Here is a 143,742-nt window from a genome sequence, read left to right as displayed (position 1 = left end):
GCTGGAACTTCTTATAAGGAATCTCTAGGTTGAACTTTTAGTAGCCTCTCCGGGCCAGAAGCCAAGCCCTGTACTTGCCATCAGGTGTGCCTGCAATACCTGTCGATTTGGGCGAATTCCTCTTCTGAGACTGCACCTACCAAGGAGTGACATTCTTTACTCACCTGGTGAGGCTGCTGGGAACTCTGTAAGCAAGGCATCAGGCCAACGGTCCCAAGCGGCTTTATGGCTCCAGGTTTCATAAAGTCAACCTTAGTTCCTTTAAACTGTCTGGTCATATCTGAGTCTTTTCAAATATGACATCCCAGTCAAAGCCTTGGTAAAATAACCAGTTTCCAATAGTGTCCTGTTACAAGGAGAACAGATTCTTATTGAACTTATGCAAATGACTGATTGCCATGGAAGAAAGAATACTTAACTGAGACCTTTTGGTTTCAGAGGGTTCAGATAGAGAGAAAAGTTGAATGCTTTGACTCGTTTACAAAGGAGCACTTTTACATCTCTATGAGTTACTGATAACTAGGAGGAAGTATCCCTAGTCTGGAAGAGCAAACATTAGAGAGAACCAGCAATGTTTAAAGTAAGACAAAACATTAAGAGACACAACACTATAATCTTTTAGTTCATTTAGTTCCATGTTACTAATTCTGGTGAATGCACCTTTAGTTAGTTTTGGGAATTCTTACCCATTTCAGTTTTAGGATTTTCAAGTATATCAAATACCTGTATTTGTCCTGGAAGTCCTTTATATGAATCTCCTTGAAGATAAAACTCATTAAAAATAAGATAATTAAAACAATTATAAATGACAAAAACTCGGAATGCATATGGTTAGAGCTGAAGAGACGGGAGTTTACAATTTAGCTGCAAGGAAATCAGGTTACTTCTGTGACACGTAACATTTCCATAATTATAATATCAAGCGATGATCTCTCAAAACATTAAAACTTTAGAAGTGCGTAGAATCTCTAGAAGAGTTACAGCATTTTCCCAATTGTAAGCCAAGGTTTATCATTGGTTCAGTAGTACTTCATGAGCAACTTCGCATACCAAGGAAAAGCCTGAGTTAAAGAGATTTACAACTTAAATCTTGTCAACATTTGCTAAAATCTTATAAAGTTTTAAAGCACCTGCCTAAATATAATTAGGGATGTTAAACACCTGATAAAACAAAACATAGGAACTGAATTTTCTGCGCAGGCAAAGAGAAAACCATTTACATTTTCTTAACAGCAGATCAATTAATCTAAGAAAAACTTTGTCCTTTGAACAGAGAATTTCAGTCTTGTACCAATGTACCTTTAAAACCCATCCATTTCAATCTTAGTCCATTCTTGACCATAGCTAAAATTCCTTTTCTGAAGATTTCCCTTCACAAACCTTCTACAACTTTCCTTTGCATTCAGGTTTTGTCCCAAGCCATTTCCTTCCAAACGACCATCTCATTTAGGACAAAATTACCTTCCCTTACCTTCAACAAAATGTATTCCCATTCCTTAAATCTTTCTTACATATCTCCTACTTTCCTACATACAGAGTTTCCCTTATTTCTATCAGTCTTAGTTACACTAAGCAGAACTTTGTATTGTTAGAAACACCTTTAGTTATTAGCCATTTGTGAACTGTTACAACAGAATTCTTCAGGTGGCAAATTTATGAATCAGTTAAGTGGAAAACAAGTTTACCAGCAGATTTAAATACTCTTAGTTTCTTTGCAGTTAAGAAGTCAAAAGCACAAACCTACATCCAGTAATTAACGACTTAGCCTTTTATCCTGTTTGGTTAAGATATAGATGTCCACAATTCAATTCCGTTTGTCATCCAAGCAAAACTTTAAAACTTTCAGGTTACCAAAGACTTTGAAAGCTACTTCAGCAATTACCCATTAGAACTTTGGGACAGACAATTAACCATCAGTTTAGTCATTTCTTTGCTAACAAATTTTAATAAATAACACAAGCTTATTTGACCTTCAGTAAACTTTCAAGTTTTACATTTACTACTGTTAACTTAAAAGACAGGTCTTATCTTAATTAAACCAACAAACTTAACTTAGTTCCAATAGTGATTTACGTTTCACCTGGGCCCACTCCACTTTGAATGTTTACCTGAGACATGCATGGGAAGATCTGGAGTGGGGGTTTTAGGTCCAGGGGGTGCTCTTTTTGCTCCTTGACAGTGGAGAGAGGAGCCATGGTGCATGATCTAGAGGCTAGTCATGCAGGCTGCACGCACGTTGGTGCAGAAACACGATAAGGGGGAAACAGAGGAAAACAAAGTGCTGCTAGGAGGCAGAGAAAGGATTCCCGGTTTTGGAGCTCATAAGCCCCAACAGAGGAGCAGATGCCATGCTTTCCCACCAGCAAAGGGGGAGGGGCTAAGCAGTCCAAGTCGGGCCAGAGAACACAGGGAAACTTCCCCGAAACAAAGAGAGTTTCGGCAGCTGCTCGGGAATATTCCTTATGGTCTCTGTCTCGAGTTAGACCAACCCCAGTTGGTTCCAGTTATAGCCATTAACATGGGAAGTGAGTGAGGGAGAAACCCCCACATCTATTAGGAGAAACTCAGAATCTCTCCAGTGACCTAAAGTGAGACTTAAGGGGGTGGTAAGTGTTTGCCCCATTTTAGAGTCAAAGAAAACACCAAGGACAATAAGTAAGACACACAAAACAGTTAACAAGAAGGACGCTGCGCGATTTTGGTACAAAACCGAAAGCAAAAACTCAAGCGGAGATCCCGGGGGTCCGGATTCCCCCTCTCCAACCAAGGCCACGTATCTCTCTGATACAGGCTGAGCTCCAAATGCCCCGCTGCACCGGGGCCCAAATGTCCCGAAGGACCCAAATGTCCCGCCCGGCGGGACTACAAACGCCTCTGGAACGTCTTCCAGGGCTGCGAGGGAGAAGTCCGAGCCCGTCAGCTCCTTCTGGCCCCCGCCAAATACAAATGGATCCGATCGAACCCCAAACCAAACGCATGCGCAAATTCACAAGTAACAGGTTCAGACGCAGCCACAGACGCAACGAACAGACACAACGAATAAAGTGCTGGCCAGCTTACCTCCTGACAGTGGGTCGGTGGTCCTTGGGTGGGGGGTCTCGTATCCCGGACGAGCCCCCAAATGAAAGATCCCCCCGGGGCTCCAAGCACCCCGGAATGGACCCCTTCTCAGGAGGAGACCCCCGGACCCAAAAACCGAGCCGAGTCCACTGGTCAGATGCAAACAGCACGAGGTTTATTGAGTAGACACAGGTACCTGCGGGCGGTCAAGTCTTAGGAGGACTCGCGCGCCAGCCCTTAGTTCAGGGCCTTTTTATGGGGTTTGGGGAAGCGAAAGCATACGTACAGAAGCAGAAGCACGGTTACAAAGTTTTCATTGGCTGGTTTGAATGTAAAGGCATACTTGGTGCGCGGGAATACCCCTGATTGGTTCGCTCAGCATCCTTCATTTACATAGTGGGAAGTTACTTTCATTGGTCGTTAACAAAAGGGAAACAGACAGTATTGGCTAGATTTCAATCCTTCATTAGCATGTAGACTGACCATCGGCATTGGCCAGACCACAATCCCTTATTAGCATGTAGACTGACCATCGGCATTGGTCAGACTACAATCCCTTATTTGCATGTAGACTGACCTTTCAACATTCCTTGTAGTATCTTATCACTTTTTACAACATGGGAGGAATGTTTAAGGGAGTGGGAGAAGGGGGTGTTGGCTAAGCAAAGAGAAGGGGGAAGGAGGGGGAAAGGGAGGGAGAAAACCCTTTTCATCCTGAGATAATAACTATAATTCTTATGCGTGGTTTTATACTTTTACTAAATGCATATATGTAGATAGCATTTGTTTTGCAAATATAGCATATTTCCCCATTTTTTAAATGTCACAAATGATGTCCCACTGGGCATATCATTCTGTAACTCTTCCCTGATATTGTTTAATTGACAGACCTGTGGCTTATTCATTGCACCTGTTACATAGGAGTTAATATTTAAACATATCTTGTACTAAAAGTCCATAAATTAACTCATTTAATCATACAACAGTTCTAGGAGGTAGATATTATTTTATTCCCATCTTACAGGTGATCAGGTAATACATGGAGAACCCAAATAACCTGTTCCATGGCACACAGCTAGCAAGTGGCATGTAAGGTGAATGGAATAGGCTTTGAGAGTTCACAGCTCAAGATGGGTCTAAAAGGAGTAGATTGAGGCAATCATTAATATTGAGGAGGGCTCCTAGTATGAAGATGTGCTTAATTAAGTTGCAGGTGTGAACCACTTGCTCACCTTTCTGAAAATTCTTTATATACTCTTTTTTTCCAATCCCCTCTCATTCACTCTAAGTAGTTAAACTAGAAAAATTCTAACACATTACCAGACACATTACCAGACATACCAGCAATCCCTCTATAAGTGGTTTATTAAGCAGTTACTAACAGCAGGGCAGATGACAACAACCCTTCCACCACCAGCCTCTAGCTCAGGCCCTATTTTGAGGTTATCAATCAGACATCAAGATGTGTTGCCACAATGACACAGTATGTTTTATTTATAAAATCACTTGCACACAAAAATTATATCTAGACATCATAAGAGAATATGTAAGGGCTACATGGACACTCTGTTTAAAATAAACACATTTAAGGGCACCTGAGCAGCTCAGTCAGTTGAGCATCTGACCCTTGCTTTCAGCTCAGGTCAAGATCTCAGGGCCATGGGATGCAGCCCCACTTCTGGCTCTGTGCTCCGCACAGAGTCCGCTTCAGATTCTCCCTTCCTCCCTCTCTGCCCCTCCCTGCTCATGCTCTCTCTCAAATGAATGAATAAAATCTTTTTTAAAAAATCAACTCAGGGCACCTGGGTGGCTCAGTGGGTTAAGCCGCTGCCTTCGGCTCAGGTCATGATCTCAGGGTCCTGGGATCGAGTCCCACATCAGGCTCTCTGCTCGGCAGGGAGCCCGCTTCCTCCTCTCTCTCTCTCTCTCTGCCTGCCTCTATGCCTACTTGTGATCTCTCTCTGTCAAATAAATAAAAATCTTTAAAAAAAATCAACTCAAAATGTATTAAGAATCAAGACTTAAATGTAAACCCTGAACAATAAAGCCATTGAAAAAAAACAGAAAAACTCCTTAACTTTTGTCTGGGCAATGGTCGTTTGGATAGGACCCCAAAAGCACAAAGCAACAAAAGCAAAAATAGGCAAGCAAGTCCACATCAAACTAAAAAGGTGCTGTACAGCAAAGGAAACCGTCAACAACAAAGTACAGAGAAAATCTATGCAATGGCAGATTGCAAACTATACATCTGATTAAGGTTAATATCCAAACTATACAAGGAATTCAAACAATTCAACAGCAAGAAAACAAATAACCTGATTAAAAATGGGCAGAGGACCTGAATAGACATTTCTCAGAAGACAAACAGATGACCGGCAGGCATATGGAAAGGCACTCAACATAACTCATTACCAGGGAAAAGCATATCAAAAGCACAATGAGATAGCACCTCTGGAGTTAAGTATGGCCATTATCAAAAGAAAAACAAAAGATAACAAGCTAAAAGATAATGAGATAACAAGGAGACAGGGAAACTCCTGTGCTCCCTTGGTAGGAAAGTTCAGTGGTACAGCCACTATGGAATGTCTATATGGAGGTTCCTCAAAAAATTAAAAACAAAACTACCATATGCTCCAGCAATCCCACATCTAGGTATTTATCCAAGGAAATGGAAACAGTATCTTGAAGAGATAGATCCACTCCTGTTTGTTGCAGCATTATTCACAATAGCCAAAATTTAGAATCAACCCAGGTATCCATTAAGGGATGGATGGATAAAGAAGATATGATACACACACACAGACACACACTCAAGGGAATGTTATTCAGTCATAAAAAAAAGGAAATCTTGCCATTCACCATATGGATGGACTTTGAGGACTTAGTATAATATTAAATGAAATAAGTCAGAGAAAGACAAATCCTGTATGATCTCATGTTCTTGTGGAACCTAAAACAATAGTGAACTCATAGATACAGAGAACAGGTTGTTGGTCACCAGAAGCAGGGGTGAAGATAGGAAAATGGGTGAGAGGGGTCAACAGCCACAAACTTCCAGTTATAAAATAAGTAAGCCATGGGGATGTAATACACAGCATGGTGCATATAGTTAATGATACTGTATTATATATTGGAAGTTGCTAAGCATCAATTGTAAAAGTTCTAATCACAAGAAAAAAAATTGTAACCCTATATGGTGATGAATATTATATTTGCCAGACTTGGGGTGAGCATTTCACAACATAGATAAATTTGAAATCATTATGTTGTATGCTGAAAAAGAATAGAATATTGTATGTCAATTATATCTCAATAAAGAAATCAACAACAACAACAACAAATTTCTCTCAAACTGTTAACTCAAAAGCCTACAACCATAAAACTCTTAGGAGAAATCATAGTCCCAAAACTTCTTGATCTTGGATTAGGTAATTGTTTCTTAGATAGGACACCAAAAGCACACACAGCAAAAAAAAAAAAAAAAAGGGAGGGGTGGAAAAAGATAAACTGCTCTTCAAAATTTTGAAATTCTGTGCTTCAGGAAACACTGTCAATAAAGTGAAAGACAACCCATATAATGAGAGAAAATATTTGTCTGATAAGGGACTTGTATCCTGAAAGATCTAGAACTCTTACAAAACTTACTGTTTTACAATAAGACAAATAACCCAATTAAAAAACAGGTAAAAGATCTGAATGGTCGTTTTCCAGCGAGATATACAAATGGCCAGTAGGTCACTTGAAAAGATGCTCATTGCCATAGTCATTAGGGAAATGCAAATTGAAACTCAATTAAATATCATTTCACTAGATTATTAGCAGCAAAGAGAAAGAAAGCCAGGTATTGGCAAGGTTGTGGAGAAACTGGGCCCCCATACATTGCACGTGAAATGAGATGGTCACTTTGGGAAACAGTCTGGCAGTTCCTCAAAAACTTTAAATACACAGTTACTGTAGGACTTAGCCATTCCAGACAACTGGAAACACAGAATCTTGTACACAATTGTTCTTAGTAGCACTATTCGTGAATGTAATAGCCAAAGACTGGAAATAACCCAAGTGTGGTATATCCCTATAATAAAATACTATTCAATCATAAAAAGGCACTAAGTGTTGATACATGCTACAACATGATAAGCTTTGAAAATATGCCAAGTGAAGGAAAACAGTCATAAATGGACACATATTACGTGAACCCGTTTTTATGGAATGTCCTCAGTATGGAAATCTATAGAAAGAGAAATTAGATTAGTGGTTGCCACAGGAAGGGGAAGGGGAGACTATGAAGTGATTGCTAATAGGTATGGGGTGCCTTTTGGGGTGTGATTAAAATACCCTGGAATTACACAATGTAAATGTTTGCAAAACTTTTTTTTTTTTTAAAGTAAACTCTTTTTTTTTTTTTAGTATATGTGCTGCCGAAGCGAGCACTTTAAAGTAAACTCTAACCCAACCTATGGCTCAAACTCACAACCCTATGATAAAATATCACCTGCTCTACCAACTGAACCAGCCAGGCACCCCACACTTTCTAAATATACTAAAAACCATGCTTTTTCAACATACTGAAAATACACTATACTGTACACATAAAATTTTTTAAAATAAATTATTTTTCCCTCCATGACTACCAGTTAAACTAAATACTACAGGCCTGCATTTCATTTTTAATGCGGACTGATAAAATTATAGGCCCTGCCCTATAAATGAAAAATCTTCATAATAAATCAAAATAAACCTATGAAAGAAACAAAGGCATCAAGAGAGATCCTTTGTATCATAAAACTCATTCAAAGAATCTGATGTGATACAATATCAAACCAAAATACTCATAAGAATATCAGCCCTGGGGCGCCTGGGTGGCTCAGTGGGTTAAAGCCTTTGCCTTCAGCTTGGGTTGTGGTTCCAGGGTCCTCATCTGGCTCTCTGCTCAGTGGGGAGCCTGCTTCCTCCACTCTCTCTGCCTGCCTCTCTGCCTACTTGTGATCTTTGTCTGTCAAATAAATAAATTTTTTTTAAAAAAACTGTTTTTCTGAAAATAAATAAATTGGAAAAAATGAAAAAAAAATATATGCTAAAAAGAAAAATAAATTGTCAATTAAATATAATTATCGATTTAAAAAAATCTTAAAAAAAAAAAAAAGAACATCAGCCCTGGTTTTTGTGTGGTATGGAAAATGGAGACTTTTCTATTTGTTAAGCAAGTTGATCCATAAATATCAATATGCTTTTGGAAGTACAATTTCAAAGAGGTGTTACAAGGTGCTGAAAACTTTAAAAATGGTTTTCGTGCCCCCAGGAAGATAACTTTCAAAAGAAATCTGTAGCTCTGACTGCTTGTTACACTTTTTGGTTTACTGTCCCTCTAATAACATTGTGATTGATCCATCTGCTTCTCTCATTTAGTGGTATCAGCTTTGTAAAGTCGGGCTATCAATCCTTTAGCCTCCAAAATTCCCCCTTAATATCCATAATAAAGGCATGCTTTGAAATACAGGAAAGGAACATAAGAGCCAAAGAAATTAGATATATGGGAACCTCCACAGAGAAGTTGAATTAGTAAGACTTCTGGCTATGAAGTAGTATATTGAAGGAAATTAGAATTGTTTGTACACAACACATACACACCTCTAAATGTATAGCTGAGTTATTCTGCACTTGATTTACCTTTGCCTCTGTTTCTTTTGAATTCATGTTGTAAAACCACTGCCTGTTGAATGCAGAGTCCATTGTTTAATCTTCCATCAAAGGTCAATGTTGAATCCTCTCAAAGTTGCTGTCAGAAAACAAAGATTCGGGATAGGGGGGTAGGGAGAGGGTGGTTGGGTTATGGATATTGGGAGGGTATGTGCTATGGTGAGTGCTGTGAAGTATGTAAACCTGGTGATTAACTGGTTTGAACACATGCCGTTAACAGACCTATACCCCGGGGGCTAATAATACATTATATGTTAATAAAAATAAATTTAAAAAAAAGAAAGAAAAGAAAACCAAGGTTCATTCTCTGGCTTTCCTGCTGCCTAGTTCTGCTACCCTATACAAGTCCTCTGGCCTTGACTTCATTCTAATGACATAACCACAAAGAAAAAAACGAAAGATTCAAGAAGTTTTGCCACCAAAATCTATAGAACATCCAGGGATAGAAAAATTCCAGTTTCACCCAAACTTCTCCAAAACATGAGAAGGAGTATATTAGAAAAGACGATTATAGACCAAACTCATTCTGGGACATCAATGTAAAAATCATAAACAAGGTACAGGCAAAACCACCTCTAATCACACATTCTCTGATCCTCCCTTCTTCTGAATCCCCATGGTGCTCCTTATCTCTGGCCTACTTTCTGGTCTACAGTCTCTCATTGCCTCCTTCCCCAAAGGAAGAATATAAATCGCCACTGATCAATATCTAAATTTCAGTCCTTTCTCTGTTAGACAGTTACATGACCTGTGGTCAATGGTCAGCCCTTTAGCCTCAGTTATTTAATATGAAAACTGGGAACCATGTCTTCTTTACAATGTTTCTAGATTTTAGGAGATAGAAGGACTAAGGAAGACTTAAGAGTACTTGGAAAGTCCTAATACTATATACATCAACACATTCCCCCCTAAAAGGCCATGACTTCTTCAAGGCCAACTTCTGCATCTCACTGGTCCTTCTATCCTAAAAGGACCAAACTCAAGTGTCATAAACATGAGCAGGTTCTTCATCTTGGGCCTTGACTGCGCTATCTGCCACTGGGCCACTGCGAGTTAAGATCTAAGTGTTAGGTAATAATTTCAAATGGTCACAACTATTAGGTCTTTCTGAATTCCACACTTGGTGACAAGGTAATTAAACTCATATCCCTTCTCAGTTATGTTGGCTACAGAACAGCCAATTCCCAGAGAAGCTTCATCAGAATGCAAAAAGTCATCTTGACCAAGTATAGTTGGTCCTACCACAGCCTGGAAAGCAAAAGAAGTATATCCTACCAACACTGTTCAAACAACCCAACGAGGAAAGATTCAGATAGAAATGTTTGTCCCCAAGGACACTGAGAAAATTTGAGCATAGCATATTTATTTATAAATAAACACACATGTGCATGCACACCAGAACATCCTTGAGAGATGCGGTGTGATCATTCATATGAAGTCATGCCATCGTGAGTGAAAAAATTGACATCAGGTTAGGCTCTTAGAGGCTATCTAGGGATAATCCCCATCATTTCCTTTGCCCAGAAACATCCCCTTACAACTAGAGAGCTTAGCTACATGAAGTTACATGTTGTCTCTGCTTTGCTTGCTGTGTGGGATGTACCCTGGATTGGGATAGCCTCCAACTGGTACATACTCTTGGATCTGCATAACCAGGCCAATGTAAATAATCAGTGGAACACAGAAGCTGCAGCTTCTCCATAGCAGTTAAACGTGCATTTTGTGGGGAAAGGGACAAAGGAAACCACATATTTGAGCAGGATCTGCCAAGAAAATGAAGAGCTGTACCTTCTTTGTCTCCTGCCCTGTGTCCTTCTATCAAGCAAAATGAAGAATTGTTAGATTAAAGCCTGTTTGTGTCCAGTGTGTCAACTCCATTCATTATCCACAGTAGTGATGTCCCATCAATGTTATTACTAGGATTAGATCCTAAGGGAGTTTTTAGATAGATATGCAAAGATAGGTTATACAGATAAAGCTGTCCATCACTAGAATTTCATAAGGAAAAACTAGAAATAATGAAATGGTATTTACTTTCTACACAGTATCCAGTGACTTTTTGGATAAGGAAAAATATATATATATATTTGGTGAGAAAAGCTTGCTATGAAATAAGCCACAGGTAGGGCAGACACATGGCCAACACGAATAAAACAACAGATGTTAAAAGATAACTTTATGACTCAGGAGAAATAGGAAGTAAAAAGTAAAGAGCTAAGAGAGTAAGAGAAAAAGTAAAGAGCTTTGTTTTTCACAACATGGTTTAGAGCTATGATCACTTAGGGAGGGGACAGGAGATGACCAGAGTAGGGTGGCTGGCTTAGGAGTAGATTGGGAGATCAGGGTGGGATATAGCAGAGCAATAGGGAAACTTTTTCCCCACATAGGGTGGATGGGGATGGGGTGTGTTCCACAATAGAAAATACCTACATCTAGAAGGAAAAATAAAAACTAGCCCTTTCCCAAGCATAAGGCTAAACTAGATAAATCATTTGCTTTGGGGTAAGGTGGAGAGCAAAAGAGAGAAATCAATATCACTACAAAAGTCAGAAAAATAGAATGCACAAGTCACCTCCACTCAAAATAGCATACCATAAAAAGCCCTCCAACCTCTTAGTGTAGAAACTACACTTTCAAACAACAAATCATGAGGACACTCTTGTACCTGGATCTTGCTCAGAAAAAGCTAAAATGATGCACAAAAGTAGAAATGATTGTAACCCTACAAAATCTTTCATGATATCAACCTCCAACCAGTGACCAAAACACAGGATACTAGAGGCACCTGGCCTAGTAGCCGTGGGTCATTTTATAGCCAATACCACCAACCCCAAGCTTTTGGCACTTAAAAAATCACTCTGCTGATCGCTTTCATTTTTCACAAATATATGTATTGTGTTTTTGTTGATCCAAATTAATACTTGGAGTATATGGAAAGTACAAAGAAGAAAATAAAAACTATTTATGAGAGCCACTATTTGGGGGCTCTTGGGTGACTCAGTCAGTTGGGTATCCAACTCTCGAACTCAGCTCGGGTCTTGATCTCAGGGTTGTGGGTTCAGGCCCCATGTTGGGCTCTACAATGGGCATGAAGCGTACTTTAAAAAAAAAAAAAGCCACTATTTTTATATTCAAAGAAAAACTGCTTTCTACCTCCTGAACCTTGACTTCCCACTGATCACTCCAGTACTGAAATCAGGGGAGCAACAGTGCCACCACCAGGTCTTTGAGAACTAGGACTTCTCCAGGCCCTCTGAAATTCCTGGGAAAAGAAAATGTTCAGGGAGTGTCAATAGGTGTTTACCGAATTGTTGGGGAAAGGTATTTAGGGTGTTTGGAAAACTTTAGAAGCATCAGAACTTTCAGATTCACTTGCAGGGTTTCTTGAACTATAGATTGCTGGGCTGTGTTCCAGGACATTCTTCCTCAGATTCTTATATGGCCCAAGAATTTGCATTTCTGAATGTTCTCAGATGATGCAGATTATGCGGATGATGCTGGTACCAGGGCTATACTTGGAACACCACCAACATAGTCAATATCACCTTAGGGAGCACCCTGTTCAATGGCTCCCAAATGCTATCAAAATTATCTGAAATGCTATTTAAAAAGAAAGATGTCTCAACCCCACTGTGGTCCAGTAGGATTATTCATAGCTGGAAGCTTTAAAATACATAAGAATCACTGCAGGTTCTTGCAGAAAATGAAACTTCCCAGAGTCTATCACAGTTTTAACAATTGCCCCCAGGTGATTCATGGAAACCTACACTTTGGAAAACCTTGAACATGTCCTTAGGGCCACTGATGAGGAGGGAATGAAGCAGGCCTCCAATTCTACTTCAGTTAGCTCCACTCCATTTTCATCTGTTCTACGTTGGAGCCATCTTTAAAAAATTACTAATATTATAAATCCGCTTTGCCTTTTGATTTCAAGTGTAAAATCACAATTCTAAGAAATCAGATATGCTTAGGTGCTACTCAATAAATGTCATCTTTGACAAATCAGTGAGGAATACAAAAATGAATCCAAATCCTGCTTCTCTTCATATACTCTCTTGCTATTTCCAGCATCTGTATAATATAAACATTATAAAGCATTTATGTTATTTGTGCTAGTAGTTGTGGTCTTTTGAGGTTCAGGAATGACCTAAAAGAAAATAGAGAGACCAGAACAACAAGTATAGCATTACATCTCGTTCCAGAATCAGCAGTCTGAACAAAGCCTTTCCAAAAGACGGGGGAGAAAACTGTCACCCAATTTCTCACCTCCCTTTCAGCTTTAGCTCCATTTAGACATCACATTATAACAGGAGAAAAGAGATGGGATAAATTCATTGCTACCATGGTATTTTGTGTCACTCCCAGATCTGCCAAAAGGGACTTCTACTCAGGGAAGAGCCTCACTCTAGGTTTCTACACTGTTACCTCTCCCTTGGGGCAAAAGATGTGTGATACCAAGGGGACAAGACCCAAGTACCCGAGTCGCCAGAATTACCTGCCCAAATGGCCCTGAACTCACATCCAAGGCCTGTGTGAGCTCCTTCCTGGGTTTACCCTCCCAAGTATATATCCTGTTGGGCCCAGTCGGTGGCCATTGGGCTGTTGTGTACTGGGACTTGGATAGAACTTGGACATGTCATCTGTACTATCCACACACAGGTAGTCCATGAGTGGGAGACCCTTTACAATGCAGGTCAGAGGGGCTGGGAAGAGAGGAGAAGGTGGACCACAGGCCACAGGAAAGTGAGTGGAATAGTGATGGATAGTGGCTTGTACCACACCACAGTGCTCCAGCATAGAACTCTGAGGGCTGAGGATGCTAAATTAAATCTGTCTATCTCATTGTGAGAGTTGGTTTGCCAAAACAGGAGGGCAGAACCTATCTTGATTAAGCTTCTTCAACTGATTTATAACTTTTACAAATACGGCAGATATGCCTCCACTTGTACCATTGCTCTAGTCCCCAAAACCTGCTAGGGAGGAAAAGACCTGCAGCCCTTGGCATTCAACTCAGAGTGGCTTGTGCTGGGTATCTTCTGATACCCCTGGGAGCTCTTAGGACCCTGTCTAGTTCTGCTGGTAAGCCTTGAAGGAACTGGGTTTTACAAGACATCATGGTTCTGGACTCACTCTGCAATATACCTTCAGTGAGTCAAAATAACCAGAATTACATAACTCTTGCTTGACAGCTCAAAGAGAAATGAAACAAAAGAAGTAGGGATTATCTCAAAGTGAATCTGCTTGTTTAGATAAAGAAATGCTAAATAGACAACTGTAGCCTAGTTAATAGCTGGTGACCTTGACTCCAAACTCGATACTTAAATCCTAAATGCATTCTCAATCCTGATGGAAGCCACACCAATCATTTACTTTAATTTTCTAGTTTTCTCCTGTATAAATGTCTAATATTTATTCTGAGATTATCTACCAACACATATTCCCAACTTATCATTTGCCTTGGGGATCATAGGTATTTCCTTTCAGCAAATATTTGATGACCCCAGGATATAGCCGGAAATACAACAGTGAACTTGAAAGAGTTATCTTTACCTTTGAGGAACTCACAAGCTGGCAAGGACAAGCACATTAAACAAACACAGATAAGAAATAATTCTGCAAGGGACTGATGGGAATTTTCACAAGTGTTACAAGGGAAAGTATGGAGTGCAGAGAGAGTAGATAACAGGGAATAGAACCTGGTCTCGGGGCGCAGACAGAGCGTCCCTGAGGAAGTAGTACTTAAGCTGAGGGACATGAAGCAGCACCTCCCAAAAGCAAGACTTCAAGAGGAAAACCATAAGGGCAAATGAGACTTGAGGAGGGAAGGCACCTGGCACAATGGAAGAAAAGGAATGAGTGAGGCTATAGCATAGCTGACAAGTAATGAGGTTAATGTTGGACACACAGGCATGGTCAGAAGGTACAGATTCTGAAAGATTCACATTTAAAATATGGAGTCTCGGGGCACCTGGGTGGCTCAGTGGGTTAAAACCTCTGCCTTCAGCTGGGGTCATAATCCCAGGGTCCTGGGATTGAGCCCTGCATTGGGTTCTCTGCTTAGCGGGGAGCCTGATTACCCCTCTCTCTGTGCCTGCTTCTCTGCATACTTGTGATCTCTGTCTGTGAAATAAAAAAATAAAACCTTTGAAAAACAAAAGTACATTAAAATATGAAGTCTCCCTCAATGTACAATGGAAGTTTTCAAGGTTTTTGACTAGGAAGCAAATAATCAGAAGCGTGTTTTTGAAGATCATTATAGGAGTGAAAGTGAATACTCAGAGCCCAAAGAGTCACAGACATATCTTCAGTTCTGTGATGATTTCAATAGCTTTTGACAAATATTTCCAGTGTTAACAGTAAAATACCTCATCTGCAAGAAAAATGCAATCTGACATTTTAATAGATTAAAAGTCCTAGGGTAGTCTTAGGTAGTCAAACTGTGTTGCTGGAGAATTTCTTTTCTTTAAATAGGGATTATATATTAACCACATTTGAGATATGCTACTCTAGGAGTTGCATGGAGAATGTCTTGGAAGTACAAGCAGCTAAGACAAAAATTTGGAAGTTGTGGCTGGGGTACAGAACCCCTGGTAATCTAGACCAGAGTAGTAGCAATAAGGGCAGAAAAAAGGCGGATTGGTTCCATGTAACTGTCCCTCACAACAATTTACTTCTTGATTATACTAGTCACCAAACATGCTTAAACATGTACTGGCAACAGGCCTCTGGGGGAGAGGATGATCTGCATCCCTAAAGCTGAGCATCTGGGAATGCCCAGCCCGCTCAGGGTGGAATGCTGCCTGTCTCTTTTTTCTGTTATCTCCCCTTCTCCAGAGATCGCCTGTAGTTAATTAGATGATCCCTTTTTTTGTTTTGTTTTTATTTATTTTTAATTTCTTTTCAGAGCTCCAGAAATCATTGTTTATGCATCACACCCAGTGCTCCATGCAATACGTGCCCTCCATAATACCCACCACCAGGCTCACCCAACCTCCCACTCCCCCGCAACAAAACACTCAGTTAGTTCCTCAGAGTCCACAGTCTCTCATGGTTCATCTCCCCGCCAATTTCCCTCAACTCCCTTCTCTCCATCTCCCCATGTCCTCCATGCTATTCCTTATGCTCCACAAATAAGCCAAACCATATGATAATTGACTCTCTCTGCTTGACTTATTTCACTTAGTATAATCTCTTCCAGTCCCGTCCATGTTGATACAAAAGTTGGGTATTCATCCTTTCTGATAGAGGCATCATACTCCATAGTATATATGGACAACATCTTCTTTATCCATTCATCTGTTGAAGGGCATCTTGGTTCTTTCAACGGTTTGGTGACTGTGGCCATTGCCACTATGAACACTGGGGTACAGATGGCCCTTTTCACTACATCAGTATCTTTGGGGTAAATACCCAGTAGTGCAATGGCAGGGTCATAGGGAAGCTCTATTTTTAATTTATTAAGGAATCTCCCACTGTTTTCTAAAGTGGCTGCACCAACTTGCATTCCCACCAACAGTGTAAGAGGATTTCCCTTTCTCCACATCCTCTCCAACACATGTTGTTTACTATCTTGTTAATTTTGGCCATTCTAACTGTTGTAAGGTGATATCTCAATGTGGTTTTGATTTGAATCTCCCTGATGGCTAGTGATGCTGAACGTTTTTTCACATGTCTGTTAGCCATTTGTATGTCTTCATTGCAGAAGTGTCCGTTCATGTCTTCTGCCCATTTTTTGACATGATTATCTGTTTTGTGTGTGTTGAGTTTGAGGAGTTCTTTATCTTGGATATCAGCCCTTTGTCTGTAGTGCCATTTGCAAATATCTTTTCCCATTCTGTGGGTTGCCTCTTTGTTTTGTTGACTGTTTCCTTTGCTGTGCAGAAGCATTTGACCTTGATGAAGTCCCAACAGTTTATTTTCACTTTTGTTTCCTTGCCTTTGGAGACATATCTTGAAAGAAGTTGCTGTGGCCGATGTTGAAGAGGTTACTGCCTATGTTCTCCTCTAGGATCTTGATGGATTCCTGCTTCACGTTGAGGTCTTTTATCCATTTTGAGTTTACCTTTGTGTATGGTGTAAGAAAATGGTCGAGTTTCATTCTTCTACACATAGCTGTCCAATTTTCCCAGCACCATTTATTGAAAAGACTGTCTTTTTTCCACTGCATATTTTTTCCTGCTTTGTCAAAAATTATTTAACTGTAAAGTTAAGGGTCCATATCTGGGCTCTCTACTCTGTTCCACAGGTCTATGTTTCTGTGTACCATGCTGTCTTGGTGATTACAGCTTTGCAGTAAGGCTTGAAATCAGGCAACAAGATGAGCCCAGTTTTGTTCTTCTTTTTCAACATTTCCTTAGCAATTTGGGGTCTTTTCTGATTTCATACAAATTTTTGGATTATTTGCTCCAGCTCTTTGAAAAATGCTGGTGGAATTTTGATCGGAATGGCATTGAAAGTATAGGTTGCTCTAGGTAGTATAGACATTTTAACAATGTTTATTCTTCTGATCCATGAGCATGGAATGGTCTTCCATCTTTCCATGTCTTCTTCAATTTCTTTCATGAGTGTTCTGTAGTTCCTCGAGTACAGATCCTTTACCTCTTTGGTTAGGTTTATTCCCAGGTATCTTATGGTTCTTAGTGCTATAGTAAATGGAATCAATTCTCTAATTTCCCTTTCTGTATTTTCATTGTTAGTGTATAAGAAAGCAATTGATTTCTGTACATTGATTTTGTATCCCACCACATTACTGAATTGCTGTATGAGTTCTAGTAGTTTGGGGGTGGAGTCTTTTGGGTTTTTTATATGAAGTATCATGTCATCTGCAAAAAGAGAGAGTTTGACTTCTTCTTTGCCCATTTGAATACCTTTTATTTCTCTTTGTTGTCTGATTGCTGTTGCTAGGACTTCTAACACTATGTTGAACAATTCATGGAAAGCAATGAGAACAAAGACACTTTGGTCCAAAACCTATGAGATACAGCAAAGGCAGTCCTAAAGAGGAAATACATAGCCATCCAAGCCTCCCTCAAAAAAAATTGAAAAATCCAGAATACACCAGCTGTCTTTACACCTTAAAGAACCGGAGAATCAACAACAAATTACATCCCTTTAAATGTGTTTACTCAACCACAAAATCCTATACTGCTTGACCAAGCATATCTTACTTATCTTCTTGCTTTTCTATAATCTCCTTTGACTCCTTTGTTGATCATTATCTTGTATATAATAAATAAGGGACTGAGGAGTTGTTCAAGACAACAGTCCTTTCAGTGGTCAACCCCTGCTCGGGTTCTCTTGCAGCTGACTTGTTTGTGCCTCATTCTTCTCCCCTGGGCCATCAGGGAAGTGGCAGTTCTAGAAGGTAGAATGTTTGGCCCTGGTGATTGATTAGATCATTTTACGGGGAGACAGAGGTATCATGCTTGACAACCAGACTTTAGGTGCAATCAACTGAATTGATGGTTATTAGTGAGATAATAAGAGCTAAAAATTATATACTGCCTGTTACGGACTAGGTACTATTCTCAGCAATTCTGTGGTACTCATCAAACTCTCATGAAACAGGGGATAAGAATTATTAATGTCTACATTTTACTGATAAACTAAGCTTTGGAGAGGTTACCTAAGAGACTTACCTAAGGTCACATGGCTCTTAAAAAGCAAAGAATTACCAATGAAAAAACAAGTTAGCAATAGATGAAAAAGCTTTGAATTTAGGATATGCTAGCTTTGAGATTCCTATGAGACATCTAAGCAGAAATGCAGAGAAAGTCTTTGGCCATAGCTTGGGACTCAGAAGGGAATCCAAAATAGAAATAAAAATGTGGGAAATGTTAGTATATTTGTAGGCTTCAAACTAGATGTGAAAGTCCCTGAGTGTGTAGCATGAGAACAAGAACAGATAAATACAAAGTCCTGAAGACATAATAACATACAAAGTTTAAACAAAATATTGGTAGTGAGTACAAAGGAGCAGTCAAAAAGTCTGGGAAGATAATCGGCGTAGAAGTTTAAGGTCACTGTCATAAAAGGGGAAAATGTATCTCAAATTAGAGAATCTATTACATTCAGTGTTCATAAGAATTCAGGTAGAAAAGACAAACCACAGAATGGAGAATATATTTGCAAATCACCTCTCCAGAATATAAAAAGAGCTCTTACAACTCAATAATAAAAAAGGAATGACCCAGTTTAAAAACTGGCAAATGAACTTTCTGGAGTGATGAAAATGTGCCATAACTGACTGTGGTGATGGTTGGACATACCTGTGATCACACAAAAGTCCATGGAAACAGAAGCCACTGAAACCACCTTCTACAGCTAAATTGTATAGGATGTGAATTATTACTCACAAAAGCTGTTTCTTTAAAAGTGAAGGTGAGCTGTCTATTACTTTTGGGAACAGCTTGTTGGCAACATCATCTGAGGAGTTTGGTACAATGGTGGAGGCAGAGGACAACTGAAGACGTTTAAAGTGTCTTCCAACCCTTTGACTATTCCCTGCCTTCCTCTGCTCAGCTCTGAGTCAGAGGACTAATCCCAGCAAACTTCTTACCAGCATCCCTCTACTGTCTCCTTTTTAGAAGTAAGAGATTATGCTGAGTGAAATAAGTCAAGCAGAGAGAGTCAATTATCATACGGTTTCACTTATTTGTGGAGCATAGCAAATAGCATGGAGGACAAGGGGTGTTAGAGAAGAGAAGGGAGTTGGGAGAAATTGGAAGGAAAGGTGAGCCATGAGAGACTATGGACTCTGAAAAACAATCTGAGGGTTTTGAAGTGGTGGGGGTGGGGGGTTGGGGGAACCAGGTGGTGGGTATTAGAGAGGGCACGGATTGCATGGAACACTGGGTATGGTGCAAAAACAATGAAAACTGTTATACTTAAAGAAAGAAAGAAAGAAAGAAAGAAAGAAAGAAAGGAAGAAAGGAAGAAAGAAAGAAGTAATTGACGGGAGGCTGGACGGTAGAAATTTACAGCTGGTTCCATGGGCTGTTGTCTACTCTCCAAGGATGCCAGGGTATTTGACCCTTGGTTAACTCTCCTAACATTAACTCAGAGAATTGTTATGAATACTTACAGGAGATGCACAATAAGTGACAATCTAAAAGACTATTTACTGTTTCATTGCTGCTACCCCAGAGAACGGAAGCTAGTCACAGATACCTGAGGACCTGTGTAACTAAACAGGTAGATATAAAAGGTGAGGAGACCCCGGCACTGATGGTTCCCTTAAGCTAAGGCTGTCCATGTACGCTCAAGCCTCATGTCTCATGGCCACGCCCATCTCAAGTGCAGACTGAATGGAACATCAGAAGCTGTGCCTGGGAGTCATAACATCTCCTCCATGCTGATACTAAGTGAGCACGCAGAGTAGTTTCATGTCTTGAAGCCTTCCTTATAGCTAAGCAAACTTGAGCCAGGGTGAAGCCTATTGTGCCTCATGAGTTGGTTTGTGAATTTGCATCTAACCTCACTTCTGCTGGAAGAAGAGGAGACACTGCCAAGGCAGTGCCAGGAGACTAGAGGGTGAGAGAAGAGGAGGGTCTATGGCGTTTCTCCCCTGAATCTCTTATCCTGAGACATCTACAATCGGTCTACCTCCTGCCAGGCAGCCCTCCTTTCCATGGGTCCCTTGCATCCATCAGCCCCTCCAGGGCTGGGATGGTGTCTCTCTGCAGTTGTTAGATTGAGTTGCCTCATGTTCTCCTATTTCTTCTTTCAGCTCCCACAAACCTCAAAAATATAACCCCCATGTTAAAGTACTCTATTGAACTACCTGGTGTGTTTTCTGCTTTCCTAACCGAACCCTGAACAGAATAGTTCAAAGCAGGAGCGGTCTTACAAAATACAGCCGTAAGTTACAATCTGGAGATTGAATGCTTATTTATTTTGGTAGGAATGCAGTATCACCTCAGTGTTAGTAGAAAATGACATTTTGAAACCCGTGGGAAAGGTGCCTGTGTGGCTCTGTTAGTTAAGCATCTGCTCTCCACTCAGGTCATGACCCTGGTGTCCTGGGATCCAGCCTCTGCTTAGTGGAAGTCTGCTTCTCACTCTCCCTCTGCTCCTCCCCCAACTCACGCTCTCTCTCTCTCTCTCTCTCAAATAAATAAATTAAATATTTTTAAAAATAACCTGTGTTATATGGTGGCATCACATTGGTTTATCGGTCACCTAGTGTTTCTTAGGGTGATGGGCCTACTGTTGAGGGCTAGATTTCTGGAGATCAGTTAGTTTCTGCAGTTGCCTATGATTTCAGCAATCATGATTAAGAGGAATATGTGGGGGACGCCTGGGTGGCTCAGTTGGTTAAGCAGCTGCCTTCGGCTCGGGTCATGATCCCAGCGTCCTGGGATCGAGTCCCACATCGGGCTCCTTGCTTGGCGGGGAGCCTGCTTCTCCCTCTGCCTCTGCCGGCCTCTCTGTCTGCCTGTGCTCGCTCTCTCTCCCTCTCTCTCTGACAAATAAATAAATAAAATCTTTAAAAAAAAAAAAAAAGGAATATGTGGTTAGATGCTGATTTCAGCAATCATGACTAAAAGGAATATGTGGTTAGATGCCGATTTCAGAAATCATGATTAAGAGGAATATGTGGTTAGATATTGCTTCTGACATCATGGATCAGCTTACAGGAATAAAATTATAAATTCAAAATCTTACCCTCTCTGTTCAACTTAAATCAAAAAACCAGACAGCTTCTATATGAGCTAGACAAGATGCATTTATTTCTTATACCCACAGGCCATGGGACTTAGGAAAATTAGAGCACAATCTAATTGTACAGCTTGCAGAATGAAAGTTTAGTATATAGCCTACCAAATCTCCATGGTAAAGATGTGGCCATTGACAAGGAAGGAGTGGGATTCTGAGACTCAAGGTGGGAATTTTGAATATACTTCAAAGAATCTGAGAATCTTGAATCACCCAATTGCTTTGAAACTTCCTTTTTCACAGAATTAGATTTTCCCATCAAGACTGAAAGGACTAGTCTTCCTTTGCTTGGAGGCCCTGACATGCCTGTTCTGCCTAAAGCCTGTGCCTGTGATTACTCATTGCCTGGAGAGCCATCACTATTGTCAGATCCCAGTGTGACCCAAGAAGACAGGGGCAAAGTTAGACTCAAGAGAAGATAGTTTAAACACAAAACTGATTACAAGATCTTCATAATTAACATTTGCAGAAACCTAAAAAACATGTGTAGAATTGGATCATTGATGTGTTAGACCAAAGAAAACAGAATATAATGTTGGATGATGCCAAACTTATCAATATAGATGCAGTTAGCAGAGACCATGAAGTGTCAGCACTTGAGCAACGGCAAGTGGCTCCACCAGTTTTCTTGGTTGTTAGTATGGAAGCTGGACTCAATAATGACCTACATGAGTAAGAATGTGATGCCCAAAAGGCACCATCAAAGGCTTAAGGAGATGGCCATACTGAAGAGGATTTTTATCATGGGCAACCCATTCACATGACTCTTTCTTCCTTGGGGGAGAGTCCAGAGTCACAATGACATTAGGAAATCAATTAGTGAGAGAAAATGGTTGGAAATAATAGAGATATGGTCATTCCAATTATCTCAGTTGGTATAATGTCACCCTAAATCAGCCAGATGTGATGACAGTACTTGAATCATGGTTGGAGTTGGACAAGGTTGGAACAGGCAACAGAACCAGAATAACAATAGGAATATTTTAACTCACAGAGATCTATGACATCAGCTAACGAATCAGGAAGTACCTAGGAATGAAATAGGTGATCAGCTTCCTAAAGTATTGCTTAAACTATATAACCAGAAAAATTCTAAATATCGCATATCATTTATCTACTGCTGCAAAACTCACCACTCTGAAACCTAGTAGCTTAATACAATCATTTTCTCACAAATCTATGGGTCAGCAATTTGACCCATAGATTTAAACCATCTAGGTTTAACTAGATACTCAATTAATTTTGACCAGGATTATTCACATTATTTTATTCATCAGGTGATTCAACTAATGCTAAATGAGCTAAAAGCTCCTCACACAACATCAGGCAGCTGGCAGGCTGGCAACTAGAATGTTTGAGTTCGCCCCTGTGTGGCATTTATAGCAGGCTAGTTCTTGTTCCTACATATAGCAGGTCCAGGATTCAAGCCACAGAATTCAATTAAAAGGCAATTTTCAAACTTCCTCTTACATCATATTTGCTAACTTCCTATTGACCAAAGTAAATGACATGACCAAGGCTAAATTCAAGTCTAAAATTAAATATATCTCCTGTACAGAGGTAGAAAAAATTGTTTATGCTCAGTTAGCCAACATATAGTACATCATAATTTTTTGATGTAGTGTTCAACAATTCATGTGTTGCATATAACACCAGTGCTCATCACAACACATACCCTCCTTAACGCCCATCACCCAGGTACCCTATCCCCTCCTCCTCCTCCTTTCTGTAACCCTCAGTTTATTTCCTGGAGTCCAGAGTCAATAGGACCATAGGGGAATGCAGGGAAACTGAATGGGAAGAAATCAGAGAGGGAGACAAAGCATGGAGATAGAAGTTTTAAAAACATTAGCATGTAGGTATCATTTAAAACCCTGAGATTTAATAAGACTACTAAAGGAGAGAGAAGAGTTTTAGAAATTGAACCTTAGAATATGACAACTTTTAGAAAATTTAGGTGCATTATGAGGAACCAGCAAGAGAACCTCAAGAAGGATCTGTCAGGACAGTAGAAAGAAAAAGAAAAAGAAAAACTACATAGAAGGATGAACTTCTAGCCAAGAAAAGTAAGGAAAAAAGAATAATCAATGTTGGGTGAGATAAATGAGAATTTTATTTATTTGTTTATTTATTTTGACAATTTTATTTATTTATTTGTCAGAGAGAGAGCACATAAGCAGGCAGAGTGGCAGGGAGAGGCAGAGAAGCAGACTCCCTGCTGAGCAAAGAGCGAGATGTGGGACTCAATCCCAGGACCCTGGGATCATGATCCAAGCAGAAGGCAGCAGCTTAACCCACTGAGCCACCCAGGTGCTCCAAAAATTTTAAATCAACATTGAAAGCAGCAGTGTGGAAATGACTTGTGATCCTGATAAGATCAGTCTTAGTGGAGGGGTCCAATTTCAATTAAGAAGCTTACAACTTCTACTTTCATTTTTATATATTTTAAGGCTTTGCCCCATCAAATCTAATCCATCAGGAGACATAAACATAACTATGATGCTGTACATTAGATCCCCAGAATTTGTTCACTCTATAGCTCAGAGTTTGTACCCTTTGACCAACATCTCCCCAATTCCTCCAGCCTATAGCCTCTGGCAACCACAATTCTACCACCTGCTTCTATGACTTGACTTTCTTAAAATGCCACATGATATCATATAATATTTGTGTTTCTTTGTCTCACTTATTTCATTTAGCATAATTCCCTTGAGGTCCATCTATGTTGTTACAAATGATAAGATTTCCTTCTTTCTCATGGCTGAATAATATTGCACCATGTATACATACCACATTTTCCTTATCCAATCATCAGCAGACAAACACTTAGGTTGATTCCACTTCTTGGCTATTGTGAATAATGCTGCAGAGAACATGAGAGTGCAGCTATCCCTTTGGATATATATTCAGGATTACTGGGTCATATGGTAGTTCCATGTTTAATTTTTGAGGAACCTCCATACTGTTTTCCATAATGACTATATCAATTTACCTTCCCACCAACATTGTACAAGGGTTCCCTTTTCTCCACACCCCTACCAGTACATACTATCACTTTACTACCAGTCATTCCCACAGGGGGGATGGTGATATCTCACTGTGGTTTTGCTATACATTTGCCTGATGATTAGTGGTGTTGACCACCTCTTTATGTAACTGTTGGCCATTGGTGTGTCTTTGATGGAAAAATGTCTATTTGGGTCTTTTGCCCATTTTCCAATGGGATTATTTGGGGGGTTTTTGTGATTAAGTTGTAGGAGCTCATTATAGATTATTTTATGAATACCTTATTAAATATATGGTATCTGATTAAAAAGAATTTGTTTACATTCTATAGGTTGCCTCTTCATGCTGTTTATTGTTTCCTGGCTATGCAAAAACTTTCCAGTTTGAAGCATGCCCACTTTCTATTTTTTGCTTTTGTTTTTTGTGCTTTCAGTGTCAGATCAAAACAAACCATTGCTAAGGTCTATGTCAAGGAGCTTCTTTGCTTTGTTTTCTCTCTATGTATGTTAAGTCCATTTATTAGTTTTCTTTGGCATCATGTTTTCTTGCTTTGTGATCTGTCTGGCCTTATATTTGTGTCTGTGTGCTTGAAGGAGCAAGCACCTATCCATCTTTACAGCCTGTTTTTGACAGGTAAAGACCTTCTCCTATCAGGCCCAGGGCTGGTGGGATTCTCTCTAGGATCACAGTCACCAAGGTTGGATGAAACTGGGTCACCTTGCTGCTGCTGGGTCCTCAGTTGGGTCTGCAAACCACAAGTCTATTATCAGGTACATGACAGTCCTGGCTCCTGCTGGGTCACTGGAGAGAACCCAGCATGGGCAGGGCTATCCCTGAACCATAGCTGAGAGGGGATGGAGCCAGGTCACAGGGTCCATTCAGGATCCATAGGTGGACCATAGTCAGCCAGTCTGCCTCCTAGGCACTGAAGGGTATGTCTTCTGCTAGGCCCCTGGATGGGAAAGACTGCTCCCAGACCATGGCTCATGCTGTACCCAGGTCATAGTGCTTCAGGCTCCTCAGCCCTAACCAAGGTCAGCAGTCCTATCGCCCAAGGCTCAGGTGGGCATGATTCCTTCCAGGTCCCTTGGCTGATGGTACAATTCACAGAACCAGTGCCAAACACTGACAGAGCCAAGTCCACAAGGGGATGAGGCTGTTTTCTGGTCAGTACCCAGGACCATGGTCAGTGAGCCTGGCTCTTCAGGGTGCAACAGGGAAAAAGGCCAGGAAGAAAAATCAGAGCAGGCAAATTCTGTGCTTTAGCTTTTGTGAATACAAGTCTTTCTTCTTTGGTATGTCCTTTCAATACAGCTCTCCTCAGCAGCTGCAGTAAGGTTTCTGAACCTCTTACTTGGAACACAAAGTTCCCACATAGAAACTCGTGTCCATGGATGGCTGCTTAAATGATTGTTGCTGTGGGGGGTAGGAGTGGGGGATCCCCTATTCCACCATCTTGCTGACCCATAACAAACATTTTAAGGCCAAACAGATAGTATTCTCTAATAATTTCTGGGAGACCTATGATAGACAACACATCTTACATGGAGCTTGTAGCATCTTTCCTGGCACAGCAAAAATCCACATTTGATGTATATCTCTGTGGTGTTCCTCCTGGGCTATGAAACTCGCAGGGCATCTATCTTAGAAAAAATCATGCATCAGAAACCACGATGCCAAAGATCCTCAGGTGCCAGGCTCCCGCAACTTTCCTGGTCAATTTCAGTCTTACAACTTCTACTTCCATTTTTATGTGTTAAGCCCTTGCCCAACAAATCTAATGTTTCAAGAGACATAAATAAAATACAACCAAACTGGAATGGAAAAAGAGGGAAATTTAATTTATCCTCACTGGGTTGAAGGAAAGTAAGGAACGTGATTCCTAAAGTTTGGGATAGGAAACAAAGAATATTAGTTCTTCTTCCTCCCTGACCATATCTTTCAAGTCTTCTTCCTGGTTTATCACAATTCTTGGGAAAAATACACTTCACCACACCACACCCCTTGACATTGCTCAATATTTGCTTAAGTGAAAGAGGCTGAGGCAAGCTAAAGGAGGAACTCTCATTACCCTCTGCCATCACCCAATAAATAGCCAGACAAGCCCTCACCATTCCAGAACACTTGGAAAGATGAGACAATCTCACCAGCTGCCCCTATTGGGGCTCCTATTGTTTTCTCTTATTCCAAGACAACAATGCGAGATCTGTGGTAAGTACACATTGAGCTAAAATTACTCCTTGTGTGACAGTCTTCTAAAGTCTTCTGGCAGAGGACTTGTGTAGAGTGACCTGAGAAAATATCCTATTCCAGTTCTTTTTTATTTTTAAGATTTTATTTCTTTATTTTACAGAGAGATAGAGAGTACAAGTAGGCAGAGAAGCAGGCAGAGGGAGAAGGAGAAGTGGGCTCTCCACTCAGCAGGGAGCCCGATGCGGCACTCGATCCCAGGACCCTGTGATAATGACCTGAGCAGAAGGCAGCCACTTAACTGACTGAGCCACCCAGATGTTTCAGTTCTATATATGGTTGGACTGAGTAATGTAAAATTTGGCAGGACATGGTGAGGGAAGTTCGATAACGTATGTTGTTTTAAGAGGCGTTGTAGATTTAATGCTAACTTGCCTAACTATTCTTCCTATATTTAGATTTTCTCCACCATAGGAACCCTACCAAGAAACTGTCTATTCTTCTTCTATTCAAGGATATACTATTCAGGATACCAGAAATTTTTCAAGATCATAGAAAGCTTTATTTTGAATTTGAGATGCAATCTATTTTTTTGAAGTTCAACCCATGGGTTTTGGGTTAACCCCTTATAACTGCACAGAAAAAATATGTTAAAAATCCCTTTCAAATAACAAAAACTTCTCCCTTGTCATTATTGAGTTTAGATGTTCCAAGGTACACATCAGCCTCTCCAATTCATCCCCACAGGGCATGCATACAAGCCCATCACCTCTCCTCTGGGTATAGGATTCCATGATTATGAGGTTCTATTAAAAACTACTAAGTAGGAAAAAGAAAAACTGGTTCAGGTATAGTCTGACCCCTTACTAGCTGAATGATCCAATGCTTCTGAATATTTTTAGCTTTATCCACGAATTGAGGAGAGTTGGGGAAGGGTGTTGGAGCAAGTGATGTTATGAAGCTTGGTATAGCTCTCAGCTTCATGGTTTCTCTTTTGTAAGTCTTGACCCTGGAATTGTGCTTAAACCCAGTCCAAAGATGACTATGTGGTGCCATCGGTGGCTACATGCTCCTGGTGTTCTGTAGCCTACAAGAAGAGGTCAACACCACAGCTGAAAGACTTGTGTTCACACAAGCTAAAGCAGAAATGCTGCCAACTCTAATTCTTCTTCCTGGCCTGTCATTTCCTTTGTTGTATCCTAAGAATAGGGGGTCTCTGTGGAGGTTTTGAAGTTCAATCCACTGTACAAAATAATTACCTGTCTTTAGTGGACAAGGAACCTGATGAGAGGTTGACCAGGAAATGAAAAGTCTGTTTCAGTGCCGGAAAATCTGCTGAACTGGATGTTTCCATAAAATCTCAGTCATGACTCAACAACTGTCCAATTGTTCTTATAACAAAGAAGGACTTTTCTACAACCACTGGTCCAGATCTCCCTGTCTTTTAAAGAGAAGAAAGATAGAGGGGTGCCTGGCTGGCTCAGTCAGTAGAGCATATAACTCTTGATCTCAGGGTGGTGATTCTGAGCCCCACATTGGGGATAGAGAACTCACATTGCCTCAGTTCCCTAAATATAGTGATAGAAACTACAGTTGAGCTAAGAGTGATAATATGTGTGGTATTTTATAGTTTGTTAACTGATTTCTTGTCCAATAACTATAAAATAAAGGTTAATATCCACAATTTTAAAATGAGGGAACTGAAGGTCAAGAAAGTTACATAAGAATAAATTGGAAAAAAAAAAGAAAAAAAAACTCTACATTAAAAAAAAAAAAAAAGAAAGTTACATAAGTCACCCATCGTCATAAGTTAGGGACCGGAGAATCCAGCCAAGGTCTGGCTGAACAAAGAGCTCGTGCTATTCTCAGTATCCCCACTAACCCAAGAAATAATCTGGAGATGGGTAGGATTTTTCTTGGGAGTGTTAACAAAGTACATTTTTTAAAAATTGTATCTATTTATTTTAGAAAGGGACACAGAGAGAGAGGAGAGAGAGAGAGTGACCATGATTTGGGGGAGGGCAGAAGGAGAGGGAGAGAGAGAATCTCAAGCAGACTGAGCCCAAAGTGGGGCTTGATGCCACCACCCTAAGGTCATGAACTGAACTGAAATCAAGAATTGGCTGCTTAACAAACTGAGCCACCCAAGAACCCCTAAACAAAGTTCATTTAAAAATATTTTTTTAATTTATTTTTTATTTTCAGCACAACAGTATTCATTATTTTTTCACCACACCCAGTGCTCCATGCAATCCATGCCCTCTCTAATACCCACCACCTGGTACCCTGACCTCCCACCCCCCCGCCACTTCAAAACCCTCAGATTGTTTTTTAGAGTCCATAGTCTCATGGTTCACCTCCCCTTCCAATTTCCCTCAACTCCCTTCTCCTCTCTATCTCCCCATGTCCTCCATGCTATTTGTTATGTTCCACAAATAAGTGAGACCATATGATAATTGACTCTCTCTGCTTGACTTATTTCACTCAGCATAATCTCTTCCAGTCCCGTCCATGTTGCTACAGAAGTTGGGTATTCGTCCTTTCTGATGGAAGCATAATACTCCATAGTGTATATGGACCACATCTTCCTTATCCATTCATCCGTTGAAGGGCATCTTAGTTCTTTCCACAGTTTGGCGACTGTGGCCATTGCTGCTATAAACATTGGGGTACAGATGGCCCTTCTTTTCACTACATCTGTATCTTTGGGGTGAATACCTTGTAGTGCAATGGCAGAGTCATAGGGAAGTTCTATTTTTAATTTCTTGAGGAATCTCCACACTGTTCTCCAAAAAGGCTGCACCAACTTGCATTCCCACCAACAAAAAATATTTTAAGTGGTAACTCTTAAAACTCTTAAAACTCTTAAAACTAACCCTTCTTATTTTCCTCCAGTTATTGAGGTTTCAGGACTCTTAATTCCACAGTAGAATGTGACTCCTCCATCCTTTCCTTTGGGATTTGGTCATATTACAGGCTAAGACTAGAGGGTTTTCTGAAAGGTACAGGTTGCTGAATAATGATCCTGATGCCAGATCGGTTGGACAACCAGACAATTCAGATCTCTGGGGTCAGTCACCACCGTACCATAGAACTATTGCCCTCTTATTAATAATCTGATTAAGTTAGAAGATGGAGAAGGGAAGGAACTCAATCCAGCAAGTAGTGAGGACTACAGACTGGGATTGGGAAGACCTGTATTTTAGTCTCCATTAAGCCTTCAATTATGGAAGTTTCTTTAAGGACACCCTGGCCTCAGGATTTCTTTAGGGACACACAGGCTTCCTCCTCAAAATCAGGGAATCATACTAGATCTCCCAGGCAGGACTGATAATCTGCCAATACACAATAGTAAGGCTGAAAAAGCTGTTAAAAAATTGAAACACTTCCACGCTGCTAAAGGAGCAGAGACTCCAGACCCACCTTTGTATTGTTCCAGCAACACAGTCAGTGACCACTGGGTTGTTCTCCCTGGGCCCTGTTACTAAACGTGTCTGTTACAAAACATTTTATTTTTTTTTAAGATTTTATTTATTTATTTGACAGAGAGAGATTACAAGTAGGCAGAGAGGCAGGCAGAGAGAGAGAGGAGGAAGCTGGCTCCCCGCTGAGCAGAGAGCCCAATGCAGGACTCGATCCCAGGACCCTAAGATCATGACCTGAGCGGAAGGCAGCGGCTTAACCCTCTGAGCCACCCAGGTGCCCTGTTACAAAACATTTTAATACCAACACTGTTCCTAGGGTTCCTGTTCCTTAATATTTTCTTAGTGTGCATTTCTTATTTCTTCTTATTTCCTCCTTCCCCTGCCACAGAGGTAAGCAAGGAAAACAAAACTGCTCTAAAACCTCTGATACATACAATGATCAACTCAAATTATACCAAAACAATCCATGCCGCCAATGCACTGCTGTCCCTCAGACTTTGTGGGTCCCTGAACCAAAGCCAAGATCAACATCTGACTGAACAATTCATACTCACTGTGAACAGTACAGGTGAGTAGCTTTATTCTCTGTAAGTTTTAGGAAAACACTTACCTATCCATAAAGATTATCTCCAGCAACATATCTTTAGACATAATTTTGTATCCAAAGTCTTCCTGCTACATCTATTCTAGCTGTATAAAACTTGAAGGGACAGAAAGATACCTCAAAAAGTGGAGACGCAACATGGGGGGGTTGGAGGGTAGGGAAAGAATAAATGAAACAAGATGGGATCCAGAGGGAGGCAAACCAAAAGAGACTCTTAATCTCACAAAACAAAATGAGGGTTGCTGGGGAGAGGGGTTGGGAAAGGGTGGTTGGGTTATGGACATTGGGGAGTGTATGTGCTATGGTGAGTGCTGTGAAGTGTGTCAACCTGGCGATTCACAGACTTGTACCCCTGGGGCTAATAATACATTATTTGTTAATTTAAAATAATAATTATTATAATTATAATTCAAATAAAATGGAAAAAAAAAGAAAGAAAGATACCTCAAATCCTCTTGCTATTTACAGCTAGGCCTTACTTGTCTGTGTCCTGAAAAACATTTTCCTTTAAAGAGTCACAAAAAAAATCAAAATAAATTAAAGACTCTTATCTACTAATACTGTTCTGTAAGTTACCTGAGTTCACAACCAGAAGGGATATGGCCCACATGTAAGAAACCGGACAATAGCAAGGAAACCGCAGGGAAATAGAGATGAGGACTGGGTCTTTTTGGTTTTGTTTCTCTTTTTGTTCTTTGTTTGTTTTAGAGAGGTGGGGAGGGACCAAGGTAAAGGGAGAGAGAGTATCTTAAGCAGACTCCATTCTCAGCACTCAGTGCAGACCCCAATACAGGGCTCAGTCCCACAACCCTGAGACCATGAACTGAGCCAAAATCAAAGAGTCAGATGCTTAACCAACTGAGCCATCCAGGCACCCCAGATGAGGACTGGGGTTGAATGCAGGCTAGATGCTGAGCCCTTCATGTCAATAGGGAGCCTTAGCTTTCTAATAGAGATAAGCGAGAAATGAAGCCACCCTTACCTACCTCACAATATTATTCTAAGAGTTACAAGAAACCTGAGAATTTTGATACTCTACAAGGCAGAACATCCAAGTCAATTATTACTATCTTGGCAAGATGGCACCCACAAAGAGAGTAAATCCCAAAGTTTTATTATCTATTTTTTTCCTTTTAAAATTGTTATAAGGATTGCAGGATTCCCAAAACACTTCATGATTTCATGGGGAAGACTATGATCTAGCTGGCATTTATACAGCACTGCTAGAAAAGTCTCTGCTTTGGGAATAAAGAAGACAACAGTAAAATATTTGTATAGAGTGGAAAAAAGGAGAGAATTGATAGGTGATGTAAGTCAAGATGCCAAAAAAAGTCACAAACATGTACCTTGTTAAACTCGAATACTTTTCTTTTCAGAGCCAACTTTAACCTCGGGACAGCTTGCCTTGGCTATACTGGCTTTGGGAGCATGTAAAGCACCTGATGGGATGTCTATAAATTATTCTGAACTGGTCAAAAGACTAGGAAATAAATACAAAGAAGAAATCAGAAATATGGGTGAGAGTCAAATGTTCAGAGTCCCTGGACAACTTGTCTTCTCCTCCACTGGTTCAGATCTCAATGAAGTTTCCCTTCAGTCTTCCCTTCTCCTCTTCATTCTGTTCATCCCACATAACTTTGATCATTTTCCCTTCTTCCCTCTTTCAACACGCATCTTGAATTTTCTTTTCAAACAGATCCAAATGAGCATGGACTTTACATCCACCTTACATAAGATGATGAACACACACACACGCACACACACACACACACACATACACACACACACACACACTAATAGAACACAGTTTTCTTGTTCTCTAGAAGCTTGACTTTTAGACAAATAATGAAATACACCAGAAATGGCTGCTCAATACAAGACACTATGTCAGAAGTACCAAAACATATGATACTAGTAGAAGAGATAAAGAGATAAAGATGGCCAAAAGTGCTTTATCACTGGGAAAAATGGGCTGATTGTGATCATGGCTACTGAGGTGCATTGTTTTTATTTCAACACTCACCCAGTACTCATCCTGTTATCCATTAAGCTGTTCTAATCCCATCATCTTGTGAGACGGCCTCTACTTCTTCTACTTCTCCTACTTACAGTTCCAACACATTTCCATTCAAAGTGCAAGAAGCTTAGTGGTGGGAAATCTGTATTCTAGTCCTACTTCTGTAACCACCTGAGTATCAGGATGGTACTTTAATCTCTTTAGTGCTGAGTCACCTCAGTTATAAAATGAAAGGAGTTGAGTTAATTTGGTGGCTCTTAACAGCCTTTACATTTCTTAGGTTTGATGATTCTATGAGTGATCTTTCTCCCTCTATTACTCACCTTTCCTTAAATGTAAAGAAATTCTAAAAAAGCAGGTAGGAATAGATTGAAAGTTTATTACTCCACTATTACTTCCATGAGTAAGGTATTTCTTTCCTCTCTGACAGAAGATCATAATGGCAATCCACTGACTAACTACTACCAGCTCAGCCTGGACATTTTGGCCTTGTGTCTGTTCAATGGGAATTACTCAATCACTGAAGTTGCTAAATTCTTCAATCCTGAAAATAAAAATTACTATTTTCATGGACAGTTCTCAGTAGGTGAGTGATTACACCCAGTTCCCTTGGCATAGAGGACACAGTCACTGGTAAGTCTTTTCCTTTGAGTTTTTCTACCTGTAAGTACTTGGACTTTATTTTTATCCTCTTTACCCTAGTGATCAGGGAAGAGAATTTTCTTTTTGAGAAGAACGAATATTGGGGGGCATTTAAGCATCTTTCTAGATATCTAATATAAGTAGAAAGATCCAGTTCCCACACTACTCCTTCTTTGAATTATATAACCAGTGGATATTAACTCTTGACCTTAATTTTCCCATCTGTAAAATAAAGATAGATTGTGAGAATCTTCATATAAGACATTTTAGGAAGTGTAAGTATAGAGGCAGGAAAACAGTGGAATTCATTTAACTTATCTTCACCTCTTTCTCTAATTTATTGGGAGCATTGAATGTGTGGGCTTACTTGGACAACACAACCTCTCCATGGACAAGGGCCCAATATTTTGTTTAATAAAGTCTGCACCTTCAATAGACAAGGACTAGAAATTTTCTCCTGGGTCAGTTTACACATCCAAAAGGAAGCCCCCTCTAGACAGCTAGCATTGTTGCTCAGCCCTTATGGATCCAGAGACAAAAGCTCATCTTTCTCCAAGAAGCCCAAAGAGAATCACCACTCAGTATCTCTGGATAGTAAGGTGATATTTCTTTCCATGGGAGAGGGAAGGTACCACACTTAAAGAATCCAGCAGGGGAACTAAGTAACAAGCCAGAAAAAAAGATTTTATCCTCCCTTCTTCCAAACTCTTGCTTCATCCTCCCCCTTAAGAAGCTTTATTGGAAAACAACTCTCTTAAGGGCTATTTTTCTAATCAGCCTAATGGAAACATTGGAACATTGCAAAGACATATGTTGCTTGGGGTATCATCATGAATTCTCCCAATTCCTTTGCCAATATGGCTGAGAGATGAAAAAAAAAATGAGAACAGCCAAGATGTAGAAGTGGAAAACTGTCCATGTGTATGCACCTGCAAATCTGTATGTGTTCCTATGACCAACAGGTGAGTTATTGTGTACAAGGCACAGGGATACTGAACATAAGAAAGCGATTTTGAAATATTTGAGTGTTTAGTGCTGAAGAGATGATTGCTATCTCTTCAAATCCTTCTCTCCCATCATCAGCTAGGATGACCAATCTTCCCAGTTTGTCCAGATATGAGCCTCTTTTAGTGCTGAAAATCCTGCCTACCAGGAGACCCCTCAGACCAAGGCAAACTGGAATGGTTGGTCAACCTATCACGAATGTTTTGTTTCCTGGCAGATACTGGTGCGATGGCGGTCCTGGCTCTGACCTGTGTGAAGAACAAAACAAGAGGGCAGAAACAAATAGATAAAAAGGATATAGAGAATATTAATAATTATACAGAGTCACTGATAAACAAGATTCTGTCTCAGAAAACAGAAAATGGTCTTCTTGGAAACATATATAGTACAGGAGAAGCTATGCAGGTAAGTCAGAGGGTAAAACAGGAGACAGAGAAGAGAGTTATGAAGGAAAGAAATATCTGTATCCTTTCTTCCTGGCCCCAGAAGATATTATCCACTCTGCTTCCTATACGGACTGATTTTATGTGATTCTTCTCCCCTGATGGAAATGTATTCTCCTCACCTTAGATCCTGACATTTCCATGTCCAGTGCTTCCATGAAGCTTTTCCTGACTACAACTTTTTTAAATTTTAGAGTCTACTCCAACCTCCTATGTTGTTCTATCACATGCAATTTCACCATATGCCATATGCCAGCGTTTGGTGCTTGCCTCTTATCTCCCAAATTAGATTATGGCTGTCCAAGTGATAAGAGGCAGTGCCAGTAATACCAGCTAGTATTTACTGGCATGCTCATTAATGCACACAACAGCCCAGTGAGGAAAATATTATTAGCTCCATTTCCCAGAATAAGAGCATGAGTCATGGAGTATCAGTAACTTGCCTAACATTACAAGGCCAAAATGTGATTTACATGGAGAGGGAACCTAAACAGTTGGTTTCAAAACTCATACTTGGCACCCACTCTGTCCTGTATATGTTCCTTGAAGTCTGGGGCTTTATTCCTGCATTCACTCACTGATTTACATGACCCTGAGGGGTAGATACAAGAAGAGATGAAGGAAGATTGACAGGAAACAAAATTTCACTGAATCTTTAGTAGGAGTAGGGGTCTGCCAGCCTACCCCAGGATGAGAGGGCTTTCCAAGGGAGAGAGGACAGCAAGGACAAAGACCAGAAGCATGAAAGAACATTGTAGCAAGATCAAGGTGTTCAATGTGGCCAGTGAGGGTCCTTGAGAAAAATTACAAGAAGCTGGGGTTTAATAGTGGTCCAGTCACGCAGGTTGTCTTTACTGTTGGTGAGAGGATGTTGTCTGTCTTGCTGAGTTTGGCCTTCAGAGAACACTGGTTGTCCATTCTGGCTGCACATATGAATCATCTAGAGGAGCTTTTGGAAAACACTAATATTTAGGCTCCATCAGCCAGTCAGTAGAGAAACTGAGAGGTGGAGCATGGGCCTTGGTCCAGTTTTACATTTTTTCATTTAAATTCAAGTAGCCAGCATATAATACATGACTTGGTTTTTGATGTAATGTTCAATGTTTGATTAGTTACATATAACACCCAGCTTGGTCTGGTTTTGAAACCCTACAGGGGATATTTATTCACAGCAGACTTGGGAACTGTGTGCCTACAAGACAGTTTTGAAGATGAAATGAAATATAATCCTTTTTATATTTTTTATATTTTTTTAAGATTTTATTTATTTATTTGACAGACAGAGATCACAAGTAGGCAGAGAGGCAGGCAAAGAAAGAGGAGGAAGCAGGCTCCCTGCTGAGCAGAGAGCCCGATACAGGCTCAATCCCAGAACCCTGAGATCATGTCCCGAAGGCAGAGGCCTTAACCCACTGAGCCCCCAAGGACCCCTATAATCCTTTTTTTAAAATATCCCACAAATGCTTGTTGACTTCTTGGTTAACTTAAAGAGTCTTCAGGAAAAATGAAAAGAGGAACCGTCCTTCCCTTAGAAACTATAGAGCGACGTCTGCAGGACCAACCCGTTTTTGTCCTTGTCTTACTCACTCTGATACCTTCCTAAATTTTCCTACCCTGTCATGCTGTCCCCTCCGGTTTACATTTGCTGCTTCTATAGTTTCTATTCAAGAATCTATTTGACCCCACACTGTTAAGGAAATAAGGTCAGACACCTCACTCTGAAGCTCAGGGATCCACCAATGTGGCCCCGACCACATTCTCTGCCTGTTCTTCCACAATCACCCTGAGTCTCCCCTGTACACCAGTCCTCCAAGGCCATGAGGAATTCCCCAGGGATTTTGCAGACAGTGTCATCAGAGACAGGCCATGCCCTGGCCTCACCTACTCTAGCATCCTTGATCATGCTATTCCCTCTGGGTATAGTGCTCCTCTCCTGTCTCCTACTGAAATGCTGTCATATCATCAAGGCCTACCTCAAGTACTACCTTCCTCAAGTATGTGCTCTCCCTCTTCTGAAAAGCCATGGCACTAGATGCTTCTCTTAAGGCATTCGCCTTAGGGACTCCTTCATGATTGTCTGTTAACAGCATTTATCAGGTATCTCCCATGTTGAAAGGTATTGTTCCGTGCCAAGGCTACAAGAGTGAATAGGTAAAGTCTGTTCTTATTGATGCCATTACTGGTTGTGTTATTAAGCAATTCTCCATCTCCCCCCAAACTAGTTTTTAAACTTCTTGGTGTCGGGAAAGGTATCCTAGTTGTCCAAGGTGCTTCCCCTGTGGTCAGTGTCCAGTAAATATTCACTGAATTCATTAGATGTAGGCTTTGTCCCTATTTGACCTTTCTCTCATTCATTCTCATTCCCTTTCATTCTTTCTCTCACACTTTAGGCTCTCTTTGTTTCATCCAACTATTACAACGAAAATCAATGGGTTTGTGAAAAAACACGGGATACAGTGCTCACAGAAATTTCTCGAGGAGCATTCCGTCTGCCAACTGCTGCAGCTCAAATCTTACCAGCCCTGATGGGAAAGACCTACTTGGATGTTAACAAAGACTCTTCCTGTGTCTATGGCTCAGGTAGAGTACTAAAGAGCAGAATACCCAAAGAATGTGAGACTAAGATGTTCTTAGGGACCAAAACTGACCAGATAAACCCCTAAAGCATAAGAGTTCTCAGATAGAATGCGGTCCTCCATGTGTCACCAGTGATTATAACCGCCTGAGGATTTGTTCTTAACAGTGTCGTAGATGGTTGTTCTTGTTTCAAACACTGATAAACAATGTAGACTTGATTCAGTAATGTCTGTCTTCAAAGGGATGTTTTCTGATGGTTAGAGAGATGTTCTGAGCATCATTCCCATTCTAAACAAAGTATGCTCTCTGACTCTCCGTTATGCACAATGAGTGAGCCCTCAGGGAACTCAGAGGAATATGGAAGGAATATGAAAGGGTTATAATAAGAAAATTAGAACATGAATCATTTATTCAAACAACTGATTTTTAAACCAGGGATGAAAGAAGATTTTACTTTTATCTATGTTCACTCCTGGCTCAGCCACTTGCAGGTTTAGAAACCTCAGACAAGATGTTTAATCTCTAAACTTCAGTTTACGAATATAAAACATGCAAATGATAAACATACCTAACATGGATATTTGTAAGGACTGAATAAGATAAGCTATGTGAAATGATTAGTACAGTGCCTGATAATTAATATGTCTTCAATAAATGTTAAGAAATAAAAGGCATCCCAAAAAAGGGAAGCATCATTATAGGCTATACAAAAGAAAAGAAAAGAAAAGAAAAATTCAGGAGCATTGAAGAGAAAGAAGAGACAGGGAACCTGCATTGTTTAAACAGCTGGGAGTGAAGCTAAACCACACATTTACAAGCTGATGCCTATCTGGTTTAGGCACACAAGAGATCCGCCCCTTGGCTGATGATTCTTGCTCCTTGTAGCAATCCTCCTCTACCTAAAGGAAAGCAGGCCTGGGGGAGGGGTTGGATACGTTTGTAAACCTGAACATCATTTTTATTTTCCTGAATAGTAATTCTTCTCTGCTTTTCTGTTTCTGCCAGATTCCTTCCACACTTCCACTCAGGAGCCTATTGTATCAGTGACACCTGCTGTCTCACCTTCACAAATCCAAGTAAATTACTCTGTGGTAATTGATAATAGAAAAGATCGCATTGTGGTCTCTGTGACAGATGGTTCTGTCTTCCTAAATGTGATGGAACAAGCTCAGAAAGAAAATCCAACTCTATTTAGGTATGTCTGTGCCTAACCTAAGGTGAAGGTATTTGGTGATTTTGAAAGACTCAGTAAGAACACATAAATACCTGAATAAAAGTGTATTTGAAACAAGTCTTCATTAGTACTTTGCTCTCCATCTATATCTCATGGCAGGGGTTAAAAAAAAGGTGAGACTTTCCATCTTCCAACACACAGTAGGTACACTAAATTAATGGTCACTTAATGGGTGAATAAGTCCAAGAGATCTCTCTTCTGTCAGTAAAATTCCTTCAACAAAGAGAACCTCTTAGCTCAGCCATTTTGTGTTCAGAACACTGGGTCATTATCTTTGAATCACTGACCCCTTTGAAAATCAGATGAGTGCAGTGGCTTCTGATCCCAGACAAGTAAACATAGACACAAAACTTCCTTTAAATCAGAGGTTTCACAAATGCCCTGAGTCTCTCCATGCTCCTCCCTTTCAGATTCATGGAGCCCAAGTTTAGGTTTCCTGGCCTAAAGAGGTCAAATATTAAAATTAAGATATTAACTTTGCCTCTGAAAGGTATGATTCACTTGACTCCCTAAACCTAATCAGCAATTACTTTGTCTAGTAACATAATGTAAGATGCCATAGAGAAAATTTTATATATATAGTATGTACTGTAAATGTTATGAGTGTGCGCGCACACACACACACACACATAATGTAAGTATTTTAAAGTTTGCTTTCAAGGGCTCCCAGGAAGGCAGAGAAATGTGCCCAGGGAATATGAGACAAACATTGGCTATGTCACTTTTTAATAAACACAACATGAAATATTAAGTTGCTCTTTCCTGTTCTTCTTTCCTAAGAGAAAACCTACTTACTTATGATGCCTCTAGGATGTGAGTTTAACATTTTCTTCTGCTGCTTTTGTCTCTTCAACCATTACTATCTTGGGGTAGAAGATTAGCAGTTGTTAAATACAGACTGTCTACCACAAAGGGAGGCAGGGGCAGAAATAGGCTTCATTCCTCTAATTCAGCAGAGATTGTGCGGTGCCTGCATCAGAACCACCTGGAGTGTTTATGACACATGCAGATTCCTAGTCACCACCTATTTACCTACAGAATCAAATTATCTGAGGATAGGGCCAGGAAATCTGCTTTTCTTGATAATGGCTTCAAATGATTCTTAGGTCCATTGGAGTTTGAGAAATGCCCATTAAAGTTGCCCTTGAAAGTTCTAAGTTCTTGAAACCCATTTGTTGTCCCCACAGGTTCAAAACAAAGGAGACCGCATGGGGCCCCTACATCATCAGTGTTCGAGGCATAACAGCCAGCACTAATGACAGGACCTACTGGGAGCTCCGGAGCAATGGTGAACACCTGAACCAAGGTAAGGGAGAGAGGTCTAAAAAGCCCCACAGAGTGACAATGCCCCCAAACATCCAGAAGTGAGTGTGTAAGCTCTGGTGGGGAATGTGCCAAGGTGTTGGGAAAGTGAGAACCATTATTTGGTGATTTGGTAGTTAAATCATTTGAACCATTGGGCACCTGGATGACTGAGTCAGTTACATGTCCATCTCTTGTTTTGAGCTCAGGCCATGATCTCAGGGTTGTGAGATCAAGCCCTGAGTAGGGCTCCATGCTCAGTGAGGAGTCTGCTTGACATACTCTCCCTCTCCCTCTTCCTCTGCCCCTCCCCTTCCCTGCTCCTATTCTCTTTCTCTCTAAAATAAATAAATCTTTAAAAGAATCATTTGACCCACTTTTCATTCTTCCTTTTCAGGAGCTGGTAGTTATGTTGTCCACGCAGGAGATGATTTGGAGGTTCGCTGGAGCACATACTAATAAATTCAAACAGTGGACTTACAGGCAGAGATTGGCCTCATCCCTTCCTTTTCTCTCATCTCCATTTTAATAGGAGCATCAATAAGCTCCCCTTCTCTCTTTATGTGTTCAATTAAAGATCAACAACAATACAAAAGGAGAATTTTCTAATCATTTCATTTTAAAGGGGGATTATTGGTAGAAGGAAGGGGAAGTGAAAAGAGATTAGACCATATGTCTAAACTGAGTTCTACTCATGGTTCCACTGCTAACTGTGTGGGTGACCTCAGGCAGTGAGTGGGAATGGAGATAAGGTTCTAGATCTAGTGTTGAAGCAGCGGCCAATGAGATCTGGTAGAAAATCTCTAGGGAGGCAGTTCTCTGAGGCCCAGATGTAAGGGACTAACTGAGTGGACATATTGACCTCAGAAAGGCAGTGGGTAGAGAGAAAAAGGTCTGAGAAAGAGGGAAAGGCGAGACTTCTACATAAAAGACCAGTCCATAAAGTCTCAGGAATAGTCTCCAGCTATCTCCCTTGGGTTCCATTTTTTTCTTCTTCCACATGTATTTTCCTTTTATTTCACCATAAAAATCACTCTGATATTCATATCATCAAAATACACGTGAGGAAAAAATCACCTTTGATGATATCAGTAGAATTCACATTTTAAAAGTATATATATATTAAATCAGGGGCACCTACAGGTGCCTGGGTGGCTGAGTCAGTTCAGCAGCTGACTCTTGGTTTTGGCTCAGGTCATTGACCTTAACACCCTGGGATCAGTGGTGTTGGGCTACCTGTTCAAAGAGGAGTCTGTTTGAAGATTCTCTCTCTCCCTTTCCCTCTTACTCTGCACCTCACCCAGCACTCCCTCTCTCTCTCTCTCTCTCTCTCTCTCTCAAATAAATAAATCTAAAAATAAAAATAAGTTAGGGGTGCCTAGGTGGTTCAGTTAGTTAAGTGTCCCATACTTGAGTTCCGCTGTCATGAGCTCAGTGAGGTTTAGCACCACAGCTAGCTCCATGCTGACCATGAAGCCTGCTTGAAATTCTTTCCCCCTTCCCTCTGCCTCCCCCTCTGCTTCTTACCTCGCTCTCTCTCAAATAAATAAATAAAATCTTTAAATAAAGATACCCCAAAAGGAAGATGCCTTCAGGCAGAATTAGTTCAATTGCTTTATAAATGCCTCCCTCATTTCTCCTGTGTTCCCTTCATGATACTCTTAGCTTCCTCCCATACCACCAGCAACCCTTCTTCATAGTCAGGCTCTGATCATTGCTTTCTGATACTGGTCCTCAACCCTCAGGGTCATCTCCACATGATTCTTCATTAACTGGATATGACAGATGTCTTCATCACTAGACAGCAATGGATTCTATCCCCTTGGGTCTGGGTTTCATCTTGAAAGCTAAGCTAGAGACAGGAGACCTTCATGGTGCTCCTCATATTGGGGCAGCAGCTGTCAGACATGTTTGTAGACTCTACAAGCTATGTGAAATTGAGGGATAATGGCTTATGGTAATAAATATGCAGAATGTTACATAATTGCTATTCCTGACTATGATACACAGTGTGATCATACAACTATCATCCAACCACAACACTGTAAACAGTGAAAGCAAACACTGTTAACAATTACGCTCAAAAAGACATATTAGAAACTGGTAATATCCTAGGGGGAAAAACAGTACATATGGCTGGTTTTGTCCATCAGGAAAAATGATGAAGCTCAAGCAAAAAATTACAGGAAGTACTGAACCTGCAATGGACCCACTGAAATTGAATTTCAAAATAATGAAATTGGAATGGGTCCTTTTGAGATTGCAGACTATCACACAAAGATTCTAGATCACTTTCGATAATAACCACTCAACATCAGTAAAGCACACAATTTATATTAGACCTATTCTCCCAAATGTGGTATAAGGATATTCTAGTTGGCACACTGACACAGAATCAAATAACAGGTTATCACAGCATGAAAAAATCATTTCCTTTACAATTCTCATTTAATTCCTTTCATTGGATCAAGCATAAAATCTCCGTTAATACCACTGTGTTTCTAACACTTCCCTGTAGCACCAGGAGCCTCCATTCTTAGCAGACAGAGCTCAGTTTCTCCCAATCACTGGTCCCATAGTAGAATATAGTAACATTGCTATCTGATAGGAATGCATTTAATCACAGAGACAGACATGGAGAGAAATGGAGTAACATTCCCTTTGCATTCTACTGACATTGCCCAGGGAATCCTAGCTCTGGCAACACCTGCCTTATGAGAAGCTCTAAGGCTTAACACCACAACAGAACCGAGAGAGTCTGAAGGGAGAAACTTCCCTCTACTGTCACAGCAGAGAATAATCAACACAAATAAACCTCTCAGACGTCCATTGAGAGTCTGGGTGCTTGGATACCAGACAGTGAGGCACAGGAGAAAACAGGCAAATAAATTGATCATTTTCCATCAAGGCATGCCTGGGTGGCTCAGTCAGTTGAGTATCTGACTCTTGATTTTGGCCCAGTCATGATCTGAGTCCTGAGATCAAGGTCCAAGTCAGGCTCTGTGCTCAGCATGGACCTTGCTTGAGATTCTCTTCCTCCCTCTCTCTCACTCTGCCCCTCCCCCAACTTCCCCCAACACCCCCCCACCCCGGTCTCTTAAAAAAAAAAAAAATAGTTCCCTCAATAGTTAGTCAAGGACTGTCGAAATATATGAGTTAAGAAATGTATGGCCTGTGTGGTTTCTGTTCCGGAAGTTATTTGCTAAGTGAGACAATTGTATCATAATCAGTTTTGCAACAACCACAGCTGTGACAATTTATAAGGAAAAGTGTGTTTAAAGAGCAGGCACATGAAGGGGTTGTGGCTTATCTCAGAATGGGCACAATCAGGCACTGAAACCCAAAGTCAGTGCCATGCTGGGATCCTAATCCTGTGTTAGATTCTTACTGCTGATCCAACAAATTACCACTAATTACTGGCTCAAGGCAAACACATCATCGTACAGTTGTGGAGGTCAGAAGTCAGAAAGGGGTTTCACTGAGATAAAATCAAGGTGTTGAAAGGGCTGAGTTCCTTCTAGAGGTTCTAGGGGAGAAACCCGTTTCCTCACCTACTCCAGCTTCTGGAGGAAGCCAGCATTCCTCCACCTTCGAAGCAGCATTCAGATCACTCCCACCTCTGTTCCCATCACCATATCCCCTTCTCTGACTCACTCCGCTGCCTCTCTCTTCCAGTGATAAGGACCTCTGATTACAGTAGATCCTCTGATACAAACCAAAATAATCTTCTTATGTTAAAATCAGCTCATTTTAGCAACCTTAGTTCCCCCTTGCCATGTGACCTAACATATTCATAGATTTCAGAGATTAGGATGTGGATACCTGTATGGTGTTGGGGGGAGGGCATAATTGTGCCTACCACTCCTTCACATGACATGCAAACCCCTCAAACTTTCTGGTCTCACCCCACTGTACACTACATAGTAGATAATAACACAAAACTTGATGGCTTAGAACAACAAGATATATTATCTCAAGTTTCTGTGGGTCAGAGTCTCTCAATGAGGCCACAATCAAGATGTCAAATGAAGCTTCATCTGAAAGCTCAACTGGGGAAGAATCAGCTTTCAAGATCATTCACATGGTTGTTGGCAGGATTTCTGCTTTCCTGGCTGTTGACTGGAAGCTACCCCCAGTTCTTTCCATGGAGACTTCTCTATCAGGCAGCTCAGAACATGGCAGCTGCCTTTCTCAGAGCAAGAAGCAACAAGAACCAAAGAGAGACTTCAAGCAAGAGAGAAGTTGGGCCTTTGTAACATCATATAACTTTTCCTATATTATATTCATAAGAAGTGAGGCCAGCCCACACTCTGGGGAAGGGGATTTCACAAGGGCATGGATATCGGGATGTGGGAACACAGGGCCATGTCAAAAGCTGTCTAATGCACTCCAATATATATCCTGTGCTTTCATCTCACAAAACCACCAACACTCCCCTGAGAAAGAAAAAAAAATGTCCTATATTTGTTCATTAATTTGCTCATCCAAAAATTATTTATTCTGTTCCTACTGTGAAATAAGCAGTAGAGTAGCTCAAGGGCTGGAGATAGAACAGTGAACAAGAAACAAAGACCCTTCCCCCTTGGAGTGGACATTCCAGTGGAGAGGGTGACAGACAGTAAACAAACCACACAGTGTGACAGAGGGTGAGGAGTCATGACAGGGAAGGGGCACAGTGGGTGTCCATGGGGGTGACACTGTCTTCTACATAAGAGAGATGGTCTGGGAAGAGCTCTTTGAGACCTGGTCCTTGAGCAAAGACATGAAGGAAGTGTGGGAGCCACAGTGAGAATATCTGAGGAGGAGTGTCCCGGGAAGTGCGGACAGCAAATCCAAAGGCAGGTGATGGGTTCAGGGAACAAGAAGCTCAGTGCCGCTGGAGCAGAGGGAGCGAGGGAGAAGGAAGTCACAGGGGATATCCAAAGGCAACCAGGAGCCAGAACTGACAGGGTCTTGTCATTAAAAATGACTTTGAATTTTATTCTAAGATCGGAGTCACTAAAGAATGGCCCCGCCAAATAAAACTGCTTAAATTCCAATAGTTACAAAAAAAATTAGCCCCTCCCTTCATAATTTCAAATACTATTTCTAGTTATATGTTATAGGAAGGTATACTTTGCTTTAATATAGCTGCATTTAACATTTAATATAGTCCATTGATCCACATTTTCTAATTACTTACTTTAAAAGATAGTATCTGAAAGCCCTAGGTGTTTGAAACTGCTTTGTTCCCAGATAAAGAAAGAAAAGTCAAATGAAACAATCTCTGGGCGGGGCCTCTGGGTGGTTCAGGTCCGCTAAGCATCCGCTCTTGATGTCAGCTCAGGTCTTGATCTCAGGGTCATGAGCTGGAGCCCTGCCTTGGGTTCCACACTGGGCATGGAGCCTACTTAAAAAACAAACATACAGTTTCTGGGAAGCTTGGGTCCATGGCTCACCTGAAATCAAACAACCTTAAAGGGCCTAGGCTGGGACTCAGGTCACAGCAACTTATTAACTGCATAAAGGCCAACTTCACAAAAGCAAGGTGGTGCCTTAAGAACTGCCTAACCTTCGGTGAAGTGGCTACTGACCAACAGCCAGGAGGCTGTCTGGGCAGGTGTGTAAAGGCCCAGGAGGAAGGCCTGTTTACGCTCACTTGCACACCAGCCACACTCCTGATGTGATGACCCAGGACTGTGGGAAAGGACACTCTGTCATGGCCATCACTGCACACTCAGCCCCAAGTGTCTCCTACGACTGTGCCTCCTTGAAGTCACCTTCACACACCTGGGAGGATGGATAGGCGGGAACTTAGATAAGCATATGGAAATTAGTTCTATCAGAGAAGGAGGGGTCAGCTTAAGTGGTTAGGAGTGGCCAGAACTGGGAGGACGCCAGACTGTTTGACAAAAAGAAGCACATATAAGAGAAAGTAAAGAAACACCCTGCTTTCAAACACGGGGATCTGTGCACGGGAGCCAGAGACTAAACAAGAGAGAGTGGGATGACCTGGTTCACCCTCCCCCTCCTGAACCTTCTCTGGGCTGCAGCTGGGACCAGCACCTGGACCCGAAGCTCATGCTGTGAGTATGGTGGTTTTTCCAGAGAGGTCAGGGGAGCAGTTCCCCCGGGGCACAGGGGGAAACCTCACACATGGAAGTCTGCTGCGGAGAAAGTGATTGAAACCGGCAATCCACCTGGGTGGCTCAGTGGGTTAAGCCTCTGCCTTCGGCTCAGGTCATGATCTCGGGATTCTGGGATCGAGTCCCGCATCGGGCTCCCTGCTCAGCAGGGAAGCAGGGAGCCTGCTTCCCCTCTCCCTCTGCTGCTCCCCCCACTTGTGCTCTCTCTCCATCTCTCACTCTCTGTCAAATAAATCAATTCGTTAAAAAAAAAGAAAGAAAGAAAGAAAGAAAACGGCAATCACTGTAGGAGTTCCAAGTGGGCAAGTCAGAGTGTGTGCTGCATCCTTCCTGACTGAACCCCGTAAGTGCTTGGAGAGGCCAGTCTATGCATCTTACCTTAGAAGAGGTTAAAATAGTGGTGCAGGAGCAATGGACGGCAGCACAAAGAGAGACGCTCAGAGCTGTTCGGACCAAATGCCACTGCTGGGGGATGTTTGGAACTCACTGAGGACAGCTCATATCCCAGGTCTTCCATATTTTCCATGTAAGACTGAGAAGAAAAGGGGGTGCCTGACTGGCTTAGTTGAGGAGCATGGAACTCTTGATCTCAGGGTTGTGAGTTCGAGCCCCATGCAGAGTGCAGAGATTTAAAAAAAAAAATCTTTTAAAAAGGAAGGTCACCTGGGTGGCTCAGTCAGTTGAGCATCTAACTCCTGCTTTCAGCTCAGGTCATGATCTCAGGGGGGTGGGATCAAGGCCAGCGTTGAGTGCTGCTCTTAGGAAGGAGTCGGCTTGTCCCTTTCCCTCTGTTCCTCTCCCTGCTGGCCCCCAGGTCACTCTCACTCTCTTTCTCAGTCTCTCTCTCTCGTCTCTCTCTCTCTCTCTCTCTCTCAAATAAATAAATAAATAATAAAATCCTTTTTTTAAAAAAAGGACTTTTTTTTTTTTAGGATTTATTTATTTGAGAGAAAGAGAGAGTGAGGTGGGGTGGGGCAGATGGAGAGAGAGAGAGACTCTCAAGCAGACTTCATGCTGAGCACAGAGCTGGACGTGGGGCTCCATCCCAGGACCCTACGGTCAGGACCTGAGCCAAAAGCCAAGAGTTAGACACTTAATCAACTATACCACCCAGGCACCTCCCTGGAAAAAGCTAACTTTAAAATAAAAGAGTGAGAAAAAATTATAAGGAAATCAGTGATTTCTAGGAATTTGCTAAAAATAATATGAAATGGCCATGAGCCATATTGCTGGAACTTCCTAAGTGAGAAGTCACCTTGTTAAACATCAAGGTTGTCTGAGGAGATCCAACATCTAACTGGTCTACCTGGCCTCAAAAGAAAATGTCAATGTTTTCTCCACCTCTCTTTATTTTTTTAAAGAATTTATTTATTTATTTATTTATTTGACACAGAGAGAGAGAGACATCGAGAGACAGAATACAAGCAGGGGGAGTGGGAGAGGGAGAAAGAAGCAGGCTTCCCACTAAGCAGGGAGCCAGATGTGGGGCTTGATCCCAGGACCCCAGGACCATGACCTGAGCCAAAGGCAGACACTTAATGACTCAACCACCCAGGTGCCCCTCCATCTCTATTAGGGACACTAGAGGGTGTCCCTGAAAATGTTAATGCTAACTAATCCTGTCTTCTAACAGAGTGACACACGGGAAACATGTTTCCGAGATGAGAGAGAGTAGATTAGGGGTTCAGTAAATGGCTTTTCTCTTCTCAGCTGTTCCCCCAGCACAGCAGCCCTTGGTTCAGGGCATACAAATGCTCATGGAGAACTCTGTGACCAGCTCAGCCCACCCCAATCCCAGCATCCTGATTGCCATGAACCTGGCTGGAGCCTACGACATGGAGGCCCAGAAGCTCCTAACTGACAAGCTCATGGCCAGTGACAGCGCAGGTGAGAAATCAGAGCCTTTCTACATGCTCCCTGATTCTCCAGGCCCAGATCCCAACTTCACATCCCCACACACACCAGTGCCACCTGTGATTGTTCCTGAATCACCCAAACACCTTTCCCTATGTACCTGGAACGAAAGGTTCATGAAGTCAGAGCATCAGTAGAGTTACACAGGAAAGCAGAATAAGCTCTAGACCAGACATTAAAAAGAGGGGGCTTGCAGCTCTGGCTCCACCATGTATTAACTCTGGAACCTTGAACAGGTCGCAAATCCAGACCAACCTCATGCCTTCATTTGCAAAATGCAGATGATTCTAATAACAAGGACTCTAACAGTAATAATAACAATGATAATAATAAGCAAATCTCTATTCTGCCTACTTCACAGGAGTTGCCTTGAGGATCAAGTTAGATAGTAAAGTTAAAATTATTTTCAGGTATGAGTTTGTATGGGTGCCCATGCTGCTTTTCTGAATAGATACCAGGGATTCCTGATGAAGTTGTCAAGTCACACAGTGGTCACTAGATTAAACCCTCCTTGAACATTTTTCCATACTTCTTTCCTTAAGAAAAACAAGATAAAAAAACTATCTAGAGGTACCTGGCTGGCTCCATGGTGGGAACATGTGACTCTTGATCTCCGGATTGTGAGTTTGAGTCCCAGGCTGGATATAACAATTACTTTAAAAAAAAAAAAAACTTTTTAAAAAAATTATCTAATCGTATTGGGTTTTTTTTTCCCCTCTGACAAGATCTGGTATTTTTTAAGAAGATTTTTTTTTTATTTCTTTTCAGCGTATCAGAATTCATTGTTTTTTGCACCACACCCAGTGCTCCATGCAATACGTGCCCTCCTTAATGCCCACCACCTGGCTCCCCCTACCTACCACCCCCACCCCTTCAAAACCCTCAGGTTGTTTTTCAGAGTCCATAGTCTCTCATGGTTCATCCCCCCCCCCCTCCAATTTCCCTCAACTCCCTTCTCCTCTCCATCTCCCCATGTCCTCCATGTTATTTGTTATGCTCCACAAATAAGTGAAACCATATAATTGACTCTAATCGTATTATTAAAAAATCAAAATGATCTGGAGATCAGATCAGAGAGCTCAGCCCTGACCCCTGGCACACTCTCCCCTGAGAATACCTTTGTGACTGTTTTGTTCTCTCCTCCACAGACCTGACCATTGGTCAACTCGCCCTTACCATCATGGCCCTCAACTCCTCCTGCCGAGACCCTGGGAATAAAGTGTCAGTTCTACAGAGACAAATGGAAAGTTGGCCACCCTCAGGTAAGACCTCAGCAGAAGGGAGAGGAGGATGAGGCAAATGGTCCTTCCTGAGAGTATTAAACCTAGAACTAAAAAGATGGGTGAGGGGCGCCCAGGTGGCTCAGTGGGTTAAAGCCTCTGCCTTCAGCTCAGGTCATGATCCCAGGGTCCTGGGATCGAGCCCCACATTGGGCTTCCTGCTCAGGAGGAGCCTGCTTCTCTCTCTCTCTCTCAGGAGGAGCCTGCTTCTCTCTCTCTCTCTCTCTGCCTGCCTCTCTGCCTACTTGTGATCTCTGTCGAATAAATAAATAAAATCTTAAAAAAAAAAAAAAAAGATGGGTGAGTGGAAAATGAGGGAGGGGATACAAGTTCTCTCCACTCAGGATTCTTTGGCTAACCACACAGTGAGATATTCACTTCGCTTCCAAATGTACTAGAGAAGATCACCATCCTGGGAAACAGACTTATGCCATCACCTGAAGACAGTCATCCTTTTTATCCTCCTGTCCTGCTGGGTGACATTCTTATTCTGAGAAATGTTAAAGTTAGCTTTTGCCAATATGGAGTCTTTCTTTTTTGGACAGGTTTTCTGGAAATTTCTGCTTTAAAGGTTTGACTTTTACCTTTTTCACAGATGTCCTCATTATGGTGAATGTTAATCTTACAGAGACCCTCTGTCCCCTTCCCAGGTCCCAGTGCTCCAGCTTCAAACTTCTATGGGCCCAGTCTGGCGGTCCTGGCATTGTGCCAGGAGAACCCAACAAGAGCCTTACCCATAGCAGCCCGCTTTGCCAAGATCCTGAGGTTTGGTTCCTCCCCCTTCAATACGGGTGAGTTAGTTGCCCCTTCTAAACACTGCCCTAAGCTGGGAATATCAAGGACAGTCAGTGGGGGAGGGGAGCAGGAGGGGAAAGTGGGAGGGGGGGCTTTCCATGGCGGAGGAGCCAAGGGTTATGAAAATGTCTGCAGATGGAAGGCACTGAACAAACATTTGCTGGACATGCGAATTAGGGAATAAGTGAAAGGGAGACAGTAAAACAAAGAAACCAGGGCAACACTTGAAATGTCTGACAATGACAGAATCTCTACCAGGAACATAAATAAGTCACACGAGTCAGCAGTTATTTCTAGACAAATTCTTAAATGATTAAATCAATGTCTAGACTCAAGTCTTATCCTGAAAACTTTTTTTTTTAAGATTCATTTATTTCTGTCAAATAAACAAATAAAATCCTTTATATATATATGTGTGTGTGTGTATATATATATATATATATATATAAAAGATTCATTTATTTATTTTAAAGAGAGGGAGAGCAGGGAGAGGGGCAGAAGGCAAGGGAGAGAGAGAACCTCGAGCTGACTTCACCCTGACCGCAGAGCCAGACACAGGGCTCCATCTCACGACCCTGAGATCATGACCTGAGCCGAAACCAAGTCAGACACTTAAATGACTGCGCCACCCAGGCCCCCTGAACCCTCTCTCTTATCACTACTGATGATTCTACTCTCTGTTCCTCTCGATGTTTCTCCTTATAACATCCTGATATTCTCTTTCTAGTAAACAGATAATCTCTGAACCCTAAACCCATGATGCTCCTCCCCTTCAAGGATACAATGGAACCATGTTACTTCTTCATTCTGTAAGAGGAGCTTTTTCCCCTACAGCACCACGTCCTTTTCTGTCCACCCTTCTGCAGGTCATGATACCTGCCCTGAATAACACCCTCTCTGTGGACATTATCACGTGCCGTTCATTCATGGTCACCTTTCCTCCTTTGGACTCACGAGCAATAGCGTATCTCAGGTTTTGACCCCGTTAGCCACCCTGCCCCTGCAACCTCTCTTGTTTCAGGCAAACTCTCCCATTTCAGTCTCTTTCCGATCATAATCAAGTATTCTAGTGCCCTCCCTGTGGCTCAAGAGCAGACAGGTCTCTGTTTTCCATCTGGGACCTCATGCATTGCTAGGGAGTCTGTCAGTTCAGGAGATTTGACTTCTTGGCCACCAATGGTTTCAACAACACTGTCATCCTTAATGAGGTTATACATTTCAGGTGGTGATTATAGGAGGGGGAAGATCAGAGAAAGAAGTCATCTGGCAAGTCTTTCACTTGTTCTCTCTTGTCCTGCCATAGCTTGCTCATTCAATCCACATACACTTTCCCATGCAAATAATGAAAATGCCCCTGTGCCAGGTGCCCTGGGGGGTGCAAAGTTCCCACCATCCAGTTGCTCACAGAGCACAGTAACAATAAAATAGAGCAGAGAGTGCTGAGATGGCAAAACAGGTCCGAACAACACATGATAAAAAAGCTCAGGAAAGAGGGGCATCTGTGTGGCTCAGTTAAGTGTCCAACTCTGGATCTCAGCTTGGGTCTTGATCTCAGGGTCAGGAGTTTAAGCCCCACATTGGGCTCCATGCTGGGTGTGGAGCCTACTTTTTGAAAAGTTCAGAAAAGAGACTGTACCTGTGGCACTGGGCAGACCAAAGGTTTCACTGAAAGGTGGTGATGGCCGGGCCTTCCAGAACCGGTGAAATTTTTAAAAGATAAACACTGGGACAAGAAAAATGAGACTGAATGAAGCACCAGTCTACATAAATTAAAAACATGAGCCTTAGATCTGGGTTCAGGTCCTGGCACTGCTACTTACCAGCTGTGTGGCCTTGGGCCATTACTTGGCCTCTATGAGCCTCCATTTCCTTATCCCTTCAGTGGAGTTCATTATAGGTCCTATCTCACAGGTTGTCCTGAAGAATAAAGGAGATAATGTAGTTGGAACGCAATAAGCACACAGTAAATGTTAGCTGTTCATATTGTTGGGTGATGGTTGTCTCACCCACCTCCCACCAACCATGATTCACAGACACAGGAGCTATGGCGACCTTGGCTCTGACTTGTATGTACAACAAGATCCCAGAAGGTTCAGATGAAGGTTTCAAAATTCTGTTCAGTGAGGTACTACAGGAAGTCGTGAAGAATGTCAGCATGAGGATCAAAGACAATGGCATCATTGGAGACATCTATAGTACTGGCCTGGCCATGCAGGTAAACACATCACCTATGCTTCTTTGTTGAGCCCATGCCAGTGTGATAAGACTTGATTGTGGGATCAAGACACCAGGCCTCTTACAATTATATCTCTGGGGAAGATAAGCTAGTATGACTTGAGGCAGATTCCTCGTGGTGTTTGTCTCAGTTTCTCTACTGGTAAAACACAGGTGTTAATTCCTTCCTACCTCATAGGTAAAGGGTGAAAATAAAATTATAAGAATTCCTTTCTCTTTCTTGGAAAAAAAATAAATCCCAGAAACATATCAGGTTATTACTGACAATGATCAGTGTGTTCATAATAATCATAGATTGATGAGAATTTGATGTATAAAAAATAAGATATTAAAATAGGCCCTCAAAAAAATTAAATTTTCTAATTCCATCTTGCCAGTCAAGTGTTCTTTTTTTAGCCCTTTATCTTGATCCAGAAAATGTAGGCTTATGTTCAACCTGAACACAGGTTGAAACAACCTGAACACAGCAGTGAAAACACCTAAAGCTGACCTGTCAAGCTCCTATAATCTCGACCTCACTGCAACTTCACACAGTGTTCTAAATGGGAATCAGGTGTGTCTGGTACTCTGTCCATACTCAATCCTATGTTTCCCTAGTACAGAACCCAGGCTTGGACTTGGGTTCATAAGATGCTGTTTGATATATCTCCAAATGCAACCCTCACCCCACTGATTAGGGCTGACTAGGGCAGCATCTTCCCATGGAGGACATACTAATGATAGTGGGGAGAGGTAACCAGCTAGAATCAGAAATTAAAGGGTCATCTGTGGTCAAATTGTCTAGTCCAAACTCAGAAGTTCGTGCTCCGAAGTCATAAAATGCCTTATGTGATTCATGGAAAAACTGTACCATGACCTTCTCAACTCAGAAAGCCCAGGAAACAGAGAACCCTGGAGTTACAATGCCAGGCCTAAACCTAATATACCTCTGGAGTCGTGGTAAAAAGAAATCCTTTGGGGGAGAAGAGCAGAGACTGCCCCTGATGTTCCACACATTAGAAATTAGCAAAGGACATGAACAGATTAGAAATTAGTTTATGTTAAACACAAAAGTAAATACAATATGACCACTCCAGTGTGCAGTGTATTGGAGCAACTAATGAGGACAACGTCAGCTTCCATGGCATGTCAAGGTGAATGAAGTTTTGTCATGGAAAAAAAGACTGTTACCACGGCTGAATCATCCAAGAACAATCCTGGGATTCAGGGCTAGAAAGCCTTGTGGAATATCAGAGGCAGTGTGGACGGGATAGAAGATGGGTTTTATCTATGCCTCACTTAAAATAAACTTGCTTCCCCTTAGTGCCAGACAGAGAAATGTTTGCTTTTGCTAGTTAGTTTTATGAATTCCGTTTGGGATTTTCTCACCCACAGGGTACACTCTGATAAGCTGTACCTAAGAATTAAAGCTTTATTTATGAAAAGGCAAGACCTCATCCTTATCCGATATCATAGGTCATATGTATTTCTAATCAGTTAGGATACATAACTTCTCCTTACTCGAGCTATGGCACATAACGAGAGCTTACCCAAGCAGCCTGAAGTCTGAAATTACCAGATATCTAAGACATGACTTTTTTTCTAATTTAAAATGTTCTTCTGTGGAAAAGCAAAGGACTCTCAAGATGTCACAACTTGAGTTTGAATCCCAGATCTCCCACCACTGTGGGCAAGTATTAAATTTTTCTGAATTTCACTTTCCCCATGAAAACAAGGTTGCAAAGGTATTTTTTTTAAAACGTCACAAGCACAATGTGATGCCAATAACTGTTCATGGTTTCTGCCCTTGGAAGAGTGGTGATATTAAGCTTCCTCTCCAGCCTTCATTCATCCTCTTCCAGGATGCCAGTGCCCTTCAAGTAGCCTGGGCCACCCACATGGCTTCCCTAGACCCTCGGGAGGCACTTCCTCTGTTGTAAAATTTCTTCTCTGCTTTCTATCAAGAATCCAAAGCCTTCAAAGTTCTTCTTAACTTGGGGATTTAACTTGGAAAAAGGATATGATAAACATCTTTATGCAAAGCTATTAAGGAGCTCTCATAGGTAATGTGTTATTCCTCTCTAGAGTGTTGGCATTGGTAATGTTTTATCCCAAGGGGATCCATCTTGCTTTTGGGATCTGAGAGGTGAATATGGCAAATGAACAAGATCTGGCTGCTGAGCAGGACCTATCTGAAACCCCTTAAACCAAACTGCCCCGTAAAGTGACCTCTGGCAGAGCAAAGAGGTCTAACAGTGATGGTCATGTCAAAAACTGTCAGGTAGTTCATCAACTGTCTTTGGGTCACAGAGCCATTTCTTTTTTTTTTTTTTTTTCATTTCTTTTCAGTGTAACAGTATTCATTGTTTTTTGCACCACACCCAGTGCTCCATGCAATCTGTGCCCTCTCTAATACCCACCACCTGGTTCCCCCAACCTCCCACCCCCTGCCCCTTCAAAACCTGCAGATTGTTTTTCAGAATCCATAGTCTCTCATGGTTCACCTCCCCTTCCAATTTCCCTCAACTCCCTTCTCCTCTCCATCTCCCCTTGTCCTCCATGCTATTTGTTATGCTCCACAAATAAGTGAAACCATATGATAATTGACTTTCTCTGCTTGACTTATTTCACTCAGCATAATCTCTTCCAGTCCCATCCATGTTGCTGCAAAAGTTGGGTATTCGTCCTTTCTGATGGAGGCATCATACTCCATAGTGTATATGGACCACACCTTCCTTATCCATTTCTGATCTGACTCTCTTCTCTCACTTCCTATTCCAAGCTTCAGGTGAATCAGTCACCAGCAATCTTAAACCACTGACTTACTCTAAGGGTCATGGTCAGCACAACCCTAAAGGGAGGGATGTGGTGATAATAGCTTACCCATTACACATAACAAAATGCTTTTGCTTATTGTCCCACATCTGAACCTCAAATGAACCCACAAAGGTAGGAAGAAATTGTGATTTCTATTTCACTCATGTGATACAAATCTCAGCAAAGTAGAATGAATTGCTTGGAGCATTAACCAAGAACCACTGTGCAGATAACAGAAGTGTTATCTTAATCTTCCCTAGACCCCCAAAAAAATAATTTTTGCTTAAGAAAAAAATGGGGATTGGGGCGCCTGGGTGGCTTAGTGGGTTGAAGCCTCTGCCTTCGGCTCGGGTCATGATCCCAGGGTCCTGGGATCAGTCCTGGGATCAATCCTGGGATTGAGCCCCGCATCGGGCTCTCTGCTCGGTGGGGAGCCTGCTTCCTCCTCTCTCTCTCTGCCTGCTTCTCTGTGATCTCTGTCAAATAAATAAATAAAATCTTTTTAAAAAAAAGAAAAAGAAAAAATGGGGATTTACTATTTCATGTTATAAACTAGAAGGTCCAGGGCTAGATTAAATGGTTTCAGGATTAAGCAGAATAAAGGGCTCAGATTGTGCTTTTAGACACTACTCTTTTTTTATCACTCAGCCCTGGTTTTCCTCACTGTCTCCTATGGCATGGTTTCTTCAAAGGGACTGAAGAAGATGGTCACAGCCCAGTGATTACTTACATGGTCCCAGCTGAATACCCCAGCAGGAGGAAAAGACATGCTTCTCTCTCTGAATGTCTGTATGTCAGGGAAGTATGCTGGCTAGTGGGGTGCCCACTAATCACTGTTAGCAAAAGGATGGCACTCTAGGATTACCCCAGCCCAGGCTATGAGTCCACCCCTGTGGCCAGGCTTGTGGAACCTCTGGCTAACTGTCCTGACATGATCACAAAATATGGAAGAAGTCCACGAAAGGCTATGCAGGACAACACAAAACAAGGAGCACTGCTATGTTTGGATGACCAGATGTCCCAGACTAACACTGATCCTGGAGCTTGCTTTCCCCGGGACTCACCTTCATTCTACATTCGAGAACTGTTTTATACACACATGCTATAAATACAGCAGCCCCAATAGTGTTCCCCAAATCTAACTGGTGCACTGATATTTGTTGTGTGACTTCTGTGACAGACTCTGAGCTAAGAGGTGGAGACGCAGCAGGGAACAAGACAGACAATGTCCCAAACCTTGGGCAGCTCAGTTTTGGACTCTGAGTGATCCCCCAAGATTAGTGATCAAGTATATCTCTTGTAAAGCTTATAGAGGCCAACTCTCAGCTATGCCTAATCAACCTCTCATTCCCTCTCTCTCCTGCCCCCAGGCTCTCTCTGTAACACCTAAGCAACCTAACAAGGAGTGGAAGTGCCAGAAGACCATGGACACAATACTTCAGGAGATTGAGCAGGGGAAATTCCACAATCCCATGTCCATTGCCCAAATCCTCCCTTCCCTGAAAGGCAAGACATACCTGGATGTGCCCCATGTGTCCTGCAGCCCTGGTAAGAACTCTTAACATCTGCCTTTCCTTATATCGTAAAGTAGTGGCTCCTTACGTGGATCAGTTTTAAGTGGCACACAGGCTTATTACGTAGGCAGAGCCACATCTGATATCCAATCCCCAAGTGTTGTGTGCTAACACACAGCCATGGCAGCCTGTTCTCAGAATTTAGCCCCCATGTCTACTTCACTCAGTACACATTAAGTGAACACCTACTATACACATAGCATTTTGTGAGATGCTGGTGAAGAGGGGACATCCATGGTCCTAACAATCAGATGATACATAACTTCCTTCATTCGTTTGACAAATGCACCAAACCTTATGCACTATCTTATGATACCTGCTCTTTACAAGGTCAGGATACAGATATGTAGACAAAAACTACAACATTTGGAAGAATGAAATAAGTATTACATAGAAATAGAAGCCACATGTAGTGCATAGCAAAGAAAGTGTGACCAATCATTGAGCTGGTCTGAGACACTTATGAGAAAAAGAGTTGGATTTTAAGCCCAGATTTGGGGATCTAAATACAAGGCCTTGGTGCTCCTGGCACACCAAAGGAATGGGGTGGAAACGAGGCATTAATATGCCTTTTTATTTTAAATATCTCTATTTTAGCCAATTAAAAATATAATATAGGGCTACTTAAAAATTCAAACTTTGTAGAAATATGCACAAAGAAAGTGGGAGTCCTGCATAAAATTTTATCTCTCCAGTGATAAGGAGTCTTGGCAAAGATAGCTCCAACTCCTCCTTCTAGACAAATACTAGTATAGAGTACTGATGTCTTATGTTACATGGATTTGTTGAGATAAGCAGAGATTACTAAATTCCTTGCCTATCTCAGTACAGAGTCTATACAGACTGTAATCAAGCAACCCAATCCTAATCACACCAAACACAGCTACATTCACCGAACTCCTTAGGCTGCTTCCCAGTGATTTCCCAACCCAGACAAGGTGGCCATGGAATCTTTCCAAGGACTCTACACTATAGTTGCCCGGGTGTTTTGTTAGATGGTCTGAAACTTACTACCTTTGTTTGCAGATTCACGTTGTTACCAAAAATCCCACAAATCCACAGAACTCAACCAAGTAAAACACATGACTTAGGGCTAACCATCCTCCCTTCTGGTTATAAATTCTTTTTTTTTTTCTAAAAATTTTATTTATTTATTTGACAGAGAGAGAGAGAGAGATCATAAGGAAGCAAAGAGGCAGGCAGAGGGTGGGGGGGAAGCAGGCTCCCCGCTGAGCAGAGAACCCGATGCATGGCTCAATCCCAGGACCCTGGGATCATGACCTGAGCAGAAGGCAAAGGCTTTAACCAACTGAACCACCCAGGTGCCCCTGGTTATAAATTCTTTTAACAAAACTAATGTTCAATATAAAATGAGCCATCTCCACATCACTCGGCTTCAGGGAAATACACATCAAAACCACAGTGAGATACCACCTCACACCAGTCAGAATGGCTAAAATTAACAAGTCAGGAAATGACAGATGCTGGCAAGGATGCAGAGAAAGGGGAACCCTCCTACACTGTTGATGGGAATGCAAGCTGGTCCAACCACTCTGGAAAACAGCATGGAGGTTCCTCAAAAAGTTGAAAATAGAGCTACCCTACAACCCAGCAATTGCACAACTGGGTATTTACCCCAGAGATACAAATGCAGTAATCCGAAGGGGCACGTGCACCCGAATGTTTGTAGGAGCAATGTCCACAATAGCCAAACTATGGAAAGAACCTAAATGTCCATCAACAGATGAATGGATAAAGAAGAGGTGGTATATATACACACAATGGAATACTATGCAGCCATCAAAAGAAATGAAATCTTGCCATTTGCGATGACGTGGATGGAACTAGAGGGTATTAGGCTTAGCGAAATAAGTCAATCAGAGAAAGACAACTATCATATGATCTCCCTGATATGAGGAAGTGGAGATGCAACATGGGGGGCTTGGGGAGTAGGAAAAGAATAAATGAAACAAGATGGGATCAGGAGGGAGACAAACTATAAGAGGCTCTTAATGTCACAAAACAAACTGAGGGGGGCTGTGGGAGGGGGGTTGGGAGAGGGTGGTGGGTTATGGACATTGGGGAGGGTATGTGCTATGGTGAGTGCTGTGAATGAAGTGAGTAAACGTGGCAATTCACAGACCCGTACCTCTGGGGCTAATAATACATTATATGTTTATGAAAAATAAAAAAGATATTCAAAAAAGAAAAGAAACAGTTAAAATGAGCCATCAGCTCTTCAGCTATGAGCAATTCTCTAGATTGGAAATGAGAGCTTCATAGATCACATGAGTTCCTCAGAACCACACACAAAGGACACAAAATCTTTGCCATTTCTTGAAATTTTTCTTTAGGATAAGTTGCCAATAACAGAGATTTTTGCACCTATAATAAAAGCCCTGTAATCATTAACAAATGTGGCCTCTTCGCTCTTCACAGGTGTTCAAGTGCAACCAACTCTCCCCACTCAACCCAGCCCTGTTCCCACCACAGCATCCAACATCACCATCATATACACCATAAATAACCAGTTGAGGGGGGTGGGTCTGCTCTTCAATGAGACCATGGACATTAGTGTGAAAAGTGGATCAGTACTACTTGTTGTCCTAGAAGAAGCACAACGCAGAAATCCCACGTTCAAGTGAGTGCTGTATGCAATGTTCACCATTCTCCCCAAACCTCACCTGAATTCCCATTCTCTCCCTCCTTCCTTCATTTTCTTTCTTTTTTTTCCTTCTGATAATTTAACATCATTTCATCCCCCCTTGAGAAGCGTGCAATCCAGTAACTATCAAAGCTGGCTCAGGAAAATTCAATCGCCCCAGTCAACATACGATGGAGTTTTACAAACAGGAATTCAAAGCGGGGAGAGAGTCTATTGTGGGTTAGAACAGTCCAGGAAGGCTTGTGGCTTTGGAGCCCATTCGAAAAATAAGTATTGTTGGGAAGATGGGGAAAGATGGTATTCTAGAAAGAGGGCATGGCTAGGACAAAGCATTTGAGACAGGAATAAGCAAGGACTTCAAGGTCAGTGGGTAGGCCAGCTTGACTAGAGAAGAGAATAGGGGACTGAATCAAGTGAGTAACCTGTAAGGATAGGCTGGGAGATACAAAGTCTGAAAAACCAGGTTAAGGAGATCAGACTTCCTATTAGAGAAAGCACTGCAAGTTTTTAACTAAGAAAAGTCACGCTGTAAAACGTTAATTGGTTTGAGAATGGGAGACAAGGAGGAGATCTGGGGCTAGCCTGAGGTAATGAATCTGTGAGGTGATGAAGACCTCTTCTAGGATAAACAGACTCACACCAAGGAAGACGCCACTTGGCTCTGTGATTACTGGAAGCGGCAGTAGAGAGAAGCTTCCAAACTTTTTTTTTTTTTTTAAAGATTTTATTTATTTGACGGAGAGAGAGGAATCACAGCTAGGCAGAGAGGCAGGCAGAGAGAGAGAGAGGAGGAAGCAGGTCTCCCGCGGAGCAGAGCCTGCTGTCCACAGCCCAGCTCCGTAATTCCCTGACTGCCACAGACAGGTCAGGACAAAAGTTGCATTTCAAGAATACTTAGGTTTTAAATACCCTCGGAATATACCTTACTACTTCTCTGAGCTTAACTATAATTTTGCCTGATTTTTCTTTTTCTGACCGTGCATGTCATGAATACATACAGTGGACCGTTGGGGGGTGATGTATAACGAGCAAAACCTCTAAAACTAGTAGTACACTGTCTGTTAATTAATTGAATTCAAATAAATTTTTTAAAAATGGAACAAGACAAAGCATGTACAATATGTCCATAATGTAATCACTGTTGACATTTCTTTATGATTTGGTACATGTTTTCTTCTGTGCATGTTATAGATATCTGTGACCCCTCACATGGGTGGGATAGTTATTTCATGTAAAATTTGTGTCCCACATTTTCACCTAAAAATTGTTGCGTGAGCATTTTTAATGTCACTTAAAAGTGTGGGAAAATACAATTTTGTCAATGCCAAAAAAAAAAAAATTCAGTCTTGAATATTCATCTCATCACTCATGTAAGTATTCACCCATTGTTAGGCGTTTAAATTTGCTTATTGATAGGTTTTTTTAAAAAAACCCATTCACTTAAATATCATTTAGTACCAAGTGAAGTAATTTCATATCCATTAGTCATTAGCAATTTCTCTTTTTTTTTGGGGGGGGGAAATATGTGCAAACATATATTTAATTAGGGCTTACATCCAGATTATATGAAGAACTCTCGAAATCCAGCAAGAAACAACTCAATTTCAAAGATGCCCAAAATATTTGAATAGACAATATCAAAGAAAATACAGAGACAACAAATAAGCACATGAAAAATATTCAACACCATTAGTAATTAAGGAAATACAAATTTAAATTACAATGACTATACATCTATTAGAATTAAAATCAAAATGACTGACCATACAGATTTTGACTTAGATCTGAAGGGACTGAAATTTTTTTTTCAATTTATTTATTTTCAGAAAAACAGTATTCATTATTTTTTCACCACACCCAGTGCTCCATGCAATCCGTGCCCTCTATAATACCCACCACCTGGTACATTTTTTAAAATAAACATATTTTTAATTTGCATTAATTTTATTTCTACCTAAAGGGAGACATTTTTTTAACTATGTTCGGTTAGCCACTGTATAGTACATCATTAGTTTTTGACTAGTTTTCAGTGATTCATTAGTTATGTATGACACTCAGTGCTCATCACAACACATGCCCTCCTTAACACCCATCACCAGGTTACCCCACCCCCCACTCCCCTCCCCTCTGTAACTCTGTTTGTTTTCCAGAAAAGCAACTGATTCCTGCACATTAATTTTGTATCCTGCCACACTGGTGAATTGCTCTATGAATTCTAGTAATTTGGGGTTACTTTATGTGGATGACATGATACTTCAAGGCTTTTATATGATCTCTAAAGTATTTAGAATGTCTCTGTCCATTCACCTTAACCCCTTATTGCCTGACATAAATGAGGTTAATCACATGTGTTTTTATTCTTACAGATTTGAAACCACGATGACATCCTGGGGCCTTGTCGTCTCTTCTATCAATGATATCACTGAAAGTGTTCATGAGCGGACATACTGGCAATTCCTTAGTGGCAAGACACCTCTGAATGAAGGTGAGAAAAGGAAAGGAATCTGGGACTTTCTTCCATAGTCTGCACGCTGCTTCCTTTCATTTACCTATTTAATTCATTCATTCATTTAATCAAAAACTGTGAGACTGTATATCTCACATGTAAGATATGTGAGATACTTGTGTATACAGTGATAAAATATACATGTACATGTACACATGTATTATGAATATATATATTCATATATATGAATTGACTTGATTGAATAACAGATAAATGATGAGTAGGTAGATGGATGATAGAACAGGTGGCTGGCTTTCTAAAATAGCTTTTTCGAAAATGAAGAATCCTGACTCCATCCTGAACCAATAGGGACATATCCAGTGACCAAGAAAAGTGAATTGAACTACTTAAAGCAATAGGAGCTGAAAAAGGAAAACCCAGATAACATGAGAGACAAATAATAATAATAATAATAATAATAATAAAGGTAGAAAAAGTAGTATGTGATCCAAGAAGATGGCTACTTTAGGATTTAAAAATTAAATATCATCATGTAATATAAAACCACAGTGACTTCACAGCCCGGGGGAAACAAATATGAGGAAGGGGAAACCTAGCTCTTCGTGCAGTGATGTTATCGTATGCCACATGTCAACTCTATAGATATCAGTGATTCTCTTTTTACAGAGAGAGAAACTTAAGTCTCGGAGGTGTTAAAGGTACTTGACAAGTCCTGCATCTAGGGTGGGACTGAGCGATCATCCAGACCACGCTTCCAAACTGTAGCATGACTGTCCTTCCCCCACAGCTTCACTCAGCATTAATTTTTCCTCTTGCTCTAATGTTTTTTAAAAATCTCCAAATAGAAGAAGGTTTATGCACATTTTTGTGAGGAAGAGGCAAGTATAAAATTCAGACTTTAGCAAAACCTTAACATCCTTTAAAATTTTGCACAAATACTAAAAATAACTCTAAGTTAAAGAGCCATGTGTGCTATTTTGTCTAAGGAAGATGTTCACTAGTTAAAGGATGTTAATCGTCACCGTGCAGGGAGATGTGAGGCCACGTAGGGTCACAGCAGAGCTGAGGCTGCGGCTTTGTAAGATGCTTCATTATCCAAGATTACGATGGGAGAGATGTTTTCTTAGAGTCTGTCAGGTACGTAACAAAATCTGGCCAGTCAGAATTTGTTGAATTGCAGCAAAACACATAATAAAGACCTCAAGGTTACATAAGGGTTGGTTAGAAGCCCCTTCTCCTACTTACTAGCTGCTTTAGGCAAGGAGTGAATCTTCTCAGAACCCGTTTCCAGAGCTATGAAATGAACACAGTAATAGCCATGTCTTGGGTTAGTGTGGAAATTAGAAATAACATGTTAAAATGAGTAAGTACAATGTCTCCTGCATAGCACGCACTCACAAATGCTCAGTATAAGTATTATTAGTTGTCCTATCACCTGCATCTCCAGAATTGCCCAGGAACCTAAATCAGGGTCAGTCTCTTGTCTGCCAATCACCTTTCTTCTCTGGGGAAAGAAGGGGAAACAGAAAGGCCTCTGAGATCCAAAAAGTTCTCAGAAAGATCTTATTCTTTCTGATGCCCGGTGACTGCCCTGAAACACAAGAATTCTCAACCCACTGCCCTTCCCTAAATTTGGCAAAATCTTCAAAAGTGAACATGAGTTCCTACCTCGAATGTTCTAAACCTGGCTTAACTAAGTCATTTTCTTGCACACTTACCATGTGTCAGGTACTATATTGGGCATCTGGCAGTCATTATTCCTAATCCTGCAATGATTCTTTGGGGTAAATGTTATCAGTGCAGTTTTAGACATGAGGCAAAGGAGGATCTCACAATTTAAGGGGCTTGTCCAAAGACATGCTCCATGTGGCAACTCTAAGCCTGGAAACAAAGACTCCCTAAATCTCAATTCCATGCTCTTCCATAGTCATCAAACGGCCCATTGCACTCTGGGATGATTTTCCTCCTCTAGCAAGGGGGCTGGTCCTTTGGGAGGTGGGCGTGGTTACATGCATCATGGTCTCCTCATGTTCTTCTCTGCTTGTTTCCAGGAGTTGCCGACTACAAACCCGCCGACCATGAGCACATCACGGCCAATTTCACAAAGTACTAAGGACAAGGTGCGTTCAGGTTCTCTCAAACATCTTCAAAAGATGGTGGAATTTTTGTTCGCTTTATTCCAAGTCTATGCAAAAATACCCTGGATATCTACAATGCCGCTATATTCCTGTGAGAAACACAGAAACCACTATGTAGAATAAATGATTCAAACTTCCCAGGAGTCTTAACATCTGTGACCCATGAAAAAAGGTCCAGCTTCTCAAGGCAATGACTGCCAGTCATCATTTAAACCTAGAATGGGGGGAGGAGAGAGAGCCCAGATGATGTCTTTGGAGTTCATTCTGATCTTCGTGATTAATTAACAAATGGATTCCTTTATTTCTACAAATGAAATGATATATATTAAAAACTCCTATTTTTTAAAAAAACTATTTTTGTTCCTTATACCAAGTACTATTTTTCAAATCGCTTAGTGAAATGACCAAAATTATTTCATGAGTCTCCCAGATGGTTGAGAACTAGGTAAATCATGTTCATACTCTCCCCTTGTATTTCTAGTGTTCATTCTGGGTAAAATTAGTTTAAAATGTATATTTTTATATAATTTTTAGGTAAATACACACATTTAATATGTAAGTATAACCTACAGTATGTAATATAAAATTTGATATCTATTTTATATTTGATACCTATTTTATATATTAAGTATAAGTATATATTTAAAATCCCACACCACACATATGACATATGTATTTTACACAGTAAATAGAAATACAGATCTATAACCACACCCTATACCTACATTTGAAAGAAAAATTAAGCTTTCAAAGACAGTCATAACTCTAATCTCTGCTGGTAGGAGTCAACACTGGTACCAACTTTCCAGTGAAGAATATGAAAATTTTATCAAAAGACCTAAAACAGACTCAACCACAACCTCCAAAATCCCAATTTTGAAAAGTATACAAAGGAGGGAATCACAATAGGGCACAGATATACAAGAAACAAAATGTGTGCTGAGGCAATTAGAGAGCAAACCCTAGAGATGCAGACTCAGTACATTTCCTGAACTGACCCCAAGGCAGAGATTCACCTGCCCCATTGCAGGTCTCCGCACCGCCTCCCCCCCCCGCTGCTCAGAGCAAGAGCCTACCCTCTGGCAACTGGGGCTCCTGGGAGAAGGAGGTGTGAGCCACCAGCCCAAGCCCTCATACCATTAGGTACATCACTGAACCCCAGGAAAAGCCAGCGCTGGTGCTGTGATGGAAGGTACCCTCTGGGGGTGTGAATAAGTGATCTCTCACAACATGCCCTGATATTCATAATATAGAAAACATGCAAACAGCCTACATGCCCAAAACAGGGCAATGGAGAGATAAACCCTGGAGGATCCATATGCTGGGATACTTAAAAGTCACTGAAATTCTTAAGTCCACATATGACTGAGGACATACAGTATCTATCTTTCTCTGACCGACTTCACTTAGCATTATACCCTCTAGAGCACCCATGCTGTTGCACATGGCAAGATTTCATTCTTTTTTATGGGTGAGTAATAGTCCATTGCATAGCTACACCGCATCTTCTTTATCCATCATCCACGAATGAACAGCTGGGCTGCTTCCGTAATTTGGCTATTGTAAATAAAGCTGCTATAAACATAGGGGTGCATATATTCGTTTGAATTAGCATTTTCATTTTCTTTGGGCAAATACCCAGTAAAGGAATTACTGGCTTATATATGGAATTTAAGAAACAAAACAAATGAAGAAAAAAGAGACCAAAAAACAGACTCTTAACTAGAGGGAACAAACTGGTATTGCCAGAGGAGAACTGGGGGTGGGGATGGGTGAAATAGATGGAGAGGGTTGAAAATACACTTATGGAGGGGCGCCTGGGTGGCTCAGTCTGTTAAGCATCTGCTTTCAGCTCAAGTCATGATCCCAGGCTCCTGGGATCAAGTTCCACATCAGGTTTCATTGTTCAGAAGGGAGCCTGCTTCTCCCTGTCTGCCACTCCTCCTGCTTCTGCTCAGTCTCTCTCTCTCTAATGAATAAGTTAAAAAAAATTTTTTTAAATGTACACTGAGACACCTAGGTGGCTCAGTTGGCTGAGCATCTGCCTTCAGCTCAGGTCATGATCCCAGAGTCCTGGGATCAAGTCCCACATTGGGCTCCTTGCTCAGCAGGAAGTCTGCTTCTTGCTCTGCCTGTTCTGCCTGCAGCTTTCTGTGCTCCTGCTCTTTCTGACAAATAAATAAATAATCTTAAAAAAATTAAAAAAAAATTTTTTTTAAAGGTACAGTTATGGAGATCAGCATTGAGCAATGTATGAAGTGTTCAATCACTGCTTGTATACCAGATACTAATATAACAGTGTATGTTAATTATACTTTTTTAAAAAGTTAATTAATTTTTAAAAAGTATAAAAATTAATTTTTTTAATATTTTTATTTTTATGGGGGGGAGGGGCAGAAGCCCAAGAAGACCCCACACTGAGTTTGCAGCCAGACCAGGGCTTGATCCCATGACCTTGAGATCATGACCTGAACTGAAATCAAGAGCCAGATGCTCAACCCGACTGAGCCACCCTGGCAGCCCTTTTAAATTTATTTTCTTAACTGTCAGTAAAATTTGTGCCAGAGATAAATACTTGCTGACATAGAAAGACATTCATGATCACCCTGATGCCATCCATGCCAGAGTATTAGAATGGTTAACTGTGATGGAATTACTGGTAACTGATTTTGTTTGTTTGCTTCTCTAGTGTCTACATTCTCTCCATTCGATACAATAATTGGACTAGAAAATGGGAAAAATTACTTTTAACAAAGATGACTTTTTTATTTATCAATAAATTAGGCAATGAAAGGAAGGGGTGTGTGTGAGAGAGAGAGAGGGAACCACTGTCCCCCAACTTTTGCAATGAACTGGGTGTGTTTATTTGTATTGGCAAGGATGGCGGACAGGTGAGCAAGCTGACAATGGCTCTATGACACCGATTCCACTTTGAGGAAGTGCTGTAATAAAATGTAGTCTGTGTGTGTTCATTGCTGCAGAACTGTCCAAGCATGGGTTTGGTAATGCTTTGAGAGACTATCATAAGTGTTTTTGCGACCTCTACTGGCCATGGATGGTAAAGCCTAAACTTCCTTCAGGGAAGTGGTCAATTTTCTGCGTTACTGTTTCTGTGAAGATGCAGGGGAGAGGTGGGAAGATTGTTACCAAATCAAACTGTACTTTCCTTTAACTAGATATACTAATGATGTATGCCAAGTTTGCGACTGAAGATCACACCCTGATGAGGAAGTGGAACTACAGAGAGCCTCCTCTAGCCCCTTCCAACTAAGATCCTGTAAGTCTTTGAAACGACAAAGAATCTTGCTCAGAAGCGCAAACGCCTTTGAGATTTCGAAGAAGAAGAAGAGGAATAACAACAACAACAACAAGAATCCTGGCCAAGAAAATAAAAATAAAAAGGGAGAAAGACTAGAACAAAATAGTTCCAAATTCTCTCTTGAAGACCAAACATGCAAAACAGCCATGATGTTTTTTGGACAGTAAAGTGAATTTGACCAAACATATAAAAATATGTAATAAAGTCGCGATAATTAAAACAGTCTAGCACTGGTTTCAGATCAGGGAGAGCAAGGGAATGGAATAAAATGTTAAAAAATATATTACGTGAGAATTTAGCATATTATAAAATCACATGTTTTTTAAAGATTTTATTTATTTAGAGAGAGAGTGTGAGCCTGCATTAGCAGGGAGGGGCAGAAGGAGAGAGAGAGAATCATAAGCAGGCTCCATATTCAGCACGGAGCCCAGTGCAGGCATCCACTTCATGGACCTGAAATCATGACCTGACCTGGAATCAAAGATCCAACACTTAACTGACTGAGCCACCCAGGGACCCCAAAACATCACATATGAAATGAGAATTTTCAGCTTGCCAAAGGACATCCTCACTTCTGGCCTTATAAGCATATTAGCAAAGTCAAAAACTCTTAAGAAAAGAAAGATTTTACTGCATGAAAATTTAAAACTTAAAGGATATAATAAAATGAATAATATAATAAAATTAGAGGATATAATAACACTGTAAAAAACTGAATCATATACAAACAAGAGTTAATATGATCAATATATAATAAGCTTTTAGAATTGACAAAAAAGAAACAGTACATTTGAATCATAGAGAAAGTACACAAACAAATCACATACGAAAAAACGGACAAACATAAAAAAAAGGTAGGAGAAAAGTTCAACATCACTAGTCATTGAAAATTGCAAACTAATGTATATCCAGTGTGTAAATTATATGAAGTAGGACTCAGAAAATGATATTGGAAATCAACCTTAGGAGTGCCTGGAGGGCTCAGTCTGTGGAGTATGTGGCTCTTGATCTCAGGGTTGTGAGTTCGAGTCCAGACTAGGGGTAGAGATTACATAAAAATAAAATCTTTCGGAAAAAAAAAAAAAAAAACTTTAGGTTACCCTGCTCCTACTTACCCAAACTCCAAACCAACTTTGTAAGGCTGGGGGGGGGGGGGTTCTGTATTTTCTCAGTTCTCTGACTTAAAAAGAAAAAAAGAAAGAAAAAAGATAATTCTGATTTCAGTAACTAAAATGCCCAATACTGTGTAATAATCACAACTCTGAATTCCGTCTAACAGTGAAGCTGCCTCCCTCTGCTAGTTCAGGCCTGCTCCAGATAGGGTGACTGTAGCGGAAACAAAATGGGAATGAGTTCGGGTGGGGGGGGGTCTCTATTTTCTCACTTTGCTCTTTTACCCGTCATGTAAGATCTCTCCTGCCCCTCATCTCTCACCTCTGTTGCTAACCCCTCTGGGAAGACTGGCATAGCACCTGATATGGGTTGAAGTATGTCCACCTCCCCCCTGACCAACCAATATGTGTTGGAGTCCCAATCACCCCCTCGACCCCCCATTCCCCACTTCTGCCCCCATTCACTGTACCTCAGAATGTGACATTGTTACGAGATGTATGTCCACCTCCCCCCTGACCAACCAATATGTGTGGGAGTCCCAATCACCCCCTCCACCCCCTATTCCCCACTTCCACCCCCATCCACTGTACCTCAGAATGTGACATTGTTAGGAGAAGGGGTCTTTACAAAGGTAATCAAGTTAAAATGAGGTCAATAGGGTGAGCCCTAATTCAATAGGACTACTGTTTAATAAAATGGGGAAATTTGGACACAAAGACACATATGAAAGAAGAGAGAAAGGGAGAAGATGGAGAAGATGGCCATCCACAAGCTTGGGAAAGAAGTCTAGAACAGCCCTCTCCTCACAGCCCTCAAAAGGAACCAATTCTGCTGACAGAATTTTAGACTTCAGGCTTGATTTTAGACTTCAGGCTTCCAGAAATGTGAGGCAATAAACTTCTGTTGTTTAAGCCCCCCCAGTTTGGCGTACTTGGTTAGAGCAGCCCTAGCAAAATGATACAGCACCCAACAGTAGTTGACTCAGCTCCTGGTAGAGTTTGAAGTACACTCATTCTCTCACGGGTGCTTTCTGGATTCTTCAGAGAAACACACACACACACACACACACACACACACACACACACCCTACCCTAACTGCTGAGGCTCTATCTTGATGCATGCAAATCCATCTCTGCTGAATGACTGGCTGGTTGCATACAAGTCTTCCCTCAGGCCCTAGACATCCATCATTTCATCTCTTCCAGCATCTTTCTCCTTGCTTCTCAGTGGGGGCCTGTTAGATGGGATATAAGAAATCCCTAAACCAACACACTGCCTGGGGGTCCATGTCTGGTGAAGAAGGTATGCACACCTTTGACCCACCATCAATGGAAATGTAACTAATTCCCAATTGCAGCCCTCTACTTTGCATCAAACCTCCAAACACAGACTTTTGTCAAACACCAATCCCTCTCAAACAGTGGGCCCATATCAAGCTGAGTGGTCTTGAATGCTCTCTCTCATGAAGCTTGATGGAGCACCCCAATCCCGTGCCATTAGAGAGGAACAGTGGAACTCACAATATACCAACAACTCAGTCCAAAGAAATCTTTAATGTAATTTCCAGTCTCCACTTCTTTTCTTTATTTTCCCAGTCCTTTTTACAGTCTGGAAAAAAGTAAAGAGTTAAGAATAACAAAGCCATTTCCTACCACCTCCTTTATAAATCTTGCCCAGGGGGCTCCTGGGTGGCACAGATGGTTAGGCTCCAACTCTTGGTTGTGGCTCAGGTCATGATCTTAGGGTTCTGAGATCAAGTCCACACTCGGCTCATGCAGGCTGCTTGAGATTTCACCCTCTCTGACCTCCCCCTGAGCACTCATGCTCTCCCTTCTCTCAAATAAATAAATAAAATCTAAAATCAATCAATCCATCAGGCCTGTCCAGAAGGCCCAGTACCTCACTCTGGAATGTACAGATTACCACATACACTGGCGCTTCAGGCAAAGTGGAGTCAGACACAATCCTGTTCGAACAGCCTGTTATAAACATAATATTGGGTATAATCTCTCTCCTTTCATATTGGCAGAGCTCTAAACAAAGCTGTGCAAGACAACTCAGCAAGGATGTGGATAATAAGCACTCTGATACATTGTTGGTGAAGATCAGTCCCTTTGGAAATTTCCTTTATCTCTACCCACCCCCCAAGATATATGCTAGCAATCATCATTAGCCCCCTGATCTGCATCTGAAGGGTCTCCTGACTGAGATTTTACTAGACATAGCAAATGACCCCTCAAGCTTCTGGAAACCTTAGAGACTTACACTATCCCTAACCCCCCCTCCCAACTTCCAGGGACATATTCAGTCACTGTTCATAATCCTAATGCAGCTCTTTCTGCCCGTGGGTCCTGTCTCTGTGCTTTAATAAAAACCATCTTTCCTGCCCTGAAAACATCTATAGAAATCTTTCTTGACCGTTTGCTCCCAGAGTCCAAAACACCACATCAGGATCATTGCTCTTTTAGCAAGGCTCTACACCATGTGGAAGCTAAACTCTACACCATACGAAAGTTCTATGCTGGTTTATTACACTATGATATTATGATTAGAATCTGATAAGCTAAAACGCAATCTTTCTTTTAAAGTGAGATAGTGGGCACACATATGCATACACAGACACAGGCAACATGCATGTGGGTGTTATTTATGTCAATAATCAGACCTAAAACTAGGTCTTTCTGTTATCTCATGATTTTAAAATAATAAAGATTAAAAACTGAGATGCCAGGTAATTTTGATACAGGTGGCAAAATATACAAATCCCAGCATATATAGAACTGAATGATCCAAAAACAATGCCTTGTAGCTATACTCTGCTTTTTAAATTTTCAAAGTGCTCCCAGAGGATTGACTCTCAAGTTGCTTAGGCATTAGAATCACTCATGGGGCTTAGTTCACAATAGGAATCCTCAACCCCACCTTTAGAGTTTCTGACTTAGTATGTAGGGACCAGATACTTACATTTATACGAGGGTCTCAGTAACATCTGATGCAGGTGGTCTGAAGACCAACTGTTTGTTGGGAGACTTTACCAAACCTGTTCCAGTAAAAGTAAGAACCTCACAGTTTTTATCACACTAACTGTGTGGCAAATCATTTCATCCCAGAACATCAGTTTCCTGCAAATAAACACAATGGAACTATCAGAAAAGAAGTGTAAATAAAGAGCTGTGAGATTGGAAGGAGAGAAAATCATTTTTAGGGACCAAGGAAGACTTCATGTCCCTCCTACCATTTTCACCCTTTATTCATATTTCTCTTCTGAAACCTTAACATTAGCTATTGTATGCCCATCATATCATCCCTACCTCAACATAAATTCCTAAAGAAAAGGATCACTGATTTTTTTTCCTCTTCGTATCCTCCATAGTACTGGCACCACTCTTGCAAAGAAAAGGGGACATTATTTGTCATAGTTACTATTTAAATGTAATAAATAAATAAATAAATGTAAAACGTTGATTGCTTCTTAAAGTTTGCTTCTTATTCTTTAAAATAAACAAGGAGGTGGAAGTGGGGTGGGGGGTCACCAAGAGTCATAGAAACCAATCCAGAGAGATTGTACTGACACTTTACTTTCTATCCAAGATAAAATTACACAATATTCAGCCTGAGATTTTTAAATGCCTGAGCACATTCAGGTCTCCCACTTTGGGTGGAAGAGAGTAGGGAAGAGCTCTCCAGAATCTGACACTGGCTTGGGAGTGGAGGACAGTGAAACCTTTTCAGAACTGCTCTACACGGACAGAAATGGCTAAAATAAAGTCCATTAACTCTTTTTGAGACAGCTTTTATCAAGAGCGCCTAACGCTGTGGACAGAGAAAGTTCTCCCAGTAACTTTGCAAGCATTAGAGGTTTTAGTTTTTGCCATTTCTGAAATTAATCCTTTGGGAAAGACCATACACAGATGCAGCGTGATTTAAATACAACAGACATCAGTCTCCATTTGTTAATCCCATTTGTGTCCCAGAAGCTTGGGAAAAGAGCCTCTCTCATTCTAAGTATTTAAAGGGTTCAGACCCATGATTTTACCATCATCCTCCCAGAAGAGTCACGCATGACTTTAACTTGATCATCAAATTTTGATCCAGTCCAGTCCCTCGGGTCCCTGGAGTGACCGACTCAAATTCTGATCTTACCGTTTTCTGCTGTGTGACCCTAAGTGAAATCCTTCGACCCCTGGCATGTTATCTGCAAATGGGTGTCATGACGTCATTAGCTCCTGAACTCTGAAGGACACAGGCAATGACGGGGTACTGAACGCCTACCACACTGCCACCGTCCACTGACAAGTTCAAGCAATGGTCAGTCAGTGGGCTTTTCCCAATGTCTCTGAGCTTCCCCCCCTAAAGAAGCAGCGGAAATCCCCACCCCGCTGCCCGCATCCAGGGAGAGACCCCATGAGTATATGTATTGAGACTTCCAGAAACCTAAAGCGGCGCTGGGCGTGGCTAACACGCCGGCGCGGGAACCCGAGCGATGCGGCCCGGTTTCCTCTGCTTCCGCCGGGATCTCTGGGGGAACGGACCGTTGCGAAAGCAACTTCCGGCCCGACCAGGTCCTGGGAGTCCCTGCGTTCGCGGTGGGAGTCCCGCGGCGGTCGGACCCCGCGTGGCCATGTGGCGGCTGCTGGCTCGTGCTGGGGCGCCGCTCCTGCGAGCGCGGGTGTCAGGTCAGGAGGCCCTCGGTCCCTCAGAAGACCTCCCCACCCCAGTGCGGCGCCTAGCGGGCTCCGCCGACCGCTGCCCCAGAGCCGAGTAGGGGCCGCGCTGTCCCGCCGCGGGGACTCGTGCCGGGGGGCCACGGCCACCCGCGGGGGTCAACGTTCGGAGACCCCTGCTGGCTTCCCGGGGGCGGGGGGTGGGAATTGGTGCTGGGCTTGTGAGCCCATTTAGCGGAACCCACGGCCCACCATCGGGGCCCTGCGTCAGGACTGACTTGGGTCTGGGTCGTAGCAGGCCCGGGTCTTGTCGCTTTCGGATCTTAATTTGATTTGCTTTTGTAGATTCTTGGGTCCCGCCCGCCAGCGCTGGCCTCAAGACGCTGCTCCCGGTGCCGACTTTTGAGGGTGAGCTTGTGTCCCTTTCGTGTTTGTCTTCTCTGATGGGACCCGAAGAGGGTAGGCGAGAATGAAGGCGGGTTCTGCGTTCCCTCCTCCATTCACTCGCTCAGTGAATACCCCTAGAGGGCATGCTGTGTGCCAGGAAGTGTTGTAAACGGTCGGGATAGAACAGGTGCTGTTACGGCGCGACTGTGTAATGGGGTAGCTCCCCTGTGGTACTGTGTGGGGCGGTTCCTCCCAGCGCACCCCTCGTCCCCAGCCAGCGAATATTGCCATCAAATCAGAACTTCTGACGTTCTCCCTAAAGGATGTTACACCATGCAGTCATATAACTATGGGAAAAGTATTAACTTGTTAAATACAAACGTTAAGATAAACCACAACTTTGTAAATATAATTTACCATGTCTTTACTATATTGGAAATCTTAAAAAAAGAAAAACAATTGGAAAAAAAAATATGAAAGTGTCCTTGAGCTCTGAGGATTTTATCTTCTACACATAATTGTGAAACTACTGTATGCTCCAGAAGTTCATGTGGATTTGGAGGGGACAGCATCACTAAATTTCTCTGTAGCTGCTTATAGAAAGTGGAGGAGAGGGCTGCCTGGCTGGCTCAGTTGGTTAAGCAGTTGTCTTCTGCTCAGGTCATGATCTCACCGTCCTGGGATCCAGTCGCACTTCTGGTTCCCTGCTCAGCAGGGAGCCACTTCTGGTTCCCTGCTCAGCAGGGAGCCCACTTCTCCCTCTCCTCCTGCCTGCCACTCCCCCTACTTGTGCGTGCTCTCTCAAATAAATTAAAATATTTTTTAAAAAAGAGAAAAAACTGGAGGAGAGCAGGTGGCAGTTTCTACGTCCATATTAGCCAATTAATAATTTGGTATTTCCTTGAAGGCCCTTGTTTTATATATATATATATATTTTTTTAAAGATTTTTTATTTATTTATTTGAGAGACAGTGAGAGAGAGCATGAGCGAGGAGAAGGTCAGAGAACGAAGCAGACTCCCCATGGAGCTGGGGGCCCGATGCGGGACTCGATCCCGGGACTTCGGGATCATGACCTGAGCCGAAGGCAGTCGTCCAACCAACTGAGCCACCCAGGCGCCCTTGTTTTATATTTGACTCCATGATAAAGCTGTGCCTGTTTTACTGTAGACAGGTTGTTGGTTTTTTAAAAAGATTTTTATTTTTATTTGACAGACAGATCACAAGTAGGCAGAGAGGCAGGCAGAGAGAGAGAGAGGAGGAGGAAGCAGGCTCCCGTGGAGCAGAGAGCCCGATGTGGGGCTCCATCCCAGGACCCTGAGATCATGACCTGGCCGAAGGGAGAGGCTTTAACCCACTGAGCCACCTAGGCACCCCGCCCCCAGAGACATGTTTTAAGTGCCTTTCAAGTTAATAATTTTTTTTTTAAAGATTTTATTTATTTATTTGACAGAGAGAGATCACAAGTAGGCAGAGAGGCAGGCAGAGAGAGAGAGGAGGAAGCAGGTTCCCTGCCGAGCAGAGAGCCCGATGTGGGATTCGATCCCAGGACCCTGAGATCACGACCTGAGCCGAAGGCAGCGGCTTAACCCACTGAGCCACCCAGGCGCCCCCTCAAGTTAATAATTTTTTCCCCCAACTTGTCAGAATGTCTGCTATGAAAAAGATGTACCATGTCCAGCTTGCATTTCAATCCATCCACTCTCAACACAGCAAGCTGCTGCACATTGAAGGAAATGCACAGGTGCAAGCATGAAAAGCCCCTGTAGAAATAGAGCATAGATCAAAGGATTCCTAGGTTCTAGGTTTCCTAACAATCTGGCAGAGCAGAACTTAAATATTTTCAGGTACAGTGTAGTATTCTTTCCACCACCCCCATTAACATCCAGAGATGCTGTGCAGTATTTAAGGAAAAAAAAAAAAATTCCATCTGGCTTTGCTGTTTTCACTGGATGGCCTAGACCAGATTATAAAATGTCTCTAGGTCTCAGGTTCCTCTTTTTTATAAAGTGGAGATTTAAATTAGTACTTGCCTAGGGGCACCCGGGTGTCTCAGTGGGTTAAGCCTCTGCCTTCAGCTCAGGTCATGATCCCAGGGTTCTGTGATCGAGCCCCGCATCCGGCTCTATGCTCAGCGGGGAGCCTGCTTCTCCCTCTCTCTCTGCCTGCCTCTCTGCCTACTTGTGATCTCTGTCAAATAAATTAAAAAAAAAAAAAAAAAGGGGGCGCCTGGGTGGCTCAGTGGGTTAAAGCCTCTGCCTTTGGCTCAGGTCATGGTCCCAGGGTCCTGGGATCGAGCCCCACATCGGGCTCTCCGCTCAGCGGGGTACCAGCTTCCTCCTTTCTCTCTCTGCCTGCCTCTCTGCCTACTTGTGATCTCTGTCTAATAAATTAAAAATCTTAAAAAAAAAAAAAGTACTTGCCTAAAGTTCAGTTTCTTGAGCAGGGTGACTGTTAATGTGGGTGTGTTTATGCATTCACTTTCTGATAATTCACTGACCTGTACATTTTTTATTTGGCTCTGATTATGTGTGCCAAACTTCAAAGTTCAAAATTTTAAGAAGGGAAGGCCTAAAAAATTACCAAGCCTCTAAAGCTGTTTTAAAGATTATATGAGGGGCGCCTGGGTGGCTCAGTTGTTAAGCGTATGCCTTTGGCTCAGGTCATGATCTCAGGGTCCTGGGATCCGGCCCGCATCAGGCTCCCTCTTCAGGAGGGAGCCTGCTTTTCCCTCTCCCACTACCCCTGCTTGTGTTACCTTGCTTGCTAGGTCTCTTGCTGTCAAAAAATAATCTTTAAGGGGCACCTGGGTGGCTCAGTGGGTTAAGCCTCTGCCTTTGGCTCAGGTCATGATCTCAGCGTCCTGGGATCGAGTCCCGCAGCGGGCTCTCTCCTCTCTCTCTGTTTGCCTCTCTGCCTACTTGTGATCTCTCTCTGTCAAATAAATAAATAAAATCTTTAAGAATAATAATAATAATAATCTTTTTTTTAAAAAAAGATTAAATGAGATACTGCACATAAAGCATTCAGCTCAACATCTAGCACTTAGTAAACATAAAAAAAAAAAAAAAAGTTAGCCAGTGTTATCTGTGACAGTCTCAATCTCTGTACCTTCCCAGATAGTCTCTTTTCTAGTGTTATGTAGAGTGCATTTCCTTTGAAAGTTGAAACTTCGTTATCTTCAAAGGTTCAGAACGTCTCCATTAATACTTATCATAATCAAAAGATTCCAGTGTCAATAAAAAAGCAGCCACAGGAGAAACCTAATATACTTCTGAAATTATTTTTTTCAGTGGTAACTCTAAGACTTCCACTTGATTAATATAAATCTTTGTAGGAAGAAATTGGATACTTGAAGATGTGTGGTTTTATTTCTTCTTGGCTGTCTGTGCTCCTTTTAGATGTTTCCATTCCTGAAAAGCCCAAGCTTCGATTTATTGAAAGGGTACCACTCGTGCCAAAAGTGAGAAGAGAACCTAAGAACTTGAGGGACATCCGGGGACCTTCTACTGAAGCTACTGAGTTCACAGAAGGCAGTTTTGCAATCTTGGTGAGTTCAGTGTCAAGCAGCTGCATGATGGAAGCCAGGGATTAGCAAAATCTCGTGCTCTTAGAGTTAATTCTTGTCCTTCGTGGGTTTTATTGGAATGGCCACCATTTGCTCTTTAAACTGACGTGCACTACCCAGTGAACAGTTGAATTTCTTTTTCATGTCAAGTGAAAAGAATACAAAAACAGGAGAAGGAAGGCTACCAAATTGGCCCCTATAATCAGACTATGAAATCCTCACAGGCTTCTGGTGAAAATAAAACTATCCATAACTTAAGATGCAGGACTCGATTCCTTCCTAGAGTGGCTTCCATGGAGACTTGATGTCAGTAGCTGCACAAATGGGTGTGGACTAGGACTGATTTCCTATGAGGAAGCCAGAGCAATAGTTTACAGTCCTTCCTGCCACCTGCTGATCAGCCCTGGACGGCTTCTCACAGGCCCAAGCCCATACCCTGTCCTTCACTCTCTTCCAGCCATTCTGCCTTCTGCTCACACTCACCAAGCCATTCCTCTTCCTTTAACTTGTTTTCCCTTGGCTGGTTCCTGCCATCCTGGTCTCAGCTTTATATCACCTCCTCGGGATGCCTCAGTGACTCATTGGTTAAGTATCTGCATTTGGCTTAGGTCATGATCCCAGGATCCTGGGATCATGTCCTGCATCAGGCTCCCTGCTCAGCAGGAAGCCTGCTGCTCCCCTTGCTTGTGCTCTGTCCCCCACTTCTCTGACAGACAAAATCTTTTAAGTAAATAAATACCAGCTCCTCAAAGAGGCCTTCCCTGGTTATCCATTGAAATGGCTCCACCTTGTTTTTATTTACTTCTGTACCCTAGGCCTTTCTCCATGGTACTTACCAGAACTCTTTATTTTTATGTAAATCATTGAAGCCACAGTTACTGTGAAAGAGCACATGCAAGATAACTAAGTCCCCACGTATTTCTAATTCTTTGATCCACTTTTAGGCACTGGGTGGTGGTTACCTCCACTGGGGCCATTTTGAAATGATGCGCCTGACGATCAACCGCTCTATGGACCCCAAGAACATGTTTGCTTTATGGAGAGTACCAGCCCCTTTCAAGCCCATCACCCGCAAGGGTATGGGACAGCGCATGGGGGGAGGCAAAGGTGCCATTGATCACTACGTGACTCCCGTGAAGGCTGGCCGTCTCATAGTAGAAGTGGGTGGGCGTTGTGAATTCAAAGAGGTACAAGGTTTCCTGGACCAGGTTGCCCACAAGTTGCCCTTCCCAGCAAAGGCCGTGAGCCGTGAGACTCTAGAGAAGATGCGGAAAGATCAAGAGGAACGGGAACAGAACAACCAAAACCCCTGGACCTTTGAGCGCATAGCCACTGCCAACATGCTTGGGATACGGAAAGTCCTGAGCCCGTATGACTTAACCCAGAAGGGGCGGTACTGGGGAAAGTTCTATATGCCTGAACGTGTGTAGTGAGAATGGGAGACACAAATATACAAAGGCTACCAAAAGAAAATCTGCATTTTTATTCCCCTCAGCCTACCTTTAACAGTCTGTGGGTGGCACTGATAATCTAACCCAGGAGCAGTATGAGTAAATGATTTGTGAAAAATTATAGAATATCCATGGATTTTTTTTAAGTGCATTATATTTATATCAAATAAAGTCTGAATATCACCTCAGGATGTCACTTCTCATTGGTCACTCCTAATCCTTAAATGATTACCGAGCCAGCTTTACTGATTGTGAGTGGGTCCAGTTCTCCCCAGCTGTAAGATGCAGATCTTCAGGGCTGAAACAAATGCCTCCATCTCCCATCTCTGTGTAAGTTGGATTTAATATCTGCCTGGGTTTCCTTGCTGTCCAAGTCTGCTTCACATCGCTTCACTTTTACCAAAGAGCTACATTGGTACCTGTTTTCCTCAAACTGAAAGAAATCTGAAGATTTTTGCTTTTACAAAATGGTAATTTTTCACTGTACATGGTTTCAGTTTTAGGAACACTACTTTTGGACACTGGGAGAATTCTGTACCACCCTTTACACAGGAGATAGTTGCTGTCTTTACTAGTTACAGATGTTTTTGGAAAGCAAAAACACACCGGTACATACATTAATTCAACAGATATTTATTTATGCCCAACTACCCATCTCTCAATTTTGGAAGACAAAGGGGAATGTTGGACAATATGATAAGGAACATACCCTTGCCTTTTAACACAAGTAAGTGATAAAAGTTGAAGTTGGCCTTTCCTAGGTCTGAAACTCCGAGGAGGGCATGTATTTGGCTCTACCTTTGTGGCCCCACAGGTTCTAGGACAGTGCGGTGCTGCACAGCACTCAACTAGTTACTGTTGGATGAATAAAGGCCCCATGTGTCTCAAATCCCCATGGCTCCACCTTCCTGTCTGGTCTGTAACAAGATTCATCTCTTCCAGAACTACCCAGCAGTTTTCTATCCTCTATTCAAACTGAAAGAAATACAAATGGATAGAAATAGTACACCATTTGCTTTTGAAAATGGGTAGAAAGAGCACACTGACTTGAAACGTCAGCTTTTTTTTAAATCCCGCTTTCTTATAAAAGATGTGTGGCAAAGAAAGTAATCTTTCAAAAGTGCAATTATATCTAAACAGTTACATGGTCCTCAAGAGTTGCACATGGTGGTGGTTAATGTATTTGTAGTGAAGCTCTTGTAATATAATTACTAAATTGCATTAGAACACATCTGAACTTTGAATTGGAGCCATTGTTCAGGATAGTTTTAGGCACACTGCTGGCCAAGAAAATTCAGTTTCAGCTAGCAACATGAACCATGTAAGAAACGATGCAAGTGGTAGCTGCCTGTTACTTTTCTGACTTGATCTCTCCTCTCTGTTACAGTTCATAGAGCATGGTCCTGATGCTTGTCGGGAGTTTAGTCATGGTATAAACCAGTTTCTTTTGTTTGGGAGCCACAATCCGGGGACCAGCAGTCTTTGAGAGTGAGAGACTGTCAACTCCCATCACCATTCATAAAAAAAGACCATGTCACAGTAGTGGGAAGCCTGTCATATATTTGCATAAGTGAATCAGCCCCTTCACAGGTATTTGCACACAGCCTCTCATACTAACAAACCTGCTTACCACTGATGCCTTAAAAGGTTTCAAAGTAAAACCCACGGACTCAACCATGAGCAGAAATCAGAGCTTAATTACAGCTAATTAAGTCAACCCATCCTTGAACATCTGTAAGTGGCAAGCACTGTACTAAGGACTGGGGACGCGGCTGTGAGCAAGACATGCGTGGCACCTGTGGTTAGACCATCTTCACTTTAGACTATCAGACCCTGAAGAAGGAAGTAGATGGAGCGTTGGTCAAAGGTGAGACCTAGAAGAACCTGAAGACCAGACATAACGCGCCTGGTACTGGTCAGAGAAAATTAAATGCTGATGAACTGGGTGTGCTCTAATACCTGCCTGGCTCTGTTTTATTTCCCCAACAAGCACGTGTTCTCTACCCATCAGCCTCTCCTTGACACCACCTTCCTAACCAGCTCGCGTTCCTTCAGCCCTGCCCCCCCCCGCTCAATCCCGCACTGTCCTAAGTCTACCTTTGCATAACTTTTAAGAGGTGGTTGATGGAGACCCTATGTCATAGGTTTCACAGTGGAAAGGAGTAGCTGTTGAGGAATCTGCAGTGGAGAAGTGATGGCACCACAGAAAAGTGGAAGGAGGATTAAAAGTGCCGCCCGAGGCTCCATCGGTGAGGACTACAAGGGGTAACGGAAGGGGAAAAAAATCACAGGTTATACAACAGGAGGTTTGAAGCCAGGATCACCAAGTGCTTCCTCTGCAGGGGCAAAGAGTCTACTTGGCAAGTCTGCACTAACGGTCCTAACCCTCAAAGAGAGGACATTAATTTACTCTGGGGTTACTGGCTGGTTCTCTCCTACTAGAGAGGGGTGCTTCCAGTGCAAGAACTAATTCTTTCTCCTTTAGCCATTCCCAGACACCACCATCCAAATTTTGCTGCAGGAAGTCAACATCCTTCTACAAATCATACTAAACAGAGCAGACTGCCCCCTGCCTCCCGATCTATAGCCAACTCGTTATTCACCCGTACTTCTCTATGAAACCTTTTTTCATAGTTCTCTCCAGCCTTTTTCTAGTCTAATACCTGTTCCCTCCCAAATCTGGGGAACCAGCGATAAGTGCTTTTAAGCATGTAAGAGTTTCAAGTAAGTGAAAGAAAAAAATCATCTCCCCACAAATGGCTCACCTTTTTCAGGCAAATATGCCCCCAATGGTAGAAGCTAAGATGATCGCAAGGATAATACAGCAGATCATGATCATGATCTTCTTCTGCTCATCCAGACAAGGAAAGAAAAAGCATGTGAGAAGCAGCATCACTGCGCAGAGTTGCAGGGGAAGGAAGGCGAAAGTGGATCTAGACACGGAGGAAGATGTGAAGGGAAAGGGTGATGGATCTGGCTTTAAGAACCCAGGATGTTACTAGAAGCGTTGCTTTCAGGCAAGAGATTCAAAATGAGATCAACAGCAGTCTCTGAGGATGTTCAGTATGTTGTTCTGCTCTCTGGTTCCCACCACACCAGAGCTACCCCATCTCCTCCTAGAGACAGATACTCCTGATGAGTGAACTGAATTCTTAGGGAGACCACCTTAAACCTGAAACTCAAATATAGTTAAACCATATTCTTTGAGAGTTAAAACATTTTCAAAAATTAGAACTTTTGATCCTTGCAGTCTGGCACATGGATAAAATCACTGTAACCCTTGTTTCCAAAACCTAAACAAAACCACCACATGGTGGCACCCAACCACTGTTTTGTAGGGAAATAGAGGAAGAACTGTTTCAGGATCAATATAAAGTCATTTATTTTTAAATTATCAATAAAATAATCAAGTTTACATTTAAAAAACACAAATGACAAAAAAAAACCTTCACTTATTGTATTCCAAACTAAGCCCCAGGGCTCAACAAAGGCCTATGGTTAAGAGCTTGTCTTCCCTCGTTGCTGGAGCCAGTCCACTGTCTGACTTCATAGCCATGGGAAGAGGGCATCCCTTTGGCTCTGTCGGAGTGCTGAGCAATGACGGAGTACGTAGCCTTTGCAAAGGAAGCTCAGGGCAGTGCCTGGATTAGGTGCTCACTCTATCCTAGAGTGTCGAAGTTCAACTATACATCAGGGAGACTGGCAGGGAATCTAAGGGGCTCACCACTGGGTCACCATAGTCACTACACTTGAAATCATTTCCTGGCTGTTGCTTCCTCCATGATAAGAATTGGGGAGGAGACAAAGAACCTGTCAAGCTCATTTACCTGGCAGCAATACCAGCTACTCAGTAGTCCCCGGTCTCCCCCAGCTGTCTCAGCCCTGGAGACAGGATCATCCTAAAGGCCCCGGGAATGATCTAAGATTGCTGTGGGATACTCTCAGGACAAGCCTCACCTATGCAGCAGCAAGGAGAGGTGCCAAAACTTGTCATAGCTGTCTGCCAAGCAGAAAAACAGTGGGATCAGTGTAGTCCTAACCCCGAAGATCTATGATCGTCCCAGCACTCATCCAGAAAACAAGGTCTCTCAATGACACAGGGAGATCCTATTTCTGCTGTGATTCATTTGCAAATAAGCAAATGTCTTACCTAATTTTTAGCTCAGCCCAAGGTTTTTGTTTTTGTTTTTGTTTTTTGATGTTATAATATTCTCCATTTCTAGTTTCCTACTTCCTGAGAGAGACAGGCAAATATATATGTACGTCTCACACACGATTATAGAAGTACATCTGGAACATATGAAATGAGTGACTGAACACTCGCACCAATCTAAGCATTTCCAGAGCCTGAGACTCAAGCACCTTGTCCCTGGCCCAATTTTAAGTGCCTGGTTATTTTTGGCCTCAAGGCAGTGGCTTCACAAAGCATCGCTCCAAAGGAGAACAGCCGGTTTCCAAGACTCAGAGAGGCAAACAAGTATCTCATACCTTCAGCCTTTACAAATGGTAACCTCAGACAACCGTATCATCCTGGTGCCTCCTTGAGTAAACATGAGAGAACACAACATAAAGACTGAAGTTGGCCATGAAGCTGAACATACCAAGAGCTTAATTTAAGATTGAACTTCAAACAAGTCAGCTGCTAAGACCAAAGTGACATCTGCCAGTTCCACATATTTTCAAGACATAGGGACAACAAACTATGAGGACCAAGACCCTGCCAAGTACAAGGCTCGAGCTGAGCCTTATTGTCACCACGCTTGGAAGAATCCCTTTGTGTTGTTAAAGATACCCCTTAAAAAATACGTTGCAATTTCTGGGAGAAGAATACTCCATGAGGTAGAAAATACAGCACCCTGGGAAGGTTTGAAATCAGCTTTCCAAGGTGCAAGGCTTACTTTGACACATTCAGAGGGAACAAAGAAAAGCTGGGTTGGTTCATACTGTCCAGGAGAGAAGGTACTTCAGAGTTGGTGGGGCAGGAGAAGGTTCTGAGAACTCAGGGTTACATCAGGCAGATTAGCTTCCTCCGGGGCTAAGTTGTTTGCTGGGTCAGGTCCAAGGACGGTTACAAGGAAACAAAGGAACAGGTCCCACTCTCTCTCAGGAAAGCCATTCAAACTCCATTCCCATCTGAAGACAAGGGTGGCCATACCAGGTTGGAGTGAAATCGGGTTCTAAGAGAGGCACGGGAAGGAGTTGCTGATCAGTGCACAGAACGATGGTGGAGAGCAACATTAACACTTAGTCACAAACCTAGAAGGTGGAGACAGAAGATCAGACGTCACTGCAAAAAAGGAAAGTGATGGAGAAGTCAACACTAAACCTGAGAAATCCTACAGACAAACCCAAGACAGGCCTGGATCCAGAACTAAATACCCTGCTGTGACAGAAACAAAAAGCTGTATTATGAGAGGGGGAAAAAAAGTCCCTGGACTTCTTGTAATCCTTCAGACAGGCTGTCACATCAGCGGGAGGCAGTCACTGCACAAAAGCACCTGTTCTCTCTACAGGGTCCTCATCAGCGCTTTTCAAGTACAAGCTGCAGAACTGGAATCTTCTGCTCCATTACTCCTCTGCTCCACACTTCTCTTACAATGTGAAAAGAATAAAGAGAAGTTCAGAGGTCATCATGGCTGCTCCTCTTAAATGGCTGGGTAAGCCTGGACAAGTTTCTTGACTTCACTGAGCTTCAGAGTTTCCCATCTGAAAACAGGGACCATGTTACTATCTTAGAATAGTACCTGGCACACAACTAGGGAGTCAAAGGTAGGCTGTCTTCCCTCCCTCCTGTTCAGAGACCTCGTCCTCAGGCCACATGGGAGGGACAGGTGGGTCCAGACCTAAAAGGAGCAACCAGTCGTGACTTCATGGACATAGAACACACTACAGTAAATTCAACACTGCTCAGCAAGAGGCAGCCTCTTGGACATCAGGTAAGTCAACTAAAAACAATACATTCATTAGTCTCCTCATTTAAAAAAGGGATTCATTTACATTCTCAAGAAGAAGTTGTTGTTCAGTGCTATAATTATCTGATTTTGAGACCCTCTGGCTCACAGGAGCAGGAAGAAGGAAGAGGCACACAGAAGCAAAAATGAAAAAAAGGATCAGGTCTGGGCACCAACGTGGAAGTAATGTGACAAGTATTGAAGACATTTGTATCTATTACCTCAGCAATCCTAATTCTCTAATTTCAAAATAAAGAGAAAATAAAAATGAGAAAAATAGAGATTAGTCACACCATTCGTTACAGTAACACTGTAATCGCAAAACCCCAACTTTGGGGAAGTATTAAATAATTCAGAGTATACTCACAATCTTGCGTTGAAAATTAGATTCACCAAGAGATTTTAGGGATGTGGAATGACGCACAGGATTTTTGGACCGGGTCTAAAACCACTGATGATATACTCTGAAGTCTGTGGACCATGTGTGAGTGTGTGAGCATGCCACAAGGTCATCAACAATAATATTAAAAATTAATTCTGTTTACGGTTTCTGTTTTAGAAGTTTTTGTTAACATTACATCCTATACTTTATCCAGAAAAGTAATATTTAGGAAGTTACAAGTGTGTTAACAGGGCCAATTAGGCCATTCCCATCACACTGCTATGCCCATGAAGCCCTGATTCAGTGGTCAGCTCTATTCTTTTCACCAGATTTTAAAGAAACTGATAACCTAAATTTTAAACTCGCTCTCCTCCAAGGTTCTCTAGACTTTGTAGACAATGATAAATGGCTACCTGGTTTCACAAAGTGAAGCTAAGACGTAAGAAAGAACTCTCCTAAACCCCCCATCAGCTGTGTGTTCAAACTTATCCTTTGACTTAACATCTCTTTATAAGCCTGAGTGTCTTTGTCTGTAAAATACGGTAAACAACAGTACCTACCTCCAGAAGGTGTTGGGATTCAAGGACGTGTGTATGAGGTGTTCAGTACACGGTCTGGCATGACTCAACACTCAAAAATGTTAACTGCTTTATCATTCAAGATCCAACCCATCAGCCACAAACAAAACCGCACCACCCCACACGCCAACCCAGAGCTTTCTTAACACTAAAAAGGATATGGAAAGCAAAGCCAACATCCATCAAAGTCAGCAAGAATTCAGAAGATGAACCCCAGACCCAGGACACAGATTGTTCCCAATCAGGAGCATGCTTCCCGAGCGAAAGGAGCAAAAACGTGGTGCTCAGGTGTGTCAGGAAAGGTGGTGACACTCGGTGTAAGAAAAAGGGCTGGGACAGAGTCCCCAGGAGAGGAACCAATGGGAGCCTGGCTCAGAAGAGAAGTTTCTCCAGGGCTAGAAGCCCAGAAGAGTATTTTAAGGAGATGAAAGAAGGCACAGACGATGGAAAGTCCGAGAGAGCTCTGTGTATGCAAAGACAATCACAAAAGAAGAGCACTGCCATGCGAAACCCCAGGCCAATTTCTCAAGAGAAAGACAATCCAGAATCCCCGAGAACCTTCCATTTACTTACATTTCAGTGCAGCAGCCACTCGGGCCACCATTACTTCAGCCCAACGGAAAGTCCAATAATCAATGCTAAAATGCCCAGCAACACCACTACTACCACAATGATAATTATCAATTTCTGGAGAGGATAAGAGAAACAAAACAAACCATCATTAGAAACAACCAAATAACAATTCATCCAAAACCCAACCCCTCTCACGTCCACACTGAAAGACTCTTATTAACCCAAAAAAGACTATAGCTCTCCATTAAGACATTCTACTAGGATATTTTACATATCTTAAGTGACTTCCTGGCTAGCAAGGCCAGCAAATGGAAATAACGGAGCTTCTGTCGGCTCTTAGCTCACACTTCAGTCTTATGTGCATGCACAGATTTAAAAAACCACCATCACAGGATCTCCTAGCAACAACGGGCCATAGGATCAAGGGACCAATTTTTCCTGTTCAAAAAGAAGTGTATATTTTCAAACAGTTCTAATTTCAAACTTCTGTCTCTCCCCTAAAGCACAGGGACTGGGGATCAGAAAGCGGGACTGTGGTCCGGTTGTGACCCAGCCTGGATTCATCAGGTAAAATAACTTCCCAACTCCTTGAATCCCTGCACAAGCAATGGGTGAAGTAGGAAGAAAAAGAACTGAAGAACGAAAGTATCAGAGCCCAGGAGAAGTAGTCAGAAAAGAACAGTCTAAAAAGTGCAAGCCACCAGAGCTGGCTACCCCAGTGGGCAGAGAAGCTTAGAAGTCCTCAAGCAACAGGGGCAGCAGAAGAGGGTAAATAGCGCTGGTACAGTGGAAAGTGCGTGACTGGAATCTGAACTGGAATCCCACTCCTATACTACTCGGTACCATGAAGCCAATTACGGAACGTCTGATCCTCAACTGTTTCACCTGTAAGTAGGAATAACAGGTGTTCCATAACATAGGAGGTAATGTTGCTCGGAGACCAGCACAGCACGGGGTTCACAGCAGAGAAAAGAGGGCTGGGCCTGGTTAATGGAGTGGAGGAGAGTGAACAGGTTTCTGAAGAACAGAGGAGTCAAGTGTGACATCTGAAAGGATTGGGAGCTCTGTCCAGGAGACTAGCAGTGACACTGGGCAACGCATCCACCCTGTAGAACTGCCTTCAAGTGTGGGTTCCTGGGTAGAGAACATGTGAGCCAGATCCATGCAAGGCACGCCAGGGAAGGAAGGAGCTACTCTCTGCGAAAGGCTGACACGGGTTTTGGGATGAAGCCAGGACAGAGAGAAAAAGCGTGGGCTCAAGGACACAGGTGGGGAGGACCAGAGAGAGGAGGAGCAAGCCGGACCCGTGGAGACTGAGGCGCTCACCCTCCGAGCTTCACTCTGATACTTGACAGCCTTTTTGGTATCCGCCACGGCTCGCTCCACAAAGCCCACTGACTGGTCCATGTTGTTCTCGATACGGTCAATCATGGCTCCCTTTGCCCGGATGCAAGAGGTAGTGGCAGCAGAAAAGGAGACAGGCAGAGGGAAGAGAGAAAGAGCGAGAGAGAGCAAGCAGAATGGACTCTCTTCTCTGAAGGCCGCTGGAGAGTCTCACCTTCCGGGCCTGACCCTGGTACTTCACGGCTCTTTTAGTTTCTTCCCGTGCCTTCTCCACATGGTCCACTGTGTGCATGACATTCAGCTCTATGTTATCTAGCATCTCACCCTGCAAAGGACAGACACAAGTCACACCCCATAAACCTGCCCCAGGACAGTCAGAGCTCCCTGGGGACAGGGCCTTCTGTTATAATCCCGAATGCAAAGAGTTGCATGGGGAAGTCCTTTGTGGGGCACACGTTCCATCTTCCATGGGATTACCTATGGCTCCCCAGTCCTTGGTTGTGGTCACTCACACAAGCAAACCTCAGTACCACTTCTCTGGGGACAGGCACTGCGGGGGGCACTTGGAGCACACTGTCAAGATGCCTGGTAAATACGTGTCCTAAGACTGACCCCACCACCACTGCTCTGTTTTTAATTAAGCATATGAGGAGAGGAACCAAAATAAAAGTATCTTAGGGCATAACTGGGATGCTGGCCTCTTCCTGGTCATGCAGACCTGAACCAAGTTCATTTGGCATGAGGCAAGTGTGCGGACTTGTGCTTCGGAACAGTGCTAGCAAACGGGAGCTGTCAACATCCATGGTTGGGAACATCCGCTTTCTCCAAGAGATACTCCCAAGCCCCTAAGTGACAGGCATGGGGTTTACCTAAGCTATCTGGTTACATCTTATATCTACGAGGTTATTAAGAGACAACAGTCTCTTGGTGAGGTTCCCAACCATCTCCCAGCAATTACTTCCTGACACAGAAGTCTGGTCACTCCAATTAATTCTGAGCATCGTAGGATGGGAACACCCCTCCGCTACCAAGACCTGCCTTGACCCAACCCATTGCTTGACGGCACTCTGTAAGCAGAGAAAGGCACTTACCAACACTCGACTCTCAAACCAAGTCCTCAGCAAGGCCGCGAGGAGAGAAAAAAGAAGAGCAGGGAAGAAGGCACTTCAGGAATGGTCCGAAAGGCCAGAAGGGGACGGAGGAAAGGCAGCCGGGCCCTGAGCAGGGGACGGCCGTCGGAAAGCAGCCAAGTAGTGCTCGGGCTTCAGTTAGGTTTTGCAGCCCCTCCACAAGGAGCAGTTTTCAGTCCTTCCCAGGCGGCAGAGCAGCCAGGGGGTTCACGGTAACGGTGGCACGCATGGACACCGAGGCATCTCTGCGTCTTAAGGACCAGTGGCCGCCTGACCATGTGGAGCCAGCATCGCGTACAGGTGACAGGGACGCACGGCCTTGAGCGAGCAGCCCAGGGACAAAATAAGCTGTCAAACCATGGGATGGGTGTTCCGAGTGTTCCCATAAATATTATTCTACTGTTCCTTCCTTCCTTTTGTTATCTGCTCTTGTTCCTTAGCAAAAAGTGCCAAAATTTTGGGGAAAACACACAGAAGAAAAAACAAAAATGGGGAAAAATTAAAGTCTCTGGGAAAGCTAACTTTTCACCATGAACTGGGGAAATGATCCTGTCTTTGGTGTCACCCATGAAATAGTTCCCATCAGGAGGCTGCTTTAAGGCAACCCCATTAAGAACCCACATCCCCAGGTAAAAGGGCACAAGAGGTGCTGAGACAGAAGGAGGCAATACTTGACCAAGCCCATCAAACCCCACAGTAGGCAGAAGTGAGGCCGAAGGAGCGGGCAAGAGGACAAGGCTGAGACGGACGCGGGAGGGCGTTCCTTTCCAGGACACTGGGATCCTGTTACCCCATGTGAAGATTCCCGATGATTCCCCCACCGTACCTCACCTGACTCTCCAGTCCACCCTTCTCAGGAGTGCGCCCTTCTCAGTAGGACCTGAGCTTTCTTCCCTCTGCCCAGGGTGGTGCCCGAGGCCGGTTACCTGATTCTCCACCAGCATGGCGATGTCCATAAACATGTCATGAAGCTCCTTGATGCTGCTCTCCAGCCTCACGATGTCCTTGTGCCGCCCTTCGATCTCACTGAGGGCTTGCTTGGAAATCTGAGAGTCGATGATCTACAACAGGCCACCAAAGACCATCAGCCGGCACCCCTGCCATAGCCCCCACTCACACTCCAGCCAAGCCCGCTGCCTCCCTGCCTCCCTGCACCTGCAGCCCTGCCCTCACCAACCACACACAACTCCACGGCAGCCTCCCGTCTCCACGACAGGGACTTGCATCCCAGCTCCTGGACACTCACCCCAGAAGTGAAGATGGCAGGGTTCCCACTCTCCAGCATCTCCTCCAGCTCCTCATCTGTGGTCTTTTTGCCAGCTTTATAACGAAAGAAGTAGAGCATCAAATACAAGATCAAAGCACACCAATTCAAAGTTCCCTGAAAAGGGAGCCTGGGTGGCTCAGTCAGTTAAGCACTGGCTATCAACTCGGGTCATGATCCCAGGGTCCTGGGCTCGAGCCCCACATCCTGAGCTCCCTGCTCAGCGAAGAGTCTGCTTCTCCCTCTCCCAGCTCGTGCTCGCTCATGCTCTCTGTTACTATCTCTGCCTCTCTCAAACAAATAAAATCTTAAAAAAAAAAAAAAAAAAAAAAGGTCTCTGGAACTTTTACCATATGGAACACGGTAACTTCACTCTAAAGACAGTGGACTTTATAACACACCCCTGAGAGCCCCCCGATGCGTCTTGCTTCCTTCTGATTTCTCCGCTAATCCAGTGCACCCTTAGCATGACACGCGGTTACTTCCTGAAGCACGAGTCTGACCACATCCCTTCCTGCCCAGAGAGCTGACCGGCCCATGCACTGTGCCTCGGAGGACAGGGAGCCAGTTCCCAGGCGAGCCCGCCCTCCTCCACCGAACCCCTCACTGCTCTTCCCAAGGGCTCCCTCTTCCCAGGCTGCACCGGGGCAGCACTCCCAGACACACTCGCGTGCCTCTGACCACGTGCTGCTTCACACACTTCCTCCACTTAGAGCCCTTGGCACCCTGCAGCGCCCCGAGTCCCTGAATGTCATGTCATGTCTGTCACATCTGTCACGTTCCTCACAGCACCCGGCGCCATACTATCATCTCATAAATGTTCTCTGCTGTCAAAGACACAACAAAAAGATGTCACAGGTCCCCAGGACAGCAACTGTCAGCAGGCGCCTCCCCTCCGTGTGAGGAAACGCTGGCGCCCGCAGGAACCAAACAACCCGGGCCCACAAGCATCGCGCCACCCTCAGCCACGACGGGCATCGGACACGCCGGTGACCGAAGGCCTCTCCTGGGCTCGGGTGCGAATGCAGGCCGGCGGCCAAGCGGGGGCTGCCGCTCGCTCTCCCAGTTCTCCCGACTGGGGACAGACAGCCCGGGGCAGGGAAAGGCGCAGGGGCGCGCGCCAAACTTCACACACGTACTGATTTCGAGCTGCCGCTGGATTCGCCCTTTACTGCGTTCGCGGAAGTCCACCTGAGCCTCGTTGTATCTGGTCATCACCTCCACAAACTTCCGGGACAGGACGGAGTGCTGTGGGAACCATCCGAGTGCAGTGAGCCCCCCGGAGCGGAAGGCCGGGGAGCCCTCACTGTTAGAGAGCCCGCGCCCCTCGCCCCACACGGCCCAGTCTGCGGCAGCGCTGGCCTTGGAAGGGAAGACCAGGTGTGAGACTCGGCGTTCTGCTTTCCTAACTTCACACCATCAGGAGAGTCTGCTGACCTTTCCAAGGCATGTGTCCAGCATCTGTCTGCTGACCTCACGTGGTAATCCTGAGGCAAAGGAGAGCCCTGCATCCACACGACTAGCTGCCTTTTTCTGGCACAACCTTTGGCTTGCTTTCTAAAGCTGCCAGACTCCCTTCCAAATCCAAAACCTGCCAAAATTCGTGAGTTCTTACCCAACCTGACCTCCGTATCTTCCCCTGCCTGTAACGCAATGCATTCGCTCAACAGCCCCCTGTGCCTGTGTTCCAGTCTTCACCATGATTTCTACTCCCTGCCCACCTCTCCACATCAAGGCCTACTGGCTTCACCCTTGCAAAATCACCAGTATTTGCAGCACGCACATTCAAACCAAAGTCACTGCAGAAGCCCAGCAAGAGACACCTGCCTCTCGGCCCTCCCCCACTCTGGTCCCACTTTCGGGAGGCTCTCAGACTGTCTCCTAACAGAATGCAAGCTGAAGGAAATGGACACAGGCTACCTGGTTCCCCGGACAGGTATTCAGAGATCTCTGAAGTACAGCACTAAGTTCTTGATAAAAACTCAACAGCCAGGGAGCACCTGGATGGCTCAGTGGGTTAAGCCTCTGCCTTCGGCTCAGGTCATGATCTCAGGGTCCTGGAATCAAGCCCTGCATCAGGCTCCCTGCTCAGCAGGAAGCCTGCTTCCCCTTCTCTCTCTGACTGCTTCTCTGCCTACTTATCATCTCTGTCTATCAAATAAAAAAATTAAAAAAAACCTCAACGGCCACGAGCCCACAACTAACTTTTCTCTCCAGACAGGCTGTTCTCTCCATGCCTGCCCCTCACCCCTGCCCCACCCCCATCACTACCACAACTGCTACTAACATAACCACCACTCCTGTCCCCACGCCTCTTACAGGAGCCTCTCTACCCCTGAGCCTGTCCACGCTGCCACTCTTGCTCACCCAAGGCCCAGCCCCCTCTGACTGCCCCCAACTCTGCCCCAGCTCTGTGAATGCTGAGAGCACCGTGCACGTCACTGAGTCTTCCCACCGCTCTGTTGGGTCCTATGTGACCGCCTCCTCATGCCACTTGTGACTGACAGTTCTCTGAGGACGCGGATCCTATCTTTGATCACCACCGGAGAGCCTAACTCCAAACTGGACAACTAATGACCGTAATCTTCAGAGAGAAAACCTCCATGCCCTCAGGAGGTGAATAATTCTGCAGCTGTGCCCAGGGGGACCTCAGAAGTTCTCTAAGGGCCTCCTCAGAGAAGCCCGGGTGGCGAGGGGCCACAAGCCTGGCCTCCGGCCCCTCTCCTGCTTCAGCCTGGGCAGCAATCCTTTACCGGTTCTTCCAAATGAGTCCAAACAAGAACTGTACTTGGGTAGGGGGGAGGCTCCACAGCTAAGAATGACAACAACAACAAAGTTAAGACTGGATGAAATGATCAGGGAACATCTTACCTGGGATTTCCGAATCCGAAGGTCTGCGGACGACCGGACCTCATCCTCCTCGATGTGCCTCTCCATACCTGCGGAGCACAGCAAGCTTACTCCGGCAACACCATCGCCGCTCTCCTCCAAGACACAGCTCAGTGCAAGGCTCCCGCACCCCCCTCACACCCAGCCCGCGGATGTAGACACAACAGGCACCCACCGTCCCGACACACCAGCTCACCAGGGAGCCACAGGCCTCACGTCCCACACCCTTTCCTGGACCAGGTCTTGACTGTACCGTGGCCCAGCTAACAGCAAGAGTCTCTGTCAGCAGGAGGCTCGGGCTCAAATCCTTGCCCTGCCACTCGCTAGCTGCGTGACTCTGGGAAGGCCATGTCATCTTAGTGTTCCTGTCCTCTCATGTGCAGAACGGAGCAAGGACAGCACCTCCCCCACCCAGCGGGCAGTGGATGAGAACACACAGGGCTCTGCACACTCTCCCAGCTACTACTGGAAGCTGCCCCTAGCCACCTCCCCCTCTGTCCAAGAAAACAGGGACTGTGATTCGTTTGGGGGGAAGATATGGTTAAGTGCTGCCTCCACTCCCTGACCAACAGCCTGCATTCCCAAAACAACGGGGCAAAAGTGCAGCTGGAAGAAAGGGACCTTTCTGGCCCTAGGGGTACCCAGTCTGTGACCGGGGTTTCACTGAACAAAGGTCTAAACTGAAGCGGTGGAGACCTGGCCCCCCAAGAAATGACTGCAGACTGAATAATAACATGTTCTGCATCTAGACAGCTCAGCATGTCTGCCCACAGGGATGCAGGTGCTGGGAAATGGGACGAGTAAGAGAAAAGTCAAGGGACTAAGTTAAAGCACCAAGTCACACAACAACTCAGCAGCCAGCAGCACACTTCAGTTCTGCACTCTCTCGACTACAGTCCTGCTTCCAGGACAGGCAAACTTTCAGGGGCAGTGCCCAAACCGCAAAGAAAGATGGGACGAGTGTATCATCTGGATGTGTTCTGGTCCCAAAAAGCTGGGCCCACAGATGTGAGGGGGTGGTGCTAGGCCCCCGCGGAAGTGAGGGGGTAGTGCTGGGGCTGGCTTGTTCCCTTTGCTCCCTTCGTACTCTTCAGTTTGTTCCGGACGTTGTTGGCCCTTTTCTTGATCTCGGTCGTGAGCTGCTCTAGGTCATCCTTGGTTTCTGGGTAAACAAAGGCAAGCAGAATCAGTAAGACTAATTGCTTTGTGAGCCTCACCAATCAAGAGGAAGTGGGAGCTTTCTCAGGTTCCCACCCCCAGCAGTATTTATCCTGGGATGCTCCCAGGCATCTGTCCTTAGAATCACAGACAGCTTACTTAAAAGGCACTTTTCTAGGCACCCTGGTCCCAGACCTGCAGAATTAAAACCCCCACAGCTGGAGCCCGACAGGCTATCTTTTAACAAACTTTCCCAATGCTTATTGCAGCAATGTCCACAACAGCCAAAATGTGGAAAGAGCACAGATGTCCACTGACGGATGAATGGATAAAGATGTGGGGTGTGTGCACACACACACGCGCACACACACACACACAATGGAATATTACTCGCAACAAAAAGAATGAAATCTTGCCACGTGCAACAACACGGATGGATCTAGATAGTATTATCCTAAGCAAAATAAGTGAGTCAGAGAACGACAAATACCATGTGATTTTACTCATATGTGGAATTTCGGAAACAAAACAGATGGAACATAGGGGAGGGGAAGGGAAGGAAAAACAAGATAAAAACAGAGAACGAGGCAAACCATAAGAGACTCTTAACTCTAGGGAACAAACAGAGGGTTGCTGGAGGGGAGGGAAGGAAGGCCCTTGATGTAATGAGCACTGGCCGTTATATGCAACTGATGATCATGGACCTCCACCTGAGCCTCACAATATACTACATGTTAACTAACTTTAAGTTGAATTTTTAAAAAAAGCTTTCCCAAGTACCCTCTGGCACACAAAATTAAATTATGAGAAAATCATCTGGTTTACCACGATGGCTCCAACTCAAAGGTAAGAGAGAGTTTCATGGGATTTTTGAGAAAAGGGATGCCAACTAGATTCAGGCCAATATTTATGACATACCTACCACATGCACAATGCTCTTCTAGGATCTATGGAGCAAAGTAAGCACTGGCCACGTCTATTCATTCAGAAACCATGTTTCAGCCCCTGCTACAAGCTTGGACCTGAGCTGGACACCAAGCCTTCAGAGAGAAGACAGAGATCCTGCCTCCAGGGGCTCAGGGTCTACTTAGGGACAAGGGGCGAATCAATCTGTTGTTCTCATGTGCAGTGTGGAGTAAGGGGTGAGTTCTGGTCAAGGTGTGCACAGGACGGTGATGAAGAGCACAGCACAGCCTGGAGGCTTCTAAAGACAGATGACGGTAAGACCGCGTCTTGATGAAGGCAGGAGTATTAACCAGGCAGGAAAGGAGGAGAAGAACAGAGTGTCTGGGAGAAGGGACAACATGTAGAAGACATGAGACAAGAACTATTTGGGGGAACAGCCCAAGTTCAATCTGGCTAAAGTAAGGGAGACCTGGGGAGGTGGCAGGAGGAAAAGGTACAGAGGAGGGCAGGCATGTGACCAAGACAATTCCAACATGCTCCACTGAAACGTTCCAGCTTTAACCTTCAGGTGCTAGGGAGCCACTGATCAATTCAGAGCAAAATAATACTGTCTGGCTCATTCCTTGTCCTTAAGGAACCTAAAATTCAGCCTCAGGCTGAACCCTAAAAATGTGCAAGTTTGCCGAGGTGGCAGCAACAAATGGGAGGACACTTCATGGAAAAAAGGTGGCCCTGATCTGGCAGGATCTGGTTAGGGACAGGGAAAAGCATTTCAGGTGGAGAAACAGCACACGCAAAGGTACTGCCAAGGGTGGGAGATGGGGGTCGTGAGAAGCAGTCAGCGTCACTGCAGGCATGAGAGAGGCTGGATGGAAGGAGAGGAGAGCAGAGCCACGTGGATTCCGCAGGACCATGAAGACAAGAGCTGGCCACGCTGGGGGTGTGAGCTCAGGCAGGGAACGGGGAACGGAGAGCACCCAGTGTGTCCACGGTGTGGGGCGGCGCACACAGTCCCTGCTGCTCACGGGAGGAAGACGGCTCAGTCCCAGTGCCAAGGGCTGTCGCTGGATGACTCAGCTCTAAGGAAACACTCACTTGGCTCAGGAATCGGTGCAGACAGGATGATACTGTAGAGTTTCTTAGCCTCTTCCACGTGTTCTGAGATCTTGTCGATGTTCTGACGAGTTTCCTCGATCTAGAATCACAAAAACAATGGCCTTTGTTGGGAGAGGAAGAACATATCCACCACTGAGACAAAAGCTTAGCAGAGCTCACTGGTGAGAGCTGCCCACCTTCTGGGTTTGTGGGACAGCTGATGAGGACTGAAAAGTCTGCTGCTCCTGGGTAAGCGCCCTTTGCATGGCCAGATAAACTAGCGTCCAGAGCAGTCACCGAAAACCCACACGCCCTGCTCCTCGTGAGGAACACATCCGCCCGTCTGGGACAGGAGGCTGCAGACCAGAGACAAGAAGAGCTGGGAAAACCCATGAAGATGAGTCAAAGGACAAGGCCAGGAAACAACATCAAGCAGACCCGTCAGCCATCCCCAGGATGAGAACAGCAGAGGGGGAAAGAGGGCAGAGAGGAGAAAAGGAAGAGGAAAGAAAGGTAATGAATGGGAGAGAATAAATATAGAGAGTGAAAACAAAGAAGAGAGAGTGAGAGACTAGGAAGCATGGCCCCCTCAGGAGATGCCAGAGCTTCCCTTGGACACGTGTTCTGCTGGATTTCCCCAGATGATCAGCCTCCAGACCCTCCAGCCACAGACCATTTCTACACCTGTCTAAAGTTCCTGATTATGCAAGATGCCCATCATAAAATACTTCCAGCATCACAAGACACGGATGCACAAGCAGTCAGGCGCCATGGCCCCTGCCGATGCAGGAGCCCGACACAGACCTCAGTGCCCGCCAGTCTAGCTGCCGCACTTCCAGAAGGTCGGGCTTGTCAACACTGCAGCAGTTAACCAACAAATTTTGTAAAATACCATCTGGCAGGATCTTACCATCAGGGATACAGTAAAATATAATTCAGTACACAGTGTCCAGCATGCCTTCTTCCAGCACATAATTCACTTGTGTCTGAAAACCTAGTCAGAGGTTTCCAGATTTAACAGACAACAGGAAAAATAAAACTTGAGTTCTCTAACCCTCAAATGAGCCCTGCTGCCAGTGGAACCGTGGAGTTTGCCTCTCTACAAACACAGTCATTGATGAACCACAGTTCGCGAGCAGACTCTTGCTTCAGGATGCAGGATGAACTGTCAATGTAACTGTGTGATCAGAGTATAAATCAAAGTACGAGTTGCTACCCACGCATTTGTGAAGCACGTTAGCAGCTAGCAGAATCAACCACAGTGATGCATGAGGTCCATGTGAGGAACCTAAAGGTTGAGGACATCACAGGTCACATAGCGTGATGACACTCAAATAGGGATGTTTGGATGTTAGAGCACTCCAGACTCTAACCTGATTTTTGCATGTTTTTTGCATTATTTCTAAAACTTGATTATTTTGCATTAGCATTTTTTGCATGTTTTTTGCATTATTTCTAAGACTTTTGCATTATTTCTAAGATGCTTTTTGCATTATTTCTAAGACTTGATCTTTTGGCTTCTCTATACTCTTTAACTTCTAGCAGAATCCCAGACCACCCATCGCTAGCAAGGATCTGTGTTATCACCTGTGAATGTTGGCAGGCTCTAGAGGTGTGACCACCTCAGAATCAGGCCCTTGGGTCAACCCAGAAATTGCCACTTTGCCCCTCCCTTCCCTTATCTCTCACAACTCATAAAAGGTCATTGCATCACACCACGTTCCATTTCTATCATGGGACTGTCTTGCCAAAGTAATTCCATTACATCACATAGGACTGAGGGAAAAGGCTGTCTGGAATAAAATGCACAAACCACTTCAAAAAGGGTTTCACACATCTAACACACCATAAGGCCTCAGATTTTGCATGTTCAACAGATTGGATATCTTAGAATATATATTCTGGAATATTATTTCATAAAGCAAAGAACATCCTAATCTGAACTTTGGTCAATGGTAGAAAGATGAGATAGGAAGCTGTTAGCTGAGGGGCCTCACGTCCATTGTCACTCCAGATGTCCGGAGACTGGCAGGCAGATGGCCTATCGGACCCCATGGATGGGAGAGCCGAGCCCTGGGTGCTGCATCCTCAACTTGCCTGTCCCAGCCCAGGGAGCCCAGGCTCCCACTCCCAGCTCCTCTACCCTCCACCCAGTGTGGGCTGGCTGCCCTCTTTCCTCTGTCCCCATCAACCCTACCACTTGGAGGCATCTCGGGGATTCTGATTTAGTAATACAGGAACTGTCAATTCACCAAACAATCACAGAGCCCATCTAGACCTTCAGGAGGGGCAACTGGCTGATCACAAAGCTTCCCTTTTTTGAACTCTGTGTCTCTGTTTTTTCTTGGAAGTGCTGGTTTTCCTCCAAGGTGACTTTCTGGGTATTTCATGGTGGCAGCTACATGCAACTTATTTTCTTTTGTGCATTTGCCAGATAACTGAAGCCTCACTGGTGGGTGGGGGAGCGAACCTGGTATGAAGCCTACCAGGCTGAATCCCAAAGCCCCAGGGCTGTTCGTGTTTGTTGGGGGCTATTCCCGTGTCCTGACATCACCTTATACAAGAACATATTTAAGAACTGAACTCATTTAACGAACTTGCATGTCAGAGACAAGCGGACACTTCTGTGAGCTCGCCCTCATTAGCCCCTTTTTGTAGCCTGAGAATACTGCAGCTCACAGGACGGCGCTCACTGCAGGCCATGCTGCAGAAAGAAGTGAAACCGGGTGTCTGTCAGACCCCAAACCCTGTCTCCTGAACCAAGTACAGAGGTGCAAGAACTGCCAATGGGGGGCTCCTCTCTCTTCTTTCCCTCGTCCCGGTGTATTCAGCCAGTGTCACGTTAATGCTCATGTTTCACTCCCTGTCTTGTGAGACGGGCTCAGTTGCCGTTTACTGGGATCATGTGGCTTATTGCTTCCTTCTCCTACAGACAGCTTTAAGCACCAAGAGTCCTCAAGAACCATTGCTGATGGAGGGAACCCATCTGAACTTTTTTAACCATCATGCCAAATTTGCAGCCAGAACTTCCTCAGTGCCTACTGATTGTATGTTACTTTTCAAAATGTATTTTTTGGAGCACCTGGTGGCTTCGTTCAGCATCCGACTCTTGATTTCAGCTCACGTCATGATCATAGGGTCATGAAATTGAGCCCCACATCGGCCTCTGCACTGAGTGGGGAGTCTGCTTAAAGATACTCTCCCTCTGCCCCTCTTCTCTCTTTTTCCCTCTCAAATAAATCTTTAAAGTGATTTTTAAAAATGTATTTTTCAATGACTTGTCTATAATGTGGCCATTCAGACAGTACAGTTCAGAAAATGTTAAGAATCAAACAGGCCAGGCTCAAGTTTCAGCTCCAAGTCCCAGCAGTTTTATAACCTTGAACAATCCGCTCACCCCCCTTCACACACACACACACACACCCAGCCCTGGTTCTCTTCTCTGTGAAACTCCACTTCGTAGAGTTTCTGCAGGGGATGAGATGAGATAACGCATGTCAAAGGCTTAAGGAGAAGTACATGCTCAGGAAGTGAATTGAAATGATGAGAAATCCAGGAACAGCCAGAAATTACTGCCCGTTTCCTACACACCAGGTGCTATGCCTGCCTTCACAAGTGCGCCTCATCTACACCTCCCAGCAATCCCCAGCATTAACAAAATGCCCTATGATGCTGTCCGCAGCCACCCCAGGAAATCAAGTAGGACAGCAAGTCAATCCGCTCTCCACGTTGGGTGTTGCCTCAGGGAACCAATTATGACTACCAGATTATACTAATCACCACCCTCTAACTAGAAGGAGGGAATTATTTTCAAGGCATGGATGGCCTCCTTCTTCTAGACCTAAGGAGACAGTGGAATCTAATTAGATAATGGGAAGCAGAGAAAGTCCCTCCTTTGGAGAAGTGGCGTGCTGCCGTGGGGGAGGGTGGAAGGCTTTGTCCACTGTACTTAAGGACGAGTATCTGCCTCCCCTAAGTTCCCACATACTCTGTACCCCCAGTTAGACATTAATTAATTCCTGCATATTTATTATGTGCCACCTCATTACGGTGACAAAGTAATGGGATTGTAAGGGTCACGGTTCATACACCTTCTAGTCCTCAGAACTAGGAGAATCCAAAACAGTTCCTGTTTCATAAGTTCTCAGTCAAGTCCTCTTTGATTTGTTTGCTTCTTGGCTTTGGAAAACAAACAGACTAGAAGGAACAGAGAGGTCTCAGCCCAAGCAACAGAAGTCAAGTCTGTCTGGGGTTTTATCAAGACTAGTGATAAACCAGTGGAACTCTCCTTTCACGAACGAAAAGAAATGAGCGGTCTCGGAGTCATTCTGACCGATGAAAACTAGTATTCTTAGATAACAATCTCAAATCAATTAAGTACGTTCTGGTTTTGCATCACTCAAAATTTGGTCAGGAAAGCAAAAATCTCTCTAGTTATTTTAGCCGAAATAACAGAATGCAGGGATTCTGTCCCCCAGGATGGAAGGGCCAAGAGGCCGCACAGAGGACGGTGAGGCACGCTGGAAATCACCCACAGCAGGGTCACCAGAGCTCAAGGCCAGGGGCCCTCTGCTGGGAGCCAGAGCATGCTGGAGCTGCCCAGCAGAACGGGCACCATGGAGGCAGGCTCTCCCCAGCAACAACCGAGGCCACAGAGGAGGCATGTCTGGGGAGGAAAACCCTGGCCTCTTCCCTCCTCCTTGAGTCTTCTGTCAGTGCCTCCCCTAGGGCAGACGCACCAAAGCCAGCGGGCAAGGGAACCTGGGAAATGAGTGACCTTCAGTACAGAGCAGAGCCCAGGAAGGGCAAACAGGCACGCAACGGGCGAGGGCTTCACACTGCCCAGCTCACTGATTCACCCAAATATTCCACCTGTAGAAGAAACTAAAGAGTCCTTAACCTGCCAGATTTGATTCGATCCCGAGGTTTCCATGTTACTTTCACTCTGAGGTTCTTAGTTTTGTATTTTGTTTTGTTTTTAAGATTTTATTTATTTATCTGACAGACAGAGATCACAAGTAAGCAGAGAAGCAGGCAGACAGAGAGAGGAGGAAGCAGGCTCCCTGCTGAGCAGAGAGCCCGATGCAGGGCTCGATCTCAGGACCCTGTGATCATGTGATCTCAGGACCCTGAGCTGAAGGCAGAGGCTTTAACCCACTGAGCCACCCAGGCGCCCCTCTGAGGTTCTTAGTTTTAATGAAAGTTAAGCCTCTGCAGAAATGCCTCTGCCTCCAGTTCCTCTAAGTAGGCATCGCTGCGCCCTGCCAGGCCCCCAGCCCCGGGCACACACGCCCTGCACTCTCCCCTGTCCCAGCCCTGACGCAGTGACCTCCTCCTGCCTGCACTACCTCATAGCCATCACTGGCCAAGCACGGGGCGTGACGCAGTGTAAGCCTGTTGACTGAGTAAATAAGTGAATGCAAGTAACTTCGGGAGACAAGCAAGCTTCATAGACCATTGGAACTGCCAAACAGTCTCACAGACTTTTTTTTAAAAAAACACTTCCTCTGGGGCACCTGGGTGGCTCGGTCGGTTAAGCGGCTGCCTTCGGCTCAGGTCATGATCCCAGGGTCCAGGGACTGAGTCCCACATCGGGCTCCCTGCTTGGCCAGGAGTCTGCTTCTCCCTCTGCCTGCTGATTTGCCTACTTGTGCTACTTGTATCTCTGTCAAATAAATAAATAGAATCTTTAAGAAAAAAAAAAAAAACACCAAAAACTTTGTAACAGGATTTTCTGAAACGTCACTGTTCACCCCTGCTAATAGAAGTTATGCGTCAGAAAGCGTTCTGTGAAAAAAAAATAAATGCTCAGATAAGCAAATTAAACAGTTTTATTATGGGACATCTCAGAGCCTTTAGTAAATTCATGTCCATTTTAATTCCCCACGAGAGGAAAAGAGTACGAAGCATTTTCAAACATATTTGCTCACTACCCCTGACGAGCACTTTGATGCACCAAATAGCCATCCCCTGCCCCTGCCCTTTCTTGTGAACAGAACTCAAGTCTGCCTGGGCGGCAATGTCATCAGTCCCAAACGACGATGAGTCAGGATCAGTTCCACGTCAATCCCTGGTGCCCCTCCCACCTCAGTGGCCATGACATGTGATCCACTGCTGGTCAGTGGGCCCCAAGGGGAAGTCAACTTAGAGGATCTGGGTGGCTTTTCTCACCTCATAAAAGGATCCGGGGACTGCTCTGGCTTCCCCGTTTCTGACTTCTTGCGATGCTGGTACATGGTGGTGTTATGTCATACGGAGCTGTGGCTCTGGAAGTTTTTAAAACGTGGCATTGGTTCTTTAATGGCCCTCCCACTAAGAGGGGGTATCTATGCACCACTCTTGTGAACCTGGCAGGCCTGTGACTGCTCTGACATCCGAGCACAGAAGTGATGTACCATGGGACCTCCAGAGCCGGAACCCTGCGTTGGAGCCCTGAGCCTCCGTGTGACAGAGAGGAGACCCTGAGGATGCTGAGTCGGCCGGGCTAAGAAACCCAAGCCGCAGAGACGGGTCAGGCAGAGGCGCTCCGACGGAGGGTCTCTATGGAGATTTCCCTGGAGTCAGCAGACATTTGAATAAAGAAGTCACTCTAAGTTCCAGCACCCAGCTGTTCTAGTCTTCCCAACTAAGTCCCCGGAAATCATGTAGCAAAAGTCACCCACCTCCACTGTGCCCTGTGCCTCAATAGGAATTCACAGACTCTGTCGGCATGATAAAATGGTTGTTTTGACACCCTAAATACTGGGGTGATTTGTCATATGGCAACAGGGAATCAGAACAGACTCTATTTCCGAGTCCCAAGGGAAAAGCCAAGAAGATCACAGACATATTGACCCAGACCCCCACCACCTCCAACCCACCGCACCAACCTCAACGTGGATGTCTTCACATGGGAACTGATTACGCATCTTTATTGCTTAAGCCACAGTTACTCAAAGCACCCCAGATGGAATGCCGTGGTATGACCCCTAGACGGTCCCAGACCCGGGTCAGAGTCCCCATCCTCCTTCCCACAGGCTGCTGCACCAGCCAGCCGGCTAGTCCTTCCACTGCTGGCCTTTCCCCCGCCTCCACGAACTGCCACCAGAACGATTTTCCTGAAACAAAATCTGTGCCCAGCATTTTCTTGCTTAACACCTTCAAAGGCTCCCCTGTCACTGTGACGCAGTTCATAGGACATAGTCTGGACAGACTTCCCAAAGATCTGGAAGTCTGAGCCATTCCAGGCCCCCTGAACGAGGCACGTGCATAGGCGGGAAGCTCCCCAGGTGACTCTGAGGGGCCGGTGGAGTTAAGAACCACCCGGGCCTTCCCTCACCTTCCTCTCTCCCCTGCTGTGCTCCCCCGGGGCCTTGATGTTTCTATCTCGGTGACTCACCAGATAAAGGGACACCCGAGGGCAAAGGACCCTGTCACACAGAATGCTGTTAGTCCCAGCCCTTAACACACCGGGAGAGAGATGTAAGCCTGTGTGTATTCTCGTGAACGGAAGAACAGATACAGAGTAAGCCCCTGATGCTTCTGCCTTCGCAGGCAAGTCCGTTTCCTCTGAAAATGTGTTCTCTCTGCCAACTGAGCAAACAGAGCAAAGAAAATACAGACAGGCACAAATCAGACACTAATCGGAGGTTTATCATTTACCCGCCCCTGGTGTAATCATCCAAGGCCTGGGGACCCAAGGGCCAATTCTTTTCTGTAACAGCTGAGAAGCTGGAGAAGCCATTTGAGTTTTACGGTGCAGTACACATTCTGAAAACGTCCTGGTCCCATGACTTCACCTGCACCTTGCACCCGCCCCTCTGACCGGGTTGTGATTCACACGCTCAGTCCTCGACAAACAGCCACGGGGACATGCTTGCTGGAACAAGTCCAGAAAGCAAGGCACCTCGCAAGAGTGCCTTCCCAAGCCATCTGTTTGGCTCTACTCCCGCAGGATGCACTCAGTGTGTCCCCAGCCACATGCAGGGGCCCCTCCACGTGTCCAAACCCCCATCACCTGGCACGTACTTTATCCCACTTCAAGGCTATTTCCAGTCCACATTCCCAAACACATCAGGAACAGCGAGCACAGCTCAAACAGATGAAGACATACTGTATGTGCACCACTGTGCACGGTACTTCTACGTACGTTCTTCATTTACATTTACAATATCCAGCAGGTAACACCGCTAGTCCTGCTTTAGAGGAAGCTGGGGTTCAGGGTAATGAAACAACTTTTCCAAAGTCATGCTGCTGGTCAGGGCGGTGCTGAGATCCGGACCAGGACCCGTGGACACCAGAGCCTATGTGGCCTCTTTCCACATGTCTGTGGCCACCCTTACCCCGGCCCCCCGCCCCCGCCCCACTGCAGCGTGATCCTCCCGGGACCCAGTCAGATGGAAAGCAGGGGAGTGACATTTACCTAAGCCCAATCAAAGCATTTTCTGGGGGTCAACTCCTTTACTCCCCAACAAAGAAAGCTGCAAGGTGACTATGTTGCTCCCCATTTCACAGACCAGCTCACAGAAACTGGGGGAAGTCAAGAAACATGTCCAAGATCACACAGTTAGTAGCAGATAAAGAACTTAACTCCAAAAATGACTCTTTCCACCCCACCATGCAGTCCCCTCACCCACCCTAAATATGACAGGGTTTGGGTTTGTTTTTTGTTTTTTCCTTTTTCTCAATGACAGAAAAGCATCTGGTAAGAAGAAAGCAAAAAAGAAAAGCATCCCCTAAGGTCTTATTAAGATTCCAAAAATGATTCTGATGCAGCCAGAACTTTTCTGTTCAGAGAACCCTTGCCGGATGTCTGATACCCATGTTATCCCCATTAACAATCTTGAAAGTACGTCCTGACATTCCCAATTTCCAGAGCAGGAATTAGAGGCCAAGGGCGTTAAGTGACTGGACCAAAATCAACTGCTAAGAAATGCTTGAGGAACTGGGACCACGTTGTGGAGGCCTACCATCTTCCCACCTCACATGGGACCCTGCCCTCCGGGGACCCTCATGCTGGCTTACAAGGGGCAAAGCACTGTTTCTGGCAAAGCTGCCTTATCTAAGGGAAGATGTTCTCTAACGTCTCTGCTTCCCCAAGGCAAGATCAGAACAAGCTACCGTGCCTACAGGGGTCCTCCCCACCCCTGAAAAGACATGTTCCTGCCACAATCCACACCTGGGACAGCACTGGACTCACAAAACTCAAGTGCTCTTGGGTCTCACAGGGACTCCTCGACCAGAAGGACAGACCCACCCAGGGAGAGCGTGGGGAACTGCGGGCGTTCACAGACAACTTCCCCATCAGGGCAGCACGCGCTGCAGTGGGCTCCTACCCGCTAACGACTCCCACAGATGACCTGCTGTGAACCGCCACACTATTCAGACAAGAGCTAGAGGGCAACTTCCCACATCCCCGACCTAGAGGCAGGAGGTACCCACATTCTTCCTGCGGAAAGAATATAGCGCTCCTTGTCTTCTTTCCAAAAAAATAAAAAGCCTAAATTAAAAAAACAAAACACAAACAAACCAAAAACCCACAGTATGATGGCAGAAACGTCCATCATGGAACTTTTCATGCTTCTGTTTTGAAGGATTATCCATCAGACCCGAACAGGTCTGATACTACACTGAATGCCTTACAAACATAATTCCAGGATATCATCGTAATAACCCCACGGAGGATTATAGTATCGATCCAGATGTGGAAACCATGTGTGGGAAGGAACCACCAGAGGTCAGCAGCAGGGCTGAGAGGTGAACCCATGACTGTACTCCACCACTCACCATCGAACAGCGGCGTTCCCCACGAGGACCTTCGAGATCAAAGATTATGTGGATCTACAGATGGGGGCAACCCGTCTCTGCCCCTGCTGAACTTCCAAAAACATAAACTGCTCGTTTCTTAAGTGCTATAGTTATCACTAGACTTAAGTTAAAGAGGAAACAACAAATTGGATCTATCTGAATCACGGACCAAAAAATGTAATATTTTTTTCTTCTACACTCTTGACGTGACCCCCATGGTTGATCCTGTATTGAAATCACAAAATTTAGGCAAGAAAGGGTATCATGAAAATGGTGTCATGTAGCATAAGACCTTAAAAACATCTCTTTACGTATAATTTAACCCTCCGTTGACTTTCTCAGTAAGATTAAAGATCCAGCCCCTCCCAAGTATGTATGAAAGAGAATCTCTGGACAACAGCTTGACCTGGCCGCCCCCACCCCAGAAAAAGACCGACCATCCTTTGCTACCCTTGAAAGAGCCGAGTTTCCTTATGTACATTCAAGACGGTCTCCTACCTCCGCAAAGAACTCATCCATGAAAGCCGTGTTGTCAATGGCAATCTCAACCTCGTCCGCATCATCATCCTGTGTGAGCTGCTTCTGTGGGAGACAGAAAGGAGCAGAGTGAGGCTCAGGACCCGAGACGGGGCTAAGGGCACCAACCGGCGCTACGCCCATACTAAGCATTATACATATAGGATCTCCCTTAAAACTCAGAATAGCTCTGGGAGGCATCAAACTCCAACCTCACACTGTCTGCACTTCAACCCCAGCTGCACTGCTTTACTGACTTTTGGCAGCTGGGTGGGGGAGAAAGGGAGGGATGGGTAAGCTACCGACCTCACTGTGCCTCAGCTTCCTTACCTGTAAAATGTGGACAATGCACTAAAGAGGGGGGAGTGGTTAAGAAATGAGACCATGAAGCTAAAACATGTTTTCATTGTGCCTGGCATACTGTAAGTACTCAATAAATGCTAGGTTTTAATGTTGTTACTGTTGTTGGAGGTAGTAGGGTACGTAGTAGTAGGGGTAGTATTATGACTCAATCCAGTTGGAGAACCTAAAACAGCGAGGTTGCATAACTTGGCCACAGTCACACAGCTAAAATGTGGAGACAGATTCTAGCCTGTCTCTTGGATTTGGACCCCATGTTCCCAGCCCCTTCCCCAGTGTTCAAACGCGTGTCTGCCCTACCAGAGATCTCTATCGGAACAGTTTCTAGCCTCAGTTCCTCCAAAGCACTCGCTTCTGATCTTCACAGTGGGAGCAAAGATTTTCCTGTTTTCATAAACCACCTATTGCAAAAAACCCGGCACTGTGTGTTGTTCCCTGTCAGGACGCATGTTTATAAGGAAACGGACGCTCTCCCCTCAGCCCCCAGCAACCCCGGGGGACCCCAGCGTTCTTGATCTCATTCCACTTCCTCTGCAAAATCATGAAACGGCTACCTAAAGGAACTGATTCCACCCCCGCTCAGCATCCAGGGCCTCAGCTGCTTCTACGTTCTCCCCAGCGCCACACGACACACTGACCACTTCTAAGCACAGAGGGAAAAACGGGTCCTTGGCCGTAGAAGTGGGGAGCGGCAATTCCCCTACACCTGCTTCTCCACGACCTCCGGGGGCTTTCTAAACCAAGATGTGTCACCCAGACACTCTGAACCCACCAGGGGCCTCTCTTCTCTACCTGCTACCAACCTCCTCCCCAACACACACACATACACACACACACACACACACACACACACACACACAACCCCCCCCACCTTCAACAGATGATGGAATTACTGGGAATTCCCACTGAAATCTGAGACTCTCCAGACACCTGCAGAGTCTGTTCTGACCAGCTGGCTCCCCCATCGTGGCATTCTCTGGCTTGTCTGGGACCATCAGCAACCCAAACTTGACAGCCATATTCCAAGAAACTGAATTCGAGGGCAGCACTACAACCCCTGAAATCGACTTCCTAAAAAGTCATTCCTTCTGTCCGTCTCCTCCAGGACTGAAAGCCCCATGGCCTAAAAGAGCACACAGGACCCTTTAAGGGCGAGCCCCACCCACACTCCACCCTCCAGGGTGAACTCTCTAGACCAGGCACTGGCAACTCTGGGCTGTTCCAGGACACACCATTCTTTCATTTGCTCAAATGTCACACAAGGACCAGCTGGAAAAACTGTACTTAGCCTTTAAAAGTCAATGTCAAGACTAGCTTCTCTGTGTGCCTTCCCTGACACTTCCCCGCGAAGGTCTCAACGCACCCAGCATGGCCTACTGTTAATTATTCCTTCGCTTATCAATCTTCATCTCCTCCCCACCCTGGCTGTGAACCCCGAGGGCCAGGGTTGCCTCATCTACTGTTAACCGACACTCTGAGTGTCCCTGCCTGCCCAGAACACCTTCCCCTGTGCAGAGGACCTTCCCAGAATTATGTGGGGAAGGTAAAGGGGATCGACCTGGACCCCGGCTCCCTGAGGGATCTGAACGGCACAGTGAACAGAGCTGAGTCAGCCAGCGGCAGCGCCCTACAGACACCTGCTGGTTTTGCAGTCACCCTTGCCTCTACCCTTCTGAAGCAGCACCTCAGCTTCCAGCATGTTCCACAGAGGTTCCTAGCACTCCTCCAATGAGCTTAACAGTACTCTTCTAATATTTTGAAAATTCCGTTTTGGAGGAACTGGCTCTTGTCATTTATTCAGGTGTATACTGAGCACTGACCAGGGGCCAGATATGGAAGGAAATGGAATCAGTTTCAGCCCAGTGATAGACTAGCCTCTGCAGAGATGTAGCCTGCACTCAGCAGTTTCTATTTGTTTGTTTGTCTGTTTGTTTATTAACATATAATGCATTATTTGTTTCCGGGTTAGCCAGCAGTTTCTAAAGTGGAGACAGAGCACTTCTTTATCAACTATCATCAGTACGTGGGCCTCTTGGCAGCCTCCAGAGAGAGCTCCGTGTCCCGGGAAGGATCTCTGTGACCCTCACTGGAAAACAAGGTCCCAGTCTTCCTCAGGGAAGGTGAGTTAACAAGTGTTTGTTGAGTTTCCTCTCTACAGACGTCATGGAAGTGGGATGAGGCTACCACCCTGGCATGGACGGAGGGAAGTTTCTGGAAGCTGAGAACAACTGTGTCCTGGAGCATGGAAAGCAGGCACCTAGCAGTCCGTCGTAACATGTATCTTTGAGGCCCCTGGAATTTGCACAAAGCTTCCCCCCAATCCGAGACATCACTTCTTGGCTTGGAGAAGGCCTGGGGGGTGGGGAAGCACAGCCTGCTCCATCTCCAGTGAGAGAATGTGTGAGCCAGGAAAAGAGAAGTCTTTGGAAACTCACAACCTGGGTCTAAAACATGTTGTTAACCACTTGCTCGCCGTGAGACCCCAATCAAGTCTCCTACTGTTCTGGGGCTCTTACCTATAAGTGGTAATAACGCTACACACCTTACGACATTGATGGGCATTAGAAAACAGCACATCTGGAAGGCCTCCAGCACAACACTGGGCACACACCAGTTTCCCTATCACCTTGCCGTAAAGACATGTTGTCTAAAAGAGTGAGCCCTCCTCCTTCAAGGAAGTTCTCACACTAATGGCTAGGACAGTAAGGTCGGCTCCAGGGCGTCCAGACGACATGGGATCCAAGGCTCACATCAGCACATACTGGTCGCCAAGCCTTACACGACTGGTTTAGCATCTCTGAGCCTCAGTTTCCTTACTACAAAATAGGGATAATAGTATCCACCAATGCTTCTGTGAGGATCCAGTAATATTTTAAAGTTCCTTAGGCAACAGACAGCACGCAGTTACAACTCAAAAATGCCGCCATATAGAAGCCAGCTTCTCTACAGCTGCAACCTGGATTTAAGTATCTTTAAATGGGGGAGGGGGGGAGACACATGACTCTTAGGGCTGAAGGCAACTGTACAGATTCTATCATCAAATTCTCTCACTTAGAGATGAGCAAATCAAGGCCCACAGCCAAACGCTGAGTTACGGACACAGCCAGGAAAAGAGCTCGGGTTTCTTGATTCCCATCTTCCCCTGCAGAGTCTTTCCCACCAGGCTGGGCCACTTCCAAAAATGTAACACAGCAACACCAACGACAACAGCACAGCTTGAGTCCGGTCAGAGAATCCAAGCAAGAGTCTGTCATCACGGGTTATCCGGAGTCGTGGGACATGGGGACTCCCACCAGGCTTTTGCACTGGGAGATCTAACTGGTCCCAGGGAAACCCCCTTGTCCCTTCTGACACAGCCAAGGCTCTCTGGACTGAGGCCTCAGGGACCCCAAGCATGCAGAACCCTTTCTCTTCGGCCCACAAGACTGAGCACAGCCAAGAAAAGAACTTCACCATCTTTATCAAAGAATCAAGGCGTGTGGTAACAGGAACATTGCAGGAACTGCAACGTGGGGCCGCAGCAGAAACTCTGAGAACCGTGCGCTCGGCCACTTCCTTCCCCCTCCCATAGGCACAGCCTCCTGCTGCCGGCCCCAGCCCCCCCCCCACCCCAGGAGATGGGAGATCTACCAGGGGGCAGCGCTGGGTCTGTCGCCCACCCCTGCCTCCCAAATGTGCCCCACAGTCCTGTGAAGGAGCCGTGACCACAACCTCCTCTGCAGAGTGGGGAGAGTTCGGGGCCCCAGAGCACAAAGTGCAGGGGCCAAAGCCCTAATTCCCCTCACTCCACACTAACCGCCTTCTCTGTTAACCTCAGTCCATTGGACTTGGGTCCCCCTTGTTCGCTCCCACAGACCCCTGGCCACAACCCCCTAGCTGCTTCACGTTCACCATGTCAGCGAGCCCCGTCCATGTTTTATAGTTGAGGACCTGCAAGTCATGGACGTGCTAAGTTCCCCGGGGTCTCCCAGCCGCTGATCTGCAGCGTCTAGGCTCACACCTGGGTTGTCTGTCTTACGCCCTTGTTATTCCAGTGCACCTTCCCAAAGCGGCCTATCGCCCAGAGCAACCAGCAGCCAGAGCGAGCAGCAGCCCAGCTGGGCGCTTGTCTCATTAAGCCTGGGTTTTCTCACCAAGTAAGGAGCTTAGCTCTCCAGCCCGGCTTTGTGGAACCCCAGGACATTCATTCGAGATGTGCCTCCCAAACCACCCAGGGAAGCCAGGGACGGGGAGCCAAGCAGGCAGGCCCTTCCCTACTCTGAAATCTGCACACCTTCCCTTTTATCTGCTTTATACCCCAGGGCTGAATATAACATTGCATTTGAAGAGTCCTGTTGTCAAAAAAGAAAGGAAGAAAAAAGGAAGCGGGCAGGCAAACCAGCAAGCTTAGCTAGCCAGGAAACCACAGGCTTCAACAAATAGATGCCTTCTGGAGAACAGAGATAAAGAAAGCCCCTCCCTCCTTTCCAGGTACAAACTTCCAGTTATAAAATAAGCCACGGGGATGAAAGGTATGGCACAGGGATTACGGTCGATACTGTCATAACGTTGTATGAGGACAGAGGGTAATCACACTTACTGTGGTGAGCTCTGCGTAACACAGAGAGTTGTCAAGATCACTGTGTTATACGCCTGAAACCAAGATAACATATTTTGACAGTACGTTAATTAAAAATTTAAAAAAAACAATATTGCTGCAATGTAAGCTGCCAGGCCGCAGGAAGACAGGAGGGTCCCGGGACATGCCAGAAGGCCCGGGATGAGGGAAATACTCAGAGGGGAAGGCACTAGCAGTCTGGACTAGGAAGGGACATCTGGTCCTTAACTTCCCCCAGTGGGGTATTAAAGGATTGCGGCTAGAGCGGGGGCAGGGCTCTCCTGGCTCAAGCAGGTGAACACAAATTTGTACACTTCCTCCTCCACATGCGGGAACAGCTCTTTGCTTGGGAGCTACACACTCCTCTTCATAAACCCGGATTCTCCCCCGGTTAAATTCAAAGAGACAAAGGCATGAGACTTTCCCTGTCCTTGCTGCCCCCTCCCCCATTCACTTCCCTCCGGAATGAGGGCTGTGGATTCCCAGAGACAAAAAGCACCAATGAGGATTCTAAGTGTGTGCGCACACACACATGCCCATGACACACTGCCCAACATCGGGTTTTTTCCAGGCCCTCTTCTTCAATTAAAAGAGCCAGAAATTCTGAGTAAGCGTGTCAGCTCTCAAGAGGTCCTCGGTGCTCGTGTTCCCCACTTACAGCGGCCGATGGCCCTTCTCCAGCACCCATGTTCCCTCCCAGCCTGTTTTCTCTTCCAGTGAAAGCCTGCAGGGGGACACTTCCCCTTCTGACCGAAGCCTGCCAGAGGAATCAAGAGGAAATCAACGGTGAACAACACCCCAGTGAGCCTGGCACTTTTACTTTCAAGATGTCTTCCAGATGAGTAACCGGAGGCCCACACTGGCCCTGTCTGGAAAACGAAGAACTGAGGAACCAGCCCGGGGCCAGGCTGGCCAACAAGGCCAGCGAGTCCGTGGACGACCCAACAGGACCCGAAGTCCCTGACGGCCCCACGCCACAGGTTCTGCCTCAACAACACTACTTCTTGTTGTAGGTGTGTAATTCGTCACTGACACGAAGCCACCTCTCCAGCAGGCAGTTAAATACCGTGTCCACAGGGTTCTGGCCAGGAAGGGGCAGCAGGAGGGCTTGACAGGGGGTCTGTGGGGACCAGCGCTCCGGTCCCCGCCCTCCGCACTCCACCTGCAGATCCTTCCCACTCCAGCTTCTGACATGGCCTTGCTGACTTCAGGGGACGCTGTGAACTGGATTAATCTACAGGCATGAATGAAAAAGTTACCAGAACAGGGGTGCCTGGGTGGTTCAGTCAGTTAGGCAACAGGCTCCTGGTTTTGGCTCAGGTCATGATCTCCGAGTCGTAAGATCAAGCCTGACATCGGGCTCCACACTTAGCACGGGGTCTGCCTTGGGACTCTCTCTCTCTCTCCCTCCTCCCCTACTCTCTCTCTCCCCCCAAAATAAATAAATAATTTATTTAAATTTTATCCATGTATGTAAATCCTATGAATCTTACACACCTATACAGAGACACACAAGACACATCTGACATCCCAGGTTAAGAACCCAGCTCTGCAGCTCAGCCGCTGTATGATCTTAAACAAGTCACTGAACCTCTCTGGTGGGGCTCCCTCCTTTGCAACGGAATCTGCTCACGGAACTGTTGTGAGGATTAAATGAGTCAATACATGTAATGTTGAGAGCAGGGCTGTGTACATATTAAATGCCCAAGTCCGTGCCACCTAATCTAGAACCGGGCCTGTGTCCTCTGAACAGAGTTTCTACCAAAGGTGGTAGAAATAAGTAATACCAGTTCTCAGGTGAGGACAGAAGGTCCCTCAGCCGGAACTGAAACTTCCTTCATTTTATTTGAATGAAGTCATTTTTCTGGAATATGAATTTAAAGAAATAAAGCTGTCTCTGAATTTTGCTTCCGCCAGCTTCTAACAAATTTTGATATCCACTACTCTTATTATCACTCGAAACATTTTGTCATTTCCTTTTTGGTTTCTTCTTAATCCAAGAGTTATTTAGAAAGATGTTTTAAATTTCTAAAGCAGGTAAGCCTCCCAGGGGGAGGGGCTGGGGCTGGGGGGAGGATTAGTGTATTGTTAATTTTATTCTGTCATCATCAGAGAACATGGCCTAAAGGATTTCACATTCTGTGCAATCCGACATATATTTTCTTCATGTCTTCATACACGGTCAGTATTTTTCAGTCTTCTACATGTGTTTGGAAAGATCCTGCTTTCCATTTGTTGGATATAAAAATCATTGACGTTTCATTCCCAGTACCATGTTAATTGCCAACTGTTTCTGCTTCTCGGGACCTGAGCTAGGTCTGGAGAAGGTACAGTGAAAAGAGATGGAAGTTCGCCCAAAGAAAAGGAGGTAGGGGGAAAACGTCCTCTGGGTAGATGTCTAGACAGATGAGGAGTCTGTGGTAGGGGGTTAATTCGTCCAGAATCACACGGCTAACATGGAACAAAGCCAGGATGGAACCCTGCGGGCCCAATCCACTGGGCTCATGGTGCATGTACTTAGAGAGATGATGAGATGTCACAGCCCACCCCACAGCCACACACCCTCTTTCCCACTATGAAGTCCCATCCATTCATTCACCCCACAGTATTTACTGGACAACCATCATTTGCCAGACAACAGTACAGACACTGGAGATGCACAGACCAAGCTTAGCATGCCCTGTCCTCCAGGACCTCACTAGCTCCAATGGGAGGCACACCGGCCATTCCAGCTCCACGTGGTGAGCGAGGATAGCACTAAAGGAATCACACACCCCGGGGAAGACGGGGTGCCCAACCTTGCCTGAATCCAAGGGGATTCCCTCCTGGGGAGGAGAGATGTCTATTAGAGAATGTTACAAAGGTGATCCCCTTGGGGAAATGCTAAAAGATGAGTAGGTTTACCCAAAGGATACCTGCAGGAAGGCCACTGGAGTGAGAAGCCCACCCCTCTTCCTGTGTCCTCTCACATCCCAGGAGCCATTCAAAGAAACTGAAAAATATCTTCTGCTTCTCCCTGGACAGGTCAGGTCCCCTTCCAGCTCTTGCCCCCTACTCCAGCCTTTTCTGACTTCCTCTCCCTCTGCACCCCACCCTCCGATACCCTCCCCCCGCACTCCATTCTCAAGGACACAGAATGGAGGAACTAAAACCACCTTCCTCTCTACTCATCCCCAGCCTCCTGCTCAACACTTCCTTTCCGCCCCATCCCATCACGATCCTTCTAGAACACTTCACTATTAGGCACCCGAGCTCCCATCTACTGAGGCTCCCCACGGGCTGAGGACTCGTCTAAGACATGCACTTTACCTTTACCTTTTAACCTCTACAGCGATCTTCTGGAGACCCTCCCCATGTTACAGCTGAGAAAATAAAAGCAAAAAGAAGCCAAGCAACCTGCCCAAGATGGCGCAGATGGTGAGTGCCTGAGCCAGGAGAGCCCTTGCTCCCACCGCCGCGAGCGACGCCTCCAACCGCCACTACACCCCCGCGCAGGCATGCAGCGCTGGCCTCCCGAAACACTCTTCCAAGGCATGAAAACACCCAAGCCGTGGAAACACCGACCAGGCCGTGGAAAAAATGACAGGGAAACTGTCGCAGGCCAGGGAAGGTGAAGGAAGCAGGACACCCAACTGCCATCTGGAGTCCTGGACCAGAGCCCAGGTCAGAGACAGGGACATACGTGGGAAAAGGAGTGGAATCCAAATCCAGTCTAGAGTTCAGCGGGTAGTAACAGGCAATATCGGTTCCTGAGTTTTGGCAAGCACACCATCATAATGGAAGGTGTTATCCAGGGAAGACACCAGATGCAGGTAGACAGGGTCTCTCTGCCCTGTCTCTGTAATCTTTCTGTAAATCCAAAATTAGTCCAAAGTTACAAGTTTATTTTTTTTAAAAAGGAAGCCCAATGCCCCACTGAGTTGCCCTGACCCAAGCAGCTAAGCACCCCAGAGAGCAGCTGTTCCCCTCACCTCCTTTAGGCTGAACCGCATTCACAGTGCCCGCAGGGGAACGCTGCCATGGAAATGGCCCATTGCCGGAAAACCGGCTGACCTGACCAGGGAGACTGAGGACACTGGTGACAGGAGGAAGCCACAGAGACCTGAGGTCCAAGTGGCTGTAGATATGGCCCCTCGGGGACTCCAGAATCCCAAGTCAGCTCATGTGCAGACTGTCCCCATTCATTTACTGGATGCATGGTCTACAGCCTTCCCTGCTGGGGGCTCTGTGGTCTGTGCTCCCCCAGACAGCACACACACCAGGCAGGCAGTTTCCGATACTCGGTCCCTGCTGTTACCCACCAACAAGAATAGAGAGTTCGAGGAATGGGAAGTGCTGCCCACTCAGGGTCTGGAGGCTGCCCTGCGGTGACCCTGGACCAGAACATTAAGAGGTGTCTAAGACTTTGCCAGGAGAAAAATGGGGTGAGCTACATTTTCACCCGTGGCATCCACATCTTCTCTTTCACTGTCCTTCTCAACGGGGCCATGCTCCATGATGAACCAGGCTGAGGGTTTAGGAACAGCTAGGAGCCCCAGAACTCGACCATCCTGTGCTTGAGGGTGAAATCAGTGACCCCTGGCTTCTTAAGCAAAGTCACAGGCTTCCTGAGTAAATGCTGCATTTCACCAACCTATAGGTACTGGAGAGGAAAGCCGAAGCCATAATCATGAGTAAGGGCTGTGTAAGGGCCAAGCCGTGGATTTGTCAATACACAATACACAAATGCTGGCTAGATGACCACCAGGCAGAGTGCCAGGCACTGGGGCCCCACAGGAATCCCCGCTCTGCCACTGCATCAAGGGGCGTGTAGTGCAATGTGGCTGGGAGACGATCAAACACGGATGCAGGAAAACCTAAAAAAGCCAGACATGTTCGATTCTCGATCCCAACATTTCCTAGCTGGGAACCTCAATCAAATCTGAGCCTCAATCTCCCTACCTGTGAAATGGGAACCATATAAACCATCACCTTGCCTTGCACAGCTGACAGGGTTAGAGACAACGTCTATAAGGCCCCTAACACAAGTCCTGTCAGAGAGTCAGTAGCTGTTCAATAAAGGGTCATTTTTACAGCAGCTGATGATATGGTTGACAACAAGGAAGAGAATTAACAATTTTTAAGATTTTATTTTTAAATCGTCTCTACACCCAGTGGGAGCTCAGCTCACAACCCTGGGATTAAGGATAGCCTGCTGTAGAGTCCCAGCCAGCCACGTGGCCCTGGAATCATCAATCTTAAAGACAATAGGACCTAGGAGACAAAGAGTCCAATTCATGAAAAAACAAATGAAGGTGGTTTCAAGCCTGCTTTGTGGTGACAAAAACCCCACTGGCCTCACAGGAGAAAGGCATTTGCTACAAAGCAGTGCAGACCATGTGGGCACCTGGATCAGTAGGAGGAGATCCAGGCTGCAGTTAGGGAAGGGGAGTGTCAAGAATGTGTTCTGGAAGATAGGTAGGAATTTTGACAGTTGGAGAAGGGAGAGAGCATGACACAAGCAAGCATTTCTCCCCCAGCTTCTGCCAGGCCCCGGCCTCCCCCTCACTCCCAGGAACAAAAATAAATCTAATCCCCTTCTCTCGTCCCAGCGCTTTCTCTTCTGGCCTCTGGCTGATGAGTCCCTAATCCCTGCTCAATCCCCAGTCACTCAGCCGAGTGGGGCCTCCTGTCTGCTCCAGCTCAACTGCTCTCCCATGGGGTGAATCCTCCCGGGAAGAAACCACTGACCAGTGAGAAATCTTATCACTAAAGGACAGAAGCTCAGTGAAAAGGTTCTTAAGCTGAATCTCCATCAAGAGATTCTCAAGTCAGGATGTCAAGATTTGGTTATGAGCCAAAGCACCTGGCACACCAGAGGAGCCCAATATATATTTACTGAATGAAGTAAGCTCTAAAGGGGAAGTACGGCCCCATGCTTCTGACAGGGTTACCCTTGAATCCTTACCATCGGGGCCCCCCCATCCCAAGGAGACCTCAGAACGTCAAATGCGACAGGAGGCCAAGGAGCCTTTGGGGAATGCAGTAAGACACAAGACAGAACAAAAAGAAAAAAGAGTCCGTCTGGCCTTTCGAGCCCCACGTGGTTGATTTCATTAGTGTGTCCCTATTGGCACTGGCTTTGGAGGGCCTGGTGTATCCCAAGTTATTTCTAGTCCTTCACAGGCCAACTTCAGGGGGTCCAAAGTCCTTGACCTTGATTCCTGACATCACTGGCTTCCCTGCTATCATAACCTACCTTTGATTTGGGTTCTTCTTTCATACCTGACCATTTACTCTTTAAGACCCGGACTCTTGTGTCCTAATTCTGTCTAACATGATGTCCAGGAGGAAAAGGTCCAAGAGGATGAGGCTGAGCCTTCCTAGCACATAGAGTCCCAAAGCACTGATCGTGGTGAAGAAGGGAAGCACTCACGAGTGGGAGAGTGGCTCAGAAAATCCCAGAGCCTCCCCTCTCAGATTTTACGTGTCTTGGAGAGATGAGACTTGGTCTCAACAAAACCAGCTAACTATCCCTTCTGGGAAACACTGTCTAGTGCCTTGTCCCCAGAGGCCAGTCAACGGGCTCTTCCCACTGCAGCGTCCCCAAGGACGGGATTGTCATCTTCTGCTTCTCCTGCATCTCCCTGTCTGTGAACTTCCTACGAACATGCGGAACAGGCGGTAATCGCCAGTAAAGCCCAATACCCATCACTGGTGCTTGGGCCAGGGCCGGTGCTCGGTACATGTTTGCTGAATGAAAAGGGAGCGCGGAGAGGAACTGTATGGACTCCAAGGACCCCAAAGTCGCCAAGTGAGAAATCAGCAAGAACCGCCTTGTGAGACGGGTTGGGGGTAGGCAGTGCCCATTCCTGGCGAGCCTGTCCTCCTCCCTGGGGAAGCAGGCTGCTGACTAAGCCTACCAGGAAGAGCAGGGAAAGGGATGAGTCAGGTCTTGTGACCCTGGCCTCTGGAAGGGATGCCCCTCAGTGTGGACGGTGCTCCCAGCAGGTCAGGTTGGGGAACTCACATGTCCTATGGCCGGTGATTATCTCAGATTATCTCATTCAACTTCCACAACGGCGCTGTGGGGGACCGTACAATGACCCACTTTATGGGTGCAACCCTGAGACTTCGGTCCTAGAAACCTCAGAGCCTCACCTCACCTAGAACCGACTCACACACAACAAAGCATCCACACATCATTAGGGTGAATGAGGGCCTGAAATCTTTTCATTTGCCTTCACTGCTCAAATTCCTACAATGTTCAACGTCCCACAAGCTTCCCGCCTCACCCCACCCCCACCCCCCACCTCCCGCTTGAGGGTTCCCAACCTCTCTGGCCAGCCCAGTCCGTCCTTGGGCGGCTCTCACTACTAACAAAGCTTTTGTGCAGAGAGTCCTTCTTTCTATGCATCAACTTCAATCTCCTTTTATCTATAAGGACGAAAGCTAATCTCCCACACGTGACAGCCCTCCAACTATCCGGAGGCAGTTATCAGCTCGCCTCCCCTAAAGGTTTAGAAAGATCCCACAGAGGAGATTGCACAGGGCTCCTCCGTGTGAAATGGGTTTCATGCAGGGTAAAGAATGTCCTTCACCGATGAAAGCAATCAGAGGGAGGGTTACCCTGCTGCAGGGAAGGGGCCTCTCACCCGCAGGGGGATAGGGGCGGGGTGTGGACTAGAAACAAAAATCCAAGCAAACTTGAACAGACCTTACAGAAGACTTGAACCAGGAGGGGCTTCTGAGGTGAACAAAAGTTAACAAAAGAGGAACAGAGCAGCAGAAGGATACGGGATAGGAAGGAACACAGCTCTTCAGTGGCTGGGCGACAATCAGAACCTTTGAACCTGCAGCCTGGTCCTCTCTGCTCCAGAACACTAGGGCGGCACCCTGACCTTCCCTGGAGGCGAAGCCCCATTTGACAGAGGGTAACAATGAGACTCGGGGAACCAACCCAAAGGGAGTTGCTTGGCTTTCCTGGCAAGGAAACTCAGAACTCAAAGTTCTCTGCTATTTGTTGACAGTTGGCTTAAAAGGGGCTGTGGGCTATCTTCCTCTGGAAAGGGATTTTCTAACACAAGGAAGGGAGTTGCCTCCGCCCCCTGTTCAGTTCGGCGCTGTTTTAGGACTGGTGGGTGTGGGGGCCCATAGAGGAAGAGCTTCAAAACCACACTCCGCTTTCCTCCCTGCCTCCCCAGCCAGCACACCTCAGGAAAAGAGTCCGGTGGAGAGTGTCAGGAGCCTGGGATCCACTCCAGCTTGTGCCCTGCCCAGCTCTGGGATACCCCTCCTACCCGAGCTGGGTTCTACTTGGCTCTTGTATGAAAATAGGGGCAATAAAATCTGTCCCGTCAGTGACCAGGATGTTATGAGGCTGAGGCTCAGATGACAAGGCGAGCGGGAGGCAGGGAGTCTCCCTCCCACTCTCTGCAGCTGTGCCTTCTAGATCCCCCGTTCCCCATCACCCTGGTCCCCTCTGCAGCCCTAAGACCCAGAGCTGGCAGAGCAGGCGAGGGGGGCATGAAGGTCCCACCAGAGACAAGGGAGGAGAAAGAAATACCAACCTGGGATGTGTCTATAGTCTCCTGGCAGTCCCTCACGCTTGTAGGAGGACTGGGTTTTTCCAAAGAGCTTTTACAGCTACCAGCATAATATTTACCGGGTATTAATCCTACCTGTGCTCTGCACCTTGCAAAGAGGTCTGTGTGCTCTCCCACTATCAGTCCTCACAACCACACACTTTACAGATGACAAAACTAGGCTCCGAGTAAGCAGTGCAGCCAGGAGGCAAACCCAGTTCTATATATTCCTGTGCTCCCCAAAGCTGAATGTGGTTTTGCCTCACTGGGGAGATTCCTGAGTAATCAGATTGATTTTGTAGGTCCAGGCCGGGCAGGGGTGGGGAGAGGCCTAGACTTCTCACTACCTAACAAGCTCCCAGGTAGAGGGACTGTTCTGTATCTGTCAAAGGCTATAAAATTCCATCAAGACAGAGCCTGTGTCACCCAATCCCCAAGGCTTAGCACAGGGCCTGCCCCATAGAATGTACTCAGTAATTATTTGTAGAATGAGTCAATGACTCAAATACCCACGCTTTAACAATTCTCTACATCAAGTCCCATTATGTCATTTGATATCATAACAAATCTCTAAGGCATGATCATCCTCACTCAAAAGATAAGGAAACAGAAGCTCAGAAGGGTAAGTAGGCTGAGTTTTTCAGCTTTAGTGCAGTGGGACCAAAGACAGTCTATCTTCGGATCCTTTGCCCAGCTGTCCGAAGGATGGGGGAGAAATTAATAATTATAGACTTCGGAATGGCGGGGAGCAAAGCCCTTCCTGGCACATGACCAGCTCCCAGCTCAGGAGGTCACCCAGGAACTCTGAGCTGCTCCGGGTGGGTGGGGAGGGGCAGCCTGACTCGACGCCCCACTAAGGGAGACAAAGAGGGTAAGAGGAGGCCGATCCTGGGCAGAGTGCCAGGCAGTAGCAGGCAGGTGGAGGTGACCCCTGACTTCACAGAGAATCCCGCAGGGCTCAGGCAGCCCCGCCCGCGGACCCCAGCTCCGGAGTGACAGTCCAGCTTGGAGGAAGGGGGCGGGGCGGGGGAAGAGCCGCAGGCATCCACGGAAATCGCAGTCCAGGGATGAATCACCGGCACAGGACCCCGAAGAGGAGGGGAGGGGGGTGAGGAAGGGGCGCGGATGCGGCTGGAGCTCCGGGAGCTCAAGCCTCGCACGGGGGCCCCCTCTAGCCCCGATGTGGGAAGCAAAGGGAAGGCCCGGTCCCGCGCAGCTGCAGCCCCCGGCCCGCCAGTTCCCGGGGGGCGGCGGGACTCACGGCCTTCAGCTGCTCCAGCCGGTCCTTCATCCTGGTGCCCAGACGCCCCGAGGCAGGTGAGCGCGTCCCAGGTGAGCGGCCGGAAGTGGCGGCCGGCCGGCCGGGGCGACGGAGTTGGAGGCGCAGGCGGAGGCGGGCGGCAGCCGCGGGCTAGGAGGAGCGTCCGAGGCCACTGGAGGCTCCGCCGCGCCGCCCCCTCCGGCCCCGCCGGCGCCGAGCGCTCCAAATCCGGCTCCCGGGCCGGCGCCGGCGCGCAGCGCAGATCCGCCCGGCGGGCCCGCCCCTCACCTGGGCCGCGCCCCGCGCTCCTCCTTAAAGGGCCCGAGCCGGTCCCCGCCCCCACGGCTCCCGCTACCGGCGCGGCGGCCCCCTCCGAGGACCTGAGGGAGGGCCGGGCCCGCGGGACCGACGGACAGCCCACCCTTTCCGTCTGCCCGTCCGCCGTTCCCCGGCTGCTCCAGGCTGTGCCGGGCCCAGCCCCAGCCCCGCGCGGTCCGGCGAGCCGAGAACTCGGGCGACGCGCTTTGCGCCTCGCAGGTGGGAGGGAGAGCCAGGCGTGCCGCCGGGAGGAAGGGCGCTCCGGGTGCCGGAGTTGGCCGTCCAGGGGCCTGCGGGTGGACGCTGTGGACGCGCGTTCCTAGAGGAAATAACTGGGAATGCGACGGGACGGGGCAGGTGGGGGCGAAGAATTTGGGTCTGACACAGCCGGCAGTCGGGGCTCCTCCGAGGAAGGGGCGCAGTCCAGCGCGGACGCCAGCACCTGCTGCTCAGAATGTGTACAACTTTGGGGAAGTCGCCGTTTCGCCAGGGGACTCCGCTTCCGCGTCTGTAAGGCAGAGTGAATTTCACTTTGGTGTGCCGTGAGGCCCGGGCGACAGGGGAGGAATGACTGGCTCGCGCCGCAGAGCGCGGGGTGCTAAGATGGGGACGCGCGCGCGTATCTCTTGTCTATTTGGAAAGCTGAAGCCGCCTCTGCTCCACCGCGGTGCGGGTCCGCAGGTGGGATGTGTCTTCTGAAAAAGTGGGCGGGTTCTTCGTGCTGACCCCTCCCTGCATGCCCCACCCCCCGCACCCTTCCCTTTTCCTGTTCGTCTTCCTCCTGGGGAACCAATGATCCGTCCAGCCGCGGGCCGCGCTCCGCCAGTGGGACTGGCGTTCCGAAGACAATTCTCAGGTCAGGACTGTGCGCTCTGTATTCAGGTTAAAAGGCTGTAAGTGCTTTCGTCATTCTAACAGAACTTTGCCCTCTTCTGCGATCTCGGTGCTTGCTCCATGCTGACTTCCTCGCCTCCCATAAAAATACGGTCTGCAAGCGGTGGGTGGATGAACTCTGGTTCTCAGCCCGGATCCTCCCTGTAGGGTCCGCTTCCTTCCACCCCCGACCTTCCCTTAGAGGGGTTCCCGACCTTGATAAAGGCAGGCTTCTGCGCCCCCTGGTGGCCATACATGGAAAAGGTGAGTTAAGTCAGAAACCGTATCCCACCTTCCCTTAAATTTTTGTTAGTGGGGATGGGATAATTGGGTCCCGCGCCTTAGAAAAAGAGAGTCTCCTGAGGGAAACATATTTGAACAGCTTTACATTAAAGTCTGGAAAGGGCCATAGGAGTCTGAAATAAGGAGCAAGGATAGCCGTTCAGCTTCTGCCTGAACACAACCACAAATGGAACATTCAAGGCCTCCTTTTTAAAGGTAATTGTTTTTAAAAAGATAAGATCAGGGACATTTGGGTGGCTCATTCGGTGAGGCCTCTGCCTGCGGCTCAGATCATGATCCCAGGGTCCTGAGTCAGCTCCCTGCTCAGCAGGGAGTCTGTTTCTCCCTCTGCCCCTCCCCCACCCCAGTGCTCGCTCCATCTCTCTCTCAAATAAATAAATAAAATATTGAAAATAAAGATAAAATCATGACTCTCAGACAACTATAAAATGAACACACATCAAAGATTTTATTTGACTAATTAATGAGGGAACCATTAAGGTGTCAAAAAACTGTTAATAGAAGGACCCAAGGAACACACCCATACACAGGCAATCAGGAATGCTGAAATGAGTATGTTAAATGCCAAACTGGCTTCTCCATGGGAAAGATCTCATTTGCATCTCTATGGAAAGAGTTATTTGCATTCTGAGCAGTTTTTTACAATTTACAGAATTGTAAAATAGTACAAGACCACAGGAGGCACAAATCAGTAATAAATGCAAATAACCCAGAAAGGCCCAGCATGCCATCTGATACCTAATAACCTAATAATTCTTTTTTCCATTTTATTTCGCAGTTTTTCCAGACACCTCAAGGAAGCATCTTTCCTGGTTGAAAAGTTCCAACTTTTGTTCGTGTATTGCTTTATAAAGCAAAAATCTCCCTCCCTGCTGCTATTTCTTGCTCCCTCCCACTGCTATTTCTTGCTCCTTGCCTTTGTCCAAACAGAAATGTAATCTGTTCTTTCCATGAAGGGAGAGCTGCTATGGCGTTGTGGAAGGATTGCTGACACAGAGCCAGGAGGCCTGGGTTCTAGGCAGACTTTCTGCCACACGACAGCTGTCCCTTCACACCACACAACCTGCATTCTCCTTTGTGACATAGGGGCTGGTCAAAACTAGTGGTTCCCAACCTTTTCAAGATTAAGAATGTCCTATTGTCTTTGTTTTCATTCATGCATCTCTTATTTCAGAAGATTCCCTAACCTTATCAAAATATATTTATGGGATAATCAGAAATTTGGATTCCTCGAACTCAGAGGCATAGACCAGATTGGTGGTTGCCAGAGGTGGGGCTGCAAAATGGAAGGAGGAGGTCAGAAGGTACAAACTGCCAGTTATAAGTCCAGGGGATGGGACGTACAGCATGGTGACCAGAGTTAACAAGAATGTATTGTGCATTTCAAAGTCGCTGAGACAGTAGATCTTTTTTTTTTTTTTTAAGATTTTATTTATTTATTTGACAGATATCACAAGTAGACAGAGAGGCAGGCAGAGAGAGAGAGGGAAGCAGGCTCCCCACTGAGGAGAGAGCCCGACGCAGGGCTCAGTCATGACCTGAGCCAAAGGCAGAGGCTTAACCCACTGAGCCACCCACGTGCCCCAACAGTAAATCTTACAAGTTCTTGGGACCCCTGGATGGCTCAGTCAGTCAAGCATCTGCCTTCGACTCAGGGTCCTGAGAGGCTCAGGGTCCTGGGATCAGGCTCCCTGCTCAGAGGGGAGTCTGCTTCTCTCTCTGCTTCTACCTCCCACCACTACCCTGCTTGTGCTCTCTCTCCCTCTGGCAAACAAATACATAAAATCTTTTTTTAAAAAAAATTCTCATCACAGGAAAAAATTTTAACTATGTGAGGTAACAGATGTTAACTACATTTATTTTTCCGTGTGTGTGTGTGTGTGTGTGTGTGTGTGTCACATCATTATGCTGTACACCTTAAACTAATACCATGTCTTGGGGCGCCTGGGTGGCTCCGTTGGTTAAACAAATGCCTTCCGCTCTGGTCATGGTCTCAGGGTCCTGGGATCAAGCCCTACATCCGGCTCCCTGCTCAGCAGAGAGCCTGCTTCTCCCTCTCTCTCTGCCTGCCTCTTTGCCTACTTGTGTGTGTGTGTGCGCGCGCTCTCTCTCTCTCTCTCTGTCAAATAAATAAATAAATAAAATCTTAAAAAAAGAGAAAACTAATCCAAGGTCATATGTTATAATTATCTCAATAAAACTAGGAAACCAAAAAGACATTTGATTTTCTACGAGATGTTTCCATGAAGAAAAAATAAACTCTTGGTTAGCCTTTGGGGCCATAACAGAAATGACTATATAATTTACCTTAAAACCCTTAAAACTTTGTAAATATTAAAAAATACTGTAAAGAGCTCTCTTAACTGGCACCTGGGTAGCTCAGTCGTTGGGCATCTGCCTTTGGCTCAGGTCCTGATTCCAGGGTCCTGGGACCAAGCCCCGCATCGGGCTCCCTGCTCAGTAGGGAGTCTGCTTCTCCCTCTCCCACTCTGCTTGTGCTCTCTCTCTCACTGTGTCCCTCTGTCAAATAAATGAATAAAATCGGTTTTCTTTGTTTTTTTTTTTTTTTTTTTTTTAAAGAGCTCTCTTAAGTGCATTTGGAGTCCAGGAACCCAAGATGGGCCACATCAGCAGACATCTTTTATTATGTTTTTCTGTTTGAAGGCAGTTACAGACTTGAGGCCTTCTTTAAAACTCTCATTAGGTGGGGCGCGTGGGTGGCTCAGTGGGTTAAAGCCTCTGCCTTCGGCTCAGGTCATGATCCCAGGGGTCCTGGGATCCAGCCCCGCATGGGCTCTCTGCTCAGCGGGGAGCCTGCTTCCCCCTCTCTCTCTGCCTGCCTCTCCGCCTACTTGTGATCTCTGTCTGTCAAATAAATAAATAAATAAATCTTAAAAAAAAAAAAAAAAAACCCCTCTTGTTAGGCATGAATCCTGTTTTGTTCATTTTCTATTAGTATATTAATATGTGCTCTTCCCCGCCAGGCAGAGTATGGATTCCACCTGCTAGTTGTGGACAAGGAACTGGAAAAGTCAAGTTCAGTGGGATATGGGACCTGGGCCAGGGGAGTCTGGGGTTTCTGGGGGCTGGTGAAAAAGACTCTAATATTGAGCCCAAGTGGACTCTAGGGTCTCCAGGTAGGTGGACAGGGACTTAAGGTTCCAGACTCGCTAGGAGCCCTTTCTCTCTCAAGTATTTTTATTTTTCTGCCCCACGGTGGAACTTGGTTTCCCACCCACTCTGTCTGGGTGTGGCTGTTTCCCCATTAAACGGACCTCATCCAGGTCAAGTGTGCATTTTGGCTCTGTATAATTCAGCCAACACTTAATTTCACTTTCACAAACAAACCAAAGAGAGGATCCTGGCATCCGGGAGCTCCACTTCCTCCTCTCTCCTCCCTCTGAGTCTACGTCTTTTCCCATTGGAGAAAAGGACTGAGCCCTACCCCATCTGGACCTCAAGAGGCTGCTGCAGAACCGGCGAGACCACTTTCTGGCTGCTGCACCTTGAGGTATGGTGGTGAGTAGAGATAAGGGGAACGAGGGAATTTAAGGGGAAGGTCCTTTCTGTTCCCCAGCTCTTCCCCACCACGGGAAGGATGGAGAATAAACTTACTGACCCGTGGTTTTCAACTCCTTTAGCATTTGTATTGGCTACATACTGCTGCATAACAAATTGCCCTTGAGCCCACCAGCTGGAAGCAACAAACCTTTATCATCCTCTGGCTTCTGGGATTTGGGAATCCCCGTGCAACTGAGCTGTGTGGCTCTGTTGCACAATCTCTCACAGACCTCAGAGAGCAGTGTCGCCTGGGGCAACAGTCTCATCTCTTGGCTTAACTTGGGGGGGGGGTCTCTTCCAAGGTCACTCTGCGTGGCCAGGATTTGGTTCCTCAAGAACTACTGGCTAGAGGCTTCCTTCCGTCTCCTGGCCATGTAGACCTCTGCCTAGAGCAGCTCACAACATGGCAGCTCTGATGGTTTCCATCAGAGCAGGAAGATGAACAAGAAAGGGAAAAGGAAGTCAAGGTGTATTTGTAACCTAATGCCAGCTGTGACATCACATTTGCTGTATTCTGTTCACTAGCAGCGACTTGCGGGCTGCAGCCGACAGTCGAGGTGAAGAGGATTACACAGGAGAATGAAAGCCAGGAGCCATCTCTTAGCTACCCAGTACAGAGGTCAAATCCCAAATTAATGCCAGAGTTACACTCTTCACCTTCCTATAGCTTGCTTCTCCCTGCTCCACTTCTTCTCTCTCCTCCCTCTGAGTCTACGTCTTTTCCCATCGGAGAAAAGGACTGAGCCCTACCCCATCTGGACCTCAGGAGGCTGCTGCAGAACCAGCGAGACTACTGTCCATCCTGGACAACCCTGATACATTCTTCAGGCCTCAGAGTAAAGGTTGCACCCTCCAGGATTAATTTAAGTGTCCCCAGACATGCCCATGTGACATGGCCTGGACTTGATCATAGCCCATACCTCACTGCCAGTTACGTGGTCTGCCCTACAGGCCACTGGTCTGCCTCACACGCCTTCTGTAAACTCCATGAGGACAGCGGCTTCATCTCTCCTCTTCACCGACGTGGACCCAGACCCAGGCGTAGGGCCAGAAATACACTAGGCACTCTGTTAACGTTGACCACATTTAATAAGTGAGTCTTCCCATGATACGCTCCATTACGTCTCTCTTCGGACTGGAACTCCTCACTGGCTTCTCGTTACAAAGAAGAGGGAGTCCATACTCTTAGAATGGCATTCAGGCCCTCGCCCCCTCTGGCCCGGCCCCGAGCACTGCCACCCCCATGACACACACAACCCCATCGTCAGCTTCACCTAACGCCCACCTCTTCTCTGAGCCAGATGTGCCCAGGATTTCCCACCTCCCTCTGCCCTTTTTCCACTTCACGTCTGGCAGATCCCTGCTCCTCCTTTAAGACCTAAACCCTCCGGACATTAGCGGGGGGAAATCAGAGGGGGAGATGAAGAACCATGAGAGACTGTGGAATCTGGGAAACAATCTGAGGGTTTCAGAGGGGAGAGCATTAGGGAAGGGGGTAGCCGGGTGATGGATATTGAGGGCACGTGCTGTATTGAGTACTGAATGTTATATACAAATAATGAATCACTGAACACTACATTAAAAAAAAAAAAAAAAGGCCCGGAACCCTTCTGTTCGCTCAGGCAGCCCCTTGGCCCCCATTGCCTGCCTGCTCCCAGTAGAACTTGTTCAGACCTCTTTCGAAAGCCCACCCTGGGTTGTCTTGTATCTAGCTGCTTACCCCTCTGTCTCCCTGGCTAGACCATGAACTGCTTAAGAGCAACAAACCAATATTACTCACCTTCTAGGGCTACTACGAAGTAAATGGAATGCAAATATTTGGAGAATAAACCAAAGAATGGTTTATTCACACACACACACACACACTCTCTCTCTCTCTCATGCATTCTTTTTGGATCCTCCTCTCTTCTCCCTGAGGAAGAAAGATGATCCTTCCTTAAAACTGAATGCAATTGCAATGCCACATGTTTTGGAGAATTGAGTTTAAAATATTTGCAAACATGTCTTTTTTTTTTTTTTTTTTTTTCCAAGTAGGAGCCCAACATGGGGCTTGAGTTCATGACCTTAGAAATAAATCCATATATCTCTGGTCAACTGATTTTTTTTTTTCCAGTGGACCAAAGGCCCTGCATGGAGCCCATTGCAGGACTTGAACTCACAACCCTGAGATCAAGACCTGAGCTGAGACTTGAGTTGGGTGCTTAACCGAGTAAACCACCCAGGTGCCCCTTAGAAAGAAAAAGGTCTTATATTGTGTTGTTCAGATGTTTTCCTAGCACAAAACTCCACAGGCCATAATCTGTGCCTTCAACTTGACACTGTAAATAATTTGAACCTTATGCATTTCTCATTTTGTTTATATACACTCCTCAATCCCTAGAGCCTAAAAGCACCAAGTGCTCCCCTGAAGAACCTAGAAAAGAAGCCTCACCCAGAGGAGCATATGGTTACTTCTTCTTGCTTCTTGCAATGCCTTCAAAACGCCTATCAAGAGGAACAGATAAACACAGTGGAGCAAAGGGGAAAGGCAAGTGAATCACTATGGCTTTAAAATGTTTATAACCAAAAAAATAAGCCATGTCATATATTTCTCCATTTGGATGTTGTGTTTTTAAGCCCAGTGTGTCAGATCTCTGCTCCTCCTTTAAGACCTAAACCCTCCAGACATTAGGGGGGGAAATCAGAGGGGGGAAATGAAGAACCATGAGAGACTATGGAATCTGGGAAACAATCTGAGGGTTTCAGAGGGGATTGAACTCACAACCCTGGGATCAAGAGTTGTGTGCTCTACCAGCTATGCCAACGCAGGCACCCCTCCATTTGGATGTTAAACCAACCATGCTGAATCTTTTACTGTATTTTTACAGTTTTTCCATGCCCCCCAAAGATGTCACAATAATTTGGAGGAATAGAGTAGATATTACTTCCCCCATTTATTAAGAAATTAAGTATAGAAAAATGAAGGAATCCTCCCAAGCTTCCATAGTACAGAGAGAGCTTGCTGAAAGAGGTTGTAGTTTTGTTCCCTGGGCTTTGAAACACACCATCCACACCAAAATCCCCCATTCTGCCTGTCCTGGCTTTGCGACCTTGAACACGCTCCTCAAACTCCCTGTGTCACAGTTTCCTTATCTGTTAGCGGAGAAAACAATACGATCTGTCCCCTGGGTTTTTGTGATGATAAATGGGCAATCATTAATTCCCTTGTGCAATCCTTGAGAAGAAGCCTGCAAACGCATGATAAGTCCACTTGTTTTTCTCAAGGAGCACCTGGAATTGAGAAGTGCCTGGACTATTTCAGTCACTAGTGAAACCACCCTCTGAGTAGTCAGTTGAACCTCAGCAGGTTCAATAGAGTAAGGAATAGAAGGGTTTAGTGGGGACAGAGCTCAGAAAACGTAAGAGAAATGCACCCCGCATCCTAGAGTCTGACCACATATTTGCACATTATAGGCACTGAGTGAACCTGTAGGAGACCACTGGCTGGGGTTTGATCAACACAGTGCTCTTCACACTTCTTGGGCCACAGAAAGTTTATTTCTCCCAAACACAAATTCAACAAGACTCGTGTCCTGCAGAAAACACTGACCTAGTGAAATATTGCACTAGAACACGGGAAAGGCCCAAAATATCCGTAAGTGAGCCAAAGTATCCGTAAGTGAGCCAAAGAAGATCCTTTCCAGTTCTTGTCTTTTTGTTTTTTCTTTTCTTTGTTTTTTTGTTTTTAGGTTTTATTTATTCATTTGATGGAGGGAGGGAGAGAGAGAGAGAGAGAGAGAGCACAAACAGGGGGAGCAGCAGGCAGAGGGAGAAGTTGATTCCCCACTGAGCAGGGAGCCCGATATGGGACTAGATCCCAGGACTCCAGGATCAAGACCCCAGCGGAAGGCAGATGCTTAACTGACCGAGCCACCCAGGTGCCCCCCGCTTCTTGTCTTTCAAAGGAATATGGGAACATTTCAGTTCCATGTAACACAAATCCTGGTCATGATTTCTGCCTTCTAAGCCTGTGATACATTTTCAGAAAACAAAACAAAAGAAAAAAAATGTAGCAAACATTTTATACTTTTTCAGATAGGAAACAGAGGTACAAAGAGCTCATTCTTCTGCCTTTACCATCCCCCCTTTAGGAATGCCCTTCCTGGGCGCCTGGGTGGCTCAGTCCGTTAAGGGTCATGAAATTGAACCCCGAGTCAAGCTCAGCTGAGTCTGCTTGTCCCTGCTCCCCCAACCCCCCCACCGACCTCCACAACCCCCACACATGCACTCTCTCGCTTTCTCTCTCTCTCTTAGATAAATAAAGAAAATCCTTTTAAAAGAAAGAAATGCTCATCCTGCTCCTCTTTGCACACAGAGAGACCTGAACACCTGCATGGTCAGCTCCAACACCGCCACCCACCCCCCCCCACCCACCCCCGACACACTTGCCTTGATTCCTTTCTCTGTCCCTGGTCAGAAGCTCACTGCATTCTATCACTTGCCGTTGGGCTATCATGGTAGGTATTCTTCAACACTACCAGACTTAACTTCCTACAAGGCAGGAGCTGCCTCTTACCTCTCTGCCTCTTGCCCCACCCACCACAGGTGGGGTACATAGTACATAGCAGAGTTCAATAAATACTTGTTTACTGTCTTCTTAAATGTTGTTGGATGAATGAATCACTCATAATTTTTTTTATTTTTATTTTTTTAAGTAAGCTCCACACCCAACATGGGAATTGAACTCACAACCCTGAGCTCAAGAGGTGCACATTCCACCAACTGAGCCAGTCCAGCACCCCAATAAATGACTCACTAATCAATGGGCAGAGGAATAAATGAACTTCCACCACCCTACAAAAAGACAGTAAACCATCCATGTTCTGATGTTCCGATGCCATTACCCTGAAACAGGGATCATCCTACAACAGTTATGCTCCCACTCACAGCCACACTATAGTCCTTTCCCTCCATTGTGCCCAGTCAGTGTTTATTTCCACAGAACGGGCTTTCCTCAACCCGAATTGAGATTTGAACCAACATTACCCCTCCCTGACCCAGAGAGGCTCAATTAAAAAAGCAATCCTCCCAATTATGCACTTCATGTCTTCATCCAACTGGGCTGCCATTACGAAGTACCGTAGTTGGGGTGGCTTTGGAAACAACAGAAATGTATTTCTCACAGTTTTGGAAGCTGGAAGTCTGAGGTCAGGGTTGGGTGAGGAACCTCTTCCAGGTCACAGACTTCTTGCACCCTCACATGGTGGAAGGGCCCAGCGAGCTCTGTGGGGTCTCTTTTATGAAGGCACTAATCCCATTCATGAGGTCTCCATCCTCATGACCTAAATAACTCCCAAATACCCCACCTCCTGATATCATCCCACTGGGGATTAGGATTTCAACAGATGAACCTGAGGTGGGCAGACACAAATATTCAGACCATAGCATCTAGGGACAGAGAGAAATGTGAGACTTGTGTGTGTGTGTGTGTGTGTGTGTGTGTTTGTATCTGAGACAGAAGGAACATGAGGGGAAGATACCCAATGGACATGGGGAGAGTGAGTTAGACTCAGACTAATAACTAATGCAGAGTCAGATACTAAGATGGAGACAGATTAGCTCTGGGTATAAATGTAAGAAAAAAAAACCCACAACTTTTAAGCTCCTGCTTCTTTCCCAGGAAGAAGAATTTAGGATGAAAGAGAATTCGAGAAGGTAGGAGCCCAGCATTTGCACCACAGGAACCAGCAGAGTGGTTACAATGGTCCCAGTTTGATATGTATCTCATTCTTGGTTCTGTCCCTGCTCACGTGTACATATGACCCTGCTAAGAATCTGAGAACTAGACCTAGACTCTACACGTAATGATGAGGATAAGCAATGACCACATCCATGGTTGTCATCTCCCTTTTAAAGTCACAAAGTATTTTCACTTTGGGTCCTCACAACTACCTCAGGTTTAAGTCTGGTGGGCATTTTCATCCCCATTTTAGAGATGAAGAATCCAAGGCTGAGAAAGTAAATGACTTTTCAAAAATAATATAACAGGAAGAAGTAACAGTACAAATCCAGTGACCTCTTAGCTCCCACCTCCTCATCTTCCAGAAAGAACACTCATTTGTTTCTTCCCAGCAATGCTAGAGAAGAACATCTAGAGTCTTCACTGTATTTAGGACAACAGGAACCTGATCATTGTTCTCTTCAAAGCATCCTTAAGCTCTCTATTTCTCATGCTGTAGATCAAGGGGTTCAGCACAGGGGTGATGAATGTATAAACCACAGACACTACCTGGCCCCTCTCTGGAGAGTAGCTGGAGCTGGGGCAAAGGTAGATGAAGCTCCCACATCCATACTGGAGCAGGACCACAGTCAGGTGAGAGGAGCAGGTGGAGAAAGCCTTGTGCCTCCCCTCTGCCGAGCGGATCTTCAGGATGGTGGCCACAATGAAGACATAGGAGAGAGCGATAAGCAGGAAAGGGATGGTGAGGACGGTGACACTGACCACAAACAGCGTGACCTCATGGACCCAGGTATCTGCACAGGCCAGTCTCATGACAGGGAGGATATCGCAGTAGAATAGGCTGATTTCTTTGCTGCTGCAGAAGGGGAGTTGGAAGATGAGCACAGTCAGCTGCATGGCCAAGATGAAACCCAGCACCAGAGACCCCAGGGCCAGCTGGACACACAAGCGCCAGCTCATCATGAGGGTGTAGTGCAAAGGATGACAGATGGCCACAAATCTGTCATAGGCCATGACAGCTAGTAAAATGCAGTCAGTGCTGCCCAGAAAGATGAAGAAGAACATCTGGGTGCCACAGCCAGGCAGGGAGATGAGAGCTCTCTCCACGGACAGGACACTGGCCAGAGTCAGAGGGGCAATGGTGGAAGAGTAGAAGATCTCCAGAACTGCCAAGTTGGCCAAGAAAAAGTACATGGGGGTGTGCAGAGAACGGTTAATCCAGATGATGAGAGAAATGGAGACATTGCCGCTGATGCTGACCAGGTACATGATCAGGAAGGCCACGAAAATCAGCATCTGCACCTCAGGCAGTTTGGAGAAGGGGTGGAAGTGGAAGTGAATCATCCCAGTTTGATTTGCACTCTCCATGTAGTCAAAGAGTTGGGCCTGTTGACGGTAATAGGCTGTGCCCTGAGGATAGATTAATGTCAGGACACAGAGCTCCCGCTGGGTGACCCATTCAACTCTTGGCTTCTCCCTTTCTTGAGCTCCCCAACCCCAAACATCTTTTTCTTCAGGCTAAACTCCACAATTGGAGCACCTGGGTGGTGCTCAGGGTCGGTTAAGCATCTGACTCTTGGTTACAGCTCGGGATCTCATGGTTCTGAGAGGGGATCTGTGTCAGACTTCATGCTCAGTGCAATCTGCTTGAGATTCTCTCTCCCTCTCCCTCTGTTCCTCCCACTTGTGCATTCTCACACTCTTTCTCTAATAAATAAATCTTAAAAATGAATAAGTAAATAAATAAATTCTGCAACTTACTTCTAAATCAGAATTTTTGTTGTAATCACCCAGAAGTAGTTCACCTCAGAAATCCTTTTCTTTTTTATTGTATTAGAATATACATTGCATAATATTCATAAGTTTAGCCACGTGGAAGTGTACAATTCAAGGGCATTAAATACATTCACAATGTTGTGTAACTGTCACCTCTACCCATAACCAAAACTTTTTTATCATCCCCAACAAAGACTGCGTACCCACTAAATAATAACTCACCATGTGTTCTCCTCCCAGCCTCTAGTTACCTCTATCCCAATTTCTCTCTCTCTCTCTCTCTGAGTTTGCCTACTCTAGGTACCTTCACACAAGTAGAATCATACAATATTTGTCCTTCTGTATCTGGTTTATTTCACTAACCATCATGTTTCCAAGTCCATCCATGTGCTAGCACATATCAAATTTCCTTTATGTTTTATGGCCGAATAGTATTCCGTTGTGTGTATATACCACATTTTGTTTATCCATTCCTCTGTTCATGGACACTTGGTTTGTTTCCACCTCTTGTCTTTTGTGAATAATGCTATCATGAACATAGGCGATTAAGTATCTGTTTGCATCACACTGAAATCTTAAGTCAGAATACCATACCCAGACCACAAATCTCTGCTCCCTAATTCCTCCCCTGGTTCTCAAGAGCACAGCCTCTGGGATTAGAACCTACTCTGGAATTAGACCATCTGGTTCTAATCCCTGATCTGCCACTGACCAAGAGTATGACATAGAGCAACTCATTGAAGCTTACTGTTTCAACTTCTCTATCTATAAAAATAACAATAGGATAAAACTCTTAAGATTGTTTTGAGAAATAAATGTGTCTGGCCCCTAGTAAGCTCTCCATGACTGTAGCAATAATCATTAATATTTCATTTCTTCCAACTCTTCAAGACCACCTTGATGCTTCCAGTTCCTCCAAATAAGCCTCCTTGAGCGTTACTCCCTTCCACCCAACCAAGACCTATGGTTTATCTCTTCCATTAGTCTTTTTCCAATATTGTTATTATCCTTGGCTCCTTGACTTTTTGTCAACCCCGTTGTCTTCTGTAATATCCAACATGCCTATTCCAGGCTGAACAGGACTAAAGATTGCAAAATCCTGCTGAAGGGGCCACAGCAAAGGGGCATTACCAACCCCAGCACTGTCCCCAGTCCTCTAAAGTGCAAACCTCCCTGGTCTCTTCAAGTCTTTCCTCTGCTACCTCCTTCCTCACTAATAGTAGGTGACCCAGCCTCCAATTTCACAGAAAGAAATAACAAAAGCTACTTGGAGGCAGCCTATCATCACCCTCACTAGCACTGGACCTAGAACATAGGACCTACAGCATACCCATAACACATAACCTCAATCTTACATCACCCTCTCATGCCTCCCTATCTCCTTCCCATTACGACCATTCCCTACTTCTTTAGTACAGGCAATCCAGTTTCCATCTTACTCCTTGAAACCACTCTAATGAAGGTCACCAATGACTTCCAAATCATTGAATCCAACAGCTACTTTTGACTTGATCAGCATTGCATTTTAAGCTGTCCCTACTTCTTGAAATTCCTCACCCATAGCCTCTGTAATGCTACTCTACCTCTCTAGCACTTTTCCTTTTTTTCACTTTTCCATTTCTGTCACTTCCAGGGACCACCCTTCCTCATAATAATTTGCAAAAGGAAGATTTTGTTGGTTATTCTAGGTCTGCTTCCTGATCCACTCTCCACCCTGCTCTGCCCCATGGGAGGCTAGTCACTAAGAACTGCATTAACCAGTCTCCCTCACCTTGTGGTTTCTGGTTCAATTTGGCCAATGAGAGGTACTGGCAGGAGAATGAAGAGTAGCATAAAAAAACACTGGGTGGGGTGCCTGGGTGGCTCAGTGGGTTCAAGTCTCTCCCTTCGACTCAGGTCATGATCCCAGGGTCCTGGGATGGAGCCCCACCTCAGGCTCTCTGCTCAGCAGGGAGCCTGCTTCTTCTTTCTTCTCCTGCTGCTCTGCCTACTTGTGATCTCTGTCAAGTAAATAAATTTTTAAAAATCTTAAAAAAAACAACATCACTAGGGTATTTCCCCTCTCCCCAACACACACACACACACACACACACACACACACACACAAATACACCATACTACATCTCTTGCAGAAACAAAAACTGGTGCTTTGCCTTTCTTCCAATGATTAAGCAATTCGTGATACCACAGTAAGAAGGGGGAGGAGACCACATAGTACCCTGGGCTAAACCAAAGCAAGATCACCCTGACTGGATTATGGATGCCCAAAAGAAAGTATTTTTATTATTTTTGCTATGCTGATTTCTGAAGATGCGTCATCACCTTTGAAAATATGATGATCATGTAAGAATGCTATTTTCCACCATAAACAGAATAATACAACCTTAGTATTCTTGCTGATTTGTGGCTTTATCCTTTGGTTATTTGCTGGGGTTTTGCATCTGACTAGTCAGTCTTTTCAAAGTCTGATGTCCTGCATGCTTTGCAAGTAAAGTGTTTTCCCTTCCTAAATGCGTCTGCCCCCACTGGGTCATCGGTTTGGCACAGCCTTATGTAAGGAGGGAGGGCTAGAAGATGGCTGGAATTAGGTAGGGAAAAACCCATCAGTTCCTGAAAATATTGTTCCTTGAAATTTTTGGTGCCTTTTCCGGGAGCAACATTAGGAGCACATATCTGCCTGCCTCTCTCTCTCTCTGAGGAGTGAGGATAGTCAGCATATCCTCTACCCCAAATATTTGATCTCCATGAATTAAACACTAAGGAGGCAAACAGTTATAGGAAAAGTACTATTATCTATAATCAGAGATTTCACCATTCCTGAACGATGTATTTTCTTCTGTGTTCACTTGTGTATTTCTGTCCCGTTCATGGACTCAAAGCTCCAGGGGTGATTGGGTCCCATTCTTCACTAATGCCCAGGACGCTAGCACAGTGCCAGGCACAATGTAATTCCGTATTGACATGAATACTAGAGATTTACTGAGGCCCTATCAATGCCAGCAACTGATACTGAGTACTTTTGAAGTAGAAATAGTAATCTTCATTTTAGCACTCTGATACTAAGCATATCCTTTCTGGAGGGATAATCAGCTGTTTTTCTTTCTTTCTTTCTTTTTCTAAGATCTATTTATTTTTTTTAGAGAGAGAGAATTGGGGGGGGCATGGTGCTTCAAAGGGAGAGAGAATCCTCAAGCCATGTCCTCGCTGAGCCCCTGAAAAGGGGCTCAATTCCCGGACTCAGAGGTCAGGACCTGAGCCAAAATCGAGAACTAGCAGCTCAACCGACTGAGCCACCCAGACACCCCAAAGATAATCAGCTGTTTTCAAGAAATGATTAAGATGTCACATGCATTGGGGCATCTGGGTGGCTCAGTCGGTTAAGTACTGACTCTTTTTTTTTTTAAAGATTTTATTTATTTATTTGTCAGAGAGAGAGAGAGAGAGAGAGAGCACAGGCAGACAGAGAGGCAGGCAGAGGCAGAGGGAGAAGCAGGCTCCCTGCTGAGCAACGAGCCCGATGTGGGACTCAATCCCAGGACACTGGGATCATGACCTGAGCCGAAGGCAGCTGCTTAACCAACTGAGCCACCCAGGCGTCCCAAGTACTGGCTCTTGATTTTAGCTCAAGTCATGACCTCAGGGTTGTGAGATCGAGACCCCCCTCCATTGGGTGCTGTGAGAGATTCTCTCTCCTTTCTCCTTCAGCCCCTTCCACCCCCCACACCAAAAAAAAAAAAAAAAAGGATGTCAAATGCACTGAATCAGCACTCTCATCATTAGCGGATCTACCCTAAGGAAATAGCCCAGAATATCGATCCAAAGGCACAAAGATGTGTATAGTATGTCTTAATAATTTCTCATAAGGAACCAAAACAAATGCTTAATGCAAAGTAACATTTCAGTCACTTAGAGTATATCCATGTGACAAAATATTACATTTCCCTTAAAAGTGTTATAATAAAGAGGTTTAATAAAGTAAGAAGATGTTTATAATATGACGTTAAATGAAGAAAACAAAGAAGCAAACTGCGTGCATGGCACCAACCAGTTCTGTTGCCAGCAGACAGGGCATCAGTAAACTCTTCATAGTGTTTTTGGGAGAAATGAGGGATGACGTTTTCTTCATGTTTTCTCCACTTTTCAAATTTTCTTCCCCAAAATGTGGGTTTTTTATTTTTTTTTAGTTATAAAAATGTTATCAATTTTTAGAATTCTCATTTGAGAAGCAATGAAACTGAAGAGACATAAACACCCCAAGTTATACAGCCAGTCATTGTCAGAACCAAGATTAACATCCAGATACGGCCATGGGATCTGCACACTTGCCAATGAGGCAGACCAAGATGGCGCTAAATCTAGATATTTATGTTTATGTTTGTTAATTCCCAGGCATATCATACTCTTGACTTGGGCTAAGTTTATTGTTGTGTCCCTTCCTTCCTTTTTCTCCCTTCTCTCCTTCCCCTCTTTATTTTTCTTTAGCCTCATCTCTTTTTTTTTTTAAACTTTTTTTATCTACTCTAATGAGAGAGAGGGAGAGCAGGAGTGGGGGCGGGGAAGGAGCAGAGAAAGACAATCTCCAGCAGACACCCTGCTTAGCATGAAGCCTGACTCGGGGCTCCATCTCATGACCCTGGAAACCACAACACTAGCCGAAACCCAGAGTCGGACGTTAAACTAACTGAGCCATCCAGGCGCCCCATCCTCATTTCTTCTTAAAGCCAACCATTTAGAGTTAGCTCATTCTTCCAACCCATCAAGATCTTACGGAAAATTGCAATTCTTTGCTCCAACAAGCAATCGATTTCTCTCCCATTGTCATCTACAAATTTAATGAACATGTTTCTCAAAGCTATAACTGGTCTAATGCCCATTTATAGCTATATTAGATCAGATATGGAAGCCACATCCCTCAAGCATAATAACCCCAATATCCCTCAAAATTTTCTTCAGAACATCAATAGGTTTTCAAAGAAGTTTTGTTTTTGTTTCTTTTAAGATTTATTTATTTATTTATTTATTTATTTATTTATTTGACAGAGATCACAAGTAGGCATAGAGGCAGGCAGAGAGAGAAGAGGAAGCACACTCCCCGCTGAGCAGAGAGCCCAATGCGGGACTCGATCCCAGGACTCTGAGACCATGACCTGGGCCGAAGGCAGAGAGTTTAACCCACTGAGCCCCCATGCGCCCCAGAAGTTTTTTTTATCCCATTCGGTTAGCCACCATATCATTATCATATAATATCATTAGTTTTTGATGTAGTGTTCAGTGAATCATCAGTTGCATATAACACCCAGTTTTAAAGAAAAGTTCTCTGTGTGGAATGTCTTAAAAACAACAGCATATTCCACTGCAAAACAGAATCACACTGATTACAGAGAGATGTTCAACATACCTTAGATAAGGAATTCTAATTCTCATTGCTTAGACTCACCTGAATCCACAACACATTCTACACACCCTTGCCCAGACACACACGTTTCTCTCTAATGAACACATAAATGTCGTCCTACTTGACTATTAATCCATTTTTGCCTTAGCTGTAAGGAAGTCCAAAACTAAGTTTTATATTCAACTGCTTATCATTCCTCAACTCCAGTAACTCTGTTTCTGTTTCGTTCTTGCCTTTATAATGCACAAGTGAATTTTGATCTTACTGTAGCTAGGGTTTTATTGCAAGGCACTCTATTTTTAGGAGTATTCAAACCATAGTAAATATATTGTATGAATAAAAAATGTTCTTGCCTTTTGTGTCTTCATCCAAGGTATTGACAAGTGAATGAGAAATCTCTCCGCTCTCCATTCCCAATTTTGCTCCTTCTCTGGGTTCCTCTCAATGGTATAAAAATGACAACCCTGTGAGCTTGGTGGTAGTTAAATGTTCTCTTTCATTGTCTGCTTTCTTCTGCCTTTGCTGATGCATAATCCCTTGCGGCTTGAACATCGGATCAGGGAATTCTAGTTCTCTTCTTACCTGGGAAATATAAAGCCTCAATAATGTTGCATCTTCTTTGATGTCTCTTGTGGTACCAGTACTGCTTCCAAAGACTTTGCAAACACTCAAAGAAAGATCCCTTCCTCTTCCTTGATGAGAAGGAAGGAGCCTTGGCATACTCCTCTACCTTCTTCCCTCATACGGTATAATTAATAGGACTGTTCTGCCTCCACTCGTTCGACAAGTATTTACTGAGCATCTACTACCAACTAGGCATTGAGCATGTAACTCAGAAACTGAGTAGATTACACTATGTTTCCTGGGTGTCCCAATGAAGCATGTACCCCTCCTACAAGGAGGGTGGATAACACTTTCTCACCGCTCTCGGTTAACCTAGGAAATTGGTCACACTTTGAGAGAGAGGCAGACTTATTCTCTCACCCTCAGCAGTGGGCTGTCTGTTTTAAAGATTTGCTTGTTGTTAGAATATTTGGCATAAACTGTGTCACTTCCTTTGCTCCAGGAGATGGCACAAATATTCCAACTCATTTGTAATTCCACCCCAGGAAGCCCCTCAGGGGATCAGGAATCCCAAGGTCAGAAGGGTTCATTGGTCCATTCCCCAGGGTCTAGACCACACAACAACTCAATCAGCCTGGTCTTCCCTGTGCTCTCCTTACCTTCCGCCTGGAGAAGCTGGCAGCCACATCCTTCCCTGAAGCTGAGTGAAGCCCACAGTGGAATCCTCTTCTCAAGGATCTTGGGAATCGTGGAGACCGACACACTGAGAAACCACCCAGACACTGTTAATCCTTCCCTGCTGTGTCTTCCCAAGGGGGAAACATGGGACTTTGGGTCTTGCAGAGACAGAATTCTGGGTTCTCTTTTAGTTCTCAGTTCTTCTCATCTTATTTCTGGGGAATTCCCTGCCAGCTTTGGTTCAATAAAGCCCCAAGAGGCTAACTTCACTTTTAACTTGACCATCCCCTGTAGGTCAATGTTTGAACACAAATAGGAATTGTTTGGAGACTTGATATTCTAAATTGCTTTAATTGCTACCAGACTTAGCTATAGTCCAAGTATTGCTTAATTTTTACTCTCCAAGTTTGAGAGAGCTTAAAGGATAAACAGTTTTAATTTATCCAAGTAGAGATTAATGTTGGGCACCTAGACAAATTCTAGGAATCCTTCAGAACTCAGCCAAGTGTTAAATAAAGCCATATTCTGATATACACCCCTTCCCTTTCCCTCCTCCAAAAAAGGAAAAATCACTCCCTGCTTCATGCTCTGTGATGGCTTTGTCATATTTTTGTCATATGGCATCTATCCTTGTTTTCTGTCCTGTAGCATCTATCACTCTATATTGTGTTTATTACATTACTTGTCATTCCATCCCTACCACATAGGTGCGCAATGGGAGCAACTAATTCAAAGAGATATTGCATTGCATGGTGTGGTATGTGGCACGGCCCTGAGACCATGACCAGAGCTGAAAACAAGAGTCAGTCGCTTAGCCAATTGAGCCACCCAGGTGCCCTTACATTGTTTTACAACAACAGTTTATAGTGATCCTGGTTAAGGCTTTTATAAAATGTAGGAAAAACACTTCCCAAACTTCAGACATGAATGAATAGTTTTCATTATTTATGTTTTATATGAGTTACTGGTATGAACGACTTAATGTTTTTCTTGACTTAAATTCAACTTACTTTTTGTTACATATCAATGTATATTACATGGGTTCTCCTTGGTAATCTCTCATTTTTCAATAAATACAAACAAATGTTTAAATGCTTATTTATGCATCACCTGAAACTTTCCTTTCGAGAACCAGTAACTCTGAAGACTCTGTGAACGTGGTCAAAATGAAGGCCTGCAGGGGTGCGGGTATGTGTGTGTGAGAGAGAGAGAACTTGGCAGGAGGCTGTCAAAGTAATCTAGAACGACAAATGCAAAGCGATTCCTAAAACACAATCACCAGCCATTTTAAAGTCTCATGGTACGTACACTGAACTGAAACATGTTTCAGAAAGGAGAAGTAGTCAGGTGTCCACTCAGAGAAGGACCAACAGAACTGTTCTCTTGTCTAGAGCAGAAGGGGCAAGCTGCAGCTCACAAGATACCAATGGGCAGTGGGGGGCCCTCAGGTGGCTGCGCTCACAATTTCATTGCCTTGTGGAAAGCCCCAGAATGCAATGCAGCAGAGTAGTTGCCATACTTGAGTTGGGACTCCATTTCTTTGGAGTCCAGATCTCTTACCACTATAGCCAGGGCCACAGATGTCTCTGAGTGACACAGCAGGCAATGTGGCAGTATTCACGATTTCTCTCAATTCCATTCCTCTTTCTCTTTCTATTTCTTCTGCCTATTTTTCTTATTTTTTAAAAATTTTACTTTATTTTTTCAGTGTTCCAAGATTCATTGTTTATGTACCACACCCAGTGCTCCATGCAATACACCCCCCCCTTAATACTCACCACCAGGCCCACCCAACCCCCCCTCCCCTCCAAAACCCTGTTTGTTTCTCACAGTCCACAGTCTCTCATGCTTCTTCTCCCCTTCAGATTTCCACCAACTCACTTCTCCTCTCCTTCACCCAATGTCCTCTTGAGTTATTCTTTATGCTCTACAAATAAGTGACACCATATGATAATTGACTCTCTCTGCTTGACTTATTTCACTCAGCATAATCTCTTCCAGTCTTCCATGTTGCTACAAAATTGGGTAGTCATCCTTTCTGATGGAGGCATAATACTCCACTGTATAAATGGACCATATCTTCTTTATCCATTTGTCTGTTGAAGGGCATCTTGGCTCTTTCCATAGTTTGGCGACGGTGACCGTTGCTACTATGAACGCTGGGGTACAGATGGCCCTTCTGTTCACTATGTCTGTAACCTTGGGGTAAATACCCAGTAGTGCAATTGCAGGGTCATAGGGTAGCTCTATTTTTAATTTCTTAAGGAATCCCCACACTGTTTTCCAAAGTGGCTGCACCATCTTGCATTCCCACCAACAGTGTAAGAGGGTTCCCCTTTCTCCGCATCCTCTCCAACACTTGTTTCTTGCTTGTTGATTTTGGTCATTCTAACTGGTATAAAGCTGGTATCTCAATGCAGTTTTGATTTGACTTTCCCTGATGGCTAATGATAATGAACATTTTTTCATGTGTCTATTAGCCATTTCTATTATTTCTTCTTTGAATGAATTCCCCCAGGGAATCCGTCAGGGAATAATCTTAATCTTTCGGTATCAGTTGTGCCCTGATTTGTGACCCAATAAGTGGTCTATTCTGGAGAAAGTTTCATGCGTGCTCGAGAAGAATCAGTATTCTGTTGTTTTATGGTGGAATGTTCTGTATATATCTATGAGGTCCATCTGGTCCAATGTGTCATTCAAAGCTCTTGTTTCTTTATTGATTTTCTGCTTAGATTATCTGTTTATTACTGAGAATGTTGTGCTAAGATCCCCTACAATTAATGTATTCATATCAATATGACTCTTCATTTTGATTAACAGTTGCCTTATGTAGTTGGCTGCTCCTATATTGGGAGCATAAATATTTACAATTGTTAGGGAAATTAAAACTGGTTTATATATAGGGGTAGTATTGAATAGGGAAAAAGGATTACCTTGAAGCTTATATCTATATGTACACCACAACCTCCCACAGGCAGTGTGCACCCCCACCACCATCCCAGCAGTCGCCCAAGGCCCCCGCTTGTCTCTGCTCCCCCATGCCACTAAAACAGCGAGCAATATTGGACTGGGTGAGCCTGAATCCTGGTGATGGCCAGTGTCAGGACTGCTGTCTGGGGTCCACGCCTGCACCCGGTGCACTCACCCCCGTTGGAGGCGCAGGTCTCAGAAAGCTATGGGCCGAGGGACCCAGAACTGAGACCACACCAGGCTCTCAGGCATGGGCAAGAGTAGCCCAGCCCAGCGGTGGTGCGAGAAGCGGAAAACCATGGACTCAGGGAACATGGACTGGAGCCACCACTGGGCTCTCTCTGGCATGGGTAGTCACCGGCAGTGACCGTCCTGGAACCATGCGGTTAGGCCCATGCCCATGACTGCCCGATTCCACCAGTTGCCCCTTAAGATCTTTTGCTCTTTTTGAGTGCTTTTAACCAGACTCCAAGTTAATGCTGGTCCCCAATCACAGGGCACTTTCGTTATGGGGGATTACTTTCCAATGGGTCACTACTGGTGGCTCCCTCCCCCTTCTGTTTATCCTCCGATATCAGTCAGAGTGTTCCCACTCCACTTTACCTCTCCACTGATGTTTTCTGCCCCTGTTGAGATCCAGAAGTGTATAATCTTATATCTCAGGCTGATTTCATGGGTGTTCAGAGTGTTCTGATAGATACTTAGCTTACTTTAGGAGACCGGTTGAAACAGGCTCTCCTACTTCTCTACCATCTTGCTCCTTCTCTGCGCTTACTTTTTCCTGCAACCCTAATGATGGTTTTCTCTTTCCCAAATTTAATG

The 143,742-nt window shown here is 44.8% G+C and overlaps 5 protein-coding genes across 8 annotated transcripts; 3 read left to right on the top strand and 2 right to left on the bottom strand.

The window, feature by feature from the left end:
- The first annotated feature begins 26,547 nt into the window (after positions 1-26,547).
- Positions 26,548-40,514, top strand: TCN1 (transcobalamin 1). Of its 2 annotated transcripts, none has more exons than XM_044261138.1 (9): positions 26,548-26,691; positions 30,484-30,663; positions 32,076-32,216; positions 33,150-33,302; positions 34,581-34,768; positions 37,197-37,386; positions 38,389-38,578; positions 39,805-39,923; positions 40,317-40,514. In XM_044261138.1, the coding sequence occupies exons 1-9, from the start codon at positions 26,613-26,615 to the stop codon at positions 40,376-40,378; spliced, it is 1,302 nt and encodes a 433-aa protein (XP_044117073.1). In that variant the 5' UTR covers positions 26,548-26,612; the 3' UTR covers positions 40,379-40,514. The 2 variants fall into 2 exon arrangements, with proteins under 2 accessions (XP_044117073.1, XP_044117072.1); XM_044261137.1 differs by having other exon boundaries at positions 33,147-33,302.
- A 5,285-nt stretch (positions 40,515-45,799) lies between these two features.
- CBLIF (cobalamin binding intrinsic factor) lies at positions 45,800-67,195 on the top strand. Its single transcript, XM_044259389.1, has 10 exons — positions 45,800-45,984; positions 47,755-47,931; positions 49,107-49,220; positions 49,889-50,029; positions 52,067-52,248; positions 56,435-56,612; positions 59,078-59,279; positions 61,670-61,788; positions 63,822-63,890; positions 67,085-67,195. Exons 1-9 carry the CDS (start codon positions 45,906-45,908, stop codon positions 63,881-63,883), a joined length of 1,254 nt encoding a protein of 417 aa, XP_044115324.1. The 5' UTR covers positions 45,800-45,905; the 3' UTR covers positions 63,884-63,890; positions 67,085-67,195.
- A 5,691-nt stretch (positions 67,196-72,886) lies between these two features.
- On the top strand, positions 72,887-78,597 carry MRPL16 (mitochondrial ribosomal protein L16). The gene is made up of 4 exons (XM_044259388.1): positions 72,887-73,016; positions 73,350-73,412; positions 76,792-76,940; positions 77,903-78,597. The coding sequence occupies exons 1-4, from the start codon at positions 72,962-72,964 to the stop codon at positions 78,386-78,388; spliced, it is 753 nt and encodes a 250-aa protein (XP_044115323.1). The 5' UTR covers positions 72,887-72,961; the 3' UTR covers positions 78,389-78,597.
- A 48-nt stretch (positions 78,598-78,645) lies between these two features.
- Positions 78,646-120,975, bottom strand: STX3 (syntaxin 3). 3 transcript variants are annotated; one of them, XM_044259386.1, is made up of 11 exons: positions 120,764-120,975; positions 105,964-106,047; positions 95,680-95,779; positions 93,608-93,682; positions 92,503-92,570; positions 90,771-90,879; positions 89,614-89,687; positions 89,294-89,428; positions 87,452-87,562; positions 85,894-86,007; positions 78,646-83,696 (listed from the first exon to the last, which is right to left on the bottom strand). In XM_044259386.1, exons 1-10 carry the CDS (start codon positions 120,791-120,793, stop codon positions 85,924-85,926), a joined length of 870 nt encoding a protein of 289 aa, XP_044115321.1. In that variant the 5' UTR covers positions 120,794-120,975; the 3' UTR covers positions 78,646-83,696; positions 85,894-85,923. The 3 variants fall into 3 exon arrangements, with proteins under 3 accessions (XP_044115321.1, XP_044115320.1, XP_044115322.1); XM_044259385.1 differs by having other exon boundaries at positions 78,646-83,665; XM_044259387.1 differs by having other exon boundaries at positions 78,646-83,586.
- A 10,991-nt stretch (positions 120,976-131,966) lies between these two features.
- On the bottom strand, positions 131,967-132,905 carry LOC122913681 (olfactory receptor 10V1-like). Its single transcript, XM_044260329.1, has one exon. It carries the CDS (start codon positions 132,903-132,905, stop codon positions 131,967-131,969), a length of 939 nt encoding a protein of 312 aa, XP_044116264.1.
- Positions 132,906-143,742: the final 10,837 nt, after the last annotated feature.

The sequence above is a fragment of the Neovison vison genome, chromosome 7 (genome assembly GCF_020171115.1).
Source record: "Neovison vison isolate M4711 chromosome 7, ASM_NN_V1, whole genome shotgun sequence".
NCBI lineage: Eukaryota > Metazoa > Chordata > Mammalia > Carnivora > Mustelidae > Neogale > Neogale vison.
The sequence above is the reverse complement of the archived record's forward strand: the minus strand, read 5'-3'. Positions and strand labels throughout refer to the sequence as shown.

Bases quoted from the DNA above. Each gene is read 5' to 3' on its own strand.
- MRPL16 (XM_044259388.1), top strand. From the start codon at position 72,962: ATGTGGCGGCTGCTGGCTCGTGCTGGGGCGCCGCTCCTGCGAGCGCGG. The intron at 73,017-73,349 runs GTCAGGAGGCCC...TTGCTTTTGTAG, and splicing joins CCTGCGAGCGCGGGTGTCAG to ATTCTTGGGTCCCGCCCGCC. The intron at 76,941-77,902 runs GTGAGTTCAGTG...ATCCACTTTTAG, and splicing joins AAGGCAGTTTTGCAATCTTG to GCACTGGGTGGTGGTTACCT.
- STX3 (XM_044259386.1), bottom strand. From the start codon at position 120,793: ATGAAGGACCGGCTGGAGCAGCTGAAGGCC. The intron at 106,048-120,763 runs GTGAGTCCCGCC...TGTCTCCCACAG, and splicing joins GGCTGGAGCAGCTGAAGGCC to AAGCAGCTCACACAGGATGA. The intron at 95,780-105,963 runs GTAGGAGACCGT...TTGTGATTCTAG, and splicing joins TGGATGAGTTCTTTGCGGAG to ATCGAGGAAACTCGTCAGAA.
- LOC122913681 (XM_044260329.1), bottom strand. From the start codon at position 132,905: ATGGAGAGTGCAAATCAAACTGGGATGATTCACTTCCACTTCCACCCC.
- CBLIF (XM_044259389.1), top strand. From the start codon at position 45,906: ATGACCTGGTTCACCCTCCCCCTCCTGAACCTTCTCTGGGCTGCAGCT. The intron at 45,985-47,754 runs GTGAGTATGGTG...TTCTCTTCTCAG, and splicing joins CTGGACCCGAAGCTCATGCT to CTGTTCCCCCAGCACAGCAG. The intron at 47,932-49,106 runs GTGAGAAATCAG...TCTCCTCCACAG, and splicing joins CATGGCCAGTGACAGCGCAG to ACCTGACCATTGGTCAACTC.
- TCN1 (XM_044261137.1), top strand. From the start codon at position 26,613: ATGAGACAATCTCACCAGCTGCCCCTATTGGGGCTCCTATTGTTTTCT. The intron at 30,664-32,075 runs GTGAGTAGCTTT...TTTTCTTTTCAG, and splicing joins ACTCACTGTGAACAGTACAG to AGCCAACTTTAACCTCGGGA. The intron at 34,769-37,196 runs GTAAGTCAGAGG...CTCACACTTTAG, and splicing joins GTACAGGAGAAGCTATGCAG to GCTCTCTTTGTTTCATCCAA.